The 144,179-nt window shown below is 35.8% G+C and overlaps 2 protein-coding genes across 3 annotated transcripts in view; both read left to right on the top strand.

The window, feature by feature from the left end:
• Window positions 1–4,978: 4,978 nt before the first annotated feature.
• On the top strand, window positions 4,979–110,206 carry LOC149090035 (cell adhesion molecule Dscam1-like). 2 transcript variants are annotated; one of them, XM_089232013.1, is made up of 27 exons: window positions 4,979–5,734; window positions 20,760–21,074; window positions 37,091–37,252; window positions 39,507–39,653; window positions 42,484–42,774; window positions 47,695–47,964; window positions 49,975–50,385; window positions 68,619–68,780; window positions 70,395–70,685; window positions 70,796–70,915; window positions 74,595–74,771; window positions 75,143–75,290; window positions 82,745–82,893; window positions 83,707–83,838; window positions 85,512–85,682; window positions 88,657–88,727; window positions 91,351–91,594; window positions 93,709–93,807; window positions 94,180–94,365; window positions 94,503–94,796; window positions 95,963–96,130; window positions 96,253–96,485; window positions 100,979–101,042; window positions 103,831–103,942; window positions 104,668–104,780; window positions 106,165–106,215; window positions 110,123–110,206. In XM_089232013.1, exons 1-26 carry the CDS (start codon window positions 5,680–5,682, stop codon window positions 106,206–106,208), a joined length of 4,629 nt encoding a protein of 1,542 aa, XP_089088139.1. In that variant the 5' UTR covers window positions 4,979–5,679; the 3' UTR covers window positions 106,209–106,215; window positions 110,123–110,206. The 2 variants fall into 2 exon arrangements, with proteins under 2 accessions (XP_089088139.1, XP_089088141.1); XM_089232015.1 differs by having other exon boundaries at window positions 74,598–74,771.
• A 32,622-nt stretch (window positions 110,207–142,828) lies between these two features.
• Window positions 142,829–144,179, top strand: part of CycA (cyclin A) — an 18,892-nt gene continuing 17,541 nt past the window's right edge. Inside the window, exon 1 of the mRNA XM_089232016.1 lies at window positions 142,829–143,261. Within this exon, the coding sequence (XP_089088142.1) occupies window positions 143,085–143,261 (177 nt within the window). The 5' untranslated portion in view covers window positions 142,829–143,084. The remainder of the gene's footprint in view (window positions 143,262–144,179) is intronic.

Consider the following 144,179-nt stretch of genomic DNA (forward strand, 5'->3'; position numbering starts at 1 on the left):
GCCAAATTATTCTTGTTGACTGACTGACTGACTGAGGTAGATACATTTTCTCAGGGCTTACCGAGCCTTTAAGACTACTATAAGCTTCCCTATTCGATGCTGCTCCGTACGAGCTGGATGAAGAAGTTAAGAAACTGTTTAAATGTGTGATAGTTGAGTGTGTGAGTGTACGTGAATAATATATAGGCGTGTGAAAAAAATATAATACAATTTACAGCCTATGCTGTACTCAGAGAGTCAGTATATGCCAAATTAATTGAGATCATTTTAGAAAATATGAATTCGATAAGTTGTGGCTTACTTATCACAGAAATTTGGAATTCGTAGGGCTATGTCCGAAGGACGTGAAGTATCAAAATTCAAGAACGCATTTCATATGCAATTACAAAACCTAACTGTCAATTATGTGAGCAAATAATTTTGGAATCCTGCACCTAATGGTTACAACAGAGTATATATATGTTCATTCTAATGAATTGCGTGATTAAATACAATATATGTGATTACATGTGGACACAAGATTATATGCGATAAATATGGGTAGTAGCGTTCAGTATATATGCCACACTATGCCTCCAATCAATGAAGAGAGAATTAGAATTATTTACACTTTTTACAAAACTAAACCAATTCACTGACCCATATCAGGCCAGTATGTTCTTTAGGTTGAAGAAACCTCAACATCTCTCCCGCAGGATAAGGCAAGATGCCTCTTATGTGCTAATATTCCGATGTTTCAGCCCTATCGAAATATACTCTACATAGTTTGACTAGATAGTCATGTATGGTTTCAATTTAAAATACTTCATTATGTCAAGATTTCTGATATACCATTGTGCCCCGGTATTTTCACGAAGTATTTTATTTTGTTGCACTTGTAATTGTTTGATGAAAGAGGGTTTCACTGTGGAAAAGCATGGTGCTGTATAGCACATAATTGGTCTAAGTACTGACTTGTTCATAAAGGTTTTGTTTTTGAGGCTAAGTGCAGAGCGTGTGTAACCGACTCTGTTTAGAAGTCCTACAGCCTTAGCGGCTCGAACTTTCGCCTCATAAATGTGAGCTTTGAAACTTAGTTTTTTTATCCAAAACAACACCAAGATATTTTGTCTGAGACTTGGGTTGTAATATGGTGTGTCCCACTACGATAGTGGTGTTCGGCGGGAGTTGCCTTCTTGCAAACCATATAAAGTGCATTTGCTCTCGTTTAAGACCACTGCATGTAGTTGACACCAGATCTCGACCCTTCGGACCACTTCTTGCAAGTTCCTCAGAGCTTCCTAAGGGTCCCTGGATGTCATAAGGATTTTCGAGTCGTCAGCATAAGAAGCTAAGCTTCCTCTTTGTGAAGTCGGAAAATCGTCAATAAAAATATTGAAGAGTATTGAGCCAATTACTGACCCTCGACAAATTGATGCCTTAAGTGGACGTCGAGTAGAAAGGGCGTTTTTGATACGGACCTGAAATGTCATATCCCTGAGGTAGCTGTGAACCATATGTATAAAGTGGGAGGGAAACCTTCTGAGTATCATAATGGCAATCAGTGTTGAGTGCTTCACCTTATCGAAGGCCTTCTGTATGTCTGAATCAAAATATGCTACATAATCCTTATATGAAAGCATCTTGTATGTATTCAACAACACGGACCAGTTGTGTTACACAAGAATGTCCGCTACGAAAAGCATGTTGTTCATCTCGGATAAAGCTGTCAGTCCCGGAGAGGTGACTCCGCGTAGTAGGTTTTTTTTGTCAAGGCAAAGTCGAGTACGTCTGGCCTATGCTAAATGTTGGGGATAATGTGTAGGTGATTGCGGTGCATGAACATCAATCATATTTGGCGAGCACCCTACCATCCTGATTTGTTGTGATGCTGTTGAAAAGTTGGTTTTTAGAATTGAAATCGCCAGCTACAAATATGGGATTATTACCGTTTCTTCTAAATATCGCTTTTAACGAGGGGATATCGAGTCGGTATAGTGGTGGCATGTAGAAGGAACATATTACCATCGGTTGTTGATTTGGGCAATGTACCCTAATACGATGACCTCACAAGTTGTGTATAAAAATTCCTTTCGAGAAGTTTAAGGACTCATTTTTGTTTTTCTAATGGTAATTTGTCTGACTATATTTTATTAATTAACTAGCCAATCAATTACAATTTTTCTCTGCGAATAAGTACTCGACGCATAAATAGTTTAAAAATTTATAAAAACTTTCGCGATTTGTGCGAAAAAGTTATTCTCAGAAGGGGGATTTTTTTTTAGCGAGGAATAGAATTTAGTTTACATTTTGTCGATAAATGACGCTGCACAAAAGCAAGTTGAATTTCCTTGTTACTGGCGCTCACATAAGGTTTTTCATTATAATGTTGACATTGGTGGACATCAGCCACGAATCGTCGGCTGAATCTTTGCGAACGTTTCGTACGCAGAAGAAATTTGATTAAGGTTCAGGTACCATTACTTCTGCTAGACTGACGTGCAAAGATCTTTATATATAAAAAATTCAAAACTAAATTCTGTTTCCATATCAAAACAAACCTGCTTTCGTGAGAATCTCTTTTCTACAAACCGCATTCAAATACCTATACCAATTTCCTGGATTTTTATTAATTTTTGAACTGTTTACCAATTTATGTGACACCCTGTACTTAAAATGTCATTTTCTGGTGGTAATACGAGTTAAGCCAAAACCAACACTATTAATTTTCTTGATTTATTTGCGTTTATTGTAGGTGTTAAAATGCTGTTTGAAAAGAAAAAATATATTAATTAATATTAACTTATTAATTTGGGTCGATACCTTTACTAGGGTCATTGAGTACGTACAGGGTATCCCATAGAGACCGCTCAAACTCTGCACAGCCAGATTCCTCGCTTCGAATACATAAAAATGATCAAATAACTGTACCTGTACGGCCCATAGTTTTCGAGAAAAATGCGAAAGAAAAGTATGACGTCATATCCGGTTCAAGAAAACATGAACATCGGTATTTGCATAGGAAGATGTTCAAAATGCCCACAGCGCATATCGTGGCATGCATGTGCGACGTGGAATGACGTCAAGACATCGTTTGTTATAGCACCGGATATGACGTCATATATTCCTTTCGCATTTTTCTCGACAACTATGGGTCGTACGGGTACAGTTCTTTGGGTATTTTTACGTATCCCAAGCGAGGAATCTGGCTGTGTAGAGTTTGTGCGGTCTTGATGGGAAACACCCTGTATATGCGCACCTCATGTTTTAGAAGAAGAATCATTCAAAAACATTTAAGACAAGAGTGCTCAACCTTTAGAACAGCGCGGCCACTTCATTTGTTTGAAAACCTGTCGCGGTCCACTCAAGTCAGGTGTAAGTGTGCTATGGGTCGCTTGAGTGATCTGAAACTGCGGCGTGTTTAACTTAAGTGATGTGGAACTACACCACGGGCAACTGAAGTGTTCTAAAAATCGTGCCACGTGTCGGTGATCTGGAAATATATCGCGAGTAATTTGAGTGATTTGTAGCGAGTGACTTGGGCGATCTGTCGAGGGTCACTTGAGTAATCTATAAATGTGCCATGAGTCACTCAAGTGATCTAAAAATGTGTCTCAAGCCACTTCAGTGATATCAAACTGTACCACGGGCCGCTTAAGTGTTGTGTAACTGAGCCACGTATCACTCAGCGATGTGTAATTATGACGCGGGTCCCTTTAAGCTGCAATTAGAAATCCTTAAACTATCTTCAAATTGCCGTATCTTATTTAATTGAGAAGGCTCTCTGCTGATTTTCACAAGGAGCAAGAAAGTATCAGGAAAATTTTCCAATTGAGAAATCAATTTCACACAATATCTGGACGTGTCAGTGCTAAAATACGAGGCTTTTAAGGAGGCGAGATAACTCGTTATTACCGCTTAAACAGTAAAATGATGTGGAACTTAACACAGGCGAATTAAGCGATTTGTAAATATGTCGCGGGTCACTAAAGCGATCTGTAAATGTGCCACAGCTCATTTCTCAAAAGTTAGGTTCGAGGGTCTCGGGTCACATCAGATGACACTGAGAGCAACTATTTGGCTCACGGGCGGAGACAACATATGTTGGGTTGAGCACATGATTTGATACCATTAAGCATTAATTGTAACACAATTCACACGTTTAAAAAGAAATACGATAAACATGTTGGGGTAAATCGAGAAGCTATCCGTACTTAGAACAGGACAACCATAAATACATTTTATGGGCGTTGTATAATATTTGATCGTGTATAAATATATTGTTTATAATTTTTTTATTGAATTTTTAGTTGGGTTGCTGTAATTTAGTAATGCATGACATCCTTACTTGTTATGGGCATCTTTTTCTCAGCCAGCTCGTTGGGCATTTTGCCTGTTGTGGCCTTGTATTTGTATTTGTATATGAGCTGATACCATTAAAAATGAAATACACAAACGTGTACCTCTAGAACGAAGAGGATGTGGGAAAAGTACGAATATCTGTCATGGGAAAAATTCGTTGAAAATCAAAAAATGCCCAAATGAAAAAAATTAATAGCAATTTTTTTTCATCTTCTCTGAAATCGGTGAATTGTCAAACAAAGAGAACTTAGCGAGTCCCGCTAACGAACGTAACTCGGAATCGCGAGAAAATACAGAAGAAAAAAAAAGTCCACGGGACACTAATCAAGTCTTTTCTTCCCAAAGACACTCGGCTCGTACATGACTATTTTCTTTCTCATTTTATTTCTTTTCTTGTTCAATCTTATCTCTTCTTCTTTTTTTTTCCTTTGTGGTTACCTCCCCCCGACCATCTAACATTGACCTTTGATTCTGTCCAGCCGCTTCTCAACAGTTTGAGCAGATACGTAGTCAATAGATGATATAGGTGGTCCTGGGTAGCAAGCACATGCGCATTGGTCAGATCCCGTTCGGGGTCGCGGGTAGTAGTGTGCGAGTGGAAACTTCGCTCGGAGGTAAAAGGGGAACCGACGGGAAACTGTGCAGATGGAAAACATCCCTCGACTGTGGCGGAATCTCATTTTGTCTCTGGCTCTTGCCTCAGGAACGTCACTGCTTTGGATCCACGCGAGCGAGCGGCGAGCAGAAAACGCCGCTCAGTCGCTCGGTCGTTGTTCATACGAATGGCGCGTTTCTCAAATGAGTCGTCTCCTCGTTTCGAATGCACGTTGGAATAGACTCATGCAAAACGACTAAATATATATATCGTCTCTTTATCTTTCGTTTTTCTCTCTCTCTCGACAAGTGTAAAGTTTTCACGCACGTTTTTGTGGTGATTCATCATCGTAGCAATTATAATCCACGTCGAAAACTGACAAGAAGTTAATGAGGGGGATACTGGTGATATTTATCGAAAAAGTGCTACGCATTGTCCGACACGTGATGGATGGCTTAGAGCTTTCGATAACAGCGTGTTAAAGAGAAAGATTAGCGAAAACAAAGAAAGTTTGAGGAGTGTCTTGGACTCGATTTTAACAACTGTGAGACAATATATTGTCCGATACTTGCTCAAGACATTTTCGATATTTTACACGTGCGACTTCTACGACGGACTAACATTATTTGATAACTTTTGGCGAAATTTATGCCCGGTAGTGTTCGCGTATTTTTTGCTGAAAGATTTGAAGCGGTTCTTTTTTGTGTACGTCTTGGGGAACTAAATTCTTACCTCTTCCAAAAATGACGTTTGTGGTGATAACTTCTCTACTCGTGATATTTCTGAAGGCAATCACGGGTAAGTTTGTCACAAACTTTCATCCAGCTTCAATTTTTTTTTACGTGGCTTTTTGCATGACGAAGCATCACAAATAGTGATTAAAGTTTGGCTGTTGACTTATTCCCCCTTCAGATATTTTTTAAACAATTTTAATGAATATCAGTTGAATTTTCCCTAGACATTTATTATTAATACATTTAAAGCAAATCAGTTCTAGCTAAAATTAAAAAAAGAGAGAAAATTCGGTTTTCCAAATAATGGTTTCGTTCTGTTAAATTTTGGTTCATTAATGAAATTCACAAGGATTATGAATAAAATATTAACGGATGTAAATGTTTTTGAATTATTCTCAACGCTAAAAATAAGAAAATATTTCATCTCTTTCAAGAACCAAAGTTGAGAATTTCAACACTAATATAACTGAAATATTCATGTTCAATATTCAATTCATTTCCGACACGTGAAAAAGAAATAACATGCATGAAAAAATCTAAATAAAATAAATAAATAATAAGCGGCATAATTAAAAACGTATAATCAAAAATATAAAAGACGTTAATAGCAAGAAAGATGAGCAGGTTTGGACGAACAACAGAGGAAAAGGCGAGAAGGTCTTTCATTGAATAATTTCACAAAAGTTAATATCAATTCAATTTGAATGACTCATTCCTAAGAATTATAACATTTTTCTTTTCGGTAATGGTAATTTCAGTAATCTTCTCTCACCATTGCGACAAACCTTACGTCAAACATCGTCGACAGTATGACAATAAAAAACTTTTATTTCCAAAAAACCATAATTATTGAATCTACATTCACACGATACATTCAATAACCATTTTTTTTTTCTCATTGCAATAAATGAATTCTATTCTGGAGGGAAAATGGAAAAAAGAAAAATAAATGAAATTGAATCACTTCCATGAAATTCAGTTTAGCATCTTTCTCTTCTCGTTCAAACAGCAATAAAATAATATTCAAAGTTACACAATGAGAGAGAATTGGTAGACCGTATTTTGGAATATCCAAGAAATATGGTTTCAAAGCTCAAAACTGTAATATAGTTTTTTTTAAAGAAGAGAATAGAAAAAAGTAAAGAGAGACCGATATATCACATTTTTCGCCATGCATGTGCAAATGTCAGCTCATAGGAAGCCGATAAGATTGATTTTATAACCTTCTTGAAATTTCTGGGAATAATTTTCTCGAATTTCTGTCTGGTGAATAAATTTTTTCTCTTTACGGTTATTTTTTATAGGTTGAAACATTCATTTCTGTCATGATGAAAATTTATACAGAACGCTTAATAAAGGTGATGAGGATAAAAATATTTTACTTTGTAATTAAATTACCTCCTGCTGCAATGTAAATCGAGGATAAGAAACTATGTAGATGTAAATTTTTTCTGCGGAATAGAAATTTATAAAATAGATTCGAAATATCATTCAGAAACTTATTGAAAAAAAATTTAAATCGTTCGTTATATCTTGAAAATATATTAATTTCGTTCAGTTAGTCAGATTTCAGAAAAAAATTTATACAAGTGATGTATATGGTAGAATTTTTGTGTTAAAACTAGTAGAGAGAACCCACATTTCGTTCTTCCTATAAATACCGATACCGGTCAAAATGACCGGAGGTTGATTTTCACTATAAAATCTCGATTTTTATAGTTTTTTTTTACGGCCAAATGTAGATATGGGTGTAGGTAAGCAATATTATATAAAAACTCGGAGTTTTTCAAAAAAAATTTATAATTAAATTTTATTTTTAACCCTCTTTGCTCCGAGGCACACGTATGTATACCTATTTACTAACGGTATTTAATGGTTTTAATGATCCATTTTTAAATTCATGACTTAGGCTAGGCACAAAGGTATCTAAATAAGATAACGTTAATTTTTTTCTTTTATAACTTTTTTTCTTCTTTAAAGGTCATTTTGACATGCAATAAACACAAATCAATGGGAAAGCAAATATTTTTTGTCAGTTTTGGCTTAAGGTTTGAAGAGGATAATACTTACACGGAGTTCCTCGCTGCACAACCAATAAAAAAATATTCATTGTCTAAACGTTATAATATCAATTGTATTCGCACATCAACTTTCTTTGCTTTTCAATACCTTCATTACATTAGAAACTCATTTTCCGCATATATATTTTTTATGCATTGAAAGTTTATTGAATTAATTTTGTTGTCATTATTAGTATTTATTATTATAAAAGTTATTGTATTGTGGGACCTGGCATATCTGTCTTTTTCGTGGCACAGTAGCTCTTGTTGTTTTTCTAACAACAAAATCAGAATTTTAGGAAAATTCTGATTCCTGAACAAATAAGGGTCTCTGAGCTTTTTTACTAACTTCGACATGAATTAAATTAACTCTCCCGGTTTTTGTTTTTCTTCCACAAATCGAACAAGCATTTCTTGCGGCCACGTCGGGAAATGCTTGTTAGGAAATTAATTATTTTCGCACGGAATAATTTCGAGCCATATGATCAACACTGTACTTGCTTTACGTTTCGTTGTAAAACTCGACGGTTTCGCAAATTTTTCTCACTTTCAGAATATTTCAATGAATTGAAAGTAGTAGGAAAGTGTTTTCCTTTTTTTTTATCCAATAAACGCAAAATACAACGTCTTTATGTATAAATGCGTCAAATGCGGTTTCATATAAAAGCTTTCCTGATGAATTCCACGTTAAATTTGTTTCCGATCCTTTATTATTATAATTACCAAGATAGTATTATTCTGCTTTAGTATTTCAGCAAGTATTGATAAAGAAAAACAATTATCACGAGCTCAAATTTCCATTCGCTTTCAGACAAGATTCAGTGATTCGTATTACATTTTTAGCCAAATAAGCATTTTTACTTTATAATTGGCCGATCATTAATGATGCTTTTAACTAGCCAAAATCTGAGCATATCTATATTAGTTGTAATTTGATGTCATGATTCGGCAAAATATTTGCAGCACATGGCTGTGAAAGGGCCTATAACGTTACCAATCAAAATTCCTTCTATAGGTACTGTATAAATAAAAATATCTCAGCCGATTTTTTTTCCATTTATGATAGTTGGATATGCGTAATATTTAAGCATTTTTAGCAAATCTTGAAATTTCATTCTAAACGTTCATAATGAAAATTTAACGTAAAGACCAAAAACGGTCAAAATTACCAACCTGGTCCTTCTAGTGTTGAAGTTAAAATTTATTACACACATTTCGATTACCACTTTTATCATATTATTATGTTCTACCAGAAGTTAAAAGAAAGAAATTTAAGAAATCTCATTCGAAATTATACTTAAAAAAACATCATAAATCGTTAAAGTAGCCCTTTCCATTTCTAAAATAAATTTATTATTGCTTAAATTTGCAATTCATCATTTTCAGTTAATAATAATTTTTTTTCCAATTTCAAAAAAAGATTTATACGAATGATATACATAGAATGATTTTAATTAAAGTTTCTGTGTACTTTCCTCAAAAATTACTTATCCAAATACAGAAAAAACGTTAGGATATCTTAATGAGACCATGGCAGAGAGATTTATTAAATTTAAAAAAAAATAGTTCAACTTTCGAAGATGGAAAAGTGATGCTTATTTTAATTGAGTTTTCCTTTTCCCCATAGACCATATAGCGTATATACCAAGTTTCAATGGGATACGTCCTCCAGAACGATCACTATAAAGATCTGAGTAGTGTTAATATACTGACGGGTTTTCGAGAAAAACTGGAACTTTAACTATGATTACCCTGTATTTTTTGTTAGTAATTCAAATACTGTATATTACACACACATTTAACTTCCAAAACTCATTTTTCGTAAAGTGAATAAAAATGTGTGTGTGATTGTCGTTTTTATCATATTACTTATGATTTATCAGAAACTTAATCAAAATAAAAAATACTTAATTTCTTACGTTTTATTACTTATTGTATGTCTAACCTGATTATATAAATGAGTTTTATTACATAAGAATGTCCCATAAATTTATGAGTACATTTTTTTTTTATCATTTATGAGTACATTTTTTTTATCATTTATGTTCATATTTCGATCATTTCCCTTTTTTATGAACTTGCATATTCGCATATCATTTTCTAATCAAATGATCGATTTTTTCTGAGTTTCTCGGAATGACGGTGACGGTATCATAATGATAATCATCATCATTATCATAACGAAAATTTCTCTTCTCATCTTCTACCGTGATCTACCGGATATTAACGTATACTCCACGAATGTTGTTTTTTTTTCTTTTCTGACACATAATTTTTTTTGGAAAAATTTTCCGCAGCGAGAAACGAGAACTATCTAACATTCTTTAGTTATCTTCAAAAAAATATGTTCGAGAAAAAATTTGTTCGGTAATAAATGCGATAATATCTGCAAAATATAAATCGGACAAGTGAATAAATACTAGAGCGAGTGAGCAAACTACCGTCTCCTGTCTCCTTAATAACTCGCGTACTCTTATTTGATAATTTTTTTATGTGACTAAATCTCTCTAATTAGTTTATTTTCATTGAAATCTATTTCCCCATAATGCTTTCTCCAACGATTTTACAACTGCAGACATGTGAAAATGGTTGAAAATGTTCATGAACTGGTGGAAATGGGAAAGATTGCGGACCAGTAAAAAAACTAATACATCAACCGGAAGAATATTTTTCAGACCGGTAAAAAATAAATTACTATATAGGGGGAAAAAATCGAACCTTGAAAAAATAAATAAATAGAAGAAAAAAAAAGATTTCTGAAAACAAAAATTCAATGAAAAACATGAATAGGAGAGATAATTTGCCGGCCACTAAAATTTGGACAAATGATTTGCAAAAAGGCATAAACATAATTTATACGTAGAAGTACGGACTGGGAAAAACCAAAGAAATAATTAGCAGAAAATTTGAAAAAAAAATTGCAGACCGACAGAAAATACATAAACAGAAAAATAATTCACGAATGGGCAAAAAATGCATAAACAAGAGAAATTGTTTGCGGACCAGTAAGAAAATACATAAATAGTGGAGTTAAGTCAGACAAAAGATTGCATGAACAGGAAGAGAAATTTGCAGCCCAGCAAACAAGTGCGTATATAAATGGGAGAAATAATTCCAGACCGTAAAAGACGTAACTAGGAAAAATAATTTTTGGACCGGCAGAAATTACACTAATGCCGCACATTGGATAGTTTGTGTTTCAGGAAACACGAAAAAAATAGAAGCTAACCACGAAAAACATCGTATATCTTCGGAATATTAATTCCATCAATTTCAGTGAATTTCTAATATCCAAAATTATCTTTAAATTTCTTTTCAGTTTTTTTTTTCCTTTTAGAACGAGTGTTGACTGTATTTTCGTTACATACAGAAATTGCTTAAAAGAATATTCAATAGTGCAATAGCATATAACCAAAATTTGAGATCACAAAAATGAAAATGAAAAGACGGAACAATATATTATTTCAAATCGAAATTGAAAGAATTCGAGATCAAATTGCAATCGATATGGTAAAAATATCAAATTTTTAATGAACATACATTAAAAACAACGGAAGTTTGTATGTTATTCGATACGACGGATTCTAAAATCAATTCAGAAAATAATTGAATAGGAAAAACTAAATAATGAAAGTAACTATTTCAATATTAAAAATAAGAAACTTTTTATGAAAAACAAGAAATTCGCATTTCGAATTTCTTCATAATGAATGTTAATGGCCAAACTCAAGAAATTTCTTCAACACTTTACTAATTAATTTTTTTTTTTTCGTTTAGCATCTCTTACCCGTGATTTGTTGAATTTGTCATAAGTGTAATTCACAGAGATAGTTGGATTTTACGTAAATTTCTCATTAAAAACGGGAATTGAGAAAGAAGAAACTAAGTTTATGAAACAAAATATTATTTTTTTCGGAGGAAACAGAACCATAAAAAATTTTTTATCCAGTTTTTCAGTAAAAGTACTAAAAAAAAATTTATATAAGATTCTTTATTCTTTTTCCGCTTTTTATTGTTCTTTTCTTTCTCTTATCCATTTCATTTTCCTTGCTTCCATATAATCCGACTACGAGTTTTGCAAACAAACTGCATCTTACTCTATTCTTTTTCTTTTTCGGTGAAGGGTAATCCAGCAAAAAACTAAAAGCATTTCATGTCGAGGATCTCATGAAACGAGGAAAATAGAATAGCACTGAAAAATAACCAAGGAACGTATATATGTATGTGTAACACAGCAATACATGCATTTCCGAGTATATAAAAAAAAAAAATATATAAATAAGTTTTTTTGGTTATTGCTACTCCTTACACAGAAAAAAAAAATTTTTACTATTATTTTCCGCATGCAAAACTAGCTCCCTTCGGAATTTTCCCTGAATCTTTATTTTTTTAAATTCTTTTTTAACTAAAAATTGAGTAGTATATAAAATGCATTAATGTATATGCTTACCATATTGTACTAAAACTGGATTCGAATCCTTTCAAAACTTGTTTTTGAATGTCTGATTTTATTTTTAGCTTGTGTACTATAAGGATTGATACTTTGTAGTGATATTTGTATTTTATCGATTTAGATAAATTCCCAGACAAGAACAGCGTTCAAGTGGTTTTTATTAAAAGTTTTTTAGAAAAAGTTAATATTTAAAATTCATAGAGTTACTTCTATGTAATGCCAAGGGTTTTCATACCAGTTCAGTCCATTGAAAAAATATTTACAAGGGAATTTAAAGAATATGCCAGAAAGGTTTCACAGAGAATATTCGCACGATAATTTAGAAAGAATATACACAAGAAACTTTAGAAAGAATATACGCAAGAAACTTTAGAAAGAATATACGCAAGAAACTTTAGAAAGAATATACGCAAGAAACTTTAGAAAGAATATACGCAAGAAACTTTAGAAAGAATATACGCAAGAAACTTTAGAAAGAATATACGCAAGAAACTTTAGAAAGAATATACGCAAGAAACTTTAGAAAGAATATACGCAAGAAACTTTAGAAAGAATATACGCAAGAAACTTTAGAAAGAATATACGCAAGAAACTTTAGAAAGAATATACACAAGATGCACAAGAAACTTTAGAAAGAATATTCACAAGATGCACAAGAAACTTTAGAAAGAATATTCACAAGATGCACAAGAAACTTTAGAAAGAATATTCACAAGATGCAAAAGAATCTTTAGAAAGAATATTCACAAGATGCAAAAGAATCTTTAGAAGCAATATACACAAGAAACTTTAGAAAGAATATTCACAAGATGCACAAGAAACTTTAGAAAGAATATTCACAAGATGCAAAAGAATCTTTAGAAACAATATACACAAGAAACTTTAGAAAGAATATTCACAAGATGCACAAGAAACTTTAGAAAGAATATTCACAAGATGCACAAGAAACTTTAGAAAGAATATTCACAAGATGCACAAGAAACTTTAGAAAGAATATTCACAAGATGCAAAAGAATCTTTAGAAACAATATACACAAGAAACTTTAGAAAGAATATTCACAAGATGCACAAGAAACTTTAGAAAGAATATTCACAAGATGCACAATAAACTTTAGAAATAATATACACAATAAACTTTAGAAATAATATACACAAGAAACTTTAGAAATAATATACACAATAAACTTTAGAAATAATATACACAAGAAACTTTAGAAATAATATACACAAGAAACTTTAGAAATAATATACACAAGAAACTTTAGAAATAATATACACAAGAAACTTTAGAAATAATATACACAAGAAACTTTAGAAAGAATATTCACACAAGGAAATTTGATTCACATTAACAAAATATTTATATGAAAACACTTGATATATAGTAGATATCTGTGTATTGAATATGTTACGTTAAATTTAATAAATCGGTTATTATAATAATAATAACCGGTTGTTATGAATACTTACAAATCGCCTTGGTAAGTTCGATAAATTTATCACTTTTACCCGAAAATATGCATAATACCTAAGCGACATTGTTAATTTCGATAAATACTAAAAAAATTATCACTTATCGGTGATTATTCATAATAATTAAGCATCGTTGGTAAATTTGATAACTACATGAAATTTATTGCCTTTATCTGTGATTATGCGTAATACCCTAGTGTAATTGGTGAATTCAATAAATATCAAAATAATTCCAAATGAGTCTCGTATGTGGGATGAATATATTAGTGGAACCCCGATATAATGACAAGAAATTTTGAAATCGTACCCCGATATAATGATGCAATACATATATAAATCATTATGTATAGTGTATCATATGGCACGATTTTCCATGTTTACCAACGACGCGACGCTTGGGTGTTATACATAATCGCCGATAAAGGTAATAATTTTTCTTAGTAATATTAATACTTATTTACTATCAATTTTACCTACCAACGACGCTTGGGTACTATGCATAATAACCTGTATAAATGATAAAATTAGAACTTACCAAAATGGACGGCGAAACACGCGCAATCGCCGGGTATTATGCATAATTATTGGATTTATCACATTTACCATAAAATATATACGCTGGTGCATAAATGTTCTTAACATTTTTCGGCGAAGGAATAGTTTATATTACCTTGGAATAGTTCTCCTGTAAAATATCAAAACCTTTTTTGTATAAGGCGTCATTCAAGTATTACGTCAGTATCGAGGGGTGGGGGTTTCGGATATGCTGACTTTTGATGACAAGTGGGGCGGGGGGGGGGGTTCGAAGGTTGCTTACGTCATCAACCACCCTTTTTGAAGATATGAAATATTCTAAGCTGCTGACGAAATTTTGCTGACGAGGGGGGGGGGGATCAAAAAGGGCTAAAAATCTGCTTACGTAACACTTGAATGGTCCCTAAAAAATACTTTTTTTATATATAAAGAGAACATCCGAAAATTTCACAGAATGATGATAATATCCAACTTTGCTTTTCTCCATCGTGCATAATAATATTTCGAGTCCAACTTCTGTGTTAAGAAGATAATTCTCAAAGAAATTAGTCATGTTTTTCGCTGTTGAGTAAAGTTCAGATCAGGTGTGTTGTTGTTGTTGTTATCCTTTGAAATGAGAAACACTGTGAGTACATTGGATATATGCTGAAATTCTATTAGCATAAAAAAAAATTATTAATTTAATATACATAACATCCTCCAGACCAACCGTGACCTCCGCTCTGTCTCTGGGGAATATAGGAAATATACACAACATCCAATACGAATTGTTTTAATCTATCTAGACTGATGAAATTATGGATTACGTATCGAAATGTAAGCGTTTCGAGCTTACCCATTGCGACTTTTCTATGCTTATGCGATTAATATTATTTTTATTGGTAAGGCTAATTAGCTTTTTATTGAAATTAATGCCATTTGCAAATAGTCTTTTTTTTTCTCGATGGCCTAATGCCTTTTCGATCCTGATGAAATACAATGTTTAAAGTCTAAAGAGCTTAATGATTTTGCAATGTTTTGTCGTAATGCAATATTTATTGCTGAATCCATTCGCGTAAATGTCTTTAATTTCAAGTGTATTATTTGTTTCATAACACCATGTTTTTACTCAATTTACGAGAAATTTACTATAAGACATGTGAAAAATACATGCCTTTGTAAGTTTGGAAAATCAACAAATTGGCGTACAGGGTAGCGGGTATGTCTTGTAAAAAGTGTCGGATTCTTCTGACACAAGAAAAAAAATTAGTTGGAATTCAGGGCGACAGATCGCGCTTCATTGTGTGGTTCTAAATGTAACCCCCTTTAAAGGGCGATGAGAATCGACAACTAGTTTGTGAACAAATTCCACCTGGGTATAGTGTGTGTGTGTGTATTACTAGTTGCTGCCCTGCACACAAGGGCAGCAACTATTAATACATCCATGAGATTCATTCGATGTATTAGTTGTCATTCAGTCAAACTGAAGAAATATAGAGAAACCAACATCAACGTATCGTTAGTGAATGCAACTGGAGATCATACATACCAGCAAGAACTGTGACACCTCTGCTACCAATAGCTCCGAGAGCGTTTGAAGCGATGCATCTGTAAGCAGTGGCGTGTACGTCAGCCCTATACGCTTCCGCAGAAAAGGGTGGAAATGCCAGCGATCCATCTAACCTGGTCTGTCGGATCCCAGGGATATCATCAACCATCCCACTATCTCTGAGGATCCAAGTGACCGTAGAGCAGGCGGGTCTCGTGCCCTGGGCGCTAGACCCGAGGGGGCACCAATTTCATTCTGAAGTCTTTCCTTCAACATTACAAGGGGGGCGTCAAAATGCGCTCTTGCCCCGGGTGAACAAGCATCTAGTTGCGGTCCTGTGTGTGTGTGGGTGAATATAATTTCTACTACATGCCATGCACCTCATACCCATCCCTCTGTAGAATTTCTGATGTATCGGTGGATACCGGAATATTTGTTTTTGAGCATATGGGGAAGGTGGATGGTCTAACGTGTTTATGTTGTCAGAATTATGCGAGTTTCCTGGTCTACTCGTGCTGCGATCTGCCTTCCATATTTTGAAGTGCAAATAGCGAGTACCTGAATTTTCATGTTATGTAAGCATTGTGTTGAAAGTCTACCTGTTCTGCTCTCTCCCTGTGCGGTTAGACTTTCTCAACTGGGAGACAGGCTCGCGCATTCACCCCCTCGAAATTTTGAAATCGCTGAAAACCAACTCCAGCCAAATTAAAATACTGCTTTGTTAAACTACGGAGTCTTTTTGGAAGACTGCGCTAGACTGGCAATTTTTATGCAATTATAATACACATTCTCATGCGAAAGATAATTGCCTGCTGTAAAATTTGACGTATTAGATGTTTTTATACATTGTGTTAACGTATTACGAAAAAGCGCCACCTATTAGTATGATTTTCTAGTTTGTTTTTTTTTCTTACCTCGAAAAATGTCCAACTCTCTGATGAGTTGATAAATGGGGCAAAACGCAACCTGGTACGTCAATTTCTTGACTTTTTTTGTGTGCGTGTGTTTTTTTTTTCAATCCGTCCGGTATTTATGGTACAGCCTGTATTTGGCACCAATATCTACGATCATTACGTTTTTAAATGCGTTTTATTAATTACTATAAACTAATAACTGTAATTGGATTATACATGTAAGATAAACATTTGCTGTTTAAAGAATACGGAAAATATTTCTGGAAACGAATAATAACTATTTGCAAGATGAAGTTCTTCCAAACACTGACACAGCAACCGTCTTTTTCTTTACTGAAAAATGCATATTAAAACCAAACATTAAAATATTCATGGTTACAAACTCGTGCGTCTCCACAGCCGTTGCAAACTAACAAATCGCACTAGATTATAGTAACGATTATTACTTCGAAAGGTGGAGGGGGAAACAAAAAAGGTACAAAATTTTACTCGTTCGTATTATGATCCAATCAGATTTGCAAGTATCACGCGAATTCATATTGTGGGAAACGCTCCAAATGTTTTGCATCACGCGAATATTTTCTCCCCCATTTTGAGACCGGATACAAGTGGTAATAAACATTCTCGTTGTAAGCCACAGCAGCCAACCATTAAACGGCCACAGTTCTATCTTTCTGTTTTAAAAATCCGATTATTTACTAATATAACGTTTCATTGAACCAAACATCGACCGGAACAAAAATAAAAAACAGTATACATAAATAAATACATCGACGGAAAAGCGAATGAATCAGAATTTATGAATTCAGCTGAATTAGAATTTCACGGAAACATGAGATACATTTCCGCGGTTTTTCATGTAGTTTTTTTTTTTTTCATGGATTCGCTGATTTCAAATGTTTGCGAAAATATCGAAATAGTTTCCTGACCACGGAAATAACTCCCGTGATTCCCGGTTTCGAGGCCAAAACATTCGAAATTGTACAATTTTCGTGGACCGAGAAATTTCAAGAATGTATATTGTCTCGAGTAATATGTTGCGGAAACAAAATAACGAACTTTCATGAAAAAGCGTAATTATGCGAATTAAATTTAATTGGTGTTTTCAGTTTTGCCCATTTCGAAACATAATCCTATTAAATTTGCTTGAGTAAACGAAATATAATTAATTAATTATATTCATTATCAGTTGTTTCTCCCTTTTTAAGGGAATATAAAGATTTCTGGTGTCTTACAAATAACGGTAGTTTTCTTTTAGTATGATCTTTTCGCATTAATTCGTACCCAATTATAATGCTTCATTCGCGAAAAAATAATTTTATGTATTATATATTTTCAAAAAAATATCTTATAATTTAGTTTCATTAGCGAAGATTTTTCACGAATGTGCAATTATTATCAAAAGTAATTGGAAAGTTTCTAACAATCTGTAAAATCTTTCAAAATTGTGAAGAATCAAATTATTTTATGAATGTATGATACTAATTACACAATGTGAAAAATTTGCAGTGAGAATGCACTTCACACAGGAAAATGAAACGATTATTCATTAATTATATATTTTTATCTACTGTTTATATTAAATTTCCACCAAAATTTTGTCCCACTTCGGTTGACAAAAAAAAAATTAAAATTCCCATTTTTGTAGAAATCTACAATAAAACATTAAGGATCATTGTTTATATCTTCGTCAATGTTGCTTGGGTGCAATTATTTTGTCCAACTGCCTATTTTATCTTTATTCTAACATTAAACTCATTCATATTCAAACAAAAAATTCAAAATATCAAAATGAAATTGTGTCAATTAAAATGATAAATTTAAAAAAAGTAAAATTTGAAAGTGAAAAAAATTTATATTTGAAAACTAAAATTAGAAAACAAAAAATTAAAATTCAGAAATTATAAAAACTTAAATTAGAAATTTAAAATAAAAGTTAATTTTATGATTGAAAAATTTAATATTTAAAATTAAAAAATATTACGGGGAAAATGTATATGCAAAAATTATAATCAATAATGAAAAAAATCGAACTTAAAAATCAAAAGTAAAAAATTTAAATTTAAAGTTCAAAAAGAAAATTTTCATACTCAAAAATATATTAAAAAGGGAAGAAAAAACTAAAACTTAAGAAGCGAAATTTTAAAAACTGAAAAATTATGAAAAGAAAAAAAAATTGGACAAGCTGGAAAGAAGTTTTTGAAGAGTGGGAAAAAATTGTTTTATATTTAAAAAAGCAGGGAAAAAATAGAAAAAACTTTAAAAAAAAATAGACAAATTTTTAAAAAAATTAAATGAAAAATATTATTCCAGATATTTTTTTCCGTCGTATCAAACCCCTGTGTACTAATTGAAATAATAACACTAAACTTTAGTGTCTTTCCATCGAGGGTTATGCGGTCCTTCAAACACAAGACACGGAAAAAAGCGAGACTTAAATAAAAATTGGGGAAAAAAAGTCACATTCATTTAATAAAAGTATTGATTCTTCGACCAATCGTCGTTCTCTGTTCAAACAATGACAGCGAAATAAATAAGAAACAAAACTTCGATCCTTCAACTTTTGTTTCTTTGTAGAAGGAAGAAAGAAAATATCAAGAAATCAATTGTTTTCCACTCCCTTGGTTTAAAAGAATTTTCAACCTTTCCTGACCTCAAGTGACTATTTTGAGCATGTTTCTTTTCTCTCTCTCTCTCTCTTTTCTGACCATTCATATATATAAATCTTCATTTATTTATTTCTTCTTACGGTTAAAATACGTATTTGATCATTCGTATCCATCACGATACTCTTGTGTGTTCTTTTCTATCCAAGTTTTAGTTACAACAAACCTTTCTTTCATGAATAAATATAAATTGCATATGTCACTTTAAATGTGATAAATCGGTAGTTATGCATAATAACCGACAATTATGTATAATCACCAACCGTCTCTGTAAGTTTGATAAATTTTCAGAAATTTATATTATTTTTACTTGTGATTATGCATAATCTGCGATTGAAGCTGGTAAGTATGATAGAAATGGAAGAAATCGTATGCGGAAATATCACTTATCGACTTATTAGTTTTCTCCCGTACGTGATGAGTGCACCACACATATATATTGCAATAAAAATTAAATTAAAATAATGTTATAATGATAAAACATCTAAATTGTGAACAATTTTGTAATGTTAGCTTTCATCACATCTATCAACATTTTTTAACATAATCACCGATCGAATCCATCTTCTTAAACCAGAGTTTGAGCAATACACCTGGTAAATTTAAGTAATTAATGTCGATTCATCATATTCACCAATACGAGTTGGGAATTATACATAATCAGTGGTAAATGCGATAAATTCGCAAAATTTGTCAAAGTTACCAAAATGGATGGCAATTACTCATAATAGCGGATGATCATGCATAATAACCAGATTTATCACATTCACCGCACGAATGTGAATTGTTCCCTATTTCATTTCTTTCGTAAACAATATCCCTACTTAATTAGTATTGTTATAATAACCGGATTTATCACATTTATCGTAACATATGTTATGTATGGGGATTGTTCTCTGCATTAATGCATTTAGTGAACAACTTTCCTACTTAGTTAGTATAGTTTATCAAAATAAAATATTAATAGTTTATTAAAAGATGTCGAAAAACTTGACTTGGCAGAGTATATGAACTCAGACGCGTTTTTAAATGACGAACAAATCAATTTCATAACGAATTTATTATTTCGTTAATTTAAAAACAAAAAGAACTGGATCGTTGAAGTAATTAATAATTTAAAAAAACGTAGTTCTCTTATATAAGCTACTTTAATTGGTTTTTCTCATATACCTACGTGTACTGAGAAATCTATGAAAAAATGAACCCTCACGTATAATTCCTATAATTCTTCAGATTAACATGATTTTTAAATGATCTTTAGCCGTACGTAAATTAAAAATTTACTTTCATTGTGTATGTAAAAGGATTGTTGAAACATTTATCGAGAAAGTGCTCCTTAAAAATAGAGAAACAGAGTGGGATTAGGGATCTTGAATACATCTATGAATTTAATGTTAGAATTATTTATTTTTCTTCCATTTCCGTGGTCTTATCACGTGATTTATCTTTATTCTTATTCAGTGAAATCTGAAGGCGAGAAAGCTCCGAATTTCGTCGTGGAACCTCCAAACAGAGTCCAGTTCGCCAATTCCACCGGCGCTGTGGTACCGTGTTCTGCGGGTGGTTATCCCACACCTACGGTCACTTGGATCCTCAGAGATGGTGGGATGGTTGATGATATCCCTGGGATCCGACAGACCAGGTTAGATGGATCGCTGGCATTTCCACCCTTTTCTGCGGAAGCGTATAGGGCTGACGTACACGCCACTGCTTACAGATGCATCGCTTCAAACGCTCTTGGAGCTATTGGTAGCAGAGGTGTCACAGTTCTTGCTGGTATGTATGCTCTCCAGTTGCATTCACTAACGATACGTTAATGTTTGTTTCTCTATATTTCTTCAGTTTGACTGAATGACAACTAATACATCGAATGAATCTCATGGATGTATTAATAGTCGAAGCATATACAGGGTGCATAAGAAAGTCTGTTTATCCCGGAATAACTCGCGAAACCTTAATCCTTGAAGCTTGCTTCCGTTTAGAAAGAGTATCTAAATAACGCGTAAACCCCAGTATACGTCATTCACATTAAAAGTGGGTGCATAGTTATTGAGAAATAATTAAATTAACTCTTTATTCAGTCACCCTGTCCTAAAAAACCCGTTTAAAAAGTTGTTGTCCTGTCTCTCCTGAGCCCAAAAATATCCATGTTTCTACGTGCAATATTCACTTAGATATTTGAGTTCGAAAATCGAAGGAAAAGACGGAAAGAATCACAAACTAACGTTCATATGAGTTGGTTTTTTTTTTCAAAAATTTCTGAAAGTGAGGGAAAGAACAACATACATATATAAATAGTCAAACTTCAGACATTAACAGCGCGATTCTTCGATGCCGCAGTTTAATAATCCTTTTTTAAATTCTGAGATGTTTCCTCAACTTTCAATGAGCAATATCTCGGCGAATATTTTGCTTGGACCAGGGGTCTTCAAAACTTGCTCCGCGAGCCTTATTTGACCCTTGGAAATTTTTTTGTTGTGGCCCGACGATCATTTTCATAAAATGTTTGGAAACATTGACACAAACGATTAACTACAAAATTAACGAAAGAAATAATTCCAGAATTGATGAAAATACAGTATTACTGAAATAAATTATTTTAAAATTTTTGAAACAAGCAATTTCAGAATTAGTGAAAAAAAAACTTATAAATCAATGAGAGAAAAGTAATTTCTGATACAAATTGTTTCACAATCAATAAAAGAATAGTTGCTTAATTATTGAAAAAAGGGATTTCGAGATATATTGAGAAAGAAAATAATTTCAGAACTATACCGAAATATATAATTAAAGAAACATTTTAGATTTAAGATCAAAATTATTCCGATAATTAATTAATTTAATCAGTAATTTATCAAAAAATTTTCAGAGTTGGTGTAAAAATAGGTAATTAATAAAGGAAATAATTTCAAAATAAATGAAATTGTTCAATTATTTTTGTCCTTGTTTAACTGGAAGTCCCACTGGCTAATTCAATTAAGACGTCATTAAATTACATGAATTGGTGGTCCGCGGGCTTCGTAGGAAGTTTCTATTTGTCCCGCCGTGTCTGAAAGGTCTTGAAAACCCTGGCTTAGACTAATGAACAATTTTTGGATGAGTTCAGTAGAAACACGGCAACAACGTTCTAATTAAAAGTTACAGGACATAGAGATCGTATAGGAAATGAACTTTGTGTCTCGGTACATATACAAGTCCTAGTTAATTAAATGACGTATGTAAAGTGGGCAGGTTATTTACGTAATTGAAGGTATGTGTGTTTAAACACCTGTCCAAAAGTTAAAGTAGTGTATAAGGAATTTACTATGAGTATTGCTGAATACTTTAGTTATTGTCACAAATTCAAAAATATGAAGCTGAGATATCCTACAGCTTAACTAATCCTAGTATAAATAACAACTGAACTAAACAATGAATATAGTAAGAGTAATCAGTTTTCAAATCACGGTTAAATAAATCAAATAATCAACTAACGGAAGCAGACATTTTCTTTTACTATGAAATTTAAACACAGTCGATTCCACTTACCAAAATAAAGGATAATTTTCACAGAGACAAAATCACATGAGAAAAAATTCGTTTATAGTTATCAGGACTTCGGTTTATGTTACCTTTTTTCCGTTCAATTTTTTTTTTGCATAATATGAAACTAAGATTGAACCAGACCAATTGTTTCCCTCTATAAGTTGTCGCTATCTACCTGCAAGACTATCTAGGGGGATCAAGAGGCTCCCTTATCGACAAAAATTTCGTTACTCGGTTCACAGTAACATAATCGGGCCGTAATAGCCGCTATGAGCCATGTTCATGTAGCGCTGCTTTTGCAATGGCTTCTCTATAGTGGAGGCATGTGTAAGTTAAAAAAGTACCTTCAGTTGTTAGTCAATTGACCACATTCACAGTTCCTCGGCCGGAAGACTTTTGCAGGGGAAGTATGGAACGGTCCGTACATTAACAAAAGTATCGTAATTTGTGGTGCACATTAGATTAGACGTTCTTAACCCATGGGTCACGACCCAAACCTAGTCGCAGTTGATTCCTAGATGAGTTGTACGAATCCACTTAGTCCTATAGCCGCTGTGGTGGTCGAGTGGTTATAGTGATGGACTCGCGATGCGAGGATCCGGGTTCGAACCCCACAGTGGTGGTCGGCTGAACTTGGTTTTCTGTGGTTCCCAACTTCAAGGCGCAAATGCGAGCCGATCTCCCCGTTAAAAAGTCTCGCCACAGAGAGCAACAGTCCTACAACAATAAATCATTCAATCATAACACTTCACTCATAGTTAGAAAAACTAGTGGCAGATGGCAGCACTACACATAACAAGCATTACAGAGAAACAACAAAAAAAACTTCACGTCAGGTTTCACTACACGTACACGCACATTTCCCGCATGTAACGATTCGTTGGGGGGTTGGGGGGGGTGTGGTGTAGTAGGTTGGGCCTCCAAAAAATGGCTCGGGGATCCATGATGTTCTTAAGTCAGCCACCTCGTTGGGCAATTTGCCTGTTGTGGCGTTGTATTTGTATTTATTGTAAATGTACTTATTAAGTCACTGATTTCAATAATTTCGAAAAATAAACAGTCATATGGGTTGCGAGGCTGCTCGATTGTTGTTGATTTAGCGGCTGAAAAAGGTCAAGAACCCCTTTCTTAGACAGTTCCATTCTAACTCTTCAAAATTTCGGAACAAAAAAATGTTTTTTATCTTTAAAAATAATCCTGTTTTAGAACAACATAAAAGGAAAACGCACGATTTAACATTTTGAAACCAGTTATGGGGGACAGAAAAACAGAGTTATCCCGTTTCCCTACGTCCCGTTCAACCTAATGGGGCGTATGGTCATCGCAACTCACAACCAGGAATGTTTTTGCATATAGTTATCAATCGGTTATTGTTATCAGAAACTTCGAGTTCCGATGTGATCACATTAAGTGGCGTGGACTGAATTTTACTGTAAGAAGGAAACTATATACTATTTTACTGATTCAATTCACAGAAAACGTGAATAAAACCGAAAAGGGAAATTATTTTTTTTGATTGCCAAAGTTATTCTAATTATAGTAAGTGGCAATTATCTACAATAGTTTCGTATGGAAACAAACTATTTTCTTCTGAGAGCTTGAAAGTCTGTTTTCATTATAATTGAGAGAAAGCAACCACGTATAATATAATTTTCTAAAACTTACTGAATGGAAAAATTTTTGAAAATGCAATCTTTTTCATAATTTCGACTGGAAAACTGTCAGATATTATATATGTTATATCTTTTAGAGGCTCTTTACAGTAATTTTTTGTGCGTCTATATAAACCAATTTTATTTCCATCCGAGAGATAGCTGCTCGAACCGATACCAGACGTTATATCCTGATATGTTGAACTTCAAAATAAATTAAATTTCAAGATGAATTCACGATGTTCAAAAAGCTCAAAAACCAACTAAATCGGGAAAACTTTCTTGTATTCTCAACAACTTTTACTGCAGTTTGAGCCAATTAGAAGGGAAAAAGGCTAACAAAATCACGTGATCAATGCACCAATTGCCTTTCCCACTCACCGCAAAAATCTGGCATTTGAAGTAAATCTTCACTTAGAAGGGGGGGAGGGGATACTCGGTTTGCCGTAATGTCTTCCATATATATACTTGGAAATTTTCTCCTGTACGGGAACAGGATAACGCTAACGATTCAAAATAATGGAAAGACAGAGTTTGTCTCTCCTTGGTTTCATGTACGTGAGTGTTCATCAAAAATACAGGAAACCGTGAAATTTAGAGACGATTCCGAGCTGAAGTCACCGAAACTGAAGAGGGAAGGTGACTTTCTCGTTTTTCTTGAATAGAGATAGAAATTTTCCCCCGAATGAAAAAAAAGCAAAGGAAAGTTCCTAATGTTGAGTCTGGAATATATTTGGAATGTAAAACAAATGATGGAAATAAATTTGAATATTTGGGAGATTACGGAAATCTCGTGCTATTCAAAATGATGATTGTTCTTGATTTTTCTTTTCTAAGACATTCTTTTCGCACATTCCACATTTGCTCGTAAAAAAAAGTAGATTTATTTATTTTTTCGAAAGAAATGGTGTGTTGTCCTTCGTCAAATTTACCTTACTCAAGTCTATCTAAATCTCTCTCCGGGATGAAGTCATGTTGATACAAAAATTTCACATCTACCAGCGTTTTCTCCACTTCACTTTTTGGCTTTTACAGAACTGAAATAATTGCCCATGTACTTCGGAACCCTCTACATTCTAAAACAGTGTTGCCTTAATCTACCCGACCCTGATGTCAGTCAAACCGGGCTGGGACAGATTCGCCGTTTCATTTTTTCCTATTTATTTCCCGTTCAGGCTGGTATTATATTATAAAAGTTTTGTAAAATTTCTTTTATAAAACTTGGCAAATGCAACTGGTAAGCATATCGGTTACATTGGAGCAATGTTTCCCGAATTCGCCAATATCGTCCACTGGTGGGCGATGGTTCAGTGTGCGATAGGAGCTATGGATTTAACATGCGATCCTATGGGTTCACGGGAGTTGGGGGTGAAAAAAATTTCTGATAGGGGGAGATGCAACAAAAAGTTTGGGAAACTACGCATTAGATCAAATGCAACCACTGAGCGTATCAGTTACGTTGAACCGAATGTAACCAATAGGGTTATTGGTTGTTTTTTCAAGTTTTGTAAAATTCTTTTATCAAACTTTCAAAGTGTAATCCCGGCCTTAGTCATGTGAATGACTGGGCCTTCTCCTTACAAAAATGAATTAAACCGGGCCATGGGCTTCCACTGGATTAGAACCTCCAATCTAGAACAGTGTTTTTAACCTTTTTTAGCCGGTGGGCCATGAACTATCCCTTTGGACCACATTTTCTTCACATCATTTCCCTGTGTTATCTAGAACTCCGCCCCGCCACCATTCAGAAGAAAAAAATTTCCACTTATTGAACTTAAAAAGTATACTTAACAAACATTTTATAAATAAGATCGATCAGGACGATCTAATGAAGGCGCGGACCAAAAGGGGTAGGGGATGGTCATCCTTCTTAAAAGCCGAATTAAATGTGGAAAAACCTGTGTTTGTTAAAACGCGTTTTACCCGCATTTATGCTCTCCCCCCCCCCCCCCACCACGAACTTTTCTCCAATTTTTGAGTTTAAATATCTCAGCAAATATTGTACTTAAAAACGTGTAATTTCCATTGGTGGTCTCAAAAAATATAAAGTGAAAACTTTCTAATTAGGTTTTTGAGCACATGGTGTCCGTATAGAAAATTAATTTTTCAGTTTTAATAACTATACAACCCCTTGCAATATCCGAGGTCCATCCGTTATTTAGATACTTTTCTAATTGAAAGTATTCCTCTAGAATCAACGGTCCGTCAGTTCATTACGGTGCGTGCTGGTAGCTGTGCACCTGTATGGTATATACTAAAAATTGCGTTTAGCTAGGACACTTGTGGTCACCTATCAAATAAAAACAAAACTATTTCTTACAATTCTTTAAATAAAAATGGGTGAAGAATTTGAACACGTGTGAAATAAAAATGAACAACATGTGAAATGAAACTATATATATTTTTTTTTCTATTCGCCATGCTGGTGTAAATTTTATGCGCCAAAATATCGGTTACCGTGTTTTCGATGTTTATGAAAACGGATTTACCGTCAAACATAAAAACATATGAACTGATATTTTGACGCATAAAATTTACACCGGTATTCACTATAAAAACAAATAATATATAATACCATAACACATTTTTATCGTTTTCATGCTTATATATTGGTTTGAAATTAACAAATAACTTTACTTGAAATTTTTTACAGATAGTTTACTTTATATTTCATAGATGGCAGCAGAAGAAACATTTTTGTGATAAATATTTTTTGCGATATTTTTATAAGAGAAATGCGCATCCATATTTTCTATAATTTTAGAAACAATCACAGAATTTTTTATCCTTTTCGGGCAATTTATATACTATATAATAGGACCATATAATACAGGGGGTGGTAAAAAAAAACTGACACTACTTAGACGTATGTAGCGCCCATTCGATGGAATTATTTTAATGAAACTTTTTTTATATAGGATAAATGAACTACGGCGAAAAGAAAGATTGAAAAAAAAAAATTGGTGTTTTTTTTATCGCAGTTATCTTTTCACCGTTTAAATAACGTATGTATAAAGTTTCAATGAAATAAGTCCACCACAACGGGAGCTACATAGGTCGAATAGTGTCAGTATAATTAAACAGACACTACTCAACATGTAAGAAAATGAGAATGTCTTATAGTACAGATTCCAGTAACTAACACTCCTGAACGAATTTTATTTTTATTTTTTTTGTATTTTAATCGTTCTTCTACGTAAAATAGCTATTTTCTCAAAATGGTCAGCACGCCACGGCAAGAAGCTCGGAGGGCCATTGGGTTGAAACCCCTGGTCTGTACCTTCCGAAGTGCATAAGGAAACCAAGCCGAGAAGAGTAGATGTGGTCCAAGACATGGCCTAGCCACGGTTTAGTGCTCACTAGAGCCAACAAGATGAGAGAGGTGTGGATCAGCACCTGGGCTGGCCACATCGATACGAACGGCTCACGCAAGCCACCAAGCCGAGAAGATCAGACGCGAGTCGAGGACCTTGGCTTGGCCACGGTAGACAACATAGGGCTCGCTAGAGCTACAAAGCCATGGACTCGATAACGTTATTTTGCTATTTCTTATTTTTCCTGTAATTGCTCTATTGTGAATTATTTACCATCTGTAACTTTTTTTTTCATATGTGTTTTATTGTCGTGCATATAATTTTTGTAATTTTTACATGCATACATAATAAAGCGCCCGACACCACCCAGCCACACATCCCGGGCAATGGGCTAACATTGACAATTGTCGATAGAGTCTGGACGGGATAAAATGAAATCCACCCCGATTTTTTGGGCTTAAATTTGGACTGAAAAAGTTGAAAAGATGCATATTAATGCTATCGATGTACAAGAAACCCCTATTTTTGGGACCAAATTTTTCGCAAAAAGGGGAAGTTACTTAAAATACGGTATTTTCGAAACAATTTGTACTTATCGAAATTAATTTCTGATGAGGGACGATCCAAATTTCCGTTATCGTTTTATTATCGAGTTTCATCCCGTTTGCACAGAGATACATCATCGATGACCGCCACAGCCAGGGACACTCGTGGTCAAAGGTGGCAGCGTCATTAAACGGAACAGCTCGCAACATTAATAAAGATTCAGTGAGATGTGAAAAACGCTGAGAACACAAACTCGTATCATTAACACTAAAGGCGTAATTAACGCTCATCGAAGCGTGCGTTTCGTTTACATAATTATGAAAAGAAGCATCCCGGCCCTCCTAAATTATTCTATGGCAATGCGCCAGACAGTTTATGAGAGAAGAGAAGAGGCATTTCCATTAACTCTTCGAACTATAATTTCGAGTGTAAGCCTTGCTTGTTGTGAGGAAACTTTAAAAACATTTTAAAAAAATACAGAATAAACTCGTATACACACACAGACACACACTAACATAAAGAGTGATATTAGTTTAAGAGCTTATTGCACATCAACGAAATTTGCACTCGAACTGGTTATTTTGAATGCTATGCTTCGAAACTTTTTTCTGTGTTTATTTAGGCGATTTATTTATAATGTTTTCCACCATATTTCGATCATGCGGCTCATTTCACAACAATCTTCTTCTTCTTCAACAGCGTTTGCTTTTAGAAATGAATTTCATACAGAAATATTATTTCCCGCTCTTGATTCGCATCTTTATCTTATCTTATATGTATATAAATGTGATAAATACGGTTATTATATGCATACTTGCCAAGCATTTTGGCAAGTTTGATAAATTTCCCTAAAATTCATCACTTTTACCGGTGATTATGCATGGTACGCAAGTGTCGTTCGTAAGTTTGATATATTTACCGAAATTAATCACTTTTACTGGCCTTATAATGCATAATACACAAGCATCGCGTCGTTGGTAAACATAATAAATCCCACTATATGATATACTATGAATGGTAATTCATACCTGCATTGTATCATTATATCGGGGTATAATCGTCGTAAAATTGTTATCATTATATCGGGATCCAACTGGATCCATCACGCATATTAGACTCACTTGGAATTTTTTTTCATATTTATCAAATTCACCAATTACAATTAGGTATTATGCATAATTACAGGTAAAAGGTATAAATTCCAAGTAGTTATCAAGTTTACCACCCATACTTATCGAATTTACCAACGACGCTTGCTTATTACGCATCATCTGCGGTATAAGCAAGATGACCAACGGTTAGCCATACATAAAGATAAATTGTGTGTGTGTGTGTGTTGATGCAGGTATTACAGCCCCATGTCAGTTTTCACGACTGGGTGCCCGAGTGGCATGGTGGTAAGATGCTCGTCTACCATCGTGAAGATTGTTGTCAGGGATCTACCAAATCACCGTAAAGAGGACATTTTCAAAAACGCATGCACGCAAAATAGAATGGTAAGGAAAAAAACACATTTACAGTTAACCTATGTCGAAACGACCATGGATGTGACGACAACTCGGCTATAACGTCGATAACCAGTGGTTTGGACTGATTCCCATAGAAAATAATGTAACTGAACATTTCTAAAAACGTCGATGCAAAGCAACCATCTCGGATGTAACGACCAGTTTTTCCTCACTTTTTGTTTCCGTTTAAATGACATTTCTCCTAGAAATTCCTATAAGTTTAGAGCTAATCACATCTAGGGAATGTTCGTCTGTTTTCAGTTTACACGTAAAATCGAAAATATATATATATTTGTTGCATGTTTGACATTCCGACTCTTGCTCACCGACATGACCACTACGAAATATTTCCAGATTTTGCACTTCCCGACATTTTTTTTTTTTTTTAAATGTCTCGTTTCTTTCAAAGAAGCTTGCTTTCATTGCCAAACTTCACTAGAATTAGCAATGAATATAATTTGTATAATTTATAAATTGCGTTATAATGAACATGATTATAAATATTCATCTCTAATATTTGAACGATTTTTTTCCCCGTGAAATACATTTTAGCAGACTCGCTATTTGTTATCCCTCTTCGTGATAATAACTTTTTCGTAAACCGCATTCAAATACACCAATTCCTTTAATTTCTATGAACTATTTAAACTATTTACGAAATTATGGGGCACCCTGTAGATTGAAATGGACTGAAAATAATGGATTGAAACATTGTTTTATTTTGTATCGAATTTTGTTAATCTCAAAATTTTGTCTCGGATTATTTCCTCTGAACATTTTTCACAATTTTTTCCTCAGAAATTTTCATGGTTTTTTATCAGAACTTCGCAAAGCATTTTTTGAATGAAATTTGTGAACATTTTGATATCAATCCAACCGCTGGTTACAGCTGGATAAAGAATGCTTTCCATTTATATTCTACAGCATACCACAATAATAAACCACTGTGAATCGCCAAAAAAAAAATTTTTTTTCGTGAAATTTTCAATGCATGTGTTACACGGGATGATTCTGAATTCATGGGGCAAACTTTGAGAGGTGATATAAGACACATAAACAGGTAATTTGATCATAAAATGTGCGGTTGAATCGCAATAACAAAGACGGTAGAGGGTGTTTTTAGGAAGTGCACAACAACACTTCGCTACAAACAAATATCATATTTTCCCGACAGATTTGCGGCTATATGTGCTATAAACATTCGAAGGGTGCATATGCACTTTCGGATTGAATTGGTGTTTGTTTTTTATTGGTGCCAGGACCATCAAGGTTATGTTGCGTCAAACAATGATCTAGCGGTATAATGACATGTGGTAAAATTTGCGTTAGCAGGTTGTACCAGGTTGTTCCATGAGAAGGCCAATCGCATTACAACACTCTGATGGTTGATTGCACTTACTGCAGCAAATCCGTGGAAAAAATATAATATTTGCTTTTGGTGAAGTGTTATTGCACATTCTCTAAAAACACCCTCTACCGCCTTTGCTTTTAGCCGCTGTGGTGGTCGAGTGGTCATAGTCGGTTTCGAAGCCCACCGGCGCCACAGTGGTGGTCGGCTGAAGTTGGTTTTCTGTGGTTTCCAACTTCAAGGCGCAAATGCGAGCCGATCTCCCCGTTAACATGTTTCGCCACAGAGAGCAACAGACCTACAACGTAACAATATTCAATCATTACTCTTCACTCACAATTTGAAGTATAGATGGCACCACTGAAATATCAAGCACAACACTAGCTGCACACTCAGACTGTTAGGTGCACTCACTTTGTTCCACACCCTGCCACAAAGCTGGGCTGGAAGAGATCTCGGCAACGGGATAAGTCTGGTGGCAGAGCCCCTGGCGTTCATTCGCTTTTGCTTTTACGATTTGACCACACATCCTATGATCAAAAATGCTTGTTTAGGTATCTTATATCACCTCTCAAAGGTTGTCTCATGAATTTAGAATAACACTGTATAGTCACTCCAGAATACGGGACCGAAAGACACGTTTGATTTAAGATCTGATAATATTAAATTCAATCAGTGGATCTCACGTCACGTTGCTTGGTGAGAATAACGTGTCACAGGATGGAAATCATCAGATCGTAACAGATGGGGAATCCAGAGAGAATTTTGTTTTTCTTTCACAAGTTTGAGCGCTTTTTAAAAGTTAAAAGTTAAGTTTTTAAAACTAAAAAAAAAAAAAACTGTTTTTCGAAAAATTTTGAAATTTCTCAAACAAAAAGAAAAGGAAAAGAGAAGAAGTACCAAAACTTCGTAAATCTTTACTCTAGTTTTCGAAAATATTCGATCACGTTGGAATCGCTATTAAACAGAAAATATGATCGGAACATTCTAAGTAAATTCGAATGACTCTCAACAAGGAAAGGATTAAAATTATTTTCTGGCCAAAGTGCATTTCCGTAACGAGCTCCTTCAACCGAGAACTAATTTTTCCTACGAGAATAATAATAATAACAAATGATAATAAAAGGAAAGAGGGGGAAAAAAACGTTGAACACACACACAAGATAGAGAAAGACTTTGTTATTTTCATCAGTTAGTGAAGTGAGAGTTTCCACTGGTGAGGAGTCCGCAAACAAGACCTTAATTTCAACAGCAACACAGAGGTGATTCTACTTATACGAGCAGTAGGAAAGTGCTAGTAGTTGCTGTTTTCCTCAATCTGTGACTGCAATTCCAAACCGAGAAAAAGTGCTAAAAGTTGTTTTTATTTTATTTCTTTTTTGTCCCGGATCTGTAAAAAAAAGCTAGACGAACGCAGTGTGTCCTGTGGTAAAAGGTCGATTGGCGGAATTGCATCATGATGATCTCTTCTCACGTCCGCACAAATACTTACTAAGTTCGTTCGAGAAGCTAAACCAAAACGGATGTTTGCTTTTTTTTTGTTATTTCTTTTCTTATATTTTCTTCCCTTAATTTCCAAAAGATTTGTTTCGTTCATGAACGAAACCAGATGAGGGTTCAATTCAGGTTTTGGTAGTGGCTCAAAATGAAGAAATCCCCTAATTCGGAAGATACATTCGGTTACAGCAGTGTTTCTTCAACCTTTTTCAGCCCAGGAACCCCCCCCCCCCGTTTGGACCATATTTTCTTCTTGTGTCCGTCCCTCCACCAGTCTTATCCTGGGTCACCTACCTTCATCCAAGAGTGAGTTCCTTTTCACTTATCGCATCTAATCGAAACTAAATTTATAATGATACAACAATTTTATAAATAAGATCGATCTCTGGAACCCCGGGCCAGGCACGAATCAAGAAGAAGAGCCAAATTATATGGGAGAAACAGGTATACACACACACACACAAAACGAACCTGCAGAACAAACAAATCGACTCTCCCTCACACATCACCCTAATACCGAATTCCGTCATGTTGGCCGGATCCCCCATGAATATGAGGAGCCGAGTCATGGCTCCCTCACATCCTACAGCAGCGCCCCTCTTTCAGTGAATTTATATGGAAAAAAAAAAACAAGAAATGGTAAGATATTCGTCCCGGGCCTCTGGGGCCCTGTCAGCCCCAAACTTGTGGGCGGAGACATGCCATTCCCATATGGGCCTATTAAGATGACCCTGGTTCTACGGACAGCTCTGCTGGATTCTCGAAATAGTCACACTTCCCCCACCGTATGATTTCACTTGCAATTATATTTTTTTTATTTCTTCACAGTTCTCTGTGGCCACCTTCACCACTTGTTATGGCTTCCCCTGTTATATGATTTTCACCTGTGAGCCTGCCCGCTCCCCCCTCCCCAGAATATCCCAGGATCGCAAGAACGCCGTGTGGCCCAAGAATGAGAACCACTGGGTTACACGGCATAATCCGAAACAGACGTTTTACGCTCGCAGATTCGCAGGATGGAGTGATTTTAACACTTTTATTTGGTCAGAGTAGATTTCTACAGTTTCTGTAATGAAAAAAATAATAATAAGAAGTTCTAATGCTAATTAGATTAAGAATGTGTAGCATTCTAATTGCTATTTTTAGATTAACTTTATAAGATTATCCATGTTTATTAGAAACTAAAAATAATAACTTTAATATAATCATATGTAATTAAAGTTACGATTTAAAAATAATTCAAGTTCGCTAAACTAGAAAAAATAGATTAATATTTGTTCGCACTCATTTCGCATGCATTTTGAACCAATATTTGCTTTTGTACTCACAGCTAAATGATAAAAGCAGGGTATATACAGAAATATTGCATGTAAGGGATGAAAATGGCATAATTTATCACATAACATACCCGCTGTAAAACATTTCAAAACTTTTTGACACCCCTAAATATGCTCATTTTAATTCTCTCGACACTGACTAAACACTTCCGAGATCCAACAAGGGATTAATAATTAATTAATATCAATGTCAAAAAAGTGAAAACCAAAAAAAAAAATTGCTTCAAACTGTTTCGAAAAATGATTCTCAGTTGAATGAATAGGTATATATTTCTTTGCTTTTATAACCAACCTTCAAAAGAAAGAACCTAGATAATCCTCCAGTTTTTCTATGCACAGCGTTTTTCTTCTATCCCTTTAGCATTTTTCCCTTATCAATAGACTATACAATGATGTTAAACCTTTATCTTTTTTTTTTTTTTCATTTCTCCAGGGTTATTAGAATAGAAGAACAATGTATAAGAACGGATAACATTGAGAAAAAAAAATGATGAAAATACCAAGAAGAATGAAAATTTCCTAGAAAAAAGAAATGAAAAAAAAATGAAGGGATAGGATATATATCGTTATACGAATAGGAAAACCATTCATTAAAGATGCGCAGGAAGTAAGTAACAGCCTACTATCGGAAAAATGGTTTCGGAATCCAGTGTTGCTACCGGAATAATCCAGTAGGAAATGAAAAATGATGGTTTCTCGCTTGTCTGTGTGTCTCTTGGAAATACAATGGGAGAATCTTCTTCACCCTCCCACCCGTAAAAGTCTAATCGATTCAATACTATTGAGTCATTCCAAATTAAAATTTCCAGCGCTCGAACTCCGTTGTTTAGATAAAGAAAACAATTCAGACATGGATTTTTACTAGTGGCAGGAGAGACACCCTCTTTGAAAAATCACCTTCGGATGAATATTTTTACCCCCCCCCCCCGCCCACCTTCACAGAATCTATCGTTTATTTTATTGTTTAAGGGGCCCGATGTGACGTTGCGAATAACTCCAGAGGCTTCGTACTGCGAGTATCTATCTATTTATCTTGCCTTTTCGAGTAGTGTCATGCAATTAAGCTAAATGAACGGATTAATTTAACTTGTGAGTGTTATCAACCGGAATGAGATTAATTTGTTATAGATACTGTGTGTGTGTGTGTTTTCGGCAAATAATTTATTATATTTTTATCAGTGTCATATATTGTATAGTCCCAAATGTTCTTCTACTACTATACGGGGGAAGGGGGGGATGCATAGGTAACAGGACGTACGACATTTTACTGGCGAACCGATGATCCTAGAAGCATACTTCCAGTGTCCAAATAACGTGTCGATTTAAGTTACGTCATTCATACACATATGAAGCAACGTAAGTAAAACCAAAATATAAAGAGAACAATAGCTAGACGCCAAGGAAATAGATATTTTCAGGATATTTATGCTGAGGTGAACTCAGAAAGAGAAGTTGTCTCGTCTCCACCGGGACTCGAACCCAGGCACTCTTGCATACCGGGGGCGCAGGATGCTACCATCTACACTACTAGAGACACTACCCTGCCTTCCTTATTTCACGCACTGTGGCGTGAAACGCTGAAGTAAACACATTAGTAGCATCTCTTAACTTCAGGAAATAGCCCCCCAGATGGGACGGTTTTTCAGAGATAGAGAGAGAGAGAAAGAGGGAGCTTTTTGTCAGCCCAAGATATTAAGGAAACCGATATTTTCTGGATATTATGCTGAGGTGAACTCGGAAAGAAAAGTTTCCAAGAGAGCTTGGATTCGAGTCCCGGCGGAGACAAGATGACTTTTCTTTCCGAGTTCACCTCAGCATAATATGCAGAAAATATGTTTCCTTGATATCTTGAACTGAGAAAAAGCCGTCTAGCTCTCTCCAAAATAGCCAGACGCATTTCGGAACTACATCAGGTTCCTTCTTCAGTAGGCAAGCAAAATAGGATGGTAGCAAAAACTCAAAAACTCCATACAGCGGGAGTTACTCGCCGTTCAATACATAGAGTTGATTTTTTTTTCTTAACAGCAGTTCTCGACCGGTGCTCTGCAGAGCCCCCTAGAGATCCGTGTACACTTCCGAGTGGCTCCGCAACAGAAATTTTACACTAAAAAGGGGGTTCCGAGTCAATAAAGATTGAGAACAGTCAGATTAAGCCGTTCTTTTACTTTTCTGTTTCGTGGCACAGCATGCTCTTAGGACAATGTCAGTCCGTTTACTGTACGAATTCGGAAATCTACGTTTGCTGCTGTGAAGAATTCTGAATAGATAGAAATAAAGAGATGTGGTTCCACTGTACTAGCTGTGGAAGATGGGTTCACCAACAGTGTTCAAGATGGGACACTGCAGAGAGGGCTACATTTGTGACTTCTCTAGTCAAAGCTAATAATATGTTTCTTCAATATATGTATTTCATTTCTTAGTACTTTCTGATAAAATATTACATATTCAATTCATAAAAAAAATGATGTTTTGTGTTATTCTCCTGCGTTTCATGTGGTTTCGAATGAGTGAAATGACTGTCTGCCGATGCCCCTGCTTAGGGGTAATCAATTGTGATTTTTTTTCCCCTTAAATTGTTTTTGCGAAAAAAAATATACAAACCTTTGTATAAATCCGATTAGGTTGTTTGCAAAGAGCATCTGTGTCTCCTTAATTATCATGGGTTTTTAGTGAAATTGCTGGCGAATGACTCATGTAACATGTGATTTTCCTTGAGTTCTGCCATTACCACTGTTTCGCCGTACATCATAAATTTCGAATCGGTATTCAGACAGTCATTCGCTAAGTTTTCAATATTGTACCTTTATTTTATATTTATTCCTCTCTAAATATTTTTCCACTCCTGTCAGCCTAAACAGCATTTTCCATTCATCGTTTGAAGCAACGGCAAAAATCTGAATAAATTTAAAATTTCGTATTAATGCGACGGATTTTTTTAGAAAAATATCGAAAAAAATACCTCAGATTTTATTTAAATACTGCGTACTGTGTATGTGTGTGTGTGTGTGTGTGTGTGTGAGGATTTATTCAACCTTTTTTCTTTCCTTTTTTTGATTTCCTTGCAGTGGTGTCAAAGGAATATGAAATTCGCCTTTTCGACGAATTCGTTATAAAAGGCAACGTCGCTGTCCTTAGATGTTTGCTTCCGACTTACGTCCGAGATTACGTATCCGTCACATCCTGGGAGAGGAACGACGGATTCTTAATAACGCTCGATACTTTCAGTGGTGAGTATCTATGTATTTCTCGCTTTCACAATACTGAAATTTTTCGAGCTGTGAATCCCGCCTCCTGAATAATTTCAATATCCGAGCACAGACAAGAGAAGAAAAATTCTTTCAAGAATATTTATCTTTTTCTAAAGTCGGCATTTCGATATGTTTGCGGAGCACAAGCCTATTCTAGAATAGCCAATAAGCACACCTTATACATTAAACCTGGTTTTAAAACTACAGAAAGTCCAGAAAATGCTTTATGTGATACTGGAATAAGTACTTTTAAAAGTAATGGGGGTTATGCGAAATATCTGAAATGTCAAGGGAGAACATATTTTAGAAAACTTTAATAGAATGAGTCTGTGAGCCTTTCTTACAGTCATACAGTGTGAGACCTAATTATAAAACGTCGCGAATATTCACGAAAAAAAACATGGAAAGGACAATTCCACGATAATGGAACTCAAGTGCATGTATTGATATAGTTTATAATCATGAGCGAAATTACATCAACGTCCAAGAAACAGTTTTTGATATTTTAATATTTTTCTGAATTCCAGTAGGTAATTAAATATAAGACATTTTTTCATTTCCACTATTTTACAGTATAGTGTGCCGTTGCGTTACCTTATGCAAACCCTCTACGTCACCGCTACGTCACTGGATAACAACATAATAAAAATATAACTTCTTTACGGGGTAAAGAGCTGCAAAAAAGGAAATTCGTCAAATTTGGCTATTGCGTGCCATCAGCGTTTCTAAAACGTATATATCGAATAGACTTGAAAGTTTTCGATGAGCTGACACAAATGTTTTAATCCGTGGAATATCTGGCTTTGCAAAAGAAAAGGAAAAACGATTTTGCCGCATCCCATGCTTGTTTGCTCCGAACAAAGCGTAATGTTTATTCTCTAGCAAATAAGGAGCAAAATGTCATCCAGTAGTATAAAATTTGCCTTACAATTGCAGTGCTCAAGACGAACAGTTTCAAGAGTTTTAAGTTCTACAAGTAACATCAAATTCATGAAAATTCAGAAAAAATTACCACTTGCTTCAAAACACAAACAGGATCGTTCGATTCTCATAAAATGTACCATGCCTTAAACTCATCAATGTATTCTGTTATGTTCTCCGATGAAAAGACATTAAATCTTGATGATACAGATGGTTTCCAGTTGTATTGGTATGGTTTGAAGTCTGCAACGCAGTAGTTAATGAGCCGTTGAATGGGTGGCAGTTTTAGTGATGGTTTGGGGGAGCATTCTCTGCCGAAGGAAAGACGTGTAGTTTTTCTGTCATCAAGGATGAACTCAAAAGGCTATATCGAACATTTGCAGGAGCAACTTGGTGTATTGTATAATATAAAGTTCTTCGAGATCAAGATTACGTATTCCAACAAGAAAATGCATCAATTCATGTGTCACGTCACACAAAACAGTGATTCAGGCAAGAAAACATCAATGTCCTTCCTTTCATGGACGACTCGTTCCCCTGAAATCAACCCCATGGAAAACTTGTGGGACATAATTTGCAGATCATTATACGCAGGTAGGAGGGGATATCCTTCCATCGACCACCTAAAATCCACCAAATCACAAGCTCGGAATGTTGTCTTTGTGACACTCATTAATTTGGTTGAATCCCTGCCAAATCGTATTTTTTTTCCTTTCATTAGCAACAAAAAGGTGGTTGTACAAAATATCAATTTTAATTTTGGTAAATTAATATGTAGATAATTTGTTTGAATTTGATTTCACTTTTCCTCAAAAAATCAATTAGGTGCCTTATAACTTTGCACTATATTTTTTTTGCTTTTCCAAAAAAGTACCGGAAAATCTTTTTTTTAAATTCCTAATATTTGGTATAAAGTTATTATTGCACCATCACATAAAACATCTTGATTTCCTTTTTATATTTCTTACTTTGCTCCTTCTAGTGATTTCACTAAAATTTACGAATGCCTTTTAATTACGTCTCGCACTGTACCAAGACTATACTTTGATTCCAACGGGAAAAGGGCAAAGCAAGTATTAGATGCAGTCCTACGACTTGGCTCAATTATGGTAGTTAATCAATGAATATGTCAAAATCCGACTGAGCAAATTCCCGATTTTCTCATTCTAAAATCAGACATGCAATACCAAAAGATAGATATAATTCCATTTTGTGTGTAATTGAAATAAACTGATTCAAATAATTTAATTGTTATTGTTTCGATAAATTAGACCCCCAATATTTTTTTTTTTTTTTTTTTTTTTTGTAATAGGTAAATATGGAATGCTTAACAATGGAGATTTATACATCCGGGACGTCACCGAACACGACAGCGCTTACAGTTTCAGGTGCCATACTGAAAACGGAATCACGAAGGAGAAGAAATCAAGTTATAACTTTTCTAAAATCATTGTAACAGGTGAGTATTGGAAAGGTTATGCTAGTATTCAACAAATACTGTTTATTAACTTTGCTCCTCGTAAACATTCCTTTGAAGAATTTCTAACGAACAAAAAGGAAATCAACCGAGCCGCCGGTGGGTCTGATGCCCTGGTGTCATACCGGAGGGGGCGCCAATTTCACCCTTCAACATTACGCCAAAATATCTGATTGCCCCGGTTGGCCAGGCATCTAGTTGTGGCCCCGGAATTGTCATAATCTGCAAAAAAGTAACGCGTCGCTCCTACAGATGTGTCAAGCTTATTTAATATTGCCGTCAATATTCATTAATTTTTTTCCCCCTTTCTGAATTTCAGACCAGGCGGAAAAGGTAGAGTAGGATGATAGATAGGGCAGAAAGCTATACAATACTTCTGGACTTGAAACGTCTTGACATTTTGACATACGTCTAGCACAAACAATACCAGTTGGATCAAAAAATGGGGGAAAAAAATAATGATCAGCCCCCCCCCCCCTCCGTCGCTTTTAGTGAAGTGCGCCTTCCATCTGTCAGTTTTATTACTTCGCCTGGAGTAAAGCGGGGTTTTCTTTCTATACCCTCAGAAGGAGGAATCGGCATTGAGTGTTGTTTGCATCCAGTTTTCTTTATTTCTCAATGGAATAGGTGAATAGGTAACACTCTCCCCCTTCCATCACTTCCATACACGGCATCTGCCGTTTGTGAACAAATAATGGTATTCTAAAAATGGATATTGCGGTTTTCTTCTTTGAGACTTGTTTTTCCGACTCTTTTTCACGTTATCCTGAGGCAAGCAGGGTCATGGTTAGAATGTCATCTGCACTGACTGGAGGCAACTTGGATCCGTCTGAGAATTTTGAGAGCATTGGCTAAAGCGTGCGAGATACACATATGTTTCAGAGTGAAAAAAATGGAATGATTTGTTTTGAAACCTGAAAAAGAGGACAAAAGGATGAATTTTCTAAAACGTGGGAGGACGCTTGAAATGACACCAAAAAGGAGGACGAATGGTATTCCTACCTGAGTATAGATGTACATTTGAGCTTATGATTTCAGTAAATTTCTTATGATTTCATTTCTGCCATCTCTCTTTGAAATTTGAAACTATCTGCACATTCAGTATTGTGGGCCTGCGGTAAATCGATCACGCTAACATGAATTAATTTTCCTCGCACCACCTCCAACGTATAATACATGTGTTGAAAAAGCAGCCGTCAAATTTTAATTAAATTGCTAATCACAAGTAATACGGATATAAAAAAAAAACCAACCAAATTTTCAATATTTCTCTTGAAAATAATATATAAATTCAAAAAGCCTGAAAAAACAAGTATGTATTTCCTATGCTTACGGGGAACAGATTTGCTGCCATCAACGTTTCGAACGTTCAGATTTACGGAAACGGATGAATTTTTTGACAAATATTCCACTAAAAACTGAGAAATTTCTCAGGGTTGGGCCAACAGCGAGGTTGTAACGGAAAGAGAGGATAGAGCGACTGGATTTTCTTTTATCCTCCTGTCAAGAGCAGCCGGGTAATCCACTTGGCTGCTGCTGTAGGAAGTCTTGGAAAAACTCAGAAATGTCTCTCCATCTTGTGTCCAGTTCAAGACAGACCCGGTTCTTTGACACATAAAAAGAGTCTTTTTTTTTAAAGTTTCACTTTTTGGCCATTTTTGAACCGGTCCAAGATCGTTAATTTAAAAAAAAAAAACCAATCTGAAATGATTCTTTCATTTTCCATTTTAATGATCTATGTCATAGGTTTCCGATTGGAACGCCGCGGAACCATAAGATTTCTGAAAGCTTCTTTTAGGGTTATACGGAATCCATCGGAACCCTCAAAAATACCGGCGCCCGTAAAGCTTTCAAATGAATGAACACTTTCTTGATACGGTACTCGTACTTTTCCGTTTTAATATGTCTCTGTCTTATATGAAATCATTTCTTTCAATAATTTTGCAATTATTCTTTTATTGGTTGTGAAATAGTTTCTATCAGAAATTTCATTAATTTATATGTTAATTTTTCACTAATTCTGAAATTATTTGTTTTAAAAATTTTTAAATTATTTCTTTCATTAATCCTGAATTTTCATCAATTCTGAAATTGTTTCTTTATTCATTATATCATTTATTGTAGAATTATTTCTTTCCACATTTTCGAAATTATTTCTTTCGTTAATTCCGAAATTATTTTTCTCATTAAATCTAGAATTAATCGTTTTTCAATGTTTTCAACCATTTTTTGAAGTTGATCGGCGAGCCTCCACAAAATAGCTCAGAGGGCCAATTGTGACCCGCGGGCCATGCTTTTGAAGACCTCTAATTCAGGTCATAGGCTCGAGATATGCATGCTACTTAACAGCACGGAAGCCCGAGCGTGCTTAGCAGCATGAAAGTACGTAATAAATAGCATGTGTATCTCGGGCCGTAAAGCAGGCATTTGTTTTCATTTGGGAATGTTCACCAAATGCACCTTTTCCTCCAGTGTAAACACAGCGGTCTTTCAAATGGACATAATGATGTAACAAACCCGTGATTCAATTCGTGTTCACTATCACCTGGGGAGAACTTTGTTCATAAGCTAGTTTTTGATTCCCATCGTCTTTTAAAGGGATAAGTTAAATTTGCTTATTATCAGGAAACAAGACTATGCATCGCCACCTATTGGAAATAATTTGGACTATTTTTTCCTTCCCGTGTCAGAAAAAATCTGACTCTTCGACAAATCTAAGGGGGCACACTTGATTTTTTTTTTTCCTTTAAAGCCATTCGAATTGATGGGACACCCTGTATATAACTTTGATGTTTCTCTTTCTCTCTACTAGAGCCTCATCACACGCAGGCTCCGAGATTGATAAGAAGATCTGGAAGACGAGTCACGGCTCCAGCGGGTGGTTCAGTCACCCTGAGCTGCATCGCTCATGGCTATCCGGTGCCCGTATACAGATGGTACAAAATCGGAGACCCTTCAAGACCTCAATCGAGAAGCCTCATGGACCAAGCGAATGCCATCCTCCATTTCCGCAAAACTGTCGCATCAGACAGTGGGAAGTACGTCTGCCAAGCTAGCAGTTCCGTCGGACAGGAGGAAGTCGAGACGGAACTATTCATAGAAGGTGAACAAAATCCAATATTTAACACCTTTAAGTCAGAGGTGCACAAACTTTCTAGACCGTGGGCAAAATATTCTGTACAGTTCTGCTTCTCGTGGGGTCACAAAGTTATATATACACTATATAAATTGTGTACTGTATATTATACAGAACACAATTTACAACAAATGTGATAAATAGGGCTAGGATTTTTATGACCCGAAGATGAAACGTCGTTGCTGTTATGTTTTAGGGTGGATTCACATCTACAGGCACTCGCCGTATCGTGTCAGACACAGCAAACATTCTTTCTCATAAAAATGTCTGTCTACGCCGGCGCCTCCACGATACGATAGAATATGAATACGTTCATTTGGTTTCATGTTGAAGAATTTTTGCCGTGTCTGACACAACACGGTGAGTGTCTGTAGATGTGAATCCACCTTCAAACCTGAATTTCAAGTTTTTCTAACCTATCTAATCAGCAAAGACGTTCCATCTTTAAGTCATAAAAATCTGAACCCTAGTCATAAATATGATAAACCAGTTATTATACATAATTACCGGTTATTATGCATACTTACCAGTCGTCTAGATAAGTTCGATAAATTTATCATTTTTTTACAGGCGAATATGCATAATACCCAAGCAAGTTGGTAAATTTGTTAAATGCTGAAAACATAATCACTTTTACTAGTGATTATGCATAATAACCCGAAAGTCCTTGGTAAATTTGATTAATACTTGATATTTATCGTCTTTATCTGTGATTATGCATAATTTCGTAGTGTAATTGGTGAAGTTGATAAATATGAAAAAAAATTCCAAGTGATTCTAGTATGTGCGATGAATATAGATGGACCCCGATATAATGATCACAATTTTACGATCGTACCTCGATATAATAAATGTATGGATTATTATGTATAGTATGCCATGAAGTACCATTTATCATGTTTACCGAAGACGCGACGCTGGGGTATTATGCATAATCACGGACAAATGCGAAAAATTACAAGCATTTATCAAATTCACCAACGACACTTGATTACTATGCATAGTCACCGGAAAATGATTGTTTTACCACCCCCCCCCCCCCCACTGCTTTACGTGGTTTCCAAAATTTACCTGATCCGCATAATAAATCCTCTGCAAAATGCATAATATTGCATAATTTAATAATGCATAATGCATAATCCTCTGCAAAATTTATTTTCAAGAAGAATATTTTACAAAAGATGGAGAAATGTTGATCTGACAGGTTGGGGGGGGGGGGGAATGGAAAACATGTTTGACTGCTACTTAACCACACACACACCTCGTGCACATTCCTCTGCGGAATTTCTAACGAATCGGTACACGTGGGACCTGTTGAGCGGGTATATGTATATGCATGGACCAAACGTATTTATTTTGTCAGAACTGTTCTTGTTGCTGGTGTTGCCATCTTTGTTACACATTTCGAAGTAAAAATGGTAAATGTCGGGGCTGGACGAATCGCAAAAAAAAATTTCACCTGCAAATTAAGTCCAAAATAATGCTTGTTGTGACTGTTTCAGAGGGCATAGTGACCTTCTTTCATGTTGGCAGATATGCTGTCATAAATTCCAAACATCTTGTGCTGCTCTCAGCCTATAGTTTAGTAACTCCAAAAAATGTAGGCGCCAATAACCAATTTTTCAATCGCCATGGTGACCTTGCACCTGGGATTTGTGCTGCCTTGGTGTAAGTACCATTTTGAAGGTCTGCCTCCTTTCTTCGGAGAGAATTTTTCAAATGAGCGACCGACTCGCATTCGCACTTTGAAATCGGAAAATCACAGAAAAGAAATTTTGGCTGACCACCACTGTGCCGTCAACGAAGTTCTCACAATAACATTCCAGCACGACGCCCACAAGTCCACACAACGGCCAACAACAATCCTCATGGAGACAGAACAGGGAACTATGGTTGGCTTTTTTGGTTTTGGCCAACAACAACAGCCTGTTTGAGTGCGAAAAAGAACTACAACGCAGTGACCGGGTTCATCATTACCAAAATTATAGGGTTCTGAAAAGGTGATATATTTCGTGATTGCCAAAAATATAGGGCATAAAGTTAGGCGATATATCTCGTCATTGCCGCCGTAAGGGTTAAACTATTATGGGAAAAATGAATTTTTCTGATGAGGTTGGAAGATTTTTTTCTCCCTTCCTCAATGCACGTGAAATGTCGATCAATCAATCGTATCGCCAATCCAAGTTTCTTTGTTCTTTTATTATTTGAAGATTCCAAATCTTGCCTCGTTGGCTGGAAAAATGAACCTAGTGATTCTAGAAAGAGCACTATCTCGAGGACTTTTTCTCCCCCTTCGAGCCTTGATTACGGGTAATCATCCTCCACGTTAGAGATTACTTCAAGACCCGGCCTCTCCCTCCCCCCTCACATAGTCCCTCTGGTGGTTTGGTCTTGAAATTCCAAGATAGAGATGCCAACTGGAGTGGAAGGAACTACGTACGTGCTCGTTCGAATACAAGACTCGCTATTTCTTCTGAGAATTCCAGGCATTCAGGAATAATAAATTATTTTCACGTTGCACATACTAAGTAGCTCAATTCGTTAAACAAAGCAATTCAACTGGAAAGACTCTAAAAAGCGGTATCTTGCGTGACAAAAAATATTATAGTATTACGAGATACTTACATGCGAGGTAAATATGGTTTTTGGGTCTCACTGGTTCAGAGTCAATTGATTTAATTATATGGAATATACGATTCTTATCTATAGGTTTACTACGGGTATCATTTCAAAAATAATACGCAAAGTGGCAACTACATAAATGCAGTCTCAAAGAAAGCGGGATCGTTGATGAAGACTTGAGAGAAAGCCATGTTTTTTTACTTCTCTGGGGCAGAGGCGTACATGTGAGCGGGGGGAGGGGGGCACTTGTGTCCCTCCCAAAACCGACCAAAAATTAGTATTTCTGTGGAAAAGTTTAAACAAAGGAAAATACCCGTTATATGCTATATCAACCAATTTCTGTTAATTTAAATGTTTTTTGGAAGGGTGGTGACTAAAAATTTTTTGGGAAGAAACGTTTTGTACCCCTCTAAATGTTGTTCCTGCGTACGCCCTCTACTCTGTGGGTACATCTATTTGAATTGAACAGTGTAAGAAATTATAGTGGTAGTGAAATTTGCGTTTCTGGGTAGTAGAAGCTCCTATGGGAGACATCGAATTTTTCTACTACTGTCACATTTCACTACTACTCTCCCGTAGAGGCTTCTACGGCCCAAAAACGCACATTTCACTACTACTAATGATGGTTGGTGACTGGTACTGTGACATTGAAATACTATTGAAAGAACGATTCAATGTTATAGGTCAATCATTTATTTTTTAGATCTTTCAACTTTGGAGCGTTAAAGGATTGAACTGCTTCAAGTAATGCTTCGCTTCTACAAGAATACTTGAACCAGTATCACTCCTGGAAGCATTACTGATGGCAATGATTCGAGTTATTGATATCGAATACCGCATCTCAATGAACCAGTATCACATTGTGGGTGTCAGGTTGGCAGAGCGGTCTAAGGCACCAGACTCAAGGTTCAGTATCACATTGTGATGCGGCATTCAATGTCAATGCCTCGAATCATTGCTCTTCATGAATCGCGAGTTAGGGCTATTGAACCATACATAAAAGTTCAAACAAATCACAGAAAAGATCCATCATCCCCACGACCCATAAAATTTCAATGAGCACAATCAAAGGTCGAGAAAATGATTATTTACGACTTATAATCATATAGAGTTAATCACCGTCGTATAGAGTTCCATGTGGAATTAGTGGAAAAGCAGCTTGCGCATAAAACAGCACGGAAGTCGACCTGACACATGGCTATTTCATTCTGCATTATAGTGTACTCCCACACTTGAGAAATCTTATGCGGGAGGGAAGGTTTAATCTCTAATGGTTGGAGGGATTTCAGGGGGTCTGTGAGCTTAGATGAGAAAATTATCTTGGTACAGGGGTTCGTAGAGGGATTTCAGGGGGTTCCGTTAGCTTGGATGGCAAAAAAAAAAAAAATAACCCATTATTTTTTGCATTGATATATAGGGTGATTCCCATAATTCCCCTTGCCGCATTTTACTAACGCATCTACGAGCTGTTGCTCGTACAGGTGTTTCCAGTGAACAAAAAGTACGCAAAGTGTAGAACTCGTCATACGTCGGATACGTCATTCATGTTGCAAGGGGTTTATACGAACTACAGATGAATGGATACCAAGCGAAGACGATTGGAAAGAATAATCTCATTCCTCTCTGGGTGACACATTCCTCGTTCTATGTCACCATGCCATCTGGAGGCTAATTTCTTTATTCAGCCGTTGCTGAGTTAGGAGGCTGTCTATTGCTCATCCCGAAAGGAACACCGTGTTCTTATGAAAGAAAATGTCTATTCTCTGTAGCTTAACGGTAGAACACGCGCCCGGTAAGTGCGAGGTTGGTAGTTCGTTCCGCCACAGAGGAGAGAATGTGACTTTTCTTTCCAATTATCTTTACTTCGTATCCAGTGTCATTTTTACTTCGTATAATTAGCGCAGGGGTTCATCGTTTCATTCAAAGGGCTGTATAGTTATTAAAAGTTAACTTTTTATACGGACACTCTATCCTTAAAAACCCAATCATAAAGTTGTTTCCCTGTCTCTTCTGAGGCCACAACCAAAACTACGTTTCTAATTATAGCACTATTTGCTGAGATATTTGAATTCAAAAAATGGAGAAAAACTGGGGGAAGAGCAGCATAAATGAGAGAAGGGGAAAGTATTTTCCGTGTTTATTTCGAATTGTTTTAATTTCCTTCCTTAATACAAAAAGATAAGAACCCCCGTGTTAGTGATTCCACTAAAAATAAGGTGTGAAACGCCAACTAATAATTTTTATTTCTTTTGTTATTTTGTTCAGAGCCACTCAGAGTATCGATTCGTCCGAACGAAATCCGCGTGGATATCGGAGAGAAAGTCATCTTCAATTGCACAGTTGAAGGAGGCAAAGCAAGTCGCATCGTGTGGAGGAAAGACATGAAAGTAATCTCGTCGGATTCGAGGATCTCGGCACCCGAACCGCACACTCTTCTGATTTGGAGGGCACAGAGGAAAGACGCCGGAATCTACCAATGCTTCGCTCAATCGGACAGTTTCTTCGAACAAGCTTCTGCGAGGCTCATCATCACTGGTAAGTGCCACCATCGATTCCTCCTGAAAACAATACACAAATTAAATTGAGATGATTGAAAAAAATTGTGGTATTATGGAGGAAAAAAAAAACTTTTTCAGACCATTCATTTTTTGGCATTTGCAAAATATATTTTTTATGCATTTTTGATACTCAAAAAATGCATTTAAACATATAAATATCAGTGCATCTTTATTTTTTTTCAAATTTTTAATTTCTTGGGAAGAAATAGTTCAAATTTTTTCAGCCAAATGATGCAGGGTAAATTCACATCCAATAATTTCCAGAATTTTATTGAATTTTTTTATTGCAATTTTGAATAATAAATGACACTTTTCCGGGAGGCACTTTCTCCTGGAAGAAACCTCAAGAGGAAACCCCTCTGAAAAAGTTCATGTTTACCATATTTCCAACTCAAAACTTATACAATCCTGGCTTAACTCCCTGAGGTCAAAAGAAAAAAATTCTATAGCGAGAAAACGCCGTGCTGTCGAGTGGGCATCGTGCTGGACTCTCGCCCTGAGGATCCAGGTTCTAACCTCGTTGACAACACAGTGGTGGTCGGCTGAAGTTAGTTTGTTAGTTTGTTGCGGTTTTCCAACTTCGAAGTGTGAATGCGTGCCGGCTCTCATTAGAAAAAGCAGGCAGACCTACAACACGATACTGACGGAACACGAAAAAGTCAAGCATTTCCATCTTTACTTCAGAAAATGGAAGCTGGATGGCAGCACAAACACGAAAAAAAAAAGGGGGGCAACTCTACTGCATAAATACATTAGGGTCACACATACACTCAGAACACACATTCCGGCACGTGCCGATTCGTTAGGAATCCCGTGGAGGAATGTATATGAGGTGCATTGTAAGATTAAGTAGCAGAAGTAGTAAAAGCAACCCACAGATTTGTGGCACCAGGGTCTGAAAGGTTTAAGAAGCGCGCTGCATCTGAAGAATACTGAACAATTGAACTCAGTTGTAACACCCTCGGATTCAAAGACGCCTTTTTATATAACGTCAATAATTGGTGGTTCTGACAAAATTCCCAAATTCCCATGCGGAATATTGTTAGCGAGCATGGCTTATAACGTCAATGAAAACGTAATGACCTCGGGTATAACGCCACATTTTTTGTCGTCATTTTGCATTATTTATCATAATTAGAAAAGATCACGATCACTGAAAAAACCCTTTTTTTTTCAACGAAGTTTACTTAAATTCGTAACCCTTACTAAAATCGAGCATGAAGGTAATTTGCCTAATTTATACATTATATTATGGTAATTATGTGACTATATATCAATATTAATCTCAAATATTTGCCGTGTTCCGTCTTAATGGTCAACCGGAGCACTGTCAAAAAGGACCACATGAAAATGAGATGTGCTCAAATTTTCGACAGTAAGTTTATAAATTCGGTAGCAGTTATTTTTAGGCCCAGAACAATCACTTTTTCCCGAGGGGAGGGGACTGTGATTCTGTGAAGACAGCTTTTGCCGAGTTCAACTTTTTTTTCCTTTTTGCGTCAAATACATTTTCGAATCATCCCCTGCTGACTTGCTGTAGCACTGCATTTTTCACCAAGACTTATTCATACGATATAATTGTGGAGTTAGCCGTCGATTAGAAACATTTTTCAAAAATTGACGATTTCCCGTATTTATGATCACAATTTCCCGCATTCTTCTTGATCAAATATGGTCACCCCAAAAACAACTTCACTTCATGCACACTATTTGATTGCAACTGATATCATATTTTTGGTTTTAAAGAAATTTTGAAAACGTCCACCTCGGTTGTAACGGCACTTCGGTTATAACGAGAAAATTCTTCAGAATCTTCGATGTTGTTATAACGGAATTTGACTGTAATTAATGCTTTCATGACAGAGTAAAATGTTACTCGATTTTGATTGTACAATTTTACTATCAAAAAAGAAGCTGATAGTACTGTTAATATAATATAAAATACAAAACTGAGGTAATAATTACTTCTTTTTTCTTTTTGCTGCAGACGTCGCTCCGATGCTGATCAGGAGTTTCGCAGAGAAGACAGTTCTCCAGAGGAGTTACGTCTCGCTGTCCTGCGTGGCCTCGGGTAATCCGCCTCCTCAAATCAACTGGACGTTGGATGGAATTTGGCCCGTCACCAGCCGACCGAACGTTTTAGTCAGCACGTTTCTGTCCGACGTCGGCGATGTCGTCAGCTACGTCAACATCTCGTCCATAGAAGTTGCTGACGGGGGCGTTTACTCGTGCATAGCATCCAACGACGCCGGGTTTCGGTCTCACGCCCGCAGGCTCAACGTGATGGGACCTTTGATGATGAGGCCCTTGAGCAATGTGACGGCTCTCTCGGGAGACAACTTCACCGTCTTTTGCCCGTTTTCCGGTTATCCTTACGAAGACATTCGGTGGCGCAAAGGTAAATATAATAAAGAAAAGCAGCAACGTTTCAGGAAAGCATTTTCCCTTTCCTCTATATATAGATTAAAAAACAGACTCTTCTTGGACTCTAAATCCAAAGAGTCTGTAGATCGATTTTTCTTCCATTTCTTTTAAATTCAAATTATTTCTTTGCCTTCCTAAGAATCTGAAGTATATATTTGCGAACATTTTACACCATCGAGTAACTCACACACATCAGCCACACAATGTTGCCATGCAACACACACACAGCCATGCAATAAATTATGTAAAGCCATTTTGCTATAACTCGAATATCTGTCTAAGTCGAAGTTTCCAGTGAGCCCTAGAACTTTTTCCCGTATTTTACTGCTAAACATTTTTCCCTTAACTCGAAGTTTTCTTCCTTCAAGTCGAAGTTTTCGGGAATGAGAGAAATTTGAAAAATAAAATTTAGCAATAGAATTTTTTTTAGCATTTAGCAATGGAATTCAGTATTCAGCAATATAATTCAGTATTCAGCAATATAATTCAGTATTCAGCAATATAATTCAGTATTCAGCAATATAATTCAGTATTCAGCAATATAATTCAGTATTCAGTAATATAATTCAGTATTCAGCAATATAATTCAGTATTCAGCAATAAAATTTAGCATTTAGTAATGTAATTCAGCATTTAGCAGTATAATTTAGCATTTAGCAGTAGAATTTAGCATTCAGCAATAAAATTCAGCATTTAGTGATGGAATTCAGCATTTAGCAATAGAATTTAGTATTCAGCAATATAATTTAGTATTCAGCAATAAAATTTAGCATTTAGTAATGGAATTCAGCATTTAGCAGTAGAATTTAGTATTCAGCAATAAAATTTGGCATTCAGAAATGGAGTTTAGCATTTAGCAATATAATTTAGCATTTAGCAATATAATTTAGCATTTAGCAATATAATTTAGCATTTAGCAATATAATTTAGCATTTAGCAATATAATTTAGCAGATTCATTTTTCTGCTTGCAAAAAAAGTGAATGACTTTCTCATGAAAGAAGGACAAGAAAAAGAGAGCAGTCAAAAATCACTGCATTTTTTGACAGAAAATAATCTTGTTTATACTTTATTTGCAATACGTTTCATTATTTACGCGACTATTATGTATGTATCCGATTGAATAATACAGTAATACAAATACAAATACAAATACAAATACAACGCCACAACAGGCAAAATGCCCAACGAGGTGGCTGATAAAAAGATGCCCATAAAAATATGGTTGTCATATGTTTCAAAAATACAGCAACCCAATTAAAAATGCAATTAACACAAATTACAAACAATATATACACATGATAAAATATTATACGATGCCCATAAAGAATACTTATGGTTGTCTTATTCTAAGAATGGATAGCTTCTCGATTTACCCCAACATGTTTATCGTATTTCTTTTTAAACGTGTCAATTGTGTTACAATTTACTACCTCCGGGGGTAAGCTATTCCATTTATTAACAACCCTATTGGAGAAAAATTCCCTGCGACACCATAACCTTGCATTGTCCCTCACCAATCGATACTGGTGTCCCCTTGTAAAAGCAGTCGATTGGCGGTGTACTAAAAGTTCATGGTCCATCCTATCCATCCCATTGAAAATTTTGAACACTTCGATCATATCTCCTCGACACCTGCGTTCATCCAATGTAAACATATTCAAAAAATGAAGTCTCTCTTCATAACTCAAGCCCTGTGTGCCAATAAGGACACGTGTAGCTCTTCTCTGCACCCCTTCAATCAAGTCTATGTCCCTCTGTAGGTATGGTCTCCAAAACCTTACAGCATACTCCAGTCCAGGACGAACTAAGCCTCGAAAAAGAGGAAGAATGACTTTAGGAGAACGCGAAGAGACCTTTTTGAAAATGAGACCAAGCATTCTATTCGATTTTTTGACAACCGCTGAACAATGTTCAGAAAACTTAAGTCGCTCGTCAATGAGAATTCCCAAATCGGTGACTCTAGTTGCATCCGGGATAGTGACACCATTCAACTCGTAAGAGAACCGTTGGTTGTTCGAACCAAAATGAGCGACCATGCACTTATCTACGCTAAACGTCATGCTCCATTCATTTGCCCATGCTGCAATCTTGTTTAAGTTGGTCTGGAGCAACTCCCTATCGCTTTCATTCCCGATTACCCCCATTAGCTTCACATCATCTGCGAATTTGCTAGTAATTCCATCGATACCCTGATCGAGTTTATCGATAAAAAGTGAAAAAAGTATGGGGCCAAGGACACTTCCCTGAGGAACTCCACTTGTGACGTCTGTCCAACCAGAGAATTCCCCGTTCACCATAACTCGTTGCGACCTATCTCTTAACCACGATTCTATCCAATTCAGCAAGTTGCCCCCTATTTCAATCTCGTGTAAACGCTTCAAGAGTTTGCCATGTTGGACCCGATCGAATGCCTTCTGGAAATCAAGGTAAACAACGTCGACATTTTTGCTCTCACCCAAAGCCTTAGTCACGTAATCATAGAAGCAAAGGAGGTTAGTTACACATGACTTCCCCTTCCTGAACCCATGCTGATTATCCGACAATACATTATTCTCGTCTATCCACTTCACAAACTGCCTTTTGATGATAATTTCCAAAATTTTCGAGAGGGAGCTCGTCAAACTCACTGGACGATAATTAGACACCACTTCTCTACTACCCTTCTTAAATATCGGAACAACGTTAGCCAGTTTCCAATCTCTCGGGACGATACCCTCAGCAACACTACTCCTGTATATCTGTGCGACTGGCCCCAACAATTCATTAGCACCTTCCCTGAGAACCCTGGGATAGATATCATCTGGTCCTGGTGCTTTGCTTGCACATACATTTCTTAGAAGATTTAGGACCTCCACGTCTTCCACTTGAATATCGTTGAGCGTTTTATTACCCCATGCAACACCCGTATATCGAATATCATTATCTCCATTAAAAACCGACGCGAAAAAGTCATTGAAAGCACTACACATGCCTACATGTACACATGCCTACTAATACACACAGTATGCGAGTCTTGTTTATTTCTAAATATTCTTATCCAATAATTAAGTATTATTAAATAACTTATGTTTTCGAATTACTTCATCTGCAGTAGTTTGACGTGTTTTAACGTTATTCGTAAAATAGCGCTGTTATTTTAATAATCTTAATCTTTCTTTCCCCCCGCCCCCCCCTGAAATGGGAATTTCCAATAAGTTGAAATAACGATAACTCGAAGTTTTTTGTCGGCCGCTGCACATTCGACTTATAGAGATTTGACGGTACATGTTAAAGAGCAAAATCGACCAATTGCGAATTGAACAACTTCATTGTAAATTGGCCCGGCCAATGTTCGGATTCCGGGCTTCGATGTGGTTATCAATTTTTTTTTCTCTCAAAATTTAACAAACAAACTATATCGTTATACATAAATAATTTTTTCTCTCCAATTTCTTTTATTTTTCTATTGTCACATGGAGCTAATCGAATACAGCTACTATTGTAGCCATATATCACACGTTAGCGATGAAAAACAAATGAATTTGGCGCTCCAAGGATCATCTTGCAACAGCTCATCGAACATTGGCCCAGGGATCTCCAGCCACTTCGCGGAATGGCTGTCAAATGCAAAATAATATCTGCAAATCGGACTTTGGCCAAAACTCTCTGCCGATTCGTGAACTGGCCGCCCTTCGAGCTTCGGCAGTAACATATACAACTTTTGCAACATATATATGTGTTACCTCACATATATTATTGCAACTTTAAACGAAAATTTGTATGAAGTTTTGGATTACACAGGGTGATTCTCAGTTGATGGCGCAGGATTTTAGGTGGTGATAGAATACGCTGGAATAATATTGTTTTTTTTGATAGTATTGCGTATGGAAACAAAATAATATGTTTTGGCTCTACAGGTGAATTTTGGCACTACTGAATAGAGTGCCACAAGAACTGCAACGATCTACTTGTTTACAGTATTCCTTAAAATGAATTGCTTTGGATGAAATTGACCTTTTATGGCAAAAAAGACCTATAAATTAATGCTTTAAAGGTAAATCTAATAGTTTTTAAAATGTTTTATAAAACTTCAAAAATTTCTTATATACGTTGTTTTTTAACCACCAGCCCGTAACATCAATCATACCGTAAAATACTAATGCGATAACTAATGTCAATGGGATAACTAATCTTACGTGTCTGTAATAGTTATTTGGACTTTTTTAACTATTTAATTAATGCGATGTTAGTTAATAATAATATAAATATCGTGTAATTAATATAGCAATTAATTCTTTATTGATTATTTATTCTTTTGATTCCAATCTACCCACCCACCATCTCAAAAAGGGTTGAGAACTTTTGGAACTGGTCTAACAAACTAAAAATTTCAGGCAGTTTGTGTTTTCTTCAATGGGGGAAGGGCCAAAGCCTCCAAGATAAAGACGATCTACATAGAGTCGTATATGAAGTCGCACTCCTTTATAACGAACGCGGATATTACGAATTTTTACATACAACGAAGTTTTTCCGTGTCTCGTGAATTTCGTAATGCTTGTGTATGCAATTTCGATTGCTAATAACGAACAACGATTTCAGCAAAGTACGCTTATAACGAATTTTCGGCCGATTTTCAAACATGGAATTGTCACGAATTTCTCGTTGTAATCTCACCTAAATCTTCTGACCTGTAAACTTATCTTTCTGCAACTGACACAAAATGGCTCCTTTCTTTCCTTGGAAAACATTATAATAGGCCTACATTTGGTGCATTAAATTCCTAGTTTGTTAAAACATATTTCTCTTGAAGAAAAACTCATTAAGAAAGGTTTGAGGTTTTTTGTTCCCATCACTAACCTCAAAAACACTTTTAGCGCACACATTTGCCATTCTCAAGCTAGATTCGGACGTTGGTTTTGATGGTTTCATCGTGTGAAAATTAATTTTGAGAATGTCCAAGTGCAAAACGCTACTCACATTACTTCGAAAATTGTAGCTATACCGTTGGGTGAAAGCCAAAATGCTCTCTTACTAAAAAAAAAAGCATTACATTTTGCATTGTTATTTGGCAAAAACGGTTTGAACACAAAACTCTCCTACAAAATGTAGAGGAAAAAAAGAAAAGCAATGATTGGCACATAGTTTTGTTCAATTGCGTGAGATTTTAATTAAATTTATCATCTTCATTAAAATATATTTATTTCAATCTATTCATTTTAAGAATGCTCATATTACCGTATCGTGCATGTAAAATGTTTTATTTTGCTTAAACGCATCATTTTTTTAAAACGATGCGGATATAACGAAGTTCACGTATAACGAACAGTTTCACTGATTTTTCTGATTTCGTTATAAGCGGATTCGACTGTATGAGGCTTTAGCAGGGGCTCACTGTAGGAGGTTTCACTTAGCCTGATTAAAAATAGCATATTCACCGTCTCTTACGTCCACCATATGTGCAAATACTTTCTAGGATAGATTTTCATCATGGACAATTTATAACACTTAAATGTGTAGCTTTGCATATATGCACAATGCCTCCTTTAGACGTACATTACTGCAGTCAGTTTTAAGATAAAAATTTAGAATCGCCTTAGTACATAAGCTGATGAAGTGATTTATATCTTGAATATGCTGGCAGATGTCCCAATTAACGTCCAATTACGCCCGTCTTTGTTGCAGAGTATGTGTGGCGGTGATTTCGTTAGTTTGTTAAAGATTTTTTTGTTTGCACATCTTTTTTTTTACCTTGACATGATCAAACACCACGGAACCCTGAAAAATCTCGGAAAATACTCACAAAGTTCTTTTTTTTTGAATGGGGTAGTGTCGTTTAAAAGAATTCCAGACCCTTTGAATGACTAATCTAGAGAACTCTAGAAACCCTCTGCTTTTTAGAAGGAAAAAACACCCTTTCCTCACAAAATTATTTCTTAAAATTTTCGAGAGGAGTGAAATTACTCTTTAAAGTTATTAATGCGGACAACATTGAGAGATAGATTCTCTCTCGGTCGTTCTCAGACTCTAAACGTCCATATTTTATAATATTATTCACCATTGAAAAAATATTGCTTTCTTAGTCATGCGATCTCCATTGTGAAAAACCCTAAATAGCGTTCGGACGGCAACTGTAGCATGAAAATCACCGGCGGTAGATAGGCTAAAAGTGAGGACAACCAATAAGGACAGAGAAGCAGCATAAAATAAAGCATTTTATTGTGTTTCACAAATTTTCCACATGACCTTGAGGAGGACTAATCAGGCTGGGATCTCAGCCGAAGAAACGGTGTGACGAATGAAACGAACATTAACGCTGTGGTGCACGGCAAAGTCCTTTTTACTTTTTCCTTGCCTAGCTCCGGGGATTTCCGTGCTACAGGTGCCATTCCAGCGCTATTTAGTGTTTTTCAGTATGGAGATCGCATTCCAATACAAAAAAACTTGGTGTTGCCATTTGATATTTTCGAAATTTTCTCACTGTAACCGTAACTGTTAGAGTGACACTGTTGTCTTCCATATCATTCTTGAGCGCATACCTCAAAATACCTTATGCCAAAATTTCATTCAGTTTCTGTGAATGTTATGATAGTTAGGGGCCCCATATGTGGGGATAGTTTTTTTATAATCACGCCGTATATAATATACATATTGTACTGTGAAGGTATTTTCTAGAAGGCATGTTTTGGCTGATGAAATTTTTATTTTTACCCGTTTTTGTTGGTTATGAACAAGAGTGACTAAGAAAGTGCAATTTTCCCATGGTGAATAATATTATAAACTATGGGCGCTTGATAAAAAGGTAAACTCTAAGTAAACTCTAAAGTAAAACTCTAAATTAAAGACTCTGAGAATGAGTCGATCCTGCGTATTCCCCTGATTGTGACTCAGCCCTCTTTTATTTTGCCCTGGAGCTATGATGCTGTTGTTACGGCAGTACGGACACGCTGATTTTTTTTTTTTTTTTGGATAAATATTCAAAAATATTTTTTTGAGTTCCGTGGAACAGCCTCTTTATCATCAAGGTTTCCGCGGAACAGCCGTATAATCATCGAGGGTTCCACGGGAAACTATACATCGGAAACCTCTGCTCTTTACGGCCTCTTTAAGCCCCTGTATGAGCAATGAAATTCGAGACAAAAAATTTTTAATGATTTTTTAGGCTTTCTATAACGTGTCATCAACTATGAAAGCAATCATCAGGTCAAAAAAAAAATTGAGCATTTAAGGGTCAAACATGCCAGACTACAGATAACCCCTTACGGACGGGGGGGGGGGGGATCAACTGTAAACCAGACAAAGCAAATAAATAATTTCAAAGATGCTTTTAAAAAGCACCACTTAATCAACCTAAAATCATCACTTGCACCATTGTATCAGACATAGAAAAATGTTTTTTTTAGAGCGCTCTATCACTCTTTTAAAGTTTGTACCAAAAGTTCAGAATCGCCCTTTACGTAATCCATGAAAAAAGCTTAAAAAAGAATCGAAATAATATTTACGTTCGGTTACGGATACTTATAAATATTCTTCGATGGGACAGAGAAATTCAAGGAAAAAGTTGATAAAAAAAATTCCAACAAATTGATCAAACAAGAATCCTTTCTCCAAACTCGATAGCGTAACCAATGTTACATATTTAAAGCATCATTTCCTATCTTTTCTCCAGAGCTTCCGAACTCAATACATATTTTATCACCGGATTGGAAAAAAAAATTCGTCCATATTCTCATACTTTCTTTTGTTATGCAAGTGTAATACGTACGGAGAAATTCCGAATACTTGTTATAGAAGTTCCGCTGTTTTGGGAACGGAGGAATTTCATAAGAATTTTGAGATTTCACTCGCGCGGGTGAAATTCTTCAAGAAATCTTATCGAGGCTGACTATATTGCTAGTGACAGGGCCTTTTAAAAATGCATTTCTAGATACATACTGGTGTATAGTTGTTGAGAATGTACGCTTCCGTAACATCAAACATTGAAATGTTCGCGTTTGAGAGTATGGAAGAGAAAAAAGTGTACACGTACTCGCTCTCTCTCAGGCTAAAGTTATAACTTGTTTAGCCTTTGGCTGCCCCGATAAATATTTCACAATATCTCCTTCTCTTTACCAACCTTTTTTTTCCTCCACATTCCAGGAAACTATATATGCTATCTAAGTCCAGGTAACTTCCGGTTACAGCAACTACCAGAGGAACATTTTTCCGATGCCAAAGTAGAAGAAGATAGCGTGAATCCTCCTTCTTCTTTTCTATATATCTTGAGAAGTTTACGATGAACGACCAACCAAAGGTAGCGTGAAGAGAGCGTTTTCCGAAATTTGAGTGATACTGTGAGGAAAATTTAGCAAGAGGTTTTTCCTTCGCGCCCGTTTTCTTAGAAACTATAAAATTTTTATAGACGTACAAGATAAGAGAGATGGGGAGGGGGAGGGGCTTTTCCTTCCCGAGTGTTCTTTACGCCGTGAAGCAAGTGTGGAAGTACGTTATTACTTCGGCTGAGAAACATTTGAATACTGCTTTTACACCGTCATGACTTTTTTTTTTGTTCTGTGCATTATAGACCAAAATAAAAATTGTAGTCACTGATATTTGAAAAATTGAAGATGAATGATGAATTTTGGGTCCTCCGGTGCTTCTTTCCATGGATACAGTTCCATGGGGGTACGCTAGAAAATCAGAAAAGTAGGCAAAAGGAAAAATAACTAATACAATGCAAAATGTCTTAATGTGAACTATATCGTGGATGGGGGGAGGGAATATACACTGAAGAAGTCAAGTTCACATTTTAAGCATTTGCACAAGTCACATTCACATTTTCAGAGTGTCAGATTTTCAAATCACATTTGGCATTCTATGGTACCCGCGTATTACATAAGCATTAGCAGGGTGCACTGGGCGAGTTACAAACGAATTTTAGTGTGTGAGCAGTCAGGGGCGGCTCTTGGGCCGTGCGACCCGTGCTTCAATTGTCATCTGGCCTTTCTAGAAGTAGTCTGTATGCAGGGTGTTGCCTTGAAGTGGTGAGAAACTGGGGGGGGGGGTTGATATCAGGCAAATCAAGAGCAACAAAAATTGCCACAGAACATGGTATCGCAAACCACTTTTAGTCGGTGAAAATCGCAAAAATACTTGTGAAGGTGTGACGTCGAATGACAAAAAAAACCAATAATAAGTAGAAAAAACATTTACTTGACAGCATGATTTTATACAACACATCCTGTGATCATTTTTCTTCGTCTACTTTCTGATATTGAACTAGACTGCACAGGCTGAATTGTAATTATGCTGTCAAATAAAGTTTTTTCTTATTATTATTGGTCTTTTTATCCCATTTGACGTCACACCCTTGATTAGTTTTTTACGATTTTCATCGACTAAACGTTGCTTGCGATACTACAACTTCACCAACAATATAGACATATCACAATTTACTGCCATTAATGAGATGGGGTGGAAATGAAGGCGCTGTGATCTCCCATGATAATATCATGGACTTTTTTACTGATGTGGTGGTCTAAACCGGATGCCCAGGGCGTTCTTTGACCTGGTCAGCTTGCAACTACTTCAGATATTGTTTTTCACTGCGATGCACTTATTATCATCTATTCCCAAAATAACTGCTACAATCCGAACTTATACTTATCCGAATTACACTTACAACTGCACGAGCAATAATTAGAAAGCGATCGTGCTGCTATCTCTCACGGAGATTTATTTACCTCAATTATCAAATGACCCTCGTATTTCCAGAGTGTAATTGAAATAAGAAATATTGGCAAACATAATTTCCTCGAATATATCGACAGATGGCCACGGATGCAAAGCATTACGTATGGTGCAATATACACCTCAGTACGCAAATCACATACGAATTTACAGGAGGTACTTCAATCAAGAGAGTTTGGAAAACACACGGCTTTAATATATCCAACGGGTAACGATTCGCTCCGCTAATATTCACTTAAATCTGCATGAATGTAAACTGTCCGTCACAGTGATACAATTGTTTTCCAAAAATTACAGTATCATAGTGACGTCAGTAAAACGGAAGCAGATAACAATAACAATAAAACAGCCATCAGTATAGTGATTGACAGTGGAATCAAACGTCCGCTTTGAAGAGAGCGTGAAACCGCATATAAGAGAAAGAGAGATATCAATCACAATTCAGTGATTCCCATTCCGACTTTAAAGCATGGCGACGTGCGTTTGGATGAGAGCCATCAACGACGGCCTATGACGGTACAGTGTTGTTAATGAGACCCAAATCAAACATCCTTCTATTACGAAATCACTCACAGCGGTCGTCGCATTCCGGGGCGATTTGACGTGTATTTGAAGCCGAGTAGCAATTAAATGCGTTCGCGGTACCCTTTCAGTCGTTTGTTCGCTGATGGCCGATTCAAATCATGTTGCCAGTAATCACGAGTATGTACTAGAAGCCGATTTCCATGATATATTAAAGACTCGCACATGGAAATTGCCTCGTTTCTACCTGACAGCTAGTCGGAAATCTACTTCCAGTGCCGAGATCTCTTCAATAATCACCGTAACATTTCGTTATGCGATGTTCATGTTCAAAATGATGCATGCATATATTTTGGCATTTGCTACCCTGGCTATTGCTGGGATTATACGTGGATCATGCTAAATATATTTTCGATGACCCTCGATGAAACTATTTACATCTGTAGTCTTAGGTGATGGTCATAAAATATAGTTGATCGTTGCATTATCTCCATTTACGGGGATCTAACTATTTTAATGAGGAGTCTCGAGCGATTTTCGAGGCATCAAGGTGAGATATTTGTATACGATTTGAACATCAGAAAATTCCCGATTCAAATGAATGAAGCCCGTGAAACTTCAATAATATCGTTGGCTGGACCGTTTTATAAATGCGTTGAATTTAATAATTTGATACTAAAAGAGCCAGCTTAGCCCTAAAATATTTAGTATCTGTATTTTGATTAAATGAATACAATTATGCTATCTCAAAATTGCACTAAAAACAAAAAATAAATTGTTAAAACTTTCTACTGTTGAGCAATTTTATTTTTCCATTTTCTATTTTTTTATAATTTTTTTACTTTTTCTTGCTTTAACAATTTTCTTCTTTTTTCCGTCTATAATAATGTCCTTTATTTATTTATTATTTTATGGCAAATTATTGCATCTATTTTTCATCAATAACATTGTATTTTTGTTTCTAATAAATTTTTTTAATTTTCCTATTTTTTGAAAATTTCAACTTTTTTTAATAGTTTCCTTAATTTATCTGATCTTTTTAAAATTCCATCATTTACTTATAAATTTTGCGAATTTATTTTAACATAATTTTCTAAATTTCTTCTGCTTTCCAAGTTCATTTTTCTATGATTTCTTAGTTATTTTCCTAATATATAATTTTCTGAATTTGTTTCTCTATAATTTTCTGAATTTTTTTCTCTATAATTTTCTGAATTTGTTTCTCTATAATTTTCTGAATTTGTTTCTCTATAATTTTCTGAATTTGTTTCTCTATAATTTTCTGAATTTGTTCCTCTATCATTTCCTGAATTTGTTTCTCTATCATTTTCTGAATTTATTTCTCTATCATTTTCTGAGTTTGTTTCTCTATAATTTTCTAAATTTATTTTCCTTTAATTTTCTCTCTACAAATTTACTTTTTATTTTCACTTATAATAAACTTGTATTAATACGTTTTCAAATTTTCTAAACATTTTCTATTTTTTAATAATTTTCTAAATTCTTTCCCAATAATGTTTGTGTTTCTAAATATTTCTAATATAAATATGAAATATAAGTATTCACGTTTTTCTTTTTACACTTCAAAGTTTTGATATTTTTCTTGTTTTATTTTCTAAAACAATTCGTTTGTATTCGTTTACAACTTTTTTTTTCAATTTTTCAACTAAATCTTGTCAATTTTGGAAATTTTTGTCAATTTTTCCCCCGATAGTTCCTGTAATACAGACAAAAAAATAAATATTTTTTGTTAAATCTCTTTTTTTTAATACAGTATATTTGCCACGGCAAATGTGATAAATCGGTTATTATGCATACTGACCAATATTTTTGGTGAGTTTGATAAATTAATCACTTTTACCGGCGAAATACGCATAATACCAAAGCGTCCTTGGTAAATTTGATAAATACCAAAAACATTATCACTTTTACCGGCGATTATGCATAATTACCAAGTTTCGTTGGTAAATTTGATAAATAATTGAAATTTATTGCCTTTATCTATGATTATGAATAATACCCTAGCATAATTGATGAACTTGAAAAATATAGCATGTGTGATGAATATATTCGGATTCCGATATTACAATAAATTTTACAATCGTACCCCGATATAAACATGTATGAATTATCGTGTACAATATATCCTATGGTACGATTTATCATGTTTACCAACGACGTGACCCTTGGGGATTATGCATATGTAAACGTGATAATTTTGTTAGTATTTATTCAATTTAACAACAACGCTTGGGTGCTATGCATAATCGACGGTAAAAAAGTGGTTAATTTAGGAAAATTTATCAAACTCACCAAAATCCTCGGCGATTATGCATAATAACCGGATTTATCACATTCACCGTAACATATTCATTTCTATCTTCTCTTTCAAATCATAACTTTATTATATTTATTGTATAATCTTGTACGTACGTACTTTTCTGTGCGCTAGAGAATTTGAATTTCACAAATGTGCTTGATACACGCTGGGTGTCGTTCAGTGAATATATCAAGTGTCAATAATAACCAGAGCGCAAAGGATAAAGAGTCTACTGAGTATTCTAAAGTAAGCTGTATGTGTCTCAAATCCCAGAGTGGATGTTGCACATCAGCTATTTTCTCGCTCCAAGTTATTCAAAATAGCATCCGAGTTAACTCTAACGCAAGAGCAGGGTGTGGTCATGAAACTCGTACCTAAAAAAGGTTTAAAGCCCACAAAAATCCAACGTCGAATATCATGTGTTTTGGCGTGTTAATAAGTTTTCATAAGTGTTTCAGCAGTGTATAAACGTGGTTTTAAATGTCGTGATTCCATCGAAAGTGACCATCCTTAATTCTTCCCCAAGTTACGGCAACGATAATTTTTGACCACAAGGGTATTGTTAAAATGAATTTTTTGCAAAACTGAACGATGGTTAAAGCGGAAAAGTGCGTGTTTTTCACTCGGATTTCTGATAAAACTCGAGAGATCATTTAATACAAGTACATCCTTGACCTACGAATCGTTACCCAATTTTACAGGTCGCAGGAGCTTAGAAATGGGTTGTGTAAATCCACTCACAGCCGAGTATTCTGGAGGTATGGGACACGACCCAATATTAATTCGCGGGGGCTTTCAAAATGGGTCGCATAAACCCACTCACAGCCAGATATTCTTGAGATACGGGGAACGACCCCAAATTAATTCTCAAGAGCTCCAAAAATTTGGGTCGTAAAACTTATTGCAAGGTATTCTTTAGCTATGGGTCACGACCCAAACTTGGGTGGCAGGGGGGGTCTTCCGAGATAGATCGTACAAATCAATTTACAGAAGGGGGTTTCTTGACTACGGGCTACAAACCAAACTTAATTAGCAGGGAATCTGAGATCAGTCGTACAAATCGATTTACAGATGGGGATTGTATCCTAAACTTTATTCGCTGGGGCATCCGAGATAGGGTCGTACAAGCCCATTCACAGCCAGAGATTCTGAGCTATGGGTGACAAACCAAACTTGATTCGTATTAACTTACTAGATGAGTAATACAAATCCACTGACAGTCCTATCATGAATGTACTTATTGTGCCACTGCTTTCACTAATTTCCAAAAACAAACAGTCTCATGGGCCACGAAGCTGATCTTGTTTGTTGATTTTGGGTCACGGCTGAAAAAGGTTAAGAACCTCCTGATTTACAAGATGCAAACAGGATTTTCCCATAAAGAAGTCATTGTTTAAACTAACACACGTGATTATGTAAAACTCCATACACTGACACAAAAATCACTTCACTGTTCGATTCATTTTCCCATTCGTAGTACTTCCCTTCTTTCAAATCAAGCGCAACTCCGGTCTATCGCAATGGAAAAACTTATTTACTTATAAATGTATTTTTAATTCCCAAAAAGAAAAAATTCACAAGTAATTAGAATTTCACTCTAATAAATATTTTCCACCGCTGCAATATTAGTTTCACAGAGAAAAACTATTCTAAAGAGAAATTAAAAATGTCAAACATGTCTATTTCGTTTTCTGCCATTTATTTCCACGATATAAAAATTTAAATAAATTTAATTTTTCTAGAAGTTTCGCATTCCATGACACAAAATACTTGTAAAATTATATTTTTACGATAATAAACTACTTTCTTTTTTTCCCCCCTTCATCAAAACGTCTTTTTATTAACATCATGAAAAGAATAGGAACTTGAAACGTCAGGCTTTTATTTTTAAAGAAACAACGAATTATATTTATTCTTATACGGCTTTGATTAAAACAGATTTCTCCGGATTATCTTTGGAAAATAAAAAGTTAAATAAATCTTTAAAGAAATTTTTAGAGAAAATACTTCGAAAATTAATTTTCTTCCAAAAATCTTAGACATCGAAGAAAAGGCACGAGTATCGATATTTCAACAAGCTTTAAATCCGTGTTACGCGTATTCCAGATATTTTTCTGATTTAAACTTTCCCGATATAACTTCATCAAAATTAATTCCGAAATTTGAAATTTCCTTCAATATCAAAAAATAAGAAAATTTCAGAACCAGTTCTAAACAATGTTTTCACTAGATTTTAATAAATGTATATATATATATATATATTTTCTAAATCACATCGAAAAATTCCTGAAGTTCTTCCAGCATGTAACACAATCTTGTTCCGGAGGTTTAGGGGGTGTCTTCTCCTCGAAATGTAAATTTTATCTCTTCCCGAGCCCTTGACACATTTTGAATGAAATTAATTAACTTAATTATACGAACACAGTTATTTCCGACGAAAGTTATGAACTTTCGACCTATTCATTAGTCAATTTGTATTTTTTTCTTCTGAGAAGAAAGCCTTAAAGCCTTACCAGAGAGAGAGAGAAGTTCCGCTTCCTTCAAAATCCTTATATTTTTCCCGAGGCAGCTATACAATCGAAGCGAAATTCCTAAAACGTCACCAGCTGCTGCTCGTGATTGTAATTGCTCCGTCGAGGAGAGAGATCGAAAAGTCTCTCGTAATAACCCTTTTAGCATTAAAGCCATAGAAATAAGTTGTAAGAAGAGGTGGGGGGGAGGGAGATTTTGGGAAGCTGGAGAATATGAAAGTTTCAACTTCGCCTGGATTGAAAGATAATTGGTTTAGGAATGAATAACGAAATCGGAAGTTGCTGCCACTCTGCAAAGGATTTCTCTCTCTCTCTCTGTATGTATGTGTGTGTCAATCTCGCGTGCCATTAATAATGTTTCAAATAAAAGCTATTAGAGTGGTATTAAATGATCATTATAAACGAACGCAATTATGAGAGAGAGGCAGGCTCTCACTTATTGTATAATTTGTTCAAGATCTGTCAGAATCCCAAACTCGTGCGTGACCTATCGGTCACATGAGAAATCGCACTGCGTGGAGCAATGAATGTCTTTTATCCCGTTTGTTTTTCCCTCCTTTTCCTCCGGATTCATTTCCAATATTTTGGAACCGATATATTGAGTAAAGAAACCTTATTGAAGCTCATAATTTTTATACGATTACTTTTTTTGGTAAATTAATTAGTTGGTCGTATTGAAAGTTTTGGGCGCTTTTCGTCGGCACATGGATAAGCTGCTATTGCGTCTTTTTATAACATGAAAATAAATTTTCGAAATACAGTCACGCCTCTTAACGTGATAACATCGGGACTCCGGTTCTCTGATAACAATAACTGATCGATCAGTATAACTGAAAAAAACTCGGTTGTAAGTCGCATGACCACGAGTCCCTTTTGGTCGAACAGGACATCTCCGTTTTTCTTTCCCACATAACTGATTTCAAAATGTTAAATAGTGCCGTTTTTTCTTCACATTTGTTGCAAAATATGATTTTGATTTTTTCCCCCTTTTTTGAGTCAAAACTTTATTTTGCAATTCAAAAATTCTAAGGAGTTGAAGTGAATTTATCTAATGTGCGTGTGTATATCACGAATTACGATACTTTTGTAAAAGTACAGTGCGTTTTATAGATTGCTTGGAGAAAGCAATCCGGCCCTTTGGAACTGTGAATGTGGTCAGTTGAAAGAAACTGACGAAGAACTGATGAGGAAAGGGACTTTTTTTTTTGCCTTACAATGCCTTCACCATAGGAAGGAAATTGCAAAAAATTCGCCACACCTACATGGATCGTAGCGGCTATTACAGTCTGATTTTGACTACTCACAGATCGCGGCTATTGCAATGACATTTTGAATGGAGTAAGGAAATTTTTGTCAACAAGGGAGTCATCTGACATCCAACATAGTCTTGCAGGTTGATAACGATAACTTATGGAGGGATATTAGTCTGGTTGGATCCGCAATAACAAATAACAAACGCAAAAACAAATCTTTCGAAACAAATCTTTCGACGAAGAAAAACTAAATAACATAAACCAAAGTTCTGATGACTAAAAAGAATTTTTTCCCCCATTTTGTGATATAAGTGTGTTCCGTATTTTGCGAAAGTGATACCAATACCGAATGATAACATTATCCATGATTCTAATGAGTGGCATCTACTTTTAAATCCATTTTTGACCGCTCTTCCAAATCATGACCGAATTGTTCATAACTTATATTTACACGATCACCGGTTATTCGAAAACATGTTTGAAAAGTTTCAAAAAAATTTGAGGCTAATTCAATATAGTTTTTAATTAATATAACCTCTCAATTAATTAAAATTTTAATTACCACAAATTAATTAATTGTTTTCAGTTGAAATAGTCAGTAATTATCAGGACGGTAAACTTTATGTACCATGTGGCAAAACATACTGTAAAAAAAAAATTTTTTTTTTCTGTTTATAGTCAGTAAAAACAAATCCTATCAAAAATCAAAAAAAAATTTCTGAAAGTTTAATTTCCTAAAAGAAATGATAAAGCATTGAATTTCTGTGTAAACAAATTTTAAAAATTCTAGGACACTCATTGGATGTTCAATTTCTATAAATGATCGTTTCTTTCATAAATTTGTATGAAAATTCCAAAATGTTGCGCAAAAGAAACGTCGGTTAAAAATAGCGTTTAAAAAACATGATCTAAATGAGAATCTTCATCCATCATTCCTCTTACCTGGAATGTTTCCACCATAGAATTCGGAAAAAAATTCTGGATATTTTAATTTTTCTAAAAGATTTCTTATAACGATATCGAAAGCAGTTTATTATTGAGTGAAATCACTTTTTCATGAACCTAGTTTTAGCATTTTAGAGCGAATATTTCAAAGAGATATCCAATTGTTCAATTTTCTGAAATGTACAATAACATTAACTTAAATTTTCTTTTTGTTGTTGCGAATTTTTTGATTCATTTAAATAAATGTGTGAAACTTTCAGGATGAACTAATATATTTTTTTTAAATTACGGGCATTAACGTCTATAATCTATATAAAAAATACAAAAAAATTTGATTAAATACGTAATTACAATAATTTCATCATGTACTTTAATCATCATTGTGACAAGAACAATGATACAAGAGAATATTGGAAGAACATTAAGTAGATATACGAAACAATTTAGTTTTTTTTTCAATCACTTCGTAGTGGTGTTTCATGCTTTAATTAGCAACATCTTTTTAAATACTGTTTTAAATTATATAATTTTACGCTTGATAGATTTTATTGGATTTTAATAGATTTTTTAACATTAAATATTCTAATGGATAAACATTTCTGATGAAATTATATGCATGGCGTGATTTTGATGATCATACAAGAGCCTTTTTGTATTTATTATTATCTGCATGTTACGTCAGATAAAATGTAATTAATAAATGCATCTTAACAAAGTTAGTAAATTAATTTGACTAAATTCAAGGTGATGTTTTACTTTTTGTTTCTGCAGTGTTTCATCACAAAGATTATATAATATAATTTGTAATTTTCTACCCAATATTTCTTTAGTGGTCGTTTTTTTTTTTCATTATCATGGAAAAATATATCAGAATTTATTTTCCCAAGAGACAAAGTCACCACACCTTTATCATTTTCTTTGATCCGCAGAAGAAAGACAATTACCATTTCACCATCGCCAAAGGGTTTATCCTAATGGCACGTTGTACGTCGAGAACATCCAATCAGACACTGATGGCGGTTCTTACAGTTGCGAAGTCTCATCTGGCCAGCAAGCTCCGATAACGGGCTCGTTCCGTATCGAAGTGAGAAGTAAGTATACGAATTATTTAATATAATGATCTGTTGTAACAATCCTTACTATTAAATAGTAAGTGCCTCCTAATCGAAAAAAAATGTAGTAATAGTAAATTAATGAAACCAGAGAGTAACAAATAATTGTTCTCTTTGCATCTTTCTCGGAGTAATTCTACTCCTTAAGATAATTTTTTTGGACGGTATTTGTTGTGATACCGTGACATGAACGTGTCGAAATGAAAATTATTTTTCATTAGATATAGCCGTTGAGAAATATCTATGGCACTGTGTTCTGCAGTTTAACTTCAATAAATGATTCTCTCCAAAGATATTTAAAAATCAGTAAATTAATTTATGGTTTGGCCGTGATCACGAGTATAATTGGTTGTTGTACCATAACAAATAGAAAATAACTTCCATACTAAAACAAAGAAATGTTTGTCACATACCCAAGACAGAGATAAGTGTAGGCTGCCCAACATGGGGGCGAACCTGTCTTAGGACTGATGTACCATTGATGATGATTGACCGAACTCCTGCTCAAGGCACCTGTGCTCTATAGTGGAATACGTATATCGCATTTTCAATTAATTTTTGAAACAAAGATTCCTCCTCTATGGGCAAGGTTTTCGGAATTTGACTTTGTATCACAGTGGGACAATTTTTGCGACGGCAATCAAGCCAAGGGAAAGTCTCTGGCACTGCGAAACTCCTAAAGGCTTTCTTTCGAGGATGAAGAATGAGACAGAACGTGGATAGGCCAAAAAAGAGCAAAATAGATGTTCGATTGATTCATTAAAGTAAATTAAAAACCCTTTAAGGAAAAATCTCTCACGATATATGTCACTCTTCTATGGTTCGCGCCCTATAAAAAAAAGTTTTGTTTTTCCTACAAAAGCGGATGTAAAGTGGTACTAATAGTATTTTTTTTAATTGAAATAATACATGAACATAGAAATTTAATTGATTAGAGTAGATTTTTCAATTAGATAAAATGATAAATTAAGGGTAAAATATAGAGTTTGCTTTGATTTTAATGTTATCTGTAGATCTAATCTTCCTTAGAAGTTGAACATTTTGTTACCCCTGTATTTCTACTATTAATTCCCTCAATTTGGTGTGATTTTATGGATCCTTGAACACGTAAAATTTCAGCAGCTCTGAAAAATGACACAGACAGTAAATCAACATTTTCCAGGTTAAAAATTTTTGCACTTTTATGGCTTTCTTTTATACTGAAATTACAATAAAATACTCTAAATGAATAAAATTTACTTTCTAAAATACTAAAAAAATTGGTTATTCTGTGGTTTTTTGTTTTATCATGTATTTGCCATGTAATGTATATTCGAATATACGGGACCATAGAGGGCTAATAATCAACCGTAAACTTCACTAAAATACTGAATAAATGAAATAAGTCATGGCTTCTTTAAAATGCTTCAAAAAATAATAATTTACTAACTTCACGCGTTTTGCATTTTTTTTCGAGAAAAACAATAATGGATCTCACATTTTATGGCAACATACTCTTCATATTTCAGTGCAAAAGTAAACTTGCACTATGTGACACAGTATCTGTATAGTTAATTATTATTTTATTCTCATATTCTTCTTCTCCATATTCAGCGAGTCCAAAAGTGTCACCATTTTCATTCCAAGACAACTTGCACGAAGGTATGAGAACAGCCGTGACGTGCATCGTGTCAGCGGGCGAGCCACCACTGTCTGTCAGGTGGCTAAAAGACGGCCGGTTACTGAGGACTGGTTCCTTGGACACCAAAATCATATCGACTGATGACGGGCTGGTGTCAACTCTGACTATTACGAAACTTTCTTACCGCCACAATGGAAATTACACGTGCCAGGCCAGTAATCTCGTCGCGACTGGATCGTACAGTGCTGAGCTTGTCGTGAAAGGTTTGAGAACTCATTATTTAAAATTTTCGATAAATATTGATTTTTTTCTTTATTATTATTATTCCTTGTCATACAAATTACTTTTTTTTATTTGTCTCTTTCAAAATTAGTTCCACCCCGCTGGGTGATAGAGCCACAGGATGCGTCAGCCACAGCAGGAAGACCAGCTGTGATCGACTGCCAAGCTGATGGAGTTCCTCAACCACACGTGCGGTGGAAAGCTTCTGCCGGTAAATGAAATTAGGAAAAACGAATTTATGTATATTCATGGGCTCGAAAATCACGGGAAATACCATGAAAAATAGCGATTCTTGAGATTTCACGATACCGTGAGAGAGAGGTTCATGAATATATACTTGCTTAAAAATATACAGGGTAAACGAGAAGTCCTGTTGCTGTTATTGCGGAGTACTGAGCACGAGACCCTTATCTTCTTCATCATTGCCTTTTCTATTAGGAAAAGCTTCAGTTCAACCATGGTAGATTGATTGACCTCTTAAAAATCCAACAAAGCCTGGAAACTTGCTTGTAAAACACATTTCAATATCAAAGTAACCAACTAAATAATCAACCATCAAGTAACGATTCAACTACTTTACATTTTTGGTCTAGTTTACACAAAATAATCATCTTTCCCGAGAAATTTTTCTATTTGGTTGATTTTTCAACAAAATTTGAATTTCACATACAGATGGCGCCGTGAAACGAAAAACTCGGCACAACATATAAAATTAACACAAACGGTGCATAATGTTTATGACAATTTGTGTTACCAAATTATCGCATTTCAATATGAGCGCTGTTTTTAGCTCCGGCTACATATGAACGGGTGAAAGGGTGCTCACGTAGAAATATGATTGTTTTATGTAACGCAAATTGTGTCATAAAGATTAATTTCCACTGTGTTGCATTTTATGTGTTATTAGCTGTTACACGCGACTTCACTCGCGTGGATTTTTGGAACAAAATTCTTCCTTAAGACCACTTTAAGGGTTTAATTAAAAAAAAAAAAATCCTTTTTCTTAGTGAGTCTCTACATGGTAAAATAAAAAAACTGACCAAATGTTTATATTTAAATTTATAGCTTTAAAGTTTTCCCACATACGAACTTTGAATCCCCCTTATGACCTCCTTAGGGGAGGGCGGAGTGTTGAAAAATCCTTTCTTAGAGAGTCTTTACATTATGAAATAAAACTACTGACAAGATTTCATTGTTATAGCTTCAGCGGTTTTGACTCGGCGATGATGAATGAATCACTCAGGACATGTTATTTTATATATAGAGGTGGTGAGTTTTTTGTTTTAAACAGCCACCTGTGAGTGAAATTCGAACTTTTTTTCTAATTTACCAAAAAAATAAACTCTATGTTAACTATACTATGTTAAACTACAAGAGTTTTAGTGTAAACAACACCTCCAAGTCCAATTGGTTGATATTTTATTAGTTTTTTAAAATGTTCATTGTGTATTAAATATGTTCATTTAAAAGCATCCTAGTTTAGATTTTACAAAAGTACTGATGTTCAAAAAATGAAACTAATAAAACTTGAGTTTTTAGTTCAGTATTTTCCTCGATGTTATGATGAGTTTTTCTTTGGAGTCAGAAATGTGGTGTCACTAGGGGATTAGAGAAGTTTCGAAACTGAAAATATTTATTTTCTTCAGAGTACATGAAAGCCATTAGCTGGAATAAAACCTTCATATAACGTCTAAATGATCATCATGGCTATCCTTCCTGAAATATTCTTTTCAATACGTAAAAGAAAAGTTATCGATCCTTTTTCGGAATCGACTAGAGAAAAGTATTTCTATTGCAACATGCTTATTTTCCGTTTTCATCTATTTTCTTACAAATTTATTCGAATGTAACAAGAGCGGCTCAAATGAATATGCATATATGTAGTTGGCCGAAATTACGAATAAATTTGCTGAAAATGGGACCCCTCGGTTTGAGTTCAACGAAGCACACACAATAGTGGATTCGAAGTAAATCACATACGATCTGAATTTCCATCGAATCCGTCCGCGTCTTTGTAGTCTTTGGAGGTCCGACGTTATATGTGCGAACGCCTTCATTGAAGGATTTAACGTTGCGTCACGACGCGAGAGGAAAGGAAATGACTTCTCGGAATAACAACGATTGTGTGCCCAATCGGTTGAAATTTCGTATGCACCACGTAGCAGAAAAGTACAGAGCAGGTTCAGTAATAAGGAAGGACTAGTCCCTTGAGTAATGAGAAGACGGAGCACATCTACTCATTCTGCATTGCAAATTTCACTCGTGGCGTCATCATCCCATTTAAAGCCCAACTCGCAAAAATAAAGAAGACTATTTTCCGTGATCCTAATACTTGATACGCCTATGACATTCACGGATAAAATTGGAGCGAAACGGGGGGAAAAAATAATTTATAGCTTATTATATTGTATTGAGAGATCAATTATTTGATATTGCAATCAAGTACAGCGCATTTTCATTAATTACATCAGTAGAATTTTGGAAAACTGCAGGATATTCCAAAAAAACTAATCGTACGGAAATATTTTATTTCTTGGATTTATGCCAGACATTGATTTGTTAATGGTGAATATTTTAAAAAAGTTCGTTCTTGAAGAAGAATTTAATGCACTAATCAGTTGAAGAATATTTATAATTCCATAATTAACCTTATAAGCGGCACAGAATAAATCACTAAATCACCCTTTTCAAAATGCCGTATCTTTTTAATGAAGTACGACTCTATTAATGATAATAATTCTTCCGATTTTCAGCTGATAAAAGGGTGGTTCCCAACTTCGAGGCGCGAATGCGAGCTGATCTCCCCGTTAAAAAGTCTCGCCGAAGAAAGCAACAGGCCTACAACAATACAATTATTCAATCGTTACACTTCACCCATAAATAGAAAAAATTTGATGGCAGATGGCAGCACACTACACATAACAAGCATTACACAGAAACAAACGTTATTTCAGGTTCACTACACATACACACACATTCCAACATGTACCAATTCGTTAGAAGTTCCGCAGAGGAATATGAACGAGGTGAATGTCTGGTTCAGTAGCTGATAAAAGGGGATTTAGTAAACTAAGGGGTATGGGAAAGTGTTAAATTCGGGGAAAAAATGGAACAAATATTGGGCTTCTCAATGATAAAATAAAGGGCTTTCAAGGAGGTGAACTGCTTCAATGCAGCTTAAGGAGTTTCACATTAGAATATTTCAAACAAGCAAGAATATATAGCGAGTACGTATTAAAATTTTGAGAGCAATGTATGGCTATTATAAACATACATTAATGGTCAAATTGACGAAAAATCAATGGAACTAATTTTCAAAAACCAAATTTTAAACTGATATTTGGAACTTTCTAAAATTGAGAACTAAAATTAACAAAAAGCTTGAAACTCGGACCGTGAATATAATTCGGAGCTAAAGTTTTGCACAAATTTCGAACTAGATTGGAACTTATTTGGAGCTAAAATTTTGAGCTATTCAAGAACTTATAAAGCTAAAATTTTAGGAACTAAAATTTGGAAAAGCAAAATTTTTAAACAGAATTGGAGCTAAAAAATTAGCTTGAAGCATGAATATAATTTGGAGATAAAATTTTCAACTATTTAAGAACTAAAATTTAGAAAATTAAAATTTTTTAGTAGATTTGTAGCTAAATTTTTTTATTAATTTCGCGCTATAGTTTGGAACTAACTTGGAACTAAAAAGTACAGCTAATAAATTCGGACTAGAATTGCAACTAATATGTTGGTAATTTCCATGATGTTGCAGCTATTTTGTGCGAATCAAAAATTTAAAAAGTTGAATATTATTTTATTCCTAGTTCATTGCATTCTTATATATATATATTGCATTCAACAACCTATATTATATTCTTTTCTTGCCTTTATACAAGGAGACCATTCCCCAGAAATCTTCAAAACAATAGTGAGTACGTCGAATCTGCATATCCTCGTGAATGGGTCACTGAATTTCAGAAACGTCGAGACAAGCGACGCTGGGCTGTACATGTGCGAAGCAAGTAACGGGATCGGAACAGTACTGAGCACCGTGGTTCGCCTGACAGTTCACAGTAAGTCCATCCAATAGTGAGCAATGTTACAGAATAAAAGAAAATCGAGAGTATGAATATTACCGTATATTTTAACGTGTATAGGGAACCCTCGTGTTTAAAAAAAACACGATTTATTGGGCTAAAATTTTGAGGAAAAGTTGAAAAGATGAGTCTATAACACTATTCATGTATAACAACCTTCCAATTTTTAGGATCCAATTTGTCAAAAAGGGGGTTCTTTACATACGTTAAAATACGGTAATTTCTTGTCAAGAAGAACGAAAATATGTGCAATTCGGAAAACTTCAATAGTAAATCAAAAATTTACTTCGTATAAAGTTGTACAATAGAACTTATTTCTGTTCGTAATCGGCTTAATTTTCCAATAGGTGCCCCGAAATTCGAATCGAAGCTGCTTTCTCTTAGGACAAGAAGAAGCGAAAAGACAACGATCGAATGTCGTGCTCTCGGGGATCAGCCGATGGCCATTTCTTGGAGAAAAAACGGAGTCGTCATCGATTTCTTCACAGAAACTCGGTGAATAAACTTATAGAAATCTTAATCCTTTCACATACAAGGTTGTGTCCCATATAGCGGTTTGAAAATTCATAGAAATTGAAGAAATTGGTATACAATCAAATTTCGCTGCAGCAATACTCGATAAAACGATAAATCCCGCTGTAGTGATGTGGTTGTTGTTTTTTTTCAAATCATGTTGGAATTGCCGAAGGTTTAATGTTAAACTCTTCCCGATACAACAATATCCTTTGCTACGTTAAATCCCTCTATAACGATATTTTCGAAGGGATTTCGAAACTGCTGCAACGGTGTGCTATAATGTTTTGCTCAAAATGACCTTAAGTTAATTTTTCAATTTCTCACCAGTTTTTGTGGTTTCGGGAGGTGTCTAATATCAGTATTTTGCGCTGCTTATCCTCCGAAAGTGTTTGTAAAATTTTTGTGAAGCTACTTTCTGTATTGTACACAAAAGTGTTGTGAAGAAAGCTACTTTACAGGGTGAAACAATTAACCGAGTTTCATCCATCAACCAATCAGAATTTTGCTGCGAATAAATACTTATAAATGTATCGTATGGTGGTGCTAACAACGATCAATCTGGAAGAGACACCTACAAATGCATAAATTTGGTGGTATCTGACGATAAAATGATACCTCTCAATATGATGTTGATGTTATGGAATGCAATTTCCGTATTGAGCACAGCGCCCTCATGCGGTAATGTGCACTACTTGTCAGTTGCTATTTGGCCGACGTTTGTATGTTTATGTTGTAATCCCGCTCTATTTTATTATATGTAGTAAATGTTTATGTTATATATAATGTGTGTCTATGGATTCTATCACCGAGGTTGAGAATAACGATAACATCTCTACAGCGATATTTTTTTCTTAGTCCGCAGGGTATAGTTATATCGCGGTTTCACTGCATTTCGATTTGCGAAAAAGTTATTCTCAAGAAGCAGGATTGATTTGGTAGAAAAAGAAATAGTTCAATTTTTTGTCGATAGAGAGTGCTGACGGCAGGAGTAATTTTGGACCCGAACCTTTCTTCAATCTCTTCGGCGTCTGAAACGTTCGTGAAGATTCAACCGGAGATTCGTGGCTGAGGTAAAACAAATCCCGCAATAGTGCTTCATCCATCAATGGCCAATATCACAATGGAAATCAAAAAGTATAGCCTGCATTTTATAGGACACCGATTTGCATATTTCAAGTGACTGGCTTTGGTGCTGAATGAATGAACGCCAAAACTTTGCCACTGGACTTATCCCGTTGCCGAAATCTCTATTCCAGCCCAGCTTCGTGGCAGAGTCTGGAACACTTTATTTTGTGTCAAAAAAAACAAAACTTCTGCATTATATTTTCCGCGGACAACTACTACTACTTCACCAAACACCAACTCTGGCCATATCGCTATATTGCAATTTACTGCCATGGGTTGGAAGTGAAGGTGCTGTCTATCGGCGGTCTCCTCGAGTTCGTTTGGGAAAATATCTTATCTATATCCTCCCTTGGGTTCGAACCCGGGACCCTGACAACAACCTTCACGATGGTAGACGAGCATCTTACCACCATGCCACTCGGGCACGGACAATTGAGTACTGTCACGATTAACAAATTTTGTAGTGATTACAGACGAGATGGGATTGGGAGTTGGAGAAACGTTTTGGGGTTTAGTTAAGATGAATGTACACATATTAGTATGGAGGTGTTTTAAAAGCAATTGAGGGCCGCCGCCCATGCCATCTCAACTGTTATCTTACACTTGCCATATTATATGCACAGGATACAAAAAGAAAAAGAAATGAGAATCTTATTGTGAAATAAAATACAGTATATATATATATATATCCAGGCCCGAGAGTCTGACCCTGCCGGAGCGAGTCATCTCGCTTAACACCTTATTCGTGAGCAAATGGATTTGATTTGGCTTTGGTGCTGCGACCTCTATCGACGAAATTCGGATTTTTTTTTTCTGGATTTCTGTATCAAAATATTACCCTTCGAAAAAATAACTTTCCGCAAACCGCGCATTCAAATATACCAATTCCTTCTTGTTATTATGAATTTTTGAACTATTTACGAATGTACGGGACGCCAAGTATATCACATTTCACTTCAAAAATGTCTAAAATTAGACTCAGGATACCATTTTGGACGGAAAAAAAAGAATATCTACAGAAGAGCTGGACAAATCCCCTGCTCCAGGCGTCATTAAGACTAATAATTTGGTATTGACGCATAGTATTTTCTTTGTGTAGTTACAAAATTGCAGTCTGAGCGCAGCACAAAATGTTTGGAATTTATAGCAGCATATCTACTAAAGTCGAATCCCGTTATAACGAACCCCAAGAGACCGGAGAAATCATTTCGCTATAAAGGAAGTCCGTGTTTATGCCTTTTTACTAGGTAAACGTACTTGGAGGATTAGGAAAGTATTCATTATATAAAACCAGAATTTCGCTATAACGGTATTCATTAAAACGGGCTTTGATTGTACTACTGAACCACACATGCACCTCGCCCATATTACTCCGCGGAACTTCTAACGAATTGGTACATGTTGGAATGTGTGTGTATGTGTAGCGAACCTGATGTGAAGTTTGTTTGTGTGCAGCGCTTCCATCGGCTATTAATATTTTTTAAGTATGAGTGGAGTGTAATGATTGAATAATGGGCATGTTTTTCCCTCTGTGGCGAGACTTTTTAACTGAGAAGTGGGGGGGGGGGGGGTTCGGCTCGCATTCGCGCCTCGAAGTTGGATTGCAGCATATCTGCCAACATGGAAGAGAAATTGCCCTGAAAAAGTCAAACGAGGCATTAGTTTGGACCCTTTTTCCTTCGGGTAAAGATTTTTTCCTGGCGCCTGAATTTTTGCACGATTTGTCCATTCCTGATCTACGGGAATTTCAGAATTTTTCAGAAGTAAAAATGCATAATGATACTAATAGTAAATTGATTTCTAAACCCATATGAGAGAACATAGGTGTATACATGGTATAATGTACGGTCGCAAGACAAACTTAAAAATATTTATGGCACAAGCCAAAAAAATATTTATATTGCTGTATAAGCAAAAGAAAAGTAAAAACATTTTTTCAGAATAGCAAAAACGGGAAAATGATTGGGTTGGCTGTGTCATATATCGACGAGGCCGCAAGTTTAAACGTGAATTTCACACCTCGTTAAGGGACATTACAGTCGGGTTGGTGCCCAAACTCGTCGGAAAACGTATTTATAACAATGAGGTATCGTTGGATTTCTCCTAAGAGGATCTATATCTATATGCACCTCCAACTGCGCTTCATAATTCCTGATATATTTTGTTATGACGCATGACGATCGTTTTGGCACCAAAACTGGAAGATCTATTCACATGTGCGCGGAATGATGCCGTTGGATTTTTTTCTTTCATGGTCTATCCACAAAAACACCTCTTTTACCTTCAGCGTACACTTTCTTACATGCAAAGAGTGTAAAACGTGACCAATTTTTGTGACTCGAATCTCAACTTTTCGACTTGGCAGAAATATGTTTTCCACGACAAATAGCCAGGATACTTGAGAAAATATCGTGAGAGGTGGGATAATCTCGCAAAGTTACGCAAAATCAGCAAAGCAGTATACTTTGAACATACCATGTGAACGGATTCCATACTTTCAATCAACGATATTCAACTTTTAGGAGAACGCGGGCCGCTGTGAGCTCATTGATTTGAAAATGTTTCACGGGCCACTTAATTAAGTAATTCGTAAATGAGGCCGCATTACTTAGTGCTAAAGAAAGCAACAGGCCTACAACGATACAATTATTCAATCATCACACTTCACAATTCGAAAAAGTAATGACAGATGACAGTCCACTACACTTAACAAACATAGCACAGATACAATTCTTCACGTTCGGCTCACAACAGGTACACGCACATTCCAACATATACCAATTCATTAGAAGTTCTGCAGGGGAATATGGACGAGATGCATGTGTGATTTAATAGTAGGTTACTTAATGATCTGTGAATGTTCAACGGGACAAAAAGTGATCTGGAACTGCACCGTGGGACACTTGAATGCTCTAGAACTGATTCCGGGTCGCTTGAGTGGATCTGTATTTATGCCACGATTCACTCAAACGATCCCTAAATGTACCGCAGGCCACTTAAGTGATGTGGAATTGCACCACGGGTCACTTAAGTGAACTGTAAATGTGGCGCATATCACTTGAGTGATCTGGGAATCATGGCACCCACATTCTTGATCAGGACCCCTAGGATGAAATCTTTAGCGGCCTCCCCCCCCCCCCGAAACCAGACTTTTCACGGGTCCTTCTATAGTGAATTTATATCATGAAAAAGAAAAAATAATAGTTTTTGTCCCGCACCCCAGGGCTGAAGCCCTGTCAGCCCCACTCTTGATGAGGCCATGCTGGGAATATCTGTATGTCACGGTCCAATCAACTGATGTGAAATTGCACCGCGGGTCACTTAAATGATCTGGAAATGCACCGCGATCTGCTTGAGTGATCTGTAAATGTGCAGCGGACCACTTGAGTGATCCAGGAACATGTCACGGGCTACTGGCATGATGTGAAACTGCAATAAGCGCATCTGTTGCATTCGCTCAAACGTAACCAATGGTGTTATTGGTTGCATTTTTAAAGTTTCGTGAAAGAACTTTTATCAAACTTTTATAAAAAGCCTTAATCCCTTTTTTTTAATCCCAGCCTTAGATATCTTTTTTTACAAAATTATGTTTGACATCTTAGGCTGACACACGAGATGACTCCGAGGGCCACATTTGGCTCCGCGGGATTTGCGGTGGACCACTATGCTTCGTATCAAACGACTCTTGTGCAGTTCTGAGAACTTGGTGGCGTGCAATTATACCATCTTTCTAAAAAGCATTTGCATGCATCACAATAATATCGTACGATTGCGTTAACCCGGTGTCTTTTTTGCAATACGAAATCCATCGCGCGCTTTAATTTCGAATATTTGTGTCGAATGATTTTTTTTCAATAACTAATTCTAAAATCTCGTTAGTGAAATTAAATATTCAAATTCACTTTGAAATTAAATTTTGAAGCAATAGTTCGTGTTAATGAAAAAAGAAGTAGAAAAATTCAATTTAGTAACAGATTTTACCGTGATTATATTTGCTGAGTAAATAATTCGAACATAATATTGATTTTTAATCAGTAGATGTTCATAAAATCAGGGCACTGTTTGGAAACGACGCTTTAGACGAGTTAAGAGCTTTTGTTTAAACATACTGAAGTGTACGAGATTCCAGGTTTTCCGGTAAACAAAAAAAAAAATTTTGTTATATATAATATATTAAAATCAATGTGTTTTTTTAAATAATGTTTAAAAATTATTAACATTTGTTTAGAAATTCGCATTTCAACTTCTTTTCGCATTTCGGTTAGCTTTTATCGTAAGAAAATGAATGTTTTTAAAAGAAAAATGAATCAGCTTTCACAGATGTCTCAACGAATACTTTTTGAATTAAATTTTAAATTTGTGAATTTATTTTCCCCCGTGTTTTTACGTTTAAAGGTAAAAAAATTCAATTCACGTCATTAACGATTGTTTCTTCCTTACTTGAAAATTAATTCTGCATTCGCCTCCTTTGTCTTCAACATACATATGAATTTCATTAGTGTATTCTTATTCATTATTAATTTAAATTTTCGTTTTTGTGAGGCTTCTCGTCAAAATTTTTGTTTTGTTTTGAAAAATTGCGCTCTTTGTTTGTATTTTACCGCCTGTTACATTTCTTTTTGTTTACTCCTTTCATTAAAACTCAATATCTAATTAATTTCGCATAAGTTTTACATTTGCTGTTTGTTTTCCCCGTTGTCGTTTTCAAGTACAATTTAGTTTGCTTGTTTAGGGAGAATCTGCGAAAATGTTTCGGTATATACTGTATTTGTTGTAACAAAATGGAGTTTTATGTGCTGAAATAAAGTTTCAAATTGCAAATGCAAACATAGATATACAAACTAATTATGTAAATTGAATAAATGCACAATGATCCGATGTACTACCTAAGCTTAAATATACAGGTGATCGAATAAACATATGTACGGATAAATGCAAATTCTCGAATTAAATTAATGGTATGGATCTAAGAACATTCAAAAATAACGAGAAATAACTTTGGGAATGCTCTGAAAATGCAAAGTGAAAACTCTAGATTTTAGATTTAAAAATACTTTTTTTTGGAAGGAGCCCCATTGGTTTCTTAAATAAGAACAATCGAAATGTATTCTTCAATGTTGGATCGAGAAAAATTGTTTAATTCAACTAATAATTACGACATAACATTTTAATATTCAATTAAAATGTTTATCCACAAACCTTTGATTGAATGTATTTTCTCGCAATGGTAAGCTAAAATGGCTCATCAACAATACTGGGCTGAAATTGATCAACAATGCTCAGCTCAAATAGCTTATCGAGCATACGGGTTAAAATTTATCAACAAAGCTTTTGTAAAATGGTTTCTCGGTAATTGTTTGTTAAAATGTTTTGTTGAATATTTTAAACAAAATGTTCAACAAAACGTGTCCTCTCAAAATATTCTAGTTAAAATGGCTTATCTGCAATATCTAGCTAACATTACTTGCCAAAAATGCTAACAAAATTGTTTCGCACAATGCTTAACTAAAAATTTGGAATCAACAATGACAAGCTAAAATATGCAATTATAAAACACCAATGGTAAGCTGAATTTATAAAAAAATGATAAGTTGAACTCCAACAATGATAAACTGAATTAGTTAATCAACAATGAAAAGCGGAATTAATTAATTAACAATGAAAGCCTGGATTAATTAATCAATAATGGTAAGTTGAAATTTGCAATCAACAACAATGAGCTAAAATTTCCACTAAAAATTATAAGCTAAAGTTTACCATTGTGGATCATAAGCTAAAATTTTCAATAATTATAAAACAACAAAAAAGCAATGCCTGTTCATATTTTATAGATTTATTTTTTTTATTTTAAACATAAAAGTGCCACAGTTATTATCTATTATTAGCTGATAATTGTATTTTGAAATAAATTAATTTATCTATCTAATAGTTAATTATCAATGTTGTAATTAGAGGTCTTTTAACGGGTTCAAAGCTTCAGTTGAGATGCCATTGCATGACCAGTTCTGATTAAAAATTGACGAGTTTTCTTTTCAATCGAAATTACTACTCAACTATGCTTAAAAATTGAAAAGTGTGTTTCACGCAATACCTAACTAAAATTTCATCTTAACAATATTCAGTTATCATTTTATAAGGGTGCGAGCCTTATTAATTAATTAATTATTATATTATTAATAATTATTATTAATAATTTATAATAATTATTAATTAATTATTATATTTCTATAAAAAAACCTTTTTGAGAGGGGTATTTATCACGATTAATTAATAATATTTATTTTATTTGAATTTTATATCAAAATCAGGTATTCACAAACAGTAGAAGAATTCGAAGGTGGTAAAACCACGAAACTCATCGTGAAAAAGGCTGAGAAGAAAGACACTGCTCTGTTCACTTGTGTCGCTATAAACGATTATGGCGAGGACAGCATCAACATCGAATTAACCGTGCAAGGTACCAATTAAAAAAAAATTTTAACTATAATCTTTCTTACTTTTTATTTATATTCACGACAATAAAGTGGATTCGTAAATTTTTTAGAAAAATTTTAGGGGTGATAGTACCCATATATCAAGACGAACAATATCCAGAATAGAACCAATGGTGTCACTTCACTTTTGTTTTTTTTTTTTACACAAATTTGACAAGTACTAGGAGAGGGTGCGCCAGTCTTTCAATTCGTTGATGTGAATTGTACAACGATACCTTTAAGGCCAAAACACACTATACTGACGTGATTATCGTGTCACAATGATAAGCTGAATTTATTAATCAACAGTAATAAGCTGAGTTAATTAATCAACAATAATGAGCCAAATTTATTAATCAACAATAATGAGCTAAATTTATTAATTAGCAATGATAAGCTGAACCCCAACAATTCGAATTTTAAAAAAAAAACCATTGATAACCTGATTATCACGTCTCTGACATTATGTGAAATCATGACGTCAGTATAGTGTAGTATGTTTCAGCCTTCAGATGTCACTGTGAGCATCTCCTTCAAGTCTTGCACTTTGAGTAAGTTCCACAATCAAGTGTGCCGTTGCTGATCTCAGTGTGTGTGTCCACTGTTGAAACTTCGACGGGAACAATTTACGCTTTTCTGATACTCTGTGCGGATCGCGACCATAGGCTCCATTCTGATAATTGTTCGTCTTGATGGGTACAATCACCCCTTCAATTTTCACAAAAACTTGAAAATTTTATATCTTTAATCGCATCATACTTAAAAAAATTATTTATTTGCTTATATTTTCTTTGTAGACATTCCGGAAGCTCCACAGAATTTAGAAATTCATGAAGTATCGAGTAGAAGCGTTCGATTGACATGGAATCGACCCTTCGATGGAAATTCGCCGGTACTCAGCTATACAGTTGCATGGCGTCTTATCGACGGTAAGAATCTCTCACTGTCTTCTAATATAAATGTTAAAAACACCAAACTTACTCATCATCATACTTTCAATCATCTATTTTGTGTATTTCGGAATAAACGACACAAAAAGTTGTCAACAGAAGACTTTATAGCATACATGCTCAACTCGTGACTCTCGGTGTCATTTTCCGAAAGTAAACTAAATTTATCGTTCGCACTTACGTTGTTCCTTCTTCTATAGGATGGTGATTAAACAGTGGTTATATATTCTACACCAGGGGTTCTTCACCTATGGGTCGCGATCCAAACTTGGATCGCAGGGGCTTCCGAGATGGATCGTATAAACCGAATTAAAACCGAGTATTCTTGAGCTATGGGTCAGGACGGAAATTTTGTTCGTAATGTCTTTCCAAAATGAATCGTACAAATTTACTTTCAGTCAGAGATTCTTGAGCTATGGGTCACGATCCAAACTTGATTCGCAATGGCTTTCGAAATGCGTAAAATTGGTAAAAACCCTCTTAAAAAAATTAATTCTGGAGCTGTGGGTCATGACGAAAATTTTATTTCGAAATGGGTCTACAAATAGACTTACAGCCAGGGATTCCTGAGTTTTGAGTCCACCACCACCAGAACAACCGTGACCCCCCGCTTTGCCCCCCTAGGGGATATAAGCTACTTCTCCAAACACCAACTCTGGCCGTATTGTTATATTGAAATTCACTGCCATTAATGAGATGGGTTGGAAATGAAGGCGCTGTCTATCGGTGGTTGCCTCAAGCTCGTTAGGAAAAATATCTTACCTATATCTCCCTCGGGTTCGAATTCCAGCAACCTCCACGGTGGTAGATGCAGCATACGGGGGGATATAAGCTGGTCCGTCTCAGGAGACGTAGTCCACGGTGGAAAAATACAACGACATCCAAGAGCAGTAAACTGCCCGCACCAGGCCAGACCACAAGCCAACCAACAGTAGGACCCCTCCCCACTTATTGTACATAAAATGAGGTATCAAGTACATAGATATGGGGGAACATGGGCACATAGAGGCATAACTCTAGATCAAAGATTCCTAAACGTTTTGTTACATTGCCCACTTCTTCAGAATATTAATTTAATCATCGCCTCCCCTCCCCAACTCAAGCCAATCCATAGGATACAATGTTATATCTTCTATCACCCTTTGGACCTTTCTATCGCTCCCAGGGGGCGATATTGCCCACTTTGGAAAACATTGCTCTAGATAGATTCCTTATCAGTAATTTCTTTCACAGAAAACTACAATTTTTGATTTTTAACTATAAATCTCTTGCCGATAAGTTCTGTCATTTATGGAAGGAAGCTCACTTTACTACAAAGCTGTAATTTATACTGTTTGGGGCGGGGGGAGGGAAAGACAACAGTCTCAATATGGGTTAGTTTTACTACAAATCCTCCAAATAATCTAGTGAATAATCCAAAATATTCTTCAAGTTCCCACTACTGTGATGAACAGTGGCCGTTTATGAGAAAAAAGTATTTGTTTGATTCTTATAAGCGGAGATCTGATTCTTATAACCGATTATTTTCTTATGTTAAAACAGTGTTTCGATTTTGTTCTGACGATTTGATTCTTATAAGCGATTTATTCTTATAACCAGTGATTCTTATAAGACGTGGCTACTGTCCATATTATCATCAATTACATTTTCAGGCACAGATGCGGACCCAGAATCCGTCCCAATCAAAGTTCCCGGTAGCGAAAGGAGCTTAAAGGTTCGCAACCTGAGGCCGAACAAGCGATACCTGTTCCGGGTCAAATGCGAAAACGCACTGGGTGAGAGCCAGTACAGCGCCGAAGCGGCCGCCACTACACTCGACGAACGTAGGTAACCGGAAATTTGTTGCTAATGAACTGTAATTATATATATTGTATTAGTAGGTAATCATATTTTCCATAGGCGTCGATTTTCCGCTCAAGAGTAAAATCCTCATTCCTCCAGGTAATGAGAAAATTGTTACAGAAAGATTTTCGCTACCCCTCATCGTAGTTATATCATTAAATCAATACAAAAATCTTGCAATATCCTAAAGATTCGAGTACAGTAAAACCTCTCCTAACACATTTCTCATCCTCACTCCTGTGGAATAGGGCTTTCATGTTCACTCCCCATTAACGGACACTCTCGATAGCTGGCAGTAAAATCAGGCACTCTCTAATTTAATTAATTTTTTATCATAAACCGAGAGTTTACCATATTCAAAGAAAATTATGAATAATCCTAATCTCGTTTTGGTAAATACGATAAATCGCCAATTAAATACTAAGTTAACTGAGCATAACTATGGTTATGCTCCATACGTATAGTTTAAACAACTATAGTTTATGGATCATATATGGTCCAGGACTTTGAAGGTAGTGCTGGTTTTGTTTGTGAAATACATGAGAAGAAAGCTAACATTTCACACGACAGCTAATGATGTTATGAATGTGTTTTTAATCTCTTCTTCACACTTTTTTTAATTAATTTAATTTTTGTTGCAAATACGTGTAGTGCACATATCATATGCGGGCAAAAATAACTAATCTGTTTAGTGAAGGGAAGAAAAGTTATACATTTTTTTCATATTGTTAAAGAGAGAGGTGCGAACCAGGCGATGTCAGGAAAAATACTGTTTATTATACAAGAGAGGACACAATACACAAGCACATACACACCTACGCAGATAACTAGAAACGACCGGTTCATGGACATGCAGCGTCATCTATACACATACATATATAATATAAACTAGTGCGATTACATTTCTAACACATATTACTAAAAATTTCCAACTTTACTTGGAAATTAGCATAAATAGCCGATAAAATTTATATAAATGTTGGGAAAGTCAATCAAACTCTCTTTACGGAGACGCAGGCCCGTCATTTAGGAAGGCTTTTAAAAATTCACTAAAAATGGTATATATATATATATATATATACAAATATATATACATTGAGTACATGTGCTTTGCCTCCCCCTCCCCCAGAAAAAGTTGAAATGACGGCCCTGCGAGCCGAGACGGTTGGTGGTTATGCATAACCACCTGTGTATCACTTTTACAGATATAATACCAATAGCGACCGAAAACAAACGTCGTATAAATGTGAAAGTCGTATAACCGAGGTTACACTGCGTATTTTTCATTGTTCCTTGTTCATAGGAGAGAGAGAGAGAGAGAGAAGAGCAGTCTTTCTCTCTCTCTCTCTCAGCTCATTTTTTCCTCTCAAAGCTACAAATTCTTTCACTCTTGTTCATAATTAACACTAAAAATTCTTATATTGTTATAAAGGGAGCAAAATCACAAAACTGATTACCTTGGAAGAGTGCTTTTTATTCTCACATAATAATCTAGTAATCATATGAAGTGATGAAATTTTGTAGATTTTATATTATCATACACTTTATATGCGAGGTAAATTTGGTAAATCGGTGATTATTCATAATCGTCAGTTATTATGCATAATCACATACCGTCTCGGTAAGTTTTATAAATTTCCTACATATATTATCACTCGCTTTTACCGATGAATATGCGTAGTTCCCGAACAAAGTTGGAAAAAATCGTGTGGTAATATCACTTAATCTCACGTACGTGATGGGTTCGCTACACATATATATTGCAATGAAAATTAAACTAAAATAGTTGTTATAAGGATAAAAAATTTAAACTATCATCAGCATTGTAATGTTAACTTTCTTTGCATTCACATTTATAAACAGTTTTAAATTGCAAAATTTATCAAACTTGTTTTATCACATTTACAGTAACATATGTATAGTACTCGTACATCCATGTTCGTCAACCTTTTGTACAGCTGCAGACAGGTGAAATTAATTGAATAATATCCTTTACCGGCGGAATTATGGTCATTAGATTTAAATGTAAATTTGTTCCAGTCCTATACAGGGTGTTCCCAAAATTCGGGAATAGCTTAAGAATTCTTGAAAATTGAAGGAATCGGTGCACTTGAATGCGATTTCCAGTGATTTCCTTTCGCGCAACGTGCTCTATCTACAAACGTTTGAACTAATTTTTTCCCCGTACCAACCCCCCCCCCAAATTACTTTTTCGCGAACTGCATTCAAATATACCAATTCCTTCAATTTTTATGATTTTTAAAATATTTCAAATTCATGGGACATGCTTAGTTCAAGCAATATCAGTGGAAAAATTTTATCTCGGCCTACGTCTTCAGTCTTCGAACGAATTACTACTACTACTACTACTTAACCTACTTAACCGTACATGCATCTCGTACACATTCCTCTAAATTTCGGAATTTCTAACGAATTGGTACACATCGAAATGGAAACCTAACGATTTACTGACGTACGTCGGCGTATCACTTGTGCAATGTCACTTTTTCCTACCAGTGTGTATACCAAGTTCCATCCCGCATTGTAAGTGGAAAGAGCTTTCACAATATCGTATCTTAAACAAAATTTTTAAATTCATGGGGAATTCATAAAACATTAATTTTCAATTTCTCTCTACTCAAATAATGTAAGTTGGAACATGAATGAAAGAAAGCCTTTGTAAATTTTATGAAGAACACTAAAAAAGGTATCTCTAAGGATGACATCTTTCGGAAAAAATATTGGAGTTTTATCTTGAGATTTCTTCTAAACTGTTTTCTAAGTTCCTAATTTTTGGGTGAAAAGGTAATTGAAATTCTCCATCAGAGTTTTGTTTCACTTTTGTGCCATTCGAATTTTCTATTAAACTCAAATGAAAGAGAAAAAGAACTTCTCATAAATGTTGAATGCTTTCAGAATAGGGTGAAAAATAAAATTAATTGGTTTCGATTTCAGCTCCGAAGAAGCCACCGGCAGAAGTTCAAGGCTCGCCGATGTCTTCGACTTCAATTAATGTCACTTGGAAGGTAAGACGGCTAGCTATATAATATAGTATATTGATTAGAAATGACAGTAATTGACGATAATTAAATCGCAGCAATAATTCTATCCAGGTTGAAAAATCTTTCCACTCATTTTCGTATGGAATATCGTACGTGGTCGCTTAAACCTTTCCCCCATTAGAGCACAAATCCGTTCCTTTCATTCGGCTTTGTAGCAATATGCATTATATTGCAAGGAAACGATAGCCAAGTTATACATTGGAAATTCGGTTCAGACCATTAATCTTAATAAACATGGGGATAGATGATGATGATGATCAAAAAAGGGAAAAGATTTGATGCTCAATCGCATAAAATATGACGGTTTTCCACGAGAGGATTCGGGTATGATCCATCAATCGATATACTAGTTCGTATGATGTGACTATCTTTTCCTTTTATTTTTTCAAGTCTCATACAACGCATTTGCATCAACAAATATCGATTTCGATTTCATCAGTTGAATACGATTTATCACTCAGAAAAATCGATTTGGATACGATCTCCAGGATTATGGTGTTTACTCTCATGGAATATATCGCTATTATAAATACTGTATGAGGATGAGAAAATTTCATGAACATTTGGGTAATTTAAAAAACCAATGTTCACGAATTATACAATATACATATTGAGGTAAATGTGATACCGGTGATTGGCCATATAATCACCGGTTACTATGCGTAATCACCAATCATCTCGGTAAGTGTTTGATAAGTTTTCCCACACTTATCACTTTTACCGGAGATTATACATAATTCCATAATGAAGTTGATAATTATGATTAATATGGAAAAAATACGAAAAAATCACTTAATAAATTCAACCACTTATCAGTGTCTGCCATGCGTGATAGGTGCACTATACATATTTTGTCATAAAAAGTTTTTATCAAAGTTTTATGAGGATAAAAACGTATAAATTAATATCAGTCTTGTATAATGTTAGCTTTTTCACATTTATCAACATTTTTAAACAATAAACATCAACGATCGAATCCATCATCCTAGACTGAAGTCTTAGCAAAATGGTCAGTAATAATTGAGTAAAGTCAGTAAATTTGAGTCATTAATTGTGACGAGTCATAATATTTACCAATACAAGCTGGAATTACACATAATGGCCGGTAAATGTCATAAATTCGCAAAATCTATCAAACTTACCAGACAGGTTTGCAATTATGTATAATCACTGGATTTATCACATTTACTCTAACATATACAAGGTGTCCTGTAAGTGCTATCACGGCCTTTATCTCATTAACCGTCCGTCGTAGAGGTATAATAACAATTTCAAAAAGCCTCAAAAGGCGTTCAAAAATTACCCTGTACCAGCTTTGAAAGTGGAAATATAGTGTCACAAAATAAAAAAAATCTAAATTTTTATACGGTCCCCCTGTGCTCTAACTTCCAATTATAAAGTTGTTGTACTGTATCTCATAATGCCAACAAAAAAAAATCCATTTTTCCAAGTTCACTGAAATATTCGAAAAACGGAGGAAATTTGGGGCAATATATGTCTAAATGCAGAAAAACCGTTTTTTTACCCGTATTTAATGCCGTTTTTTTCCTCAAATTTCTTCCGTTTTTCAAATTCAAATATCTCTGTGAAGATTGCACTTAGAAACATTGGATTTTTTTGGCATCAGGAGAGACTGGGCAACCACTTTCTAACTGGAGGTTGGAGCACAGGGAGGGGACCGTATAGAAATTTCGATTTTTTTATTATGTTACACACTGTATTTTGATTCTCAAAACTCGCGCAGGGTAATTTTTAAACGCCTTTTGAGCATGTTATAAATTAGAACCATACCTTTACGACGGACGGTTGATGAGGACGTGTTAACACTTACAGGACACCCTGTGTATAAATTAGTATGGAAAATTCATCAAAAGTCTCAGAAAAACATCGATATTACTTTCCAAATTATCAATAGAAATTTTATGTGCGGATTGTGTTCAATTATATTCCATGGCACAATTCTTCCAAGTTAAGCATCATGTTCACATTTCTGTTCGAAACTCTTCTGCAATAAATTTATGAAAATATGAGTTTGTGATTTCTTTTCTGATTCAGGTCTTCAAAATTCATTACATATACAATATTTTGGCCTATATGCCTGTATATTTTAACATTCACACTTGAAAAATGTATGCAAATTAACTTTGTAATGTCTTTTCACTGGAATTTTTCCGTGATTCAAGCCAAAAAAATGTCTTTGATCTCATTTACATATTATAAAAGACAAGAAAGGGATTCCCAGATTTTTTATTATTTTTTATTTATGAAAATTTCCAGCATTCGCGAAATCTCAGAAAATGCTAAATTTTCCGCGATACCATCCGTTCGTTTCCATTATGGTCCACTGAATATTATTGTAATAGGTTATAAGAAAAATGATTTGATGCATGAATTTTAACTAAAATATATGTAAAATCAGGGTTACATTCAAAATGACGTCTAGAATATTGATTATAACGAAAAAAAATAAATATTTAATTCTGTAATTATTATAACATAAAAATCACGTCTTGTCTTTTGACCACTTGTTTCTCCCTTTTGTTTCATGTGTTGTAATTTGCACGTATTTCAATTATTATTTGTTCAGAGGCCATCGGATGAAGAAGGAACAGGAAGCATAGAAGGCTTCTACGTTGGATACAAAGAGAGGGGAAGCTCACTTCAGTATACTTTCAAGCCGATACAAAACGTTCCTAATGGAGATTTGGTTTTCAACACTAACATCTACGATCTAAAACGTTTCACTGAATACTTGGTGGTAGTCCAAGCTTACAACTCCAGAGGTGCCGGTCCACCCTCTGAAGAGATATTCTTGCGCACTTTGGAATACGGTAGGTCATTATTAGACATAGCGTAAATTTTGAGCAAAATAAAAACCAAATAACAAAAAAACAGCTTCCAAATTGCATATTTCGTATTTATTTGCTAAAATTAAAAATTTTTAAGTTAAAAATAATTCCGCATTCATTACCAAGACGATTTTTTTTTATAAAATAATTTGCATTCATTTACGAAAAAAAAAATACATCGAATCAAAAATTTCGCATTCATTCCAAATTTGCATTCACTCGTAAAAAAAAATGCAATTAAAAATTCTGCATTAATTTGCAAAATGAACTAAACTAATGACCCATTTTTAATGCAAATACAAAGCCACAACCGGCAAGATACCCAACGAGGTTGACTGAGAAAAACGTGCCCATAACACAAATATGGATGTCATATATTTCTAAAATACAGAAACCCAATTAAAAATGCAATTATAGAAACTAAAAACCATATATACAATGATAAAATATTATACAATGCCCATAAAAAAAATATCTATGGTTGTCGTGTAACTAAAGTTTGATTGCGTGGCCAAGTATTCATCTACTATACTATACTTAATTGAAAGTTCTAGAAGTGCCCAGCAAAATTACTACTTTTTTCCGCTTGAAAAAGTAAATTATCAACATTTCACGGAAAAATGCTGAAAAAACAAATTTTTGCATTTATTCATCAAAAATAATAAATTTCTCATTTATCGCTTCTATTTCGTAAATACGAAAATTGCGTATCTCTAGTCATTATACATTCACGTCAGTGCTATAGAAAGCTTTTTAAAGAATTTACAGCAAAAATATCCATAAATATCTGTATAAACGGTGGAATTTTTATACTTCTGCTATAAAATTATATAATTTCTCTTCTAAATTTATAATCATAATGAATGTACCAAATCAATAAGAACAATTTAACAGGATAAACCTCTGTGAAAAATAACATTTATTTATCAATCATCATTTCAACCACAGAAACAATCCAATTACAGTTTGAGAAAAATTGGAAAAGAAACCAGAATGCACACATGTAAAAAATAAAATAAACCAAGTAAATATTATATAAAAAATTAAAATAAAATGAGGAATAGGAATTTATTTTAATTAATTTTTTTTTTTTTGGTAGCAAAAAGAAGAAAGTCTATTTCACATTTTTGTCGAGAGATGGAGTAGTGTAATAGTCAAATCTCAAAATTTCGTTAAAAATACGCCTTGAGACAAATATTTGTAAACACTAGTAGCGATCAATGTACCAATTACTACTTGACCGTACACGCACCTCGGGAACATTACTTTTCTAACGAAATGATGAATATACCGGAACGTGTGTTCTGAGCGTATGTGGGGCCCTAACGTATTTAAGCTGGCAGTGTTATGCGGGCTTCGTCTTCTATTGATGCTGCCATCTGCCTTCCATTTTTTTGAAGTGAAAACGGCAGATGCCTGAATTTTCTTATTATGAATTTCTACACCGTTCATGGTGTCTGAAAACTCAGAAAATTGCATAATTAGCGATATTCCCCCTTCGCTTGCAAAGTGTAATTTCTTGCGATAGTAGAAACACCCATCCATTTAAAAAAATTTTCCTCTAAAAATAAAAGAAACTAAATAACTTCATTTTTTAACCAAAAAAATGACCATCCACCGTGAGAATAGCAAACTGCATTTATACGTACATATACACCAATTCTTTCAACTTAAACGAATTTCTGTGTGCAGAAAATGACCGTGGTGCGACAAAAATGAACAAACTATACGAATTTTCTAAAGTGTTCGCGGACAACACACAATATAAAATTATCTCACGAAACACTAAATTTTAAGAATCTGCTATTTTCCCCTTCCTAAATGGAAAACGGGTGGCAGCACACAGTTCTCGAACAAGAGCCATGCATAACTCTGACGTCACAAATACATTAGGGCCACACATACACAGCACTTTTCTTCATGAGCTACCCTTAAGAAATTCCCAAGAGGTACGAGATTCACGAGGTACGTACACGTTCAGTAGTAATACAATGAATGTTATTCGCAAGGGTGCCGCAAACTTCAAAAAAGGTTGGGAGGAAACACTGATCTAACTCATTACTTTACTTGAAAATTTCTTTTATCCATATTCACAGATCCACCAGGGATACCATCACTGAAAATCACCAACGTCACCACGAGATCCTTCAGAATCTCTTGGTCGCTGCAGAAATCGACGTCATCTCCTGTGGCAGGTAAATATCTCTTTCCAAGTCTTGTTGATTAATTAATTTTATTTCATTCTATAAATGAAGTAAATGTATAATTCAAACTTTAAAGCTCTTATTCGATATTCTCTCAGAGTTTTCCTCCGAAACAACACGATTATACATGTATCGTACAGATTGTGAATGGATAATTAGATCCGCGGAAATTAGTCTAGTTGTAAATTTAGTTTCTCTCTCTCTCTCTTCGTTCGAACGAACGAATCATGTTAACTCTCACCACAAACTGAGAATATTAATAATTTAACGTTAGATGTTATGACACGAGTATGACTTTCAAATGAATTTTCATTACGGGGGAAACGTTGTTCTCGCAATTACCATTGTGATTCCGGGTTGCAGGTTACATTCTGCACTACAGGAATGATAATGAGGAATGGAGAGAGGCTCACATTACTGGTGACAAGTCGTACTTCGTGCTGCAAGATCTCCGCTGTGGAACCTCTTACTCGTGTTACTTGGTGGCTTTTAACAGCGCCGGAAAAGGTAACGCTAGCGATGTCTTCACGTCCAAGACCGACGGAAACGGTGAGAGGATGAATTATGAAATATTATTTAAATCGAGGAATAATTAAATATAATTATTATATTACATATAATCCTGCTCAAATTTACTTGGTCATGCTTATGAGCGATTGATATCTCGGTTGTACTATTTCCTATAGCTCCGATTGCTCCAGAGAAACGGATGTTGCTTTCACCAAACTCGTCTTCGGTCCTGGTGTACTTGAACAGCTGGTACGACGGTGGTTGTCCGATATCTTTTTTCGTGGTTCAGTATAAGATTAGCGGCCATAAGGAATGGATTCTGGTTTCGAACAACGTACTCCCCCAACAGAAGACGTTGAAGATAGGTAGCCTCACTCCAGGCACTTGGTATTCGCTACTCATGACTGCTCGGAACGACGCCGGATCCACTGACGCCGAATACGTTTTCGCAACTCTCACTCTTACTGGTGGTAAGTTTCGGCTTAAGACGCGGGAAATTTGCTGTATTTGCAATTGGGATAATCAACGCTATAATATGCAATATCTTTGTATGGTTCTCCAAGAACTAGAATGAACAAAAATACCCATGTACATCCTATGTAGCGTCATGTGACTTAGGATGTTTCGTTATTTTCTTTTAGGTAAAGTCAGAGCCCCTTGAAATGCAACGCTGACTCATCCTCCATCTTTAAGCAAAAGTGGGGCGTCTGTATTATCGGTAGAGCCAATCGCCTTTCCTTATCCTGCTTTTTACCAACAATTTCCGAGCGGCAAACTTGTCTTAAAGAGGAATAACGAGTCTGCTCTCTTTCATATGTGCCTTAGCTAGAGTGGCTCAAAGGCCCGGGCTGACTCATCCGAAATATTTGAGTGAATACTGACGTCCGTATTATCGCTATAACTAATCGCTGTTCCACATCCTGTTTTTTCCTTAATGATTAGATGGCATTTGGAGCGGCAAAATCAGTTTTCTATTCGAAGATGGAGAATGATGAGTCCACTCCGCCTTCCTACGCACACCTTAGTTATATATAATCTCTGTTCCCTATCTTGCTTTCTTTATCAGTGATTTCTGAGTCATGAGTAGGAGTTCTTTGTTCAAAGTGTGAACGAGTCCACTGTTTTTTATTAGTGGTATAGGATAAAACAGTTTTATCAACCAGTTTATACTGCCTATATAATCTTTCTCATTCGGTGTCCTCGGCGTTATTTTTTGGCATCTTTTACAATCTTCTTTCTACGCCAAAGAAGAACGAAACTAAGAACACAGTGGAAGCAGGTTGGTGATGATGACCGATTTGTGCGAAGACAGCGTACAAGCAACCCCTGAAAATTACTTACTTACCCCCCCCCCCCTTCTACGATAAAATAGACATACTTTCCAGAGATAATTTCAAAATTGAATTTGTTAGTTGAAAAGCAATAACATGGCGTGATTTTTATAGGTTACCAAAGGAGCAGGCGTCTCCAACCTTTGACAGAGTGGGGAGGGGGGCAAATTTGAAAGCCTGCAGGTCACTAGGCTGTACAATACACGTTACCAAATACGCTAGGCGGGCCATGCTTTGACGACCCCTGTTATCGAGTAAAGAAATGCACCACACAATTAATTTTTTTTTTCTCTCTTCTCTCACAGAAGTGCCACCTCCACTCTCTGAGACAAGTGACTCCGTTGACTCCATTTACCGCCACTTGACCATCACTTTGCCAGTGATGAGCTCGGTGTTCGTCCTTCTACTGGTCCTGTGTGTGGTATGCTTTGCTTCTCAGAGACGACCCGGTTGCAGAGCTCGCACGCCAGATGGTTGGTATTTTTATCAGCATTTACGTGCATGCATCTGGTGTAAGCTCCATATAAATGTGTGGTGATCCATGAGGGAGATTTACGTCTCATTAATAGTATTTTTATTTTTTTTCAATTAACAGGTGTGGTTGGTGAAGGCTCGACGAAACCAGAGCAGATGTCACTAACAGTTACTTACGACGCGACAGAAGCGATGTACATCCCGACACCGTACGCTTCAAGCCGTGTGCCAACTTTCAGCCACAAACAGCAACAACAACACTGCGGCTCGAGTCCAGCTGTTAATCGTGATACGGGAACTTTTGGAAGCATCAGAAGCAGCTACGTTTACGATGTACCGTGTCTTCGAAGGGCGGTGAGAGAAATATAGTTTCTACTGATTTTAATCCGCTAAATACATAGTGCACAGCTGTGTTGTAAATAAACTGGCACTACTCAGACGTATGTAGTGCCCGTTCTGGAGGACGTATTTCATTGAAACTTGACATATATGCTATTTAGACCATAAGAAAAAGATAACTGCGATGAAAAAGCACCATCTTTTCAACTGGTAGTAAAAATTTAACTATTTTTTATCACGTGTAAATTAATGCATTTCTCTGTAAATCTCGCCAAATTGACGACAAACTTGGCAATTCTGGCGACAGCTCCGATGATTTGGCGATGTCATAGCGCCAAGACAGGTGTAAAGATTTCAATTTCACATCTTTCTTTTTCTCATTGTCCATATATCTTATATACCAAGTTTCATCAAAATGCCTCCATTATAATGGACGCTACATATGTCTGAGTAGTGTCAGTTTATTTATAACCACCTTGTATAACTAGTGATTTGTGAAAAGTTATATCGATAGCTCGAAATTCAGACAACTTGTTTCAGAGATATTGAAATCCATGTTCAGTTCGTACAATTTGCATTAACCCCTTAGAAATTACAGTTTCTATGTACAGAGCAAATAAACGCTATATTTGTGATATATTAAGCTACTACTAGGTAATCGAGCATTCCTCTGGGCAATTTCTAATGAATTGGCACATGCGGGAAAGTGTTGCATGCGTATATATGCGTGACTATAACGCTTCTAAGTTTTCAGTTATGTTTGTTTCTACCAAGCTAGGTGGTCATATCGCCATACATCAATTAACAACCGATCGAGTTGAGTTCGGAAACGAAGGCGCAATGTATCGGTGGTCACTCAGATTCGGATGGGAAGAAAACTTATCTATTCCTTCTCTCTAGGATTGAATTCACGGACTTGACGGCATCCTTCGTAGTAGTAGACGAGTATGTTACCACTGTGACACTCAGACATGTTATACTGGTGCTACAATCTGTCTTCCATATTTTCAAGTGCAAGTGAAAAATGCTTGAATTTTTGTGTTATGTATTATGTCAAAAGTCCTGCGGGGAGACTTTTTCAAATGGGAGACCAGCTAGAGCATTTATCCCTCAAAGTTGGAAAACCGCAGAAAAGCAACTTCAGCCGACCACCAATGTACTACTAGTGCGGATTGAACCTGAATCCACGCGATGGGATTCCGGTGCAATACCCACACGACCAAAAAGCTGTGGAAATGTCTGTATTTGGTCTAATTAGCCTTATTCATCTTAGCCTTATCATCCGACGTTGCTGTTTCCCCACAAATGTCCCTTTGGACTGTGACAGGGTTATGCATCATGCCTGGTCCTAGTGCATAAAATGACCTGGAAACGAGAAAATGAGAAATTATAGCATGGCGTTATGCAGAAGAGAAATTAGAAAACCTTTCTGTAGTAAGACTGGACCGTGACGTTCATCCATCAGGTACTAATCGTAATACCATCGTAACTAATTATGATTGATCTGGACTGCGTGCGTGCGTGTATGTGTGTGGTTATTTAATGTAATAAAGTCACCAAGAGTCCAACTCAACCCTTGCGTTCGACTTTTAACTGGCTCAAGTTGATAGATGTGCCTATGTAAGAAGATTTTTTGACAACGAAAATAATGGCTAGGCTTTGCAACATTGTTTTGAAAAATGGATGGTGAATTTTTCCAAATACAGAAACTGAATTACAATACGGACCGTGCGGGAGATCAGTGATTTACGGTAGTATCTCAATGCACAAAATAACGTTTCCCCCCTCAGTTTTATGTGTTTTACTTTCCAGAAAAAAGTAAACAAGCAATGTGTATTCTCCATGTATTCACGACGATAACACGTTCATGTTAGGAAATACTACAACGCATTACATGTCACTCGATCCTATGTTTTTCGCCCTAAATCATCAAAAAGCCGAAGCAATTTATTTTCCTCGGGATAACGGACGATGTCATATTTATGCGTCGCGGGCAATAAACAATTCAGCAAAACGTGATTAAAGAGTTCCTTGTGCAAGGCGAACAGCAGTCAGTGGCTGTTTTGAGATTCCGCCTACGGGGAGACATGGGTAAGGCGTGTCTCTAAGACAAGCGTCAACACAAAGACAACCAGAATAAGACTCGAGTACAATATAAAGGACGAGAAGAAAAAAAAATTAATAAAGCGGCGAAATATCTCGTCTGGATCATATCAGCTTATGGTAGAAATCTTGGATGTGTTTTGAACGATGGGAAATAGAAAGACAATTTTTATTTCGATCAAATGCCGTCATTCCACTAAGTTCCGAATTACTCAGAGTTGTGAGAAGACAATAATATACATATTAAAGTACCACATTTTATACGAAATTGTTATATGCACACTACTGCTACTTTACAGTACGTACACACCCAGGGCTTCATCCCTTTGAAGTCATGGTTATTGCTTCGGATTAGTGGAAGTGGTCTCGGTGTTACTACTACTACTACTACTATTTAACCGCACATGCACCTAGTACGCATTCGATATCGGAGTTAATGCGTGACATCACTGCTCAAACACTTTTGTTTTAGCATACGAGATCCGCACCCGAAACTTGCCGAATTGACGTGGCTTTTTTACATTTTATTTGCTTATTTTACTGTATTTAAGTGAGTGATCGCTCGTTAATGGTGTTGGTTTGAGCTGTAGTGTCACAGGTAAGCGCGTGTGGTATTTTTATAATATTTTTGTATTCTACTAGCAAATTAAATGGATTAAATCCAATTAATAGTTGCTAAGTTATAATTTCTTATATTAGCATTCAAACTAATAATAATAATATCTTCAAACATTGTATATTAGGTTTTTTCTTATGTATATATATTTTTGATTCCCATGTTGCAGTTGTATTGGTAATAAAGAAGTCCAAGGCTTCTAAAAACTACGCCTTATATATTCGAATGAAAACAAAAATATATATAATCAAAAATTATTAGAAAGTTTAAAAGATAATTATAATTATATCTGTCCCGAGTTGGCTTTCAATCAACCCAATAAAAATTAACTAATGTACGGAAATTGGATTGGGTCCGTGACAAATATTCTTAGTGGAAATTACCTCATGAGCAAATGCAAAATTTCTCATTTTTAAACGGTTAAATGGTTGGTCGAAGCAAGCCAGTAAATACACAGATACTAATTGGCAATAATTGAGAAGATAACTTCAGATAGAATCCAGTAAAATGGACAGTACAGTGACTACAAGCTATCGTAATTAAGAAGGTGGAAAGCGGGAGCACTTGGTTCTGTTTGAGCAACGACGTTTGCTTGTACCGACTGCGGCACGTCATATAACAGCCATTATTGCATAGCTTTTACACGCACCACGTACACGCTGTATGTGCGTGTGTGTGTTCTGGGTGTTCGGAATGTATGTATGTTCTGAGTATGTGTGTGGCCCCAATGTATTCATGTTGTCAGAGTTGTGCTTGTTTCGCGTTCTGCTGACGCTGCCATCTGTCTCCCATATTTTGAATTTTCATGTTATGTCAGTATCGTTTTGTAGGTCCGCCAGCTCTCTACACAGACTATTTTAAATGGGAGACCTGCTCGCATTCACCCCTCGAAGTTGGAAAACTCGCAGAAGAGCAACTTCATCCGATCGTCACTGTGCGTCTGCGACGTTCGAACCTGAATCCTCACGATGAGAGTCCATCAAACGACTGCTGCATTGTTTTATCTATCAAACACATCCCGAAATAACACTACGTATTTGTTTAGCGTTCGGTATTATTCTTCACGAATATATATATATATAGCAATTTTCCATTTCACTTCCTTTTCCTTTCTGAAATCTCTATTTGGTATCATTGCAATCATACACAACTCCTGACAGCCAATTAGATCGATATTAATGGTCTCAAACCTAATACGAACTTCCGAAACTAATTAATCCATCCGAGATGGGAACGAAAGACACAAGACCCGGAATATTTTAAACATTACCAAGTTTCCTAAGAGCTTCGCGTAAAAGTTTTTTTAAAAGTTAATATAAACTCTCTTAAAAGTCACACGTGTGAGTTCCATTTTATAACGATATATTTTCCCTCTACACACACATACATATATTTTTCATTATCCCCGCTAAAAGTCGTGACTTGACTGTGTACTGTACATGGGAAGCTTTTAATCATCTGGTGTCGCACATAACGGTTCTCACAAGAAAACCATCATTCAAGCAAAACTGGCAATTAATCATTACAGTCTTCCTGGAAACTCAGTTGATCGATTAATCATTAATTACTCAAGTGTGTAAAGAAAAAAAGGTTATCGTGAATTTATCGTAACTTTTACGAGATTTTTGTCAAAAGATCGCAAAAATGTACGATATAACAAATACTAAGTATAAAGAGAACTTTTCTCAAAGAACAAAAATTTTCGAAGTTTTTTTCGGATCCGGAAAAAAATTTCTGGGTCCTGGAATTTACTTCATTTATAGAAAAAATATATTCCTTTTCATTCCAGGAAGAAGAGAATAAAAGAATATACGAGCCTCCTATCATATATTTCCCATCATACTGTCATTCTGGTGAGTGAGAGATCCGCACATTTTTCCAAATAAATTCTCGTATGAATTTCCTTTTTTATTTTATCCGTCTGTGAAAGAAACGATATCTTTTTTTAAGCTGTATTTTAATAAAATTAATCATTTTTAATAATTAATTAAATGCATTCTTACTCAATTCGGTGAAGATTCTGACATTTTTGTTTTTAACGATTTTTTTCTTTAAATTTCTTTACGGTGAAAGTAGTTATCTATCCAAAATGAAATGGATTGAATGCTCGCATTTATGAATTGAAATTTTCTCTTTTTATCTAAGATTGAATTTTTTAAAGGAAATTTTAATTTGGATTTCTTTTTCTCTTTATCGAATTTTTTTAAATATTTATCAAGATCTTGACTAGCCAAACGCAGCTTTACGTCTCCAGTTTTTGGTTATTTATTTGTATTAAAAAATTCCAATAAAAATATTGTTTATTTTGTTAAAGTTTTTCAACTAAGAAAATATTTTTATCTTTTTCCATATATATATATATATATATATATGTTACTGCCAAAGCCCGAAGTGCTGCCAATTCGGGAAGAGGCAGCCACTTCGCGTATTGGCCAAGAGTTTTGGCCGAAGTCCGAATTGACGATATGATTGGATTTTAGCCAGCCATTTCACGAAATGTCCGGAGATCCCTTTCCAAAGCTCGATGTGCTGATGTAAGACGGCCCAGTGGGAGCCAAATCCATTTTTTTAATAGCCAACGTGTGATGCATGTCTATATATATAGCATCTGTATTGGATTAGCTTCATGTGACGCGAGAAGAAAAATGAAATTCTAGAGAAAAAACTATAAAAATAATTATACATAAACATGCAGTTTTTCTGCCAAATTTTGGAGAAAAAAACATGATTACAGCATCGTGACTGCAGTTTGATGGGTTGCCATAACTAACATGGATATAATTATCACGAAAAAATGTACTCCAACTTGACGATTATCCAGAATCAGGTCTTTTGTTATCAGAATTCGGCCGGGGATCACCGGCCACTTCGCGAACTGGCCGGTCAATGTCGAAAATTCGAACATTGGTCGTGTCAATATTTAACAAAATTGGCCAATTCGCGAAGTATCCGATAAAATAAAGAAATAAGTGTGTGTGTGTGTGTGTATATATATATATATATATATATATATATATATATATATATATATATATATATATATATATATATATATATATATACTTATATTCACAACATTCTAAAGTATTTTTCACCTCTTTCCAAAACGCCTTCAGAAAAAATCCCTGAATCAACTTTTCCTTATTACTACTCTAGAGCACTTTATTTCAATTCGCTGGTGTAGAACTTGTTTCAGGTTGCAATTGTGAAAACAGTTTTAAAGTCTGTAATTTTCTTGCTCACAATTTTGAAAGGTTTCACATTTTTCATATGAAAACCAAAAATAAAAGATTTTTTTGTGATAAAATAAGAATTTTCCACGAAACTCTAAAAAAAAAACCATTTCTTCAAGTATTTCTTGTGATTTAAAAAGAACCCGTTTTTCATTTTCTTTTTTTTTCTCCGTAAGTCTAAAAATTTATTACTTTTTTTCATATCATTACAAAACATTATTTTAAATAAAAATGAGCTAAAAATTAATGAGTTTATTATTTTCCAAGTTTTGAAAATTATTAATTTTATTTTAAAATTGTATTTAATTTCTATCCAAGGTTTATTGAATAATTCATAAAAAAAAAAGTTTCTTAAAATTTCAGTGCTATTAAAAGTGGGTAAATACTTGACTCTCTAAACTCTGCATTATTAAGAAAATTTAATATACAATTTTTCTGGAAAAAAATCCAATTAAAATTATTCAATTTCAAAAATTGTCATTATTATAGAAAGCAAGCATGAAGAAAAGAGCCTAATGCTTTAGGCTCTTTTCTTCGTGGTGCAACTATACGTGTATACATTTATATTATATTGTTTAATGCTCTTTTACTTGTATCTATAATTATATCAGTTTTATAATGCTCCGTAAATTTTTTTATGTATGGAAATATATAAAATTGAATTGAATTGAAAGATTCAAGATGTGGGTACTACATTTTTTATTAATTTTAACACTGCAAATCAATTGGATTTTTCCAGATTTATTTTCGATGAAAATATTTTCAGGTAAAATAAATTAATCGCTTATATTAAAACTCATGATGAAAGTACACGCATGTGTAGTTTCACACTTTCTTTGATGATCTCCATATTGCTTTTAGAGTGAATGGAAAGTGGAAACATTAATACAATTAGGTATACGCACGCGTGTTCGTTATCCATATTTCACACACTCAGAATCAGTAAACACATGAATTAAATGAATAATACGTTAGTTAATAACTGCTGATAGCTCATGAATAACTAATAGTCATATTTCATGAATTATGATTAATGCAAATTATAAACGACTTCATAGAAGAATGAGTTATGCATCGACATCCTCGGAAAAGTGAAAAATGTACGACGAAAGCAACCAAAATAATTATCTAAGCATGTCTCTATCAATTATAACATTCATTAACATAAAAAAAAATCTAGTCAGTATTAATGAATTCATTCATTCAACTAAGAATAGTCGTAATAGTTCCTATGCAAATCGTTGATTAGTTGGATCTTCTTTTTTTATCCTTTCCTCTTTGTTCTTTATGATGGTAATATTTTTCGCGCGACATGATCCATGTTCATTTCATGCTAGTTACGCGACCGTATTTTTCGCATTTGTCGATTCGTGTCCAGTCATTTATCTTCCGCATCGTTTAACTCTAGGTCTAGAATTAATTCCTCAAGCAATTTACGAGGTCCCCAATTCTGTGAACGAACAGCAGCAGCAGCAGCAGCACATCAGCAGCAAGAGATTATGGAGAGAAGCCGGAGATGGGTAAGCAGTTGTGTGTCGTTTAATTTGGCCTCGCGCGACGATTATATCCTCTCCTCGTGTAATTCTTTCTAATTACACCGGGCAGAAATACATTAAGATTCTAAATGACAGTGTCGAATATTACTCCACTGTTCGCGATTTTCCACCTTGTGCGCCCTAATTAGAAATTCGATCGGGAGGTTGGTTTTCATAACAATATTGTCTTTTTTTTTTTTTTTGTCTCTCTTAATTCCAATAAAAATCGAATATATATATATGCTCTCAATTAATTTTTGGAAATGATTTTAATTAAATTTTTCGTATCTATTGATTTCAGATGAGATACGTTTCGTTTTACAAATGCAATTCTGATGTTATTTTAGAAAGAAAGTATTTTTATCGAGATAAATACATTAAAATAAGAGATTGAGTTTCATACTATATTGCTACTTATTTTGCGATTGAAAAAAAAAAAAAAACATTGATTATGCTTATGGTTTTACTTTCCTGAAAATTAATTAAAATTTCGGAAAAATCGCTAAGTACATACATCAGATGGTTTTTTTCTTTATGGATTGTACTGATGTTTGAAAGACCTCATATTACGCGAATGCCGGTGGGTAAAAACTAATGAAGAAGAAATCGATTATGAAATTTCTGGAATGAATTTCGAGTTTAATTTATTTTTTTTTTCTGTTTTTAAAAATACAAAAAAAAGAAATGTAATTGTTTTTGATTTCGAATAGCAATTCCAGTACAGAATCCGACAACGAAGATCTATTATACACTCTGCAGAATCGAGATGACACTATTCTTAAAGACGAAGCCAGAGAGTCAGAAACTGAATGCGACCGTTTATGTGAGGATTCTATTTATTTATTAGTAATGTGGCTTCTATGAATTATTAGGGGTCAGGCGGGGTAATTGTAAACGATTTTTGGTTAGTTCGAACATTGCTCGCAATTAATCTGCTGGAAATGAAAATTTGCTTCTTTTCGAGGATTATACCTACTCTGCGCTTGTTTAGAAACTAATACTACTGTATGAGGGGTAAGCAAAGCTCGTAAGTTTATTTAAAGCCACCTAAGCCAGTTTTCAATTACCCCTGCTGTTTCCAATTACCACAAATTTTAGGGTAATTGAAAACATGCATTTCAGTTACATTCCAGCCTAAAAGCTAATAATTCCAGCCTTAATTAGTAGCTTGGACCAAGCGTCTTTTTCCTGTGGTTTCCAGGCATTCTCTTCCTTCTAAGACAAAGAAAACAGTACTTCAACTCCAGATCAAATAACATCAATTACTCACAATTACATAACAAGTAAATAAACAACAGTGAAACTGTAGATAACAAGTAAATTATATCGCAATATAAATTAAGTAGTAAAATAAAGTAATATCGAATAGTAAGAATATGTAAATAAGTAAATAAAACTGTGTTTTCAATTACCCCCATGTTTTCAACATTCCGCGGTAATTGAAAGTAGGATCGATGGGTCACTAGAAAGACTTCAGATGAAAAAAATAGAACGCTTCATGAAGTTGTGACCGTATAGAAATCATATAACAACTGTAATTTGATCCTTACCTTTTAGTAGCAGCAGGTAGGGGACGCAAAACTTTGAAAACAAAAAGAAACGTTCAATAGAATTTTGTTTGTTGTTAACTATCAGCTGTTATCTAGGCCCAATCAGCTTCAATCAAAAAAGGCGAGAATTGGCTCCAAGGCTGCCAACAACACCACCCAACTTAACCCAGTTTATTAAATTTCAATAAAAGCCACTCAAATCGCTCGCAGCTGTCCTGTTTCCAACTACCCTGGCTGACCCTTTGCTGGAAATATTTATCATAGTAATTATTTTCATTAATGATATTTTTTTTTCAAATAAAGTGTTTCTATCATTTTATTTTCGTGTTATAACTTCAATGCATTAAACGGATTTTCTCTATAAACAATCTAAACTTTATTTTTTTCTCAATATGCAATTAGTCATTAATTATCAGACCAATTAAAATGGAAAATATCTCAGCTTTTGGTATTGATTATTTTACTTTTGGCATTTTGGCATAATTAACACCGTATGTGTAAGTTGTAAATCACTATAAAACATGTCGGATGTGTACAAATTGTTCGGATTAATAGATATAGATAATCACTTACTTAAATATACTAATGAGGCGCAATTATAGTTTTATTTACCGAAAAATGCACTTTTTTTTTGCATTTCTTTTCATATAATTCCAGGGAAAACTTTTGAAGGAAGTCAATATGAGGCCGTTACAAGGTGAAATGCAGGTGAGAAGTACCATTACAATAAACTTTCATCAATGTTCTCTTAACCGTTTAAAGGCCGAACTATCATCAAAATTGGTTATTTTGAAATTTGGAATATTTCATATATATTATATATGTATATAACATATATAAACTTCGAAATTTTAAGGAAAACAAATTTCTCTTTTTTCACAATGTTAAATATAAATAGAACATTTAAATAAAGTGTTTTGTGGAGGGGTATAAGCGGAAACTGGTATCACCTATATTCTGACGATTATTATTTCTGGTGTACAGTTACCATACGAGAAATTTTCTATTTTCTACTACGAATTCAAATTCACAACACATATCTGTTTTTTTAACACACAGTGCAGAAAAGTATTTTTTTTGACTTGCAGACGTCAATTTGCTCGTTACAGTGGTGGCCAGCCGACACGTTTTTATGTGACAAAATACCATCAAATTTGAATCGCTAATACCTACGAGACTAATGATGAGTGAACAATGATTGGGCCTACAACGGATAAATCATGTTTGTCGCTCAGGATGTGGTTTGTATGTGACGTCATCGCGCGATAGTAGACGCATGTGCGTGATTGTCACGAATTAGCTTTGCGTAGAGTTTAGTGTAGCGCAGAAACACGTTAAGCAACAACGTTGACTCTGGTGCCGTTGTAAAAAGCTCGCGGAGCACTACTAAGACCTAAATTGAGACAATAAAAATAGTCGCCGGAATATAAGTGAAAACTGATATCAAGTTGGAAATTAAAAAATAATTAAATACGTCGTCTCACATATGACTCTTAAATATATTTGGAATTATAGAAAACGCCAGTCAGAGGAAAGCTCGCATTGAAAGAAATGCAAGAAGCCTAAAAAAAGTCCACTGCCGAGCGAATGCGAAAGCTACGGCAGTGTCGAAAAGAAAACGAGAAAACGGCGTAAGGCGAGTACGTAGCTGGTCCGTCGGGCGTACAGCGGCCGGTGACACTGGTGTAACCATTGTATTATAGAGATTGATAATTAAATTACGTATTAATACCAAACACTTGTTATTATAATTTCATCGCGATTTTTTCGCGAAAAATCTACTGCGTTGGACCCTAACTGCCACCAACTCCTTTTTTTCCCGTGATATATTTGGAAAATATCTTTGATGGACCCGTTTTTGATATTAATACATAGTGTTTTTTTGGCAAACCTCAACCGTCCACGCGGCACAGACGAAATATAATAGCTATCAGATATGACCTGTCTTCTTTTTCTCAGATAACAAAGTGGACCTTGGCGAAGGGTTAACCTCTCATTCAATAGTAGAAGGTTCCTTGCCACTTCTCTTCGGAATTCCAAATGCGAAATACGATAAGCTTCTCGCAACTCTCACTAAATTACCGAACATGCTATAATGGTCATATATGGTCTATAATTGTGATATGGCAAATCTTTTTCCAATGGAATGCACAGCTGTGGTTTCGATTGGGTTCTTGATAGATTTTTTTTATTCCATGCAACACAGAGTTGGAATAAAAAATTAAGTTTTTTTGGAGGTTTTTTAGGTTTTTTAGGTTTTTTTTCGGATTGCTAAAAACCTCCTTGCCTTTTCTCAAAATCTTCACGTGAGTATTGCACTTAACGTTTTGCTCCCGTTTTCTGCCCGATAACTTTTGAGGAACACGCTTCGAGAGTTTCTAACACCTCATCCTCGTTGTTGCAAAATATATATCTACTACTCTATATACATCAGCCGAAACTGTTGTCACTAGATCATTTTCAACAATATCCTCTTTATCTGAAAGTTTCTAAACATCCTACAGCTTCTTCTATTGTGAGATATCTTTTCGGCATAGTTACATACAGCTGAACATAATAAGACTATCTACGATTGCCGATCTCTCTCGGTTTGACTAGTCTGCGGTTCGCAAAAAACATTCATTTCTAAAAAATCAAGAATAAAAAAGTACTCACCCAATATAAGTAATCCACCTCAGAGAAAGCACATTCCTCTACGCCAGTGGTTCTCAACCTTTGGAAGCTCGCGGCCCGGTTGAGTATTTATTTTCGAGTGGAAGGCCCTGGCATAAGCTTGACTAATGGGAAATGAATGGAGAAAAATTAAACGATGAATCACTCACCGCCCGGTTTGACTGATGCCAGGGCACGGCGGTTGAGAAACACTGCTCTACGCCATATTATCCAGAATCCCCCCCCCCCCATACCAATGCCTTCTAGAGCAGGTATTGCCCATACGCATCTGCTCTAGAAGGTATTGCCCATACGCATATCAAATGATGGCAACACCCTGGGGTTCCTCGCTAATGCCTCGAACGGCAATATCGAAGCAGCGCACTGCATATTGGGTATCCTTAGATTTTCGCTCTCTTGAAAGGCCAATACTCCATAAATGGAACATGCAGTTTTGAATGCATGTAGCTTGTTCACATTTAAAAAAATACAAAGCAACTAATTAATTCAAAGTTTTTATTATTAAAAATGGTTGAAACACACACAATAATTTCCAATTTACTTAAAAATTGAAATTTTGGCAAGTTTTTATCGAAATCGGGAAAAATGCCCAAAAAACGTCAAATCTCAAAATTCTATCAAAAAAGCTTATATTAACCTGAAAAGTTCCCGAATTTGTTTAAAAAAAATACTCTTCGAGTTCTTTCTATATATGATAAAAATCGAAAATGTTTGAATAAATTTTTATCCGATATTTTTGCAAATAAAGACTGTGTTCCATAAGATTTTCAAATACTGTAAAATATTCATATTTCAGAATTTCATTTGTATTCACTGAATTTTATTTTTTTACATTGTTTATACATTTTCTGAATTTCATTTTTTACATTTTTTGAATTTCATTTTTTACATTTTTTTGAATTTCATTTTTTTACATTTTTTGAGTTTCATTTTTTACATTTCTTAAGTTTTATGTTTTTACATTTTTTGTTTCATTTTTACATTTTTTGAGTTTCGTTTTTTTACATTTTTTGAGTTTCGTTTTTTTACATTTTTTGAGTTTCGTTTTTTTACATTTTTTGAGTTTCGTTTTTTTACATTTTTTGAGTTACTTATTCAACAATCCATCGAAAGCGGTACTTATTCAACAATGCATTGAAGACATTACTAATTCAACAATTATTATCAAACAACGCTTCTCTAACAATACATTTTGAACAATGCCTTTTTTTATGCAATAACCATTTATCACTATTTCAAATTTCAATTTTACATAATCTCCACGAGTTCGTAAAACATATGTACAAGTATGTACACGTATGAATTGACGAATTGAAGAATCGATTCTGAATGAGTAAAGGTACTTTTTCCCACTAGAGCTTTTAGGAAAAAAATAAAAGTGTAGCAAAACATTTAAACCGTTTAGATCTATAAATGTATGCTTTATCTCGGTTTTCTCTCCTTGCAATGGAGGATTTTAGTCTCCAGTTCGGGTTTCAGGTAGGATTTGAATACCGTATCTTTCACAAATTCCGTTCAATATGTTTTTTGGTACCGTTACTTCTAGAATTTGATGTTTTTTTAGGAAAATAGAAGCGTTTTGTGTCGCATTCGAAGAAAATGGAATTGAGCTTCGTAAAGCCGGTTTTGTTCAAAGTATTTTTTCTAATGTGAAACATCTCAATGGCTTTTCTTTTCTTTTAAACGATACGAACAAGTTTTCAAAAAATTTTGGAGATATGTTTCTTGGAATATTTGAAGTCTCTCTTACTACGACAACGAATTTAAAATACATTACCAATGAGCAAAATATACAATATCGTTTACGCAAGGAAAAACAATAGATGTAGAGATTTCTTTTTTTTTTTTCCTTTCCATGTATACTGTATCTTGTGGTTTTTATTCTACATTTTGCATTTGACAAGCAATCTTTCTGATCCGGTAATGGTTTTTTCATTGCCAGGGTCACCTCATGTTTCCGATGAGAGATCTTCGTGTCCAGTTCCGCTATACTCGAGTCTTCAAAGATGTGTTCTGAAGAGGGAGGACTAAAGGACTAAAGGGAGGACTTTGATAAGAATTAGCAGTTTGGTGCTCAAAATAGATTCAAACCCCATCCAAGAGTCCAAGCTGCGCAAGTGTTTTGGGAACTCATTCTACAACATATTTATATGCAGGGTGTTTCATAAATTCATAAATAGTTTAAAAATTCATAAAAATTGAAGAAACTGTTATATTTGAATGTGGTTTGCTAAAACGTTATTCTCACAGAGGGTGATTTTTTTTGAATAAAAATAACATTAGTTAACATTAGTTAAATTTTTTGTCGAGAGATGGTGTTGCACGAAAGCAAATCACAAAAGATTGGATCTGAACTGTTCTTCAACCCGTCTTATGTCCAAAACATACGTAAAGCTTTAGCTGGTGATTCGTGGCTGAGGTAAAACAACTTCACCAATAGTGTTGTTGTTTTTTTTCACTGGTGTGAACATCGCAATGAAAACCTTTATGTAAACGCCAGTAACACAGGAAAGTTCTGAAATGAGCTTTTAATCACACATAGGACTCTGATTTGCATATTTCCAGTGATTTTCTTTCGCGCAGTGCCTTATTTCAACAAAAATTTGAACTTTTTATCATGTCCAAAAAAAATATCCCCCTTCATGCGAATAACTGTTTCACAAACCGCGTTCAAATATACATATTGCTCAAATTTAGATGGATATTTAGACTCGAATTTATGGGACACCCTGAGATTAAATTATTGAGTTATTGGATTGACACGACTTAGAAATGCCGAATTACGCGCGTTTATAAAACGTGAAAAAATTTGGTAAACTTTACTATGCATTCAATGTCAAAAGAAGAAATGCAATTTAAGTGTTTTGGGATTTATTGCCAAAATGTTTATCTTGATTCATCGATGAGTGTGGCAGTGGATATTTGTATATTCTGAATAATTGTACCAATGCGATAGAAAGCGCAGAATCGCATCTCCTCTGAAGGTTATTTACAGCAGTAATCAAATTGATATGATATCATGTATTTGTGTTATAAATCTTGTTTTACATGTTTGCAGTTTGACATATTGAGAAATAAACATTAATGAATGGCGAAACACCGATCGCATGGAATCAAGAAAGTAGTAAATGCAAAGAAATTATTTTTCCCTAATATTTACGGTATGATTTCTGTAACACCGAGATTATACACTAGAATGACGGAGGTGATCATTTTGACACCCGATTACACCTAAACGGTTGATCTCAGGTTATTGGAATTTCATGACTTTTCTCTCATTTTGTTAATGCATTTTAACTCCTAGAATATAAACTTCCGTTGTTTCTTAGTTTAGAGATGAAATGAAGTTCTACCCAAAACGACTATAGCTGTCAAAAGAACCGCTATGAAAATATTACACTGATATGGTTACAAAACTTCCTGAAATAAAAATTTCTCTCATGCGAACATAATGAATAAATAGTGGAAGAACAGATGTTCCACCCCATAGTGATTTCTTTTGTCCGGTACCCATTTTGTACCGTTCAAAGGTACAATTTTGGAGAATCTCGTCGTCGAACGTTATTTGATTCATTTAGCGTTTTTATGTATCTTTACGCTTTTTATGACATTGCATTCCCTGGAGTAATGTTGCACGAAGATTGTCATCTTCATTTTTCATGGTTTCACCCATGAGCCCCTAGAAGGGTGGAGCTGACGGGGATCCAGCCAGAGGTTCGGGACGATCTTTATCATTTTTTGTTCATTAGTGTTTCTTGACACTATAAATTCACTATATAGGGAGTGCTGGAGCCCAACAAAGATCCTAGCCTAGGAAAAGTTGCCTACTGCAGTGTGGAGCCATGAAATTATATATATATATCACATCACGTTTTCGACTGAGCGAGGAAATAATGTATATACCCTCACTTCCGAGTTAATACCCTTTTTTTCTGAAAATCACCGGTTTAAGTGATGAGGGCATCAAAAATGATCGACAGTTATTGATATTATCACAAAAATGAGAAACTTTGCCTGGTTTTAATTTATACAAAAATTGCCACGTTTTCAAGTTATTGACATGTTAGAAGACGACATGTTTCTCATTCATTCAGTACACGGTTTAAAAAAATCTGAGGGCTGGGGGGGGGGGGACGAGAGAGAAAAAATGCGTGGAAATTCTTGTTTGCTACTGATTTTGAAATTATAAATCAGATCTCACATTTGAAGAAACACAAACCAAAATTTATTTGCATTAATACGGAACTTCAATAACATAGCGGAAAATTGAAATCAAGGGGGAAAAAAGAAATTTCTGCCAGAAATTATGAAATTTTATTGCTCTACTAATGAGTGGCGCCGATTTTTTCGAAAAATTTATTCAGTGAACATTACGATCGACATCGAAAATCTGTTTTTACGTACGGATTTTTTATTGTTTAGAATTTCACGGCCTAGACATGCGATATCTTCGCAAATTTATGGACGGTAACCTTGCCAGTGGACTTTCTACAGAAGATGAAGCAACAAATCACATCAGCTGAAAGAATTATAATCAGAATCCTTATGGAGGTACCAAAACACAAGATTAGTGTTTGCCGTACAACAAGCCATTTTGTTGTAAAATAAATAAAAAAATCTACGTGAAAATCTCGTGAGATGAAGTGAAACGTCTAGGCTAAGTCTGATTTGACATGAGACTAGATTCACCTCGCCTCGCATCTATATTTTATTGGTCGCAAGATATCGAAGCGTGGGAACACACACTCCTTCCCACTCCACCCTAAACCCAATTTTCTTTTCTTCCAAACTGTGTACATCGCCCATCCTACCATCTCTAAATGGTTCTACGAGTCCAGTGGAATCACGGGATGTGGAGGGAAAGGTAATAAACTGTCTATGTCCGACACAAACCGCAAAATGGTTCGGGCAACGTTTTTAAAGGAAAGGAAAGTTTACGTCAATTCCGTTCTTCCGTTTCACTTTTGCCATTGAGAGAAAGGAAAGGTTACGTCATTTCCGTTCCTCCGTTTCACTTTTTCTGACGTGGATCTGAAAACTCCATACCCCACCTAAAAGTAGTTTCACTTCAAAAAAATGGTGAGTGGAAGAAGGTTAATCATAAAAATATGACAGAGAAATTGAATACACACAATTTCGAGAAAGTTTCAGTTAGGAAAAATTATTTATGTCGAACTTTTTTTTTATTGCGGTCAAAATTACCGCTTCCGTCGTTCTAGTGTTAACGAGCACGGGTGCTTGGCATTTATGGGAAGCCTTTCCGACGTGAAAAATGTCTTTTCGTGATAAAACACTGAATGGAAACGTGCATTAAAAAAATGAAATATATTGAAGCCAAAATAAAATAATAAATATAAGAATGAGAGAGATCAATGAAAATTTTTAATGAGTTAATGGACCCTGCGCCGTTTAATTTGAGGCTCTATAACCAGGTCCCATCGCCAGCATTTGATTATGTCACTCTGCTTCTTCAATTGATGGATTTCAATGGAAAAGCACGAGTATTATCCATAATTATTCACTGATTGAATATTTATCATTTCATATAAAATCAAATATAATATCTATAATTACATGAGAAAATGTGAAAGAATGTTACGGCCACTGCAAAGTGCTTAAACTTTGAACTTTGGACGTACGTGGATTTAGAATATGTTATAATCAAAATTAACCTTAAGCATATTAATTTTCAGGTGATTATGGCCCGAGTTTTATATATATGATTTCAGTAAGCCAGATCTCGATCAGACAGTATTCATGTACTAAGTCTGTACAAAAAATAAACAAATGAATATTATTGCTGCTATGCGTCAGTTGATAATAAATGTAATTTTCCGGAGAACTTGTACAAAGCTGATCCAAAAAGAAATTTACAGAGTGTTCCTCACACAGACACAATGCCAAACTGAGTTTTGTAACTGTATATTTCTGTAATATAATGTATTATATAAATGGAATATTTTGTGTTTTCATTAATTTTTCTTCATTGGAATTCTTTTTTTTTTTCCAATGGTATTCCTCTATTATTTGGTTTACTGTGGGTTCAAAATTATGCTATAGTGAGCAAGCGTTTTAAGCTTTATTGGGCTTAATGAACGGACAAATCACTTACGCCCAAGGTTTTAAATCAAGTTCAGGTGACCAAACTGCGTCACTTTACCAGAGTTTTAATTTTTTTTAAAAACATTCGCTTTATGGCAATATGATTCTTAATCAGGAGGTCCGTATGCTTGGATGAGATAACGATTAACATAATTGTTTTACATTATGTGCTGAATATTACATTGTGAGGGAGTCAGGGGCCATCATCTCACTGGAGGAGGGGTGCATGTCCTTCGTCTTATTGTCTCAAAGGTTTTCATCTTTATTGGAGCAGGACGTGACATATATGTGAAGGGTGCAACTACACTGTGCCATAAAATCGTACTAAAATACATTGATTGCATTGTATAAGTGGATACAGGCTCACGATCGGAGGGGGGGGGGATCATCCAGGATACGTTTAGCGAAACGAATGAGGGATGAATTTTCACCTATACCCTCCCGCCTAAGCCTCCTTTCCCTAACCGGATCACGGCCCGCTTTGAAATGTGAAATAATATTTGAAAGCATAACTGTGAATAAAGCAAATACAACTTTTAAATAATAAATTTTGGTCAAAATATTCAACATAGCTAAACGTTGTTTTGGAAATGGGGTGACGTAAAAATATTGATTCCCCCAATCCATGTAGAATAACATGTGTTCAGTGCATTGAAACTTATAACACCATTTAGTGAGCTGTACATACATTAGAAGTTGACGGAGCACTTGAGAACTGTTCAATTTTTTTTTTTTGTAACACTATATATACCGTGAGACAGCACCGATGCTACCCGCACAAGACTGTTCTCAATATAAAAGAAAGCGCGCATATAGGTTGAAATTTAAGAATTAAATAGTTCTGTCTGGAAAAAGATAATATATTTAAAATAATTCGTTTCTTTGACATTCAATCCAGCAAGGACATATCAATACAAATCAGGCGTCCCGAAAGCCTTTTCCGAGACAGTGAAATTAATAGCGGAAAAAACTGGGGCATCTGGCTACCCTATACATATGCATATACATACTATCATTGCACTGGGTGAGAGCAATCCTCTTCCCCCACTCACGTATCTCCGCTCAAATTGACAAACTCACACATACAGATATTGTAGAGCCTCTACACTACACAGATGTTGTAATCGTCTATCACACCGGCCCGAAAAATGCCTAAAAGGGAAATCAGCCCTGTTCTTATTATTATTTTCTATAGTTTCCTAAACTCTTGAAGCAAATGCAAGCTAGTTTCTCTGTTGTTACATACTACTTCAAACATTCAGTCTGAATTCAATAATAATCGTAAATTGTTACTCGCATACATCTTTCATATTTTCTCATTTTCAGAAGCGATCCGGCAACTCCCGACATCAACACTTCATTTAATGTACAGTCATATCAATATAACGCGTTCTCTTAGCATGCAATAACACATGCACTAAACTACAGAATAGTAAATATTCTATATCGCACTTCGCTTACACGGGTCTATCGAGAATGTTGATGAATAGTCCATTCCTATAGATGGGGATTTATATAAATGAACGAGCATGCTTCAACTGTTGTTAATGTATGATTACTATGAACCGATAAGATGCAATATGAACAAGAAAGTACGAGCTGCATTATTTATCGCAAGTGGTGAAAATATTTTATAAGAGTGGATGCCCCAAAGTGGTGGAAATTATGAATAATCCTCTGTCACATCAATTTCCAACCATGTCGCGGAGTCTTTATTCCGAGTGGCGTGCATATTTCTTTATTTTATCGCATAACCCATTGACAAATACGAATAATTATTTTATTAGTCCATGTGCGATAGACCATAACTGTAACTGAAAGAAAAGAAGCAGTGAGATGGTAAGCCTTAAATCAATTGGTGTTGATTGATTAATTTTTGGCTGATGATGACAAAAGAATGCATCAGTAAAAGCTATAGCTTAGATAGTAGAGCACTCGTCCGGCAAGCGAGAGACCGGGGTTCGAGTTCCGTGGGGGCAGTGATGAATTTTCTTCCTTGTAATCTTCATCTCCCCGAATAACCAGTCTTTCAATGAATCTTGTATTAAAAGTAAATAGCCAAATAAAGAAAGCATGAGATATTCAACAATTACACTATGCAAAAAGGTTATTTTCTCACTGTATCTTTTTCTTAAAATCATAACTTTTCTCTTAAAATCATAAGAAATTATGTCTTTACAACTTATAATTTCCTGATGGAAAAATGGCATTCATGAACCAGCTTTTGATTCAAAAATTAGAATTTTAGAAACGAGAACTATTTGTTCTACTTTTTTTTTAATTGGACGTTTGTGTTTAAGAAATTTTTAGGTTTGGCAGTATTTTCTGCCATAGCTAGGAATTCAAATGAACTATTCCAAGAGGTCGTCTCCCCCCTTGATCTTTGAACACTTCATGCAATGATGAGCGAGAACTCTCGGTGCATTTTTAAACGTGTGCACGACTCCACCACGGTGCTTCGGATGGTCTCTTGATTATTTGAGATCCGTCAGCTTGATTTTCAATGAAAAAGTATGTAAATTGGTAAACTGTGAATTTCAGCTAAATAGAAGCACCTGAACATCACTTACTCGTCCATGGTGCCCTGAAGTCAATGCGTTGGCACGAGGACTGAGCACTGTGAGCCTGTCGGAAAGCACATTCACTAATCAAGAGCTACAATTATAACTTTCACCAGAAAAAAAGCTCCCGTAAGAGATCTTTAACTGAAATAATCATGATGCTAATATTGCATCATGGGGGTAGTAATCTGAGTTGTCCGTTTTTATCTCCTGAATACAAAATCAAACATGCATCCTCAATGGTTTATAACTGAGCAGCATGACCCCACAAGGGTAGGGCTGGCAGAGTTCTAACACGAGGGCCTGGCACAAATATCACTCTTTATTTTTTGAACAATAAATTCGCTATGGGGGAGGCCTACCAAAAATTTCAGTCTAGGGAGCCCAGCCCCAAGTGCCCCAATACCTTTCAAACCTTGCTCTAGAAGGTGTTGCCTCAGCCCCTATGTTCCGCGGCGCCTATAATGTTCACTTATTGTGTTAGCTTTTGAATTGAAGAAGGAAGAGAGTGCTTGATTCTTTAATAAATTACTTCCCAGGGCTGTCTTAACGCATGAGCCCGCCAGACACGGTCTAGGGAGCTTCTCGGGTGCATAGGGGCGAGATAATGGGATCAGGTGTTATGATAAGTAGCGGGTGCCCACTTGGGCAAATACCTCATTTTATCCAAGAAGGAATTCAAACAATTGTCAAGGGCCCCCGATTAGGGGCTTTTCCTGGATCCCCCTCCGGAAGCAGAGAGAGAAGAGAAGAAAGACCATAGTTTCCTACATTAAAACTTCTCGTTGAACCCTTGATAGTTATAAGGCTGTTCCGCGGAACACTTGATGATAATGAGGCTGCTCAAACAAATTTTTCAATATTTATCAAGAAAAAGTGTTTCCACAAATGCGCGTCTCAACAGCATCATAGTCCCAGAGCAAAATGAAAGAGGGTTACACACCACCTCTTAATATGCATATTTATTGTCATAAGTCAGATTTTATCGTGGGAGCCCCTATGCGACTGAGGTCCCCAGTACCGTGACCGGATACGACTCATGTGTTAAGGTGACCCTGCGTGTGCCCTGTAAAGTACACGTAAATTCTGCATTCCAAGAATCCTCACTTCAGGTTGATAAAAAATTTCCAAGTTAGTTTTATGCAACTTATAATTTCCTAATGAAACGGAAAATGGCATTCATGAAGTTTTGGAGCTTCTGGATCGAAAATTTGATGTGAAAAAAAATGTAATTTTACTGTTTCAAAGTTGTTGAGTCATCCAAGTGGCCGGACTTTTTTTGAAACGACGCTATCTCGTTAAAATTCAAAATAAAAAGAATAGCTTTGCGAGCGTTAGTAATAAGAAAGTTTTTTTTCCCCCTTGAAAGCTCTCCGGTTTCCAGGATGAACGTTAAACGTTCCGTGGCGTTTGATAGTACCAGACCCCAATAAAAAGTAGTCACGCAGCCCCAGGGTTTCACGGAACACTAGTTGGAAGCCTATGTTCTAGGGAAAATTTTACTGCCAAATACTGCTTTCATGGGGGAGCAGTGGCAGCACCCAGGCACATTACATGCATGAAATCGCGGCATAATAAATTCCGACACAACCACTTTTTCCAAGGTAAATGGTAGTAATTGCCACCGTAGGGGCTATGTCAGTACCTCCTAGGTCCTCCTCTTGTCTAAGGGTGCTCCTTAATTAATTAGCTGAAAATTCTTAGTAAATTAGCTCTTAAATTTCTACCCATCAGCAGTTATTTAAGACTTTTAACCATTATTGACATTATTTTTTCACATATTTGACAACTTTTTTGTCGGATTGCTTCCGTACTTGGGGGATCTCGATTTCCTGCATTTTCTCTTCATGGTATATGATCACCTAATGATTAGCAATGTTGTCACAGCTTCAACCACGCAATGTTTTCGATAAATCACTCAAATACTTTTTGAGAGATAATTTTTCTTACCTTTTATATTATAAAGCAAGGGTGCTCAACCTTTAGGGGAGTAGGGTCAATTCATTCGTTTGAAAATAGGTAACGAGGCACTCAACTAAGTGATTTGGGACAGCGCCGCAGGTCAGCCGATCTGTAAACGCCTGAGGGATCTGGAACTGTGTCGCATGTGACTTAAGTGATCTGGAAAAAAAATTGATCTGACTTCTGTAATCAAGAACAGCACTGCAGGTCACTTAAGTTATCCGTAAATGTGCCGTTGGTCACTTGAGTAATTTTTAACTACTACTCTACTACTAACCAGACATGCACCTCGTCCGCATTCATCTGAGGAATTTTTAACGAATTGGTACATATTGGAATGTGTGTATACATGTTATGAACCTAACGTAAAGTTTGTTACCGTTTACTGATTGTTATGTGTATGGCTGCCATCTTCCACCAATTTTTCTAACTATGAGTGGAGTGTAATGATTGAATAATTGTATCGTTGTAGGCCTATTGCTATCTGCGGCGAGAATTTTTAATGGAGAGATCGGCAGTGATCGGAGTAATTTGGAACTGTGCCGCGAGCCGCTTAAGTAATGTGGATCTGCATCGTGGATCCCTTAAGAGATTTAATTATGTGCCGCTTCGTTCATTTTTTATAAAATTAGGTTTGAGGTGACGAGCCGTATTGGAAGACTCCGAGGGCCACATTTGACATGGATTGAGCATGTGTGGTGTGAAGTCATTTTTCATCTTCCATTTTTAGCGGTAGGAGAATATTAAACTTCATCTATAATTTTAGCAGGTAGAAATTATCTTTTAGAAATATGGACGTCCGTTACCAGAGATGTCCGGATAAACGAGGTTCTGCTGTCAACATCAACCTAAAGGAAGACTCTATCGATATCACACAAGCGATACATACACTCTTCGTATCTCTTCCGTCAAATATATCGGAACGTGATCTATTTCTTTCTATATCCATGTTATGGATTAGTCGATTATTTTTTCAGAAGAATGTTTTTGTGCCATCTCTAGGAAAGATGGATGACCCCGAGGAAGCAGAGTGTCGGAAACGTCGATGACGTAAAAAAAAATGTATGCGGCAGTTCTTGATCCATCCTCCTGTAACTTATTAATGCTCATATTAATAACATGACAATAACGTTCCGAGAACACATTGAGTATTATCCACCTATCGGGTATAGTTATCACTTTTGCAAAAATAGACAGCAATACCAGAATGATAACATTATTCATGATTCCAATAAGCGGCGTCTAATGTAATTCTAAAAATAATATTTGAAAAATTTCATTTTCATAATTTCGATTCACGTCGTATAGAATCTCGCACGGAACTGAATGGCATTTAACACGAGCATTTCATCTTCAAATTGTAACAAAATTACATTATTTTTATTGGTAATTTTTCTAATTCCTCACACGACGTCAGTTTATATATTGAGAGGGGGGGGGGAGTAAAAATAAAGGAATTAAATCTTCCATTTCCTCTTCTCTCAGGATGCGGACGGAAATGGAAGGAGAGGAAAAGCGCTTAAGATTATTTTCTTGCTCAGGCACGATTTTGACCAGCCCTCTATTTCTTAGGATTTACGTTGCTTTGGGTATTAACTTGGGTATGCCAGATGTTTAAGATTCAAGTAACGTTTGAAGGGGGGGAGGTAAAAAGAAATAAGAAACAAAATAGAAATCCAATTAAGTTATGAAAACATTTTCCCTTAACTTCGCTACAAAAATCGTCGTTTAAAAAAAATAAATAAATAATAGGAGAATAAAAGCTACCGCTTCGAATCTAATTTATCGGCTTAGGCAATGTTGTTTCATCCGACAGAGTTTCCTTGGAAAAACACTGTTTCTTTTAATGACGCCGCCCCCCCCCCCCGTTTAATAACCACGAGCTCTTAAATTGTATTAAGGAGCATACATGTATTTTGCGTATGGGCGTATTTATAACGATTTTAGTTCACGTTTGTGCGATATCGAGCTGTTTATTAAATATTTGAATCGAACCTCTCTAAGTGAATACCGCTGAGATTGTAAAAAAAAAAAAAGTTCACTCAAGCGGTTTATTCACTTATATGGTCACGAGAGATGCAAAAATGAAATCCCTTCATTAAATTTGTTTATTCTGTACGTATTTTATTACGGGACAACAGAATTATAACAAAACGTAAACAGGCTCTGACAAAACAGCTTATTACTTATTGGAGGGATTCTCATGTCCGGGAGGGGGGGGGGGAATTCTCAACCGGTGAGCCGGTCGGATAAAAAGTTCCAATGATTAGAACATGAACGATATGAACGCGTTCAAATACGAAGTGTGTAAATACATACTTTATTACAAAATTATGTTGGGGGGGGGGGGAACCGGGGCTAGTTGGCATAAGAGGCGTGTTGACATACAGCTTCTTTTTTCCTTCCTTAGCAAGCACTGAGTGATACGTACTACTACTGTCAATCCACGAATATAATGTTCACCAATCAATTCAGTGTTCACCAATACGCATTTTGATGCGTGATTCACGCATCGAAATTTCCAATTTTACTCCTAAAAATTTCGTTAAGGGATGAAAACACTCCTTCAAATTTTAGGTGATTATTTTAATAGACTTATTCCTTTTAAATGTCCTTCTTTTTTACAAAACTACCCTTTAAAATTTTGGAGGAGTGAAATTACTCTTCGAAATCATTTCATTGGATAACACTGCCTATTGGTATTATCTGGAAACTGGTAGCTATACGCGATATCTAGCGGGCGTATTGGTCAAGGAGCGTGACTTACGTGGAGGAGAACGTCGTAGTAGTGTGACCATGCGTATGTATTTTACGGGACAGAGCCATTATTTTCTCGTATTATTTTTTGCTTTCGACTCTTGAAGGGGGGGATCACTCCCATCATCACTCCTTAGATTCACGTCTTCATAAAAATAATTTTATAGAGACTACTACTACTTTTCTGCACACTCACTCCGGTCTTATCGCCGTACAGCAATTTAACTTTTAAAGGGGCTGGATATGTCTCCTTGTCTTCATAGTCAAGTATCTGTCGAGGGGTTCTTTACTTCAGTGATCTCGTGGCTCCCTTACTTCAGTCCCTCGTTACACACAACTCCTTTACACTAACAGCCACATGCTCATGATTCGCTTACCTTATTGTTCTTTTAACACGGCTTCCTTGCCCTGATAATGATATATCCGTTAGTCCCTGACCGTAGCCTTTATTTATATAACCGCGGATCCGTTGTCCTAATGCAGTGCCGTTTTAACAGAATCGTGCCTCTCCCGAGCAATGCTATGGGACGCCATACATGTTTTCGTTATCAATGTCGATTGCTATGCAAGGTCGTCGGAGGCTCCTCATCATAGAAAAAGAATTTATCATTCGTGTACGCGTTCCTCATACATCAAGAGAATCGTGCCCGAATGAGCCCATTACCAACATCCCGTATACCCACGACGCATAGAAGGCGTTAGCATAGGCGTGAGAATAGTCACTTGAACTCTGGTTTCTACTGACCACAGCGCAGACGCTGGTCATCATCCTTGACTGCGTGATTCAGTTGGCGAAGTTTGGAGACCCACCTGGGAGTCACGCTGCACACTTATAGAAACGGTGAGCTGGGTTTGGTTCTATCGGCCAGATAATACCAATTCCAAAACGTATGAGCAATTCCTAATACTTGTATTTACCAGACAAAAATGCGACAAAACTTCAACGTTATGTTTAAAATACAAAAGAACTTTCCGATAACGGACACCCTTGGGGTTAAATTTTTTTCTGCTGAAAGATGTCCGTTAATAAGTAGCAAAATAAAATTGAAATCCGTTGACGTAACTCAAAAATATCAGGTATTTTCCCTTAGGTAAAATATCATTACCCCCACACCCTTAAGCTGGTTCCCTTGGCTGAGATCTTTGGTAGCCCTAGGGGACTAAGATTTTTCCATAGGATCCTCTGTAGTGAATTTAGTGTGTAATAAAGCAAAAAATAGAGTCCCCGTCCCACCCAGTGTCATTTTAACGCATGGGCTCACCCGGGCGCGGCTTGCCATCCTCACCTGCAAATGGGGGCCTCGTGGAAATGAGATCCGACTAAAATTTTTGAGGGTGAGCATACAAATTGGTCGGCAGGTAATTCCAGCCATGTAGGGAGGCCTCAGAAAAATCACTTCATCCTGGGGACACCCATGATGCACTAAAGACGGCACTAATGCCCTACTCTTGTGGGGGAAGGGGACCCCTAGATTATTACTTTCATGTATTACTCTACATGATGTTCAAAGATCTCATAAACATTTCAGATACTATTCTGAAAATGCAATATTATTTCTACGAATTAAGGAAACTGTTCTGATTGAAATTAATATAATCATGTAAATATATATAATCATTAATATAATCATATACAGTACATACGAAATGAAAGTAATAATAAAAGCCCTCAAATACGTCATAAATGCGTCGCAATTTATTGCAATAAAGCCTGTCGCCATACACGTCAAGAACAAGTTGCTGCTTTTTTTTTTCACGGTACACGCGTTCCACAGAGTCGGGTTCAAAGAGTCGCTGCTGCTGCTGCTGCTGTGCCGACGAATCATAACCACGAATGATCTTCCAATCTTTTGTACCGACTACTGAACCACACATGAACCTCATCCATATTCCTCTGCGGAATTTCTAACGAATTGGTACATGTTGGAATGTGTGTGTACGTTTAGTGAACCAGGCGTAAAGTTTGTTTCTGTGCAATGCTTGTTGCGTGTAGTGCTTCCATCTGCCATCAATTTTTCTAACTATGAGTGAAGAATCTTTTGTCCCTCGGAAATGGGACTCGGGTTCTGGATTGCACCATCTCTCCGATGTGGTAACCCTTCAAATTGTCCTCGGAGTTTTTCGCAAAAGCAGGTACATAGAGGGAAAAAGAAAAAAGGAAAAATCGACACAAGTCTAAAATTAATAATAATTATTGATACGTCCTTCTTATACTGCATAATTAAAAAATTGTCTTAAAGTAACTATTAGTTGCTCGACTGAGAGTCGAAACACAGAAAAGCTCGAGCCACCTAGTGTCTTCTGATATGTGTGACACAGCAAAACCTGTCAACTCGGACACCTCCCTATATTAGACTGTTCTGAGCGTAGATAGTCATAATGATGATTCTCCAGTGTAATAGGGCGACCTGGGGACCCCCGCTTGGTTTTCATTAACAACCGAGAACGACTATCGAACTATGGTAATAAAAAAGCCATTTGGCAATAAATTTGGACATAGTACCCACACGGTCTAACGAGAAAAATTGTAAGTTTGCCTCCGGGCACCCCCACCCCGCAACGGTTGGGCTGACAGGATTCAACCTGGAGGCTCGGAATGATTCTTAGCATTTTTTTTTATTTTTCACTTTATAAATTCACTATACAAAGGGGTCCCATGAAAACTGTCCTGAGCTTACCAAAGATCGCAACCTAGCAGATCGTGAAAAACCTGTCCTCGGGGACTACCAAAGATCACAGCCTAGTGGTCCACGAAAAATCTGTCCTTGTCATAGCCCACGGACCCTGCTGCAAAATGTGGGGGGGGGGGGCGATGTCGACAGTATCTGCACGCAGGACACCACAATTGAAAGGCTGTCAGGGCTAGACGACTGATCATCTACCCGGAGATGCAGTTAAATACTCTTTCAGCAGAAGCAAACATGCATTTTGTCCACTCGTGTATCATAATGTATTTTAAATGGTTTGAGAATTTGGCGCTATTTTTGATCTGTCACCCGGGGCACCAAACCCGCGTGCACTATTGACTTGCGAGTGCTGTCGAAACCTTCGGGCTATGTGTCTTGTACAGAATTTTAAGTTAAGAAGTCAAAATGTTTTAACAATATAATCAAAGCTTTTTTTTATTCCGCATTAGCCTAAACTTTACCTTCGCAACTAAGTCTAGTATTGCTCATTATTCTCGTACTCCAAGCTACCCATAGGATCCTATATTATACCCGTAGATTCTACTGTTCCTTTTCCCTGGACCATTCCATCACCTCCATCATGGGGAGTCACCCCCTTTGGGAAATACTTGTGGATAGATTTTAAATGTAACCATATAAGTCCAACTAAGACAGGTTATACCTAATGATGTGCCATGTGACATGCGTGTCGTGTCGGTGACGATGACTCTGGGTTTCGCGAACTACTCTGGGAAGTTTTACGCACTGCTGACGTTCACTCGACCTCGGCTTATAAAGTGCTTAAGACTTGTTCGGGTGTGACCATAGAGTGGCTAATTAATGCCCTGCCAATTTCCATGGAACTACGCCAAGTAAGTGAGTCCGCAACTTGACCCTTTCGTCCGCTACTCCCCATAAACATCCTATACAGGACAGAGATGGCCACCGGGCGGTACCGCCGAAGCGATAGTCGAACCCATAACGATGACTACTTCGAGTTTTGCGGACTACTCTGAGAAGATTTACGCAATGAGCGACGTTCACTCGAACCCGGCTTATAAGGCTTAATATGGCATTTCGGTGTGTCCGAGTGTAGGTAACGATCTGATGAGTATAAATATTAAAATTTCACGCTACGCCAAGTAAGTGAGTCTGCCACTGTCCCTTTTTTCGTTCGCTACTCCCCAGTACAGGACTGTCCGTGAAGTCCTGGTAGTGATTATCAGTGTTTCTCAAGAGATTGTGTGTGTGACGCTTTTACTATTAGTGCAGAGAGTGCCAAAAAGGAAAAGGCACCATAACCTCACGATAGCGGACAACCCCCCCCCCCCCCCAAACGCTGTTAAATTCTTTGGGAGGAGAGCACACCCTCTTAATAATTAATGAATATACTCATATACGCCACCTCTCCTTCTTTTGAGTCCCGCATATACGGGATGACTGACTACTTTCAGCTCCCCCCCCCCCGAATGCTTCCTCCATGTTTGTTCTTCTGATTGATAGGATAGAACTCTAGCCTAGAAGCCAGGGGATCGATCTTTTTTCTACACTATAGTCGGAAATCTATCCAAGGGCTAGCAAAACGGCAGGTCCTTATTGGCCCATAAAGAATCCTTTCCTAAAATAGCCCCGAAAAATTCCCAACCTTAAAGGGCCGGTGGAAAATCTTTTCCTAAGAAGGCCCCACAATACTTCCGGCTTTTATGGTCAAATGAAAATTTTGTTCTACGAAGTCCCCAATACAAGATGTGGAGACTCGACTGGAGCATGGTTCCAAAAGCATAACCTCCATTTTTAAATAATTAATAAAAATATTCTCTTCAATCATCACGAGAAAATATTTCAAGTTGTCCCGATAATTGACCTACGGATTATTTTTTAATGCAAATGATAATTTCTCGATTATTTTATTTATATTTATTCCCACTGTAATAATTCTTTGTTGGTAACTGGTAACGTTATTCGCGGTGGACTATTCATACTGTAATTATGAGATTATGTTCTCTTACGGTCGAATAAGAGACCCGTTAAGGATTTAAATAATTTATAATCTAACAATGAGAGAATCAGAATTATTTAATTATCAACGAATAAAGAGAAAAAAAGATGGTCATTTAGATTGGATACCACTGTTAGGAAATAATTCAAATGTTATTTAACCCTAGAATACTACGTCTCAAAGACGTAGAGGTATAGGCAGTTAACATGCAGTTTTGATCAGCTTTTTTTTAGTTAGTAATCTAGGGTTAAAATAATTACATAATGGTAAACTGAAATGAAAGACAGACCTCTTTCTCCGGACTGATCGTCCTCGATCGTCGATGGACGTCCGGCAGGCGGGGATCCTTGTTGGAACACTGAACAAAGACATTGTCGAATTCCCATGTTGTAGGACGATTCCTACAATGGTTTCGGATTATGGATCTCGCAACAATGTGGGCATCTCTTGAGCATTTCTGAACAAATTTCGAACAAAGTTTCTACACATATTTCGTAGTGAGGAGATCGATATTTGTGCTAGTATCCGTGGCTTCACGTAGATTTGCTAGGCTGCAAATTACTCTGTGTGTGCGATGATTCCCCCTCCCCCATATAATATTTGAATCCTTCATGATCCCCCCCCCCACCCACCCACCCACTTTGGGGGATCGAATTTTCAGAAATCCCGTCTTAAAGTAGGTATCTACATTATAAAATACTAGTATAATAGTGACAAAATTTCGTATTTACAGCTTTAGTGGTTTCGGCTCGGCAATGGTTGCCCCATATAACCTTTGAATTGCCTTATGACCTCTTGTCATTCCGCTGTCGTTATAGCGAATGTGTTCTGATTTTCCTTCATAAACAACTCGCTATAAGCAAATATTTTTTGTATCTTTAACATCAGTTGAAAATCACTTGTGAATTACTCGTAATAGCGAGATTCGTATTATAAGCAGTGTCGTCTTAACGCATGGGCCCACCCGGGCATGGACCAGAGGGCCTCTAGAGAAGAGGGACCTCACAGAAATAAGATTTGGTTGAAGTTTTCTAGATTTTACCTGGTAGGGCCTCAAAACAAAGCAAAGTTTGACGGGAATAATAATCATTTTCAGTCTCATCCAGCGTAAGGCAACAGAAATCAAAACTTTTACACTGGAGCAACGAAAAAAAATTTTTTTTGTTACGTAGTGTAATTTATAGAAATCCTTATTAAAGGACGATTCGAAGGACGATAATAAGGCGACCCTTCAAGCCGCACAGGATGCCGCTATGGGAGGGGTGCCAAATCAAGGGTAAAAAAAATCATAAATTACGGAAAAGTTTGGAAAACATTCCGAACTATCAGTGCATTGTATTGAATAATTTACGGATAAGACAGCAGCTTTGATGCATGCGCATGTGGTATGCAAAAATCTGCAAGTTTTCTGGATTATTTAACAGATACGGCTCATACGCCCGGTGGGAGGGGGGGGGGGGGTTGCCGAAGTCTCGCACGGGTGAGACGTTCGCCTCGAGCCGCCTTGCCTGTATTTTTGCGTGTGTTAGAGAAAGACACAAGTTCTGGAAGACTCTGTACCCCGAAGGACAGAAAGTCATTACCAATCAGACTCTTCCTTTAGTTTCACATTCCTTTTTTTTTATTTAATCTACCATCATATTGAATGAAGAGGAAGGATATTCTGAATTAATCACGTCCTAATTCCACGCTTCATTTTAATGTCTCCCGTTCAAATAAATTGCTTCAATATATCACCGATGTGGGGGGGAGGCCTCCATGAATATATAAAACTTCACTTTTCTGACAGTTTCGCGACGGCTAATGATTTCTGTTTTCCCCAAGAATTAACCTTATCTCCATTCATTTCGTTCTTCCACAATTTCATGCAAAGTTAATTACTTTTCATGAGACGAACGTTTAATGGAATTCCTTAATTACTCTTATTTTGACTTTATTAATGGCATCGGGACGCGAAGGGGGGGTTTGGAGTGGGGATAGAGGAGAAAGCGGTTTAAGCAACTTAACCTTAATAAGCGGAACAACTTCCAATTGAACGTTCATACATACTCGTACAAGAACATACGACTTGGGGATTTCTCCTGTTTTCAGCAGTTAAAATGTTCCGACGCCGCAATCATATTTAAACGAGCAATTTTTGAACTCAATAAAAGGCGGAATTGCTTTTGCTCCTTAAATGACGACTTTGGTGCCTTTTTGCTCCTCTCTTAAACATTAACCATGCCTGTTTCCATTTTCCCCTAATAACGTGTAGAAAATAGGGAAAGTTATTGTTTCTTCGAAGAGAGGAATTTCACAAACATATCATTCAAATACACGCGAATAAAATCTCGTCTTTAATTTTAGTAGCACTTTAGAGGGAAAACGAGATGTTTTTAAGACTAATTTTATGGCTTTTTTGATGTAGGAGGGGAAAAAAGAGCATCTTTTAAATAATAAATAAAATTCAGTCCAATTAATTCTTATATAAATTAGTCGACATTGAAATGCACAGGCCTTAATTCTATATACTCGGCAGTTGTTACTCCATGGAGATGGAGTATTATTATTTTACCAAGGCTGGCGCTAAAATCAATTGTTATAGAATTCCAGGAAACCCCGTGAAATGGAATATGAAATGAGCACCATCATGCTCCGAGTTACCAATATACACCTATACGTATATACAGAGTGTCCTGCAAGTCCTAATTCGGTCTTTATCTCATCAACCATTCGTCGTAGAGAAATGGTTCCAGTTTAAAAAAATGCTCAAAATGTGTTCGAAAATCCCTCTGCACCAGTTTCAAGAATGGAAATAATGTTATAGTATAAAAAATTTTTGTAGAATCCCTCGGTCCTCCAATTTTCGGTCAAAAATAGATTGTTTCTCTGGCTCTTTTAGGGCCAAAAAAAATCACGTTTCTAAGTGCAATATTCACTGAGATATTTGAATTCAAAGGAAAGAAAAACAGAATAAATGAGGCAAAGAAGCGTTGTCCGTTAGTTTATGCATCGAGCTTATACTACTGGAGGGAGCATCCAGCCGCCGCGATAGCAGTGACATATAATGCATGGAAATCACGTGACTCGGGGGAAACAAAGTTCCCGCCGGGCAATTTGCCCATAGTATAGTTCGGTCTCTAAATATTGGGTTTCAAAGATTAAAAAAAAAGGATAGAGAACTATCCTTTTAGAACTTTTTAGAACTAATCCTTTTGGAATTATCACTTTCATCAATGCTGAAATTATTTTTTTCATTAATTATAGAATTTTTTTTCTTTCAATAGATTTGGAATTATGTCTTTCCTTAATTCTGGAATTTCCGCTTTTATTAATTTTGGAACTATAACTTTTTTTTTCATCATTCTGGAATTAGCTTTCATTAATGCTGAAATTATTGCTTTCATTAATTTTGCAATTATCTCTTTCCTTCATTCTGGAATTGTCTCTTTATTTATTCTAGACTATTGTCTTTCATCAATGCTGAAATTATATCTTTCTTTAATTCTGGAATTATCTTTCTTTAATTCTGGAATTATCTTTCTTTAATTCTGGAATTATCTTTCTTTAATTCTGGAATTATCTTTCTTTAATTCTGGAATTATCTTTCTTTAATTCTGGAATTATCTTTCATTAAATTTATTATTATCTCTTTCATCAATGCTGAAATTATCTCTTTCATCAATGCTGAAATTATCTCTTTCATCAATGCTGAAATTATCTCTTTCATCAATGCTGAAATTACCTCTTTCATTAATTTTGGAATTATCACTTTTTTATCAATGCTGAAATCATCTCTTACATTAATTCTAGAATATTTTCTTTCATTAATTCTGGAATTATCTCTTTCATTAATTCTGGAATTATCTCTTTCATTAATTCTGGAATTATCTCTTTCATTAATTTTGGAATTATCTCTTTCATTAATTTTGGAATTATCTCATCGATGCTGAAATTATTTCTTTCCTTTATTGTTTTAAATGCCATAAGAAAATTACGACGGATTGTGGGTGTTTTCACCGAGTCACGTGATCTTTCGAGAGCCCATTTTTTAATATGCCTATAAATTTTCCATGTACTGTACATTCTTAAATCTCTAAGGATTATATTTTCCGAATGACGAGAAGCACTGATAATTTACAATTTGGATGATTTTCCAAAAATATTTCCCATCGCTTTTCTTTTGACGTCATTGTGGAAGTGTCACTGTCTCCTGAGATTATTTTACGGCTCGTGGTTATGAACTTATTCCGTATAGGAAATTCCTTGTACCATCGTCATCAGCGTGGATCATTCTCACACATTCTCTCTTCTCTCTACACCTGCAATTTATGCATTCGTTCGTTTTGCAATACGTATAAATTTATAATGAAAATACAGCATCAATTTTTCCCCCGTGATTACTGGACACGAACTCCGTATCCACAGAAATGATGATTAATAAAAACGCAATATTTTCTACGGTATAAGTACTTAGAACTCCGGGAAATAACTAAAAATATCTTGGATGAATGAAACTTCTTTTAGGTTCAATTTACTTTATCAACTGTCGCGTATTTTAAAAGGAAAAAGAAGGATGAAAGACGAAAAATAATTTAGATCATAGTTTCCCACCCCCTTTTTGTCCCATCGCCCCCTTCTTCAGAAATTTTTTCTCCCATCGCCCCCCCCCAACGCAATTTAACCCATAGGATCCTATGTTATACCAGTAGCTTCTACCGCCTCCCTAGAACATTCCATCGCCCCTCAAGGGGCGTTAACGCCCACGTTGGGAATCACTGATTCAGATGAAGGATTTTCCTGTCATGTTAAACCATATTAAAAACCAAGAGGTGAGAGGGCAAACGACCTGTCTCTATAAAATTGAGAAGAGGGCAATCGACTCATTTCTTCTGCAAAACGATTGAGCGTGAAGGCAATCGACCTAAACTCAGTATTAATTCTTATCAGTAAGTCCCCCCCCCCCCACCTCCATTCAAATTGAAAAATACGTTAAGTGTCGAAGAGACAGGAAAATAGGTGTTAGGCATAGAAGTGACAAAGACTCTTTTGTTTCTGATATTTATAGCTTTCGGATAGCTATCAACATACAGTCGAACCACGAAATTAAAAAAAAAAAACTCGCTCTCTATGGAATTCGTGGTGTAGCATTAAAGTTGTTTGAGAGTTACCTCTCAAACAGGAAACAATTTGTAAATATCGGAGCGCACAGCTCTAGTGTCAACAACGTTACTTGCGGGGTACCTCAGGAATCTTGCCTCGGACCACTTTTATTTCTGGTCTATGTCAATGATATATATTTTCGAAAGCAAGGTATCTCGTACCCTTTTATGTAATGTGCGCATGTGTTATATTTTTCACTATTTTCCTCTAAATTAACCTATTGCTTAGAAGTATGGTCATCTGCCACTCAAACATCTACAACCCATGATAATTGCTGAAAAGAAAATATTGAGGGTGATAAGCTTTGCCTCATTTAATGAGCACCTCTTTTTAAACTCTGGCGAATTCTTCCGTTAAATAGCTTGATAGACTATCGACTAGCTATAATAATGTATAAATCACTACATAAACCAACACATGTCTTCCCTCTTTTCCTATCCCTGCACACGGATATCCAACAAGATTCTCCTCCAGAGACTGTATCCCAAAGCTGCATTAAGAGTCAAGCTGCATTAAGCGGCTTTGCTGTATCCCGACCCCTACAGCGAGAACAAATTTCAAGATAATTAAGGTTTTCTTCACATGGGGTATTCACATTTGGAATTCTCTGCCATTGAGTGCTCGAAATAAATCCTTAGCATTGTTCAAAATGACTGTATTTTACCATCTTCTGGATGAAAATCCCTTGGAATGAACAGTGCGCGCGTGCTCGTTCGTACATATGTACAAAAGCACTTGTTGGTATCACTGATAAGAGGGTTTTCTTTTCTTCATCCCCCCCCCCCTCTTTTCTGGTCAAAAAACTATTTTCTTTAAATCCCATTTTTGTATATGTTTCTCACTTTGTACATTCTGTTTTTTCTTCAACACCTGTTCTCCATAACCACACTGTTGAAGTGACAGTACCGGATTTTCTAATCGGCATGGGGCCTTCCATTCGTGTCGTTATCAGTATTCCCTACTTTATCCATGCCTTTTTATCTTTCGCCCACATCAACAAGGCTTGTGAAGTGACTCACTTGGTCCTTCATAAAAAATTATTCTTTTCGCTGACTCGTTCTTCTCAACTAATTATACAACCAATTATGAATTTTTTCACAGAAACTCAGTTGAAACTCCTTTGATTGTGAAAGCAACTTTCCTTCAGTTTCATTAACTGTGGTTAGTAAAGTTCTGCAGTAGCAATGTCACATTAACAAAGTAATGAATGGGATGGCAATAAATGAAATTTCAACAAATATTATGAAATGAAAAATTTATTTAACCTGATATCAAATTTTCTATATCAAATAATAAATAATTCGACAGTAAATTTAAATGGAAACAATAACTCGATTTGGTTATTGAAGATACTTGACATTCAAGTTCTATTTATTTTAATTTTTTTATTTTTGTCTAGCTTTTCTCTCCCTTCTATTTTATTAAAAATTTGTCATTGATTTAAAGTAAAAAAAAAAAACGTAGCATGAAATTCTCTTATATCAGCTTTTGGTTGCCATAATTAATTTTTTAATCCACTAAATAAATATATTTACACCTATTTAGCCGATATATACTTCGTTCTTTTCATCTTTTTTGTCAGGTCAAAAGAAACAAGAAGATATACGGGGTGATTATAAAAAAACAATCCCGACAAATGGGCCCCTAACTATCATACCATTCACAGAAACTGAATGAAATTTTGGCATAAGGTATTTTGAGGTATGCGCTCAAGAATGATATGGAAGACAACAGTGTCACTCTAACAGTTACCGTTACAGTGAGAAAATTTCGAAAGTATCAAATGGCAACACCAAGTTTTTTGTATTGGAATGCGATCTCCATACTGAAAAACACTAAATAGCGTTGGAATGGCACCTGTAGCACGAAAATCCCTGGAGCTAGTCAAGGAAAGAGTAAAAAGGACTTTGCCGTGCACCACAGCGTTAATGTTCGTTTCATTCGTCACACCGTTTCTTCGGCTGAGATCCCAGCCTGATTAGTCCTCCACAAGGTCATGTGGAAAACACAATAAAATGCTTTATTTTATGCTGCTTCTCTGTCCTTATTGGTTGTCCTCACTTTTAGCCTATCTACCGCCGGTGATTTTCATGCTACAGTTGCCATTCGAACGCTATTTAGGGTTTTTCACAATGGACATCACATTCCAATACAAAAAACTTGGTGTTGCCATTTGATATTTTCTCACTGTAACCGTAACTGTTAGAGTGACACTGTTGTTTTCCATATCATTCTTGAGCGCATACCTCAAAATAGCTTATGCCAAAATTTCATTCAGTTTCTGTGAATGGTATGATAGTTAGGGGTCCATATGTCGGGATAGTTTTTTTATAATCACCCTGTATGTGCGCCGCCTATAGAAATGACGTCGAAGTGTTTTACTAGCTTTTAGCTACTGCTCTCTTCCCTGTCCTAGCTTTCTTCACCACATTATGAATTAATTGTTCTACCGTGTCCATTCAAACATTTTTGTTCTTTCTCTTTGCATTTTCTTTCAAATATTGTAAAATATGTAATTTAATTGTAAACTCTAATTTGTATAGTATTGTCGTAATTGACTGGGGACCAATAAATTATGTTATGTTATGAACTCTCATCAAGATTGTAAGAGTTCTAGACGAAAGCAACCCATGTATAAGAAAAGCAGAGATTAAATTAGAAATTTTGTTTCCCCACATGTTTCACATAGCATGTCTTGCATACACATCGCACAGCATTATATATGAAAAGCTGACAGATGACTGTCCTATAGCCCCTGGCATGCCCAAGTGGCATGGTGGTAAGATGCTCGTCTACCATCGTGAAAGTTGTTGTCAGGGTCCCTGGTTCGGTTCAAACCCAAGGAAGGATATATATAAGATATTTTCCCAAACGAACTCGAGGCGACCACCGATAGACAGCACATTCACTTCCAACCCATCTCACTAATGGCAGTAAATAGCGATATGGCCAGAGTTGGTGTTTGGTGAAGTAGTGTCCAATAGCCCCACACACACCAGTAGTTAACCTCATGACTCCAGGTGGGAATTGACAGGGGCGGCCGCCTAGGGTGGCATGATTACAGGGGCAGCATTTTTTGTGGCAGATTTATTATGACGGTGTTTTCACTCCCCCGCGAATTTTTACACATCGAAATAATTTCAAAGGGAAAGCGCGCGCGAGTGGATAAATAAGGCAGGTAATAACAATACTTTCCAGTGTTCAAATTGCTATTTAACTCTTTGTAATTCAGTGCTTAATTCATATCTTAACACACCTCCTTTCTAGCACTTCCAAAAACTGCCGCCTATCTCTAGAACAAGGATTCCCAACATACAGTTGCTTGCGGAACCCGTGATAGTTATAAGGCTGTTCCGCGGCATACATGATGATAATTGAATATTTATTCCTCAAAAAAAGTGTGTTTCTACTGCCGTCTCAACGACATCATTGTCTCCGGGCAAAATGGAAGAGGGCTTTGACACCACCTCTCAATTTACGTACTGCATTTTTCTGGATCTTACCGTGGAAGCTCCTATTCAACTGAGGTCTCTGAATGGCCCCCCGAGAAAAGGGTGGATCTGCAGGGCTCCTGCCCGGGGGACCGATATTATTCCATTTTTATTTTTTCGCACTACAAATTTCTGAAGCACCACCAAAGATAGCCTAGGAGCCCTACTGTGGGACGTGGGACCATGGGTTTCTGTACCCGGTTGAACTCACTGTTGGGACGAATGAGGTTGGAGCCTTATCAGCCTATTGGGAGGCATGTTCGCGAATCAAAGCTTTGATTATTACCATCACCAGAAGAAAAGCACCCGTCCCGGGTCCTGTCCCTGTGGGTTCCTGCCCCAGACTTCCAAGTCTATCTCCGCCTATGCACAGACCTGTTTCTTTGCTCACAGAATTTCGATATCTGTGTGGAATGATAAAATAACACACACATGCTGCCTTATACAATATAGGGTTTTTCTCCTCTGTGCAGTAAAAAAATTGTGTTTACTCGGAAGATTCTCAGACTCTAAATGTCCCTATTTTGTAAACTTATTCACCATGATGAAAAATATAGTACCTTTCGTCCATATAACCAATAAACGTGTAAAAATAAAATTTCATCAGCAAAAATATGCCTTCTAGAAAACATTGAAAACAATTATGCAATATATAGTATTATATGTGAGAAAGACATCAATGAACTAGAACCCCTTCCGCCATCTACCAAATAAAACTGCTACAATTCTTCGGTTGAAATTAGCAACCGAATTTTGATTAATGTGTCAAATGAAAAAAGTGAATTCAGTGTAATATCAATTAATATTTTATAATTTATTTATATTATTTAAATGATCAAGTTAATTTGGAAATGTTAACAGTTAATATTTTTTTATGATAAAATAGTATCAGTAATATTTGCAAAGTGAAGCCGTCTATGGCTAGTAATGGAAAAGAATAGAAACTGGAATCAAACCGTTTCTTGCTAGAGTATTCTGTTTTTATTGCAATCATAGAATGTCAAAGACGGCAATAATTAAAGCGTTTCACTAATGTTGTTTTACCGCTCACAAATAGTGACTGTTAAAATTTCGATGTAAACTTCCTAATTTAAATAATATTATTGCTTATAAAATATTCACTGATATCATACCACTTTATTTTTTTTTATGCGACACATTAATCAAAATCAGGTAGCTAATTTCAACCGAAGAATCGTAACAGTTTTATTTGACAGGTGGCGGAAGGGGCTCTATTTCATTGATGTTTCTCACAAGCAATACAGGGTGAATCTATGTTGTATATATATGTGCTAAATAGTTCAGTTAACACTTTGAAGGGCAGTCGTTTTCATTTTTCCGAAACACAAGGGAAAAAATTTAAACAGGTGTGTCCACCATGGCACCAAGAAGAGTTATTACATTGATTTGATATATTTACTCTCACAAAGACATTTTTCATTAGGAAATTCTCTAGTGAAATCTTAAATCATCTCAACTTCACTCTCCTCCTCTAAGGTCATGACACTTTGGGAACCATTGCATCGAGATAATTAGAAGTGAAGAAACAAAATTATTATCAGATAGTCATTACCTTAACAATTTAAGTGGTTTTTAAAATATTCCTAATCAGCATTATAACTGCCACATTTGAAATTGCAAAAATTTCTCAAAATCTCACCTATTGTCACCAGAAGGCCTCCGCAGTTTGCTTGCGACGTCAGTAAGTAGTCCATTTTCCTTTTGAATATTCAGGGGAAAAAATTCCCTGATCGTGCCAGTATCATCGTTGTGAGGAAGAGAAATGATCGGTTTCAGAATTGGCGATTTCTATGCCCCACATCCAATCACTATGCTGTATTTGTGAGCCAATCAGGAAGATTCTCCGCCAAAATAAGAAGAAACGAAATAGGATGCTGTGTTTCAAAATCTGAAAAACTTGCTACACTATGGTCGATTTACTTACCCAGTGAGTTGTGCCGGAAGTGTAACTGTGTATGTACCTACAGTCTGAATGCGTATGTAGTGTTGTTTAATTTTTCGGTGCTACCATCTATATTTTAGAAGTAAATGATGCCATATGATTGAATTGCATTTGAACTGTTTGTAGGCCTGTTGCTCTCTGTGGCGAGATTTTGTAAAGGGAAAGTCGGCTCGCATTCGCGCCTTGAAGTTGGGAACCACAGAAAACCAACTTCAGCCGACCACCACTGTGGCGACGGTGGGGTTCAAACCCGGGAACTCGCGACGCGGCAAGCGAGCTGATAACTGCTATCCTTCCCCCCATCAAGAAAATTTACTCCGCCCATCAAATTCTATGAATTTTGACAGCTATTGGTGAATGCGTGTGGGAGGAAAAACACAAAACACTCATATTAATATAGAAATATATGTTTCAAAGCGGGGAAAAAAAAATTCCCCTAGAAAAGAAGAAAAATAATTCCAGAAACCTGAGAAGGAGGACAAAATGGCGAATTTTACGAAACGCAAGAAGACGCTTGAAATGACATCAAAAAGGAGGACGGTTGGTAACCGTACCTACAACGGTACAATTATTCAGTCATTACAATTCACTCATAGTTAGAAAATTTGATGGCAGCACTACACGAAACAAGCATTGCACAGAAACAAACGTCACGGTAGGTTCACAACGCGCACACGCACATTCCAACACCAACCAATTCGTTAGAAGTTCTCCAGAGGAATATGAACGAGATGTATGTGTGGTTTAGTAGTGGTGTCTAAACTTCCGAGCTGTAGCAGTGTCGGAACGGGATTTCGTTGTATAAGGCCTGCCTACCTATCCCCGACCCTCTGAAGAGGGTATCAGAGCACAAAACAGCCTCAAACTTGTATAATATGAATTACAAATCCAAAGATTCAAAAAATTTGCTTTTCCAATTTTGTAGTTAATTAATTTATTTTTATATACTCTTTTAATCCCTCTTTTGATCTGAAATGCCTGTGGTTACTATCATTCAAATTTGGTGCTCACTGGTTCCCTTTCCAGAGCGTTCTACATACGGATCCTACACTTAGAACAAACTCGTATTATTTCCGATGAGCTTTGTTGGTATATTCCGATGTTTCTCGGTGCACGATACCACCGCCCTCTGTGAGACGTCGTTATCCACCGGGGAGAATCTATGGGTGCAATATAAAATCTGATACGTAGTCTTATGCAGGGCTGCAACTAGATACTTGGTCAGCCGGGCAAATACGCATTTAGGCGCCCACTCGTAATGCTGAATGAGAGGTTTTTTCAAATACGTCCTAACATCAATAGTGATTCAGTGCATCGTAAACTTATCCTCTCGTCAATGGCTCTCCCTCAAAAAGGGAAATAGAGTCGGTTTTCCCAATCCGGTCTCTTTCACGCTAAAAGAAGCGAGATCCAAATGAAACCCAACTCAAATAGTCAATTCTGTGTGTATTATGTCTTTCGAATAGCTGGTAATTTCTATTGTATCCGGTTTCAACAGGATTGCGTTTACAGTATCAGTGAGATTAACAAAGCCCAGAGCTGCCTGCTTACTAGAGAATCATGACAAATAATTCTGCAATTAGGTGTTTATTCAATCCCAATTTAGGTTTCGGGTACATCGTAACTTATATTATGGAGCTGAGCAGATGAGTAGTTCAATTTCGAAATCCCCACAGCCAAGAATGAATGGAATTACTCGCGTTGTAAATTCGGAACCAGGTTTCGTGTCAATGAATGTAACTCCCCCCCCCCTTCCCGAATTAAGATGAATAAAGACAATGATGATTTAATCCCTCGCACACACTGACTGTAGAATGATGCCTAACAGCCACCAGCCACGTTTTGTGCGCCTACCATTATATAATTCCTTTCATATGGGAACACGAAAATCGCATTTACGAATCATTCCGTGCGAAATTACGATTCCGAATGGATACAAACGTCACGCATCGTGATACATCGTACAAATGATGGAATGTTCGTTTAGGAAAGCTGCTTTTGCGATATAACTGCTCCTCTCGAATTATATATATATATAGGCTTCAAATTACAGCCTTCAGGTGTCATTCTTCCAGTAATTCACAGTCTCCCCTAGTGTCTTTTATCTTTTATTTTAGCCACTGTTCATGGATGTGTTGAAAGTTTCGTGAAACAACAGAGTAGGCCTCTATTGATTATATTTAGAAGTTATCACACGATGAAGTAAAAAATATATTAGCGGCTTTTTTTTGGTTGGGTTATACTGGGGAGTCCAGAAGTCTGGCCCTGTTTAGAAAAAATATATATTTTGAAAAATCTGTCAAAGAGATGGAAGCAGACAAATGGCTTAAAGCATTTCAAAGGTATGATTTCACAGCTTTTTTTTTATCAACTACATAATTTCTACATATTAACCCCTGTGAAATAACGCGGAGGAAGTCAAGCCTACATCAGGCCCGTCATTTGGGGGAGTTGGGGGGGGGGGGGATACACTAAAAATGATATATACAGTAGAATCCCGTTTTAACAAATACCGATATAGAGAAAATCTCGTTTTAACGAACACGTTTCTAATCCCCCCTGATAAGTTTACATAAGAACAATGCAAAAAAACTGGAATTCTTTTATTACGAAATTTCATTATAACGAAGTGATTTCTCCGGTCTCTTGGAGTTCGTTATAACGGGATTCGACTGTATATATATACAAATATAAGTATACATACATTGAGTACATGTTGTTTGCCCCCTCCCCCGGAAAAAGTTGAAATGACGGCTATGGGGGGGGGGGCCCTACATAGCATTTCTATGTGTTTGTGACGTGGATGAATGGAAGTAAAATGGGTGGAAGTAAAAAAAAAACATTATTTTTTTTATATTTATATTTCCTTTATTTAAGATTTTTAAAACACAGTTACAAAACATTTAGGGGCTAAGCGAGCTTGTGAGACCGCAAAACAATATCCAATACATATCTGTCGACATAAATAATAACGAGAGAGGAAAAAAAAAGAAAGGAACAAAAACACACACATATATATATAACACCAGGACATAAGTGACAACAGGAATAATGTTGATAGACAAAAGAATTTGGCATTTAGCAGCGTATGCAAGATAAAAGAAGATTACATTACAATATCAAACAGATAATTTAAATGTTCTTGAGTTAACAACCAAGATTTTAAATTCATAAAAAAAAAGATGTGCATAAAGACATGGCCCCCCCCCCACATCCTGTAGCGGGGCCCCTAAGCTGAGATCTTTTGCGGGCCCCTCGGTCAGGCTTTTAACGGGCCCCTTCTGTAGTTAATTTACAGCATGAAAAAGCAAAAAATGATGATAATCGTCCCGGGCCCCAGGCCCTGTCAGCCCTATGTGGGGGCTATGCATGAAGATTGTTCTTTTATTAACTGAGGAAGTAAATTAAATATTTTGGGAGATAAATAAAGGAAAAAAATTTTGGAAACGAGTTTTATTTGGCCTTGTTATGGTGTAACGTCTAACATTATTGGAGCCCTATCTTCCAAATACTTTAAACAGTTTGTCTCTCCATTTAATAGCTCTTATCTGATTTGTTTTAATTTTTTTTTTCAAAACAGGTCCGAAATTCTGCAAGTCCCCGTATCATCGCTTAGCTCGTTGGCTAAGAAATAAACATTTACTGTTTCAAATGGACTAAAATGGAGGGAGTTTTTTCTTCTAGAATCATTCTCACGTGAAAAATAAGATTGAGCGAGTTAAACAAAATATGCAATAAACATGGAAGGAAGTTTATCCTACTCCGAAATTTTGTTTTTAGGTATTTAAAGAATCAATTATTTATTGGGCGGGCATATTAATGCCGACAGTCTTTTTTGCCATTGGCATTTCTGTGAAACCGACACCGTTTCAAACCAATTGTGTCACATCAACGCCTCGAACAAGATCGGCGTGCAGGAAAAGGAATCAATATGATGTCGTAGATTTTCGAACCATAAATGTAAATAATGAAATTAAAAGAAAAGGCTGATCGAAGATCGGCATAAATTCGATAGCAGCATCGGTTATTATAACTTTCAATATTGAAGGAGGGTGTCAGCACTTCAAACTCAAAACCATGCCTACCGCAGGCATCATAAATTCGTTTGTAGACGTACTATTTTCCACACACGACACTTTCCGACATGCATCTTACAGAAATACCCCGTCGTCTAGCCATAAAAATTATTTTTGCTCAATTTGGCGCGTTTTGAGTGAAGATTGAAGGCTTTTCACATCGCGTTCTTGGATAAAACGTTTCCCCGAGAAAGTCGCAGCAAAAAACAAAAAACAATGCAGCTTAGGGAAAAATTAAATTTTCCGCAAAATCACTTCCTTTCTCCTGAGGAGGGTGGGGGGGGGGCATTACTATTGGAATAGTTTATTTCGACCTACGTCTTTTCCGACTTATCATCAGTCTTGGAACGAATTAATTACTACTACTAAACCGCACATGCACCTCGTCCATATTCCTCTGCGGAACTTCTAACGAATTGATACATGTTGGAATGTGCGTGTACGTATAGTGAACTTTCCATGAAGTTTGTTTGTGTGTAATACTTGTTATGTGTAGTGCTGCCATCTACAATAATTTTTTTAAACTATGAGTTTTTCCTCAACTCATAGTGAGTGAAGTGTAATGAATGAATAATTGCAACGTTGTAAGCCTTTAATGGATCATTATTTGGTTGTGTTTTTTTTTTTTTTTTTGGCTTTTTTTCGGTTTCTCTGTTTTAGTTTGGAAGAATAATGATGAAACTTTTGTTGTTGATATAGTGCAGGATCTGTTGGAAGAGGAATAATACTAAGGTTGCGCGCCAGCGTTCTCCTTTCTCCATTTTCGAATCTGATAACTCTAGATTAGAAAACGATTTACTGTTTTGAATGCGAGGTGTCATCTGTTGACAACAGTCTGCTGCCAACAGAGATAAGTGAGGCCTTGCTAAAAGGCAGGAACGTTCATCTTCATTTCGGAGTTAGGGGTCATTCAAGTATTACGTCAGCATCGGGGGGGGGGGGTTTCGGATTTGCTGACTTTTGATCACAAGGGAGGGAGGGGGGGGTTTGAAGGTATCTTACGTCATCAACCACCCTTTTTGAAGATATGAAATATTCTAAGCTGCTGACGAAATTTTGCTGACGAGGGGGGGGGGGGTCAAAAATGACTAAAAATCTGCTTACGTAATACTTGAATGGCCCCTTATCAAATACAAATACAACAGGCGAAATACCCAACGAGGTGTCTGAGATAACTAATCTGATAATTGGAGGGGTTTTTTTTTTTGAAAAAAAACAATTTGAAACGTTGAAAATGACAAATATGTGCAACGAGAAGGGAAAAAAAAAGTTAATCAAATGTGTCACCAATGGCGAATTATAGTCGGCCGAGGCCTCGGGCGCAAAAGAGAAGCACCAGATACAATATAATCCAGATCCCTTTGGCGATTTTTTTTTCCGGTGCCAAACAGGTCCGATAGTCGGACGAAAAGTCGCCAAGGCCGTAACTGACTGCGGAAGCCAGAAAAAAAAAAAAAAAATCATCGGCATAGAAAACATAAAAGTGGAAACCAACAATAATATTATGAATAATAGTATAAATAAATAATCACAGTTTATAAATATAAAACCCGGACTCTCTTCGAAGGGCATGAGTCTATCTAGGTATCCAGACACGCCAACCTAGCACTATTACGCCAGACTTGGCGACTTATAGTCTCAGCGTTCTGGTTTATACTGGTTTGGAAATCAGGATTATATTGCATCTGTACCAAAGAAAATATTGGCCCCCCCCCCCACCTTAAATTAGAAGAAAGTGTGAAGTTTGGGTTTTTCGGGGCCCTTAGAAAAGATGTCCCGTGAAAAATGGGGTATATGGTCACACTATAAAAACTACGATCGCAAACTCAATAACTCATGGTTGTCTACATTTGCAAAATATCCAATATTCAGAAACATTGAATCTGGCAACGACGGTGCTTAGTTCTCACGCGCGCCGCTGATTGGCTGACATAATGGCGACGTATTTGATTTGAATAACACGATTGTCTTTGAAAGCTGATAAATCCGCTTCCCTGAAATTTCGAAGCCTCTATTTGATCGTTTCTTTTATTGTTTTATTTTTTATATTTGCATGGACAGATTGAGTTGATTCTTCATTACTATTATTTTATTCCGAATGGTTTTCCTAGTTGTATTTTAATTGATTACATTTGTATATATATATAAATAAGTATTTTATTTCGTTGGGGGAAACGTAATCATCATGATGATGTCGGGAGATCGATTCTCATCGTCCAACGACGAAAATGTCTGTCCTCCGGCGGAGGACCTCCGAAGAAAGACTTCACATCCCAGGAACATTCCTCCCCCGACGAAGCGAATCGCCCTCTCGACCATCAACGAAAACGTTGCGACGAAGCCATCGTGTAACAACCTAAAGGTGAGTCCACGTTCGCCATCTTTTTAAGACGCGGTCGCTAATATTTCGAGGTTCTTGGCTATAGCGTCCAAGTAATGGCCTAACCCGGAAGAAAAATAAACTATGTGTTGACGCATGAATTCATGTTAAGCGTGTTTATAGTCGGATATTAGGCCTAACGTTTTTCATTGGCCGTTTATGCGAAGGGGTTCTTAACGAGTGGGTCCACGGACCCATTGAAGGGGGTTTCAACAGGGTTCGCGAGCTTAAATGATAAAACAGTAAATTTTTTAATTTTTTTTAGTTCCATATAGTGAGTATTAATCTGTAAAAGGGTCTGTGGCACTCATTTTAATGCTGCAAGGGGTCTGGGAAAGCACCAAAGGTTAAGAACCCTGGTGGCTTGATATTTAATATAGACTTGAATTTAAACTTCAGTTAAGCATTTGTGGCTCACACATCATGTAACAGTGCTTCTAGGCTAGAATCTTTGGCAGGCCCTCTATAGTTAATTTATATTATGGGGGAAAAACTATAGGTTTGTGACTACAGTATCTAAGAAATAGCCTAGCTCAGATATAGACAAGCTATGTTCACATGAATTTGTGCAAAACATGTTCATAATTGAATTTTAGGCCTAACATTTTTCATTGTTCGTTTATGTCAAAGGTTCTTAACGAAGGATCTACAGACACATTGTAGAGTTCTCAAGGGAGTTCCTGAGCTTGGATGATTGAACAGTAATTTTTTTTCCTAGTTTCATGTCGGATATTGTTCTGTGATTGAGTCGGTTTTAATGGCACAAATAGATCTAGGAAATACTAACGGTGTTAAGAACCCCACCGCTTAAGTTCTCTATATTCAATGTAGACTTGTATTCAATAAAATGTAGGCTAAAGTTGGGTCATTCATGTTTTTATGGGTGTTTTTTATTTGCCA

This window comes from Pholcus phalangioides, unplaced genomic scaffold (genome assembly GCF_987345545.1).
Source record: "Pholcus phalangioides strain wild (caught in Gottingen) unplaced genomic scaffold, Ppha-v1.0 ptg000001l_1, whole genome shotgun sequence".
In the NCBI taxonomy this organism is placed as follows: domain Eukaryota; kingdom Metazoa; phylum Arthropoda; class Arachnida; order Araneae; family Pholcidae; genus Pholcus; species Pholcus phalangioides.

Coding starts and splice junctions, on each gene's coding strand:
- LOC149090035 (XM_089232013.1), top strand. CDS start 5,680: ATGACGTTTGTGGTGATAACTTCTCTACTCGTGATATTTCTGAAGGCA. Junction 70,686..70,795: donor TGCTGAGCTTGTCGTGAAAG/GTTTGAGAACTC, acceptor TTTCAAAATTAG/TTCCACCCCGCTGGGTGATA. Junction 103,943..104,667: donor TGGAGAGAAGCCGGAGATGG/GTAAGCAGTTGT, acceptor GATTTCGAATAG/CAATTCCAGTACAGAATCCG.